The sequence below is a fragment of the Carya illinoinensis genome, chromosome 1 (assembly GCF_018687715.1).
Source record: "Carya illinoinensis cultivar Pawnee chromosome 1, C.illinoinensisPawnee_v1, whole genome shotgun sequence".
Taxonomy (NCBI): Eukaryota; Viridiplantae; Streptophyta; class Magnoliopsida; order Fagales; family Juglandaceae; genus Carya; species Carya illinoinensis.
The window spans coordinates 35,785,052-35,929,230 of NC_056752.1; the positions used below are offsets into that span (position 1 = coordinate 35,785,052).

Genomic DNA, 144,179 nt, shown 5'->3' on the forward strand with positions numbered 1-144,179 from the left:
GGGTGCTGAAGTTTATGTTTTGTATTTGGTTTAAAATTATGTTTGTGATTTGTAATATTTATTTATGTATGTTTTGAACAGCTTTTTTTTAAGCAAGAAAAATTTTGGTACTTAGTCATGACTCTTGTTATCCGTTGCGTATTTCTTTTTGCACATTTGTTGCTTTTACACACACTTGACACACGTCGATAGGATGATGACCCGTGATGTCATCATCCGAACGTCTCGATTTCCCCGTATACGTGCATGGGGATTCGGGGGCGTCACATAAATGGTCATACAAATAAGTTTATAACACTCTAACTTTGGATGACCATACATAAAGAATATGCCTCATTAAAACCTTGCCAAGAAAAAACCCAATGGAAAAAAAAAACCAATGGCAAAAGAAAAATAGTACAACATTTATGTGAACTTTCAAGTGTTTTAAGATTGCCTCATTAAAACCTTGCAAAGGAAACCCAGTGGGATAAAACCTTAGCGAAGGAAAAATAGTATAATTAACACAAGTCTTCAAGACATTTACAACCAGGCCTTAATCTCTCCCACTATCATTGATGATGGAGATATTCTGATAAACGTCCAAATGTAGTAGGTTATCAAATATGGATAAAGAGTTATTAGCATCAATTAATGTGCCTATAAAGCAAGTTATTAACCGAAATATAAGGGTGGTCAAATGGTTGAAATCGAAGCCAGGATGGGTAAAACTTAATGTGGACGGGAGTTGTAGGGGCAACCCGGGGACTTGTGGTGGAGGTGGAGTGATTAGAGACCATCAAGGTATAGTCAAAGCGGCTTTCTCGAAATTTTTTGGGTTTTGTACAAATAATGCTGTGGAAATGAGAGCTCTATCACGAGGTCTTAGAATGTGTAAAGAGCATGGCTTTTATCGGGTAGAAGTTGAATGCGATTCTGCCTTGTTAGTGCACTGGGTAGTTACAAAGGCTTGTAATGTGTGGTGCTTATGGGATTTTTGGGAACAGTTAATGGAAGGCCTGGAAGATATGATAGTTACTATCTCTCATATTTTTCAAGAAGGTAACAAAGTTGCAGATTTTTTGGCAAGGGATGGAGAAGAGGGAATTATTAAAAGCTATAACGAGAATGAGAGGTTGCCACGGGTTGCACAAGGAACGGTTCGTCTGGATAGAAATGGTTTCCCTTCTTTTCAGTTTTAAGGCACTCTAGCGATAGGATGTTTGTGGATTATGTTTATATGTATTTGTTTTCTTTGTTGGGTGTCTTGTCTTTTGGTTTTTGTAGTCCTTATGTTTATTTGTTCTTTTATGGTATTCCTCCACCAAAAGTGAGGGTTTTCTTTAATAAAATTGGGAAGGGGTCACTATCGGACACGTGACCCCGTCTCTTTCCAAAAAAAAAAAAGAATGCTTTTGTTTAATTTTCCTCTTTCTTGGCTTATGCATTATTGAGTTTCCTCCAGCCCACCAACAATATTGTTGTGGTCGTAGATGCTAAGCTATTGACTTTTCAAGGGACTTTCCCTTATTGACATGCATGTATATAAATTATGGTTGGTGGTTCTTTTTCAATTATTGACACTACACTTACATGTGTGTTTTTTTTAAAGGAATGTCTTATCTCCATTTCATTAAATCAAGGAAGAAATACAAGATAGAATCTCTTCTAAAGTTACAATAATATCAGACAATGAAGGAGAATTTTTTGCTAACAAGTGAGCCATAAAGTAGCCATTTCTCCTAACATGAGAATCCTCCCACTTAAGCAAAACTTAATAAACTGCTTAGCTTCACACATAAACATGCCAGCACTATTACATCCTTCGTTATCACTTATGAGAGCCTTGGTGATTTGTAGTGAGTCCCCTATAAGGATGACTTGATGCAAGCCGAGGTCTATACCAAACTTCACTGCTTGTAATGCTTTATAAGCCTTATCAAGTAAGGGTTTGGAAACATGTGTTTGCTTGTTCTCATAGTGGCAATAATTTGGCTTGCACTGTCCCTAACAGCTACTCCTATGCCAATTAAACATTGTGCTTTGTCCATTGCCCCATCCCAATTCAGCTTATACCAGTTCAAAGAGGGAGCTTGCCAATTTTCTACTAAGGTGCAAATTTTACTGGTTCTAAGAGCTCTACTTGTTGCCTCTTCTGCTAGCATCTCAAGAGTGCCTCGAGCCTCCTTAAGCAAAATAGAAAGATGGGCAAACTCTTCTTTAAAAATAAAACAATTCCTCCTGCACTATATTTTCCTAGAAACAATCACAAATTCTTGAATGATTTGATGGCTTATTGTCCTTGGGATGGTATCAAAGAGCTGCAGCATTGACAATTGAGGTAGGTAGCATTTTTGTAGACTTTTTGAGAAAACACTCCACACATCCCTAGTAAACTCACACCTCCATTGTGTATGCACTGTGTCTTTTGCTTCCAATTTGCAAATAGGGTAGAAGGGGATGCTCTACAATTCTCTTTTTGAAGAGGTTGTATTTGGTTGTGAGGGACTTGAGGTAGGCTCTCCATAGGAAAACCTTGTCTCCAAGAGAGACTTGGATCTGCCAAAGCAGTTGCCACACTTCTTTATGGGGATTACTGCTTGATGCTTGGCCTTTCTTTGCCAAGATCCTTTCATTTTCCATGTGATAGGCACTTCTGATAGAGAAAGTGCCATCATTGGAGCCTTGCCATATGAGTTTATCCTTGCTGTTGAGATAGCTTATAGGAGTCTTTAGGATAGTAGTAGCTTTTGATGGGTCAAAAACTTCCTTAACAATGTTGGTATGCCATAGCTTTGAGACATGGTCGATCAGGCTAGAGACAGTGGCATTGATGTCCAGTATCTTGATAGGGCTTAGACTTTTGCTAGGTGTAGGGTGTGCAATCCATTTGTCTCTCCATATGTGGATGTCACTACCATTGCCTACCCTCTAGTCTGAACTTGCCTCCACAAGGGGTCTAGCTTAGAGGAAACTCCTCCAAATAAAATAGGGCTTGGACCCCAATTTTGCTTACTGAAAAGAGGAGCTTGAGTAATATTTGATTTTCATCACTTTGGCTGCAAGGGAGTTAGGGTGTTGGATCAGTCTCCAACATTACTTGGCTAGCATAACCTTGTTGAAAGCCTTGAAATCCCTGAACCTTATTCTCCCTTCTAGTTTGGACTTCCACATCCATTTCCAAGAAAGCCAATGGATCCTATGCTCTTTGTCTTGCTGCCCCTACCAGAAGTTGTGAGTGGCACTGCTAATGTCATTGAGGAGAGAGTGGGGCAGTTTAAAAACACTCATGGTGTAGGTGGGAAGGGCTTGGATCACGGCTTTGATGTAGATTTCCTTTCCTGCCTGGGACAGCAGCTTCACTTTGTGATTACTTAAACCTCATTCTCACACTGTCTAGAATACCTTTGAATGATTTCTTTCAATCCCTTCCCATGATAGCAGGCAAACCAAGGTACTTTTCCTATGCCACAGCAGACCTCATTCCTGCAATGGAAATGATATAATTATGAGTCACTTGAGCTGCGTTCTTACTGAACATAATTGAGGTTTTTTAAAGGTTAAGTCTTGTGCTGAGGCAAGCTCATACATTCTTAGAAGACCAAATAACCTACTCCATTCAAAGGCATTAGCCTTACGAAAGAGAAGACTTTCATCAGCAAAGAATATGTGGGAAATTCTGAGTTGACCTTTAGTAATTGGAACTCCATGAACCAGACCATTGGCTCCAGCTTGACTAATCCAATTGCTAAGTGCTTTGGCATACAAAATGAAAAGATAAGGTGAGAGGGAGTCACATTGTCTTATACCTCTAGACGGAAGGAAAGGTTCTTGAGGTATACCATTCAACATAATTTCATAGGAGACTGTCTCAATACACTGCATAACTAGTTCAACCCACTTGCTGTAGAATCCCATCTTATGCAGGTCTCAAAAGCCAATATTATATTACCAGAGATAAGTCTAATGGGAACAAAAGTAGATTGAGTGTAGGAGATGATGTGAGGCAGAAATTTCTTTAACCTGTTGCTACAGCTTTAGATACCAACTTGTCGAGCACATTACAAAGGGAGATGGGTCTAAATTCAATCACTTTAGAAGGGGTCTTTTTTTTTTTTGGGGAATTAAAGTGATGAAGGTGCCATTAATCTCTACAATGCTACTATTAGAATTTAACACTAGTAAAACTGCTTCACAGACTTGTGGACCAATGATAGGCCAGCGTTTTTGATAGAATACTGTAGGGAGGCTATTTGGACCTGGAGAGCTAAGTCCCTCCATTTGAAAAAAGGCCTCTTTAACTTCCTGTTAAGTGTAGGGTCTTGTGAGTAGTTCATTCTAAAATGCTGTGACTCGAGGCTCCTGTGATGCTAGGCATTCTGAGATATTGTCTGGTTTTGAGGTGGTGAACAAATCATTGTAGTAGGCTTGAAAGAGTGCACTGATCCCTTCTTTGAATTGTACATCCTGATCATCATTATCAACCAATTTTTTAATCTAGTTGGTTTTCCTACTTTGGGAAGCACATTGATGGAAGAACTTGCTTTTTCTGTCCCTCTCCCTTAGCCACTTTTGTTTTGCTCTCTGCTTTCACTTGAGATGATCTTCTTCAAGAAATCTATTCACAATTCTTTGTACTTGTTTAATTTCATCATTGAGGTGGCCTCTATTGCCTTTTTGTAGATAAGATAGAAGGGCTAATTGAGCCTTCATCTCTTCTTGAGACTTGCGAGAGTCCAATTTCCTCCACTGCAATAGTTTCTGTTTGCAATTAGTAAGTCCCTCATTTGCATAGCTCAGTTTGTTCCTTGCCAGTCTAGGTAGATGACAAGCTTCCTCCACCACCTTATAGTACTCTTGTCTCAGAGCCCAGCTTGTCTCAAACCAAAAGGGCTTATCAATCTTAGAAAAAGTAGGATGATTCCTATCCAGAGTGACATGAATTGGACATTGGTCAGAGTTCAATGCTGGTAGAGTAAAAACCCTCGAGTTGGGATAGGTTTTATACCATATTGCATTGTAAAGGGCTCTATCCAACCTCTCTTTAGTAAAAGCCCCCCCAAATCTCCCATTTGACCAGGTGAACTTATTGCCAATGAATCCCAAGTCACGTAAACCACATGCTTCAATAGTGGTTCTAAAAGCCTCAATTTGATTGTTGGGATCTCAAAGGAACCCCATTCTTCTCTCCAAAACTGAGCACCTCATTAAGGTCCCCTACACACAACCACCCTCTAAGGGTTAGTGGTTTAAGGGCTTGCAATAACTGCCAGCTTTCCTTTCTCTTAGTAGTGATGGGGCTACCATAAAAGCCTGTTAGAAGCCAATCCATGCTTGCCTCAATCCCCTTAACCATTAGGGAGATGTGGTGTTGGGTATAAGAGTAAACAAATGCCTCAAATTCCTCATTCCAAAGGAATGCAATCCCTCCACTAAGACCTTTATTGTCTATAACAAAACTATTTTTGAAATTTAATCTCTCTTCTATTGTCTCAACTTTGAGCCTTTTACACTTTGTTTACATTAAGAAGACAAAAGATGAGAGTTTTTTTTTTTTGCACCATTTGATGCAGGTCATGAACTATCTTAGGGTTCCCAAGCCCCCGAAAATTCTAATTGATGCCACTCATTTATCTTGGTGGGGTTGTTCAATAGCCTCCACCATGTTTGCATTGTAGGGGGTCTCGTCATCGCTTGCCTCAATTTTAATTTTTTTTTATCCTTGTTGCGAGCAGCACAAGCAGGAAGGTGACTTGCTACTATTTTGTTTCTGTTGGGAAGGGGACTGGTGACTCTTTTGTTTATGTTGGGTAGGCCTGAAGTACCCCCCTCCAGTCCCAAGGAGAAGCTATCAAAGCACAAGTTTCTTGCTCTTCTTTTCTAGGAGGTACTTTTCTTGGATTGTTGCACGGCTTTCACTTGATCAGAGATAAACTGGTCAAGGGAGTTAATCTGAAAAACTAGGTCATTTGAAACCTCAGACTCCTTTGCTGTTCTGTTGCCATTTATAATGTCGAGCATAGGTAGTTTAGCTTTGTATCCTTCTTTTTTTGTTCAGTAGCCTCCATTCCTAGCATGTCACAGGGTTGCTCTAAAGGGTTTAAGGAGACAACTCCTTTCTTATTTAGCTCTTTTGCACTTTCATTTTTAGGTAATTGTTTTGACTTTGTCATTTCTCCTACTTCGTGCAGGTTGTCCCAAGTAGCAACTTTTGACTTGAGTTCAATAGAGTCATTGACAAACACTTGACACCCTTCCCTGATTCCTGCTATGCCCTTTTAAGGGTCATCCGTGTCCTCTCTCTCATCCCTCCATGGTTGAGAATGAGCAAGACCTTCATGAGCAGCTCCTTCTCCATACTTTTTATACAACCAGTCACTTTCCCTAGCAGTAGGGGCTTTTAACCATACCCCATATTGTTGGTTACCACCCCCACTCGATGCATTTGAGCAAGTAGTCTGATTATGTTTGATAGTACCACACCTGAAGCACACTAATGGCAGTCTCTAATATTTGAAAGGCACCAAAAACTTCTTCCCCTCCACAATTAGGAAGGTACCTCTTAGAAGGGCTTTGGACCTTAGGGGTGGCAATTTGTGACATGACCCGTTAACCCAATACGAACACGACACGATAAAAGTAGGTTTGGGTTTAGTCTTATCGGGTTCAGGTTAAAACGGGTTGACCAGTTAAGACAAGATTGCTTAACGGGTCAACCCCTTATGATCCGTTAAAAAAATGAATTTACAATTCTACCCTTAAGTTCCTTCTATCTTTAAAAAAAAAAAAAAAAAAAAAAAAGCCCTAAATTTGAATCAGTGAAGCACTCGAATTCACATTTCAAATTTTCATTTTTCACTCCTGTGCCGCACTGCCCTCACACGCACAAACCTCTCACAGGCTCTAAGCTCTCACAGTCTCACCCCTTGAGTCCTCAGTGCTCACCACTCACCAGTGGCCAGCCTCACGGCCCTCACCTCAGGTCCTCACAGCTCAAATTCACTCAGAATCTCGGATCCGAGTTATTCCTGTGCCGCACTCTCACCTCACAGGTCACGGCTCAAACTCTTAGTGGTTCACACGGTCAGACAGAGACTCATACGGTAAATGGTATACCATTTTCCTCTTCCCTCTTCCCTCTTTGGCTCTTCCCCCATTTCAGTTTAATTAATTTCAGTTTCTCTCTTAGACTCTCCTTCTCATCGAGCCATCGAGAATCTGTGGAGCTCTCTATTTTCTAATGGAATTAGTGTTGAAATTCCTAGAGATCTCTTGTGTGGTTGCTGAATGGAACAAGGTAAGCACCATTTTCATGTTTCATTTGTTTGTTTTAGCCGTAAGTCACTAGACCATTTGAATCCAAAAGAAAACTCCTAGAGATCTCTTGTTATTACCTTCGCATTTGTAATTGTTGGGGGTTGTTTATGGGTAGTTTAGGTGTTGTAATTTGTAATGGAAAGTGGAAAATAAATCTTTATAAAAAAAAGTAAAGAAGGAAAATGGTGGAAACATAAATGGTTGAAACAAATAGGAAGAGTGGGGCCGGGTGGTTCATTTGGTGGTGAAATGGTGGGGACAATGAATTTGGTGTTCAGATTTGATCCTTACTTCCATTTTGTTTTGTCTTTGTTCATTTGAAGAAGCTTTGTATAGGAAATGTGAAAAGCTGTATTCCTTTTCTTAAACTTACCATTCTTACCCATGTTGTTTTGGGCCACATTTGTTCTCCTCCCTCTACGGATACTTACTGTCTTTAGGCTAGTCTTGCTTGATAGCACATTAGGTAGCGTTGTGCTCATGATCAAGTGACCTTTTGATGCGATCTTGTATATTAAACAAATTAAGAAGTAAAGCATTTTTATTTCTTGACTTGTAAAATTTATGCATCATTTTGGGTTTAATATGTTAGGTGGTCTTTACGGTGATCGAATGGGGATTTAGGTATGATTTCTTATTATTTCATTTTGATCATTTTGCAAGGAAATGATTTGATTAAGGGGATCGAATGGGGGGAGTTGGTTCATTTAACATATTATGGTGGATGCAATTGATCGGGGATTTGGGTATTATTTCATAGCTTAGGATTCTTATGTTTTCTCTCCCCAAATTAACTTAGAATGATGCCTACCCAGGTGGCTGTGATTGGGATGCTTTGACAGCCCATTGTGGCTAACAAGCTATTTATTTACTTTTAAGCTTTCTTTTGAATATATTACCAAGATTACCAAGATTTTAAGCTTTCTTTTGAATATATTATGGATAACAATACAAGATAATATAGCTAGGTTGGTGACACTTATAAAATTTGATAATTTCAATTCCAGACCTGAATCTGGATATGATTGCTCATTGCAATGTGGAGTTGGACTCAAGTGATGCTTAATTTATAAAATAAATATGCTTAGCAGCAATCTTGAAAATAAATTTGCTTAGTAACAATCTTAATTTATATTGAGCCAAATCTTATATCTGGACTTAATTTTTATTTAGTACATATGTGCAAGTGACCCTTTTTAGGGGTCTTTTATTTTATAATTTTTTTTCCTTCTTTAATTTTTGAGTAAATAGTAAATACTAACTACAATAATTGTTCTTGTTGTTTGTTGTTGTAGATGAGTGAGGTAGAAGAACAAAATGAAGATTTTGTTGATTTAGACCCGTTGAATTTAGTAGGTAATCTTAAATTTGATACTAATGAATATAGAGAATTGTTGGTAACCGCTATTGTGAAGCATGAATTGCCTTTTTGATTTGTTGAATATTCAGATATGAGATCTTTAATACAATATTTGCATCCAGATGTTCCAATTATTTCTAGGAATACTGCCAAGGCTGATTTGGTTAAGATGTATCATCGAGAAAAGAGAAGAATTAAATGTCTCTTAAATGATTCTCTTGGTAGAATTAGTTTGACATCTAACTTGTGGACTTCTATAACCATTGATGGTTATATGTGTATTACAGCACATTTTTTGGATAAGAAATGGGTTTTACAGAAAAGAGTTTTGAACTTTTCTTTCATGCCACCACCACATAATGACATCTCTTTGTCTGAAAAAATCTATAACTTGCTATGTGAGTGGGGAATTCAACACAAGATTTTTGCATTGACTTTAGACAATGCTTCTTCTAATGATATTTCAGTAGAATTGTTAAGAACTTAGTTGAACATTAAGAAAGTTCTTGTTTGTGATGGTGAGTTCTTTCATCTTCATTGTTGTGCTCATATTCTTAATTTGGTAGTACAAGATGGGTTAAAAGAGATTGATCATGCTATCCAAAAAATTTGTGAAAGTATCAAGTATGTGAAAGGATCACAAATAACGAAAGTAAAATTTTTGGATTCAACAAATCAAATGTTTTTGGATAGTAAGAAAGGGTTGAGACAGGATGTTCTCACTAGATGGAATTCTACTTATTTTATGCTTAAGAGTGCTATTTTCTATCGCCATGCCTTTAGCCATTTGGAGTTGACTGATTCCAATTTTAAGCATTGTCCATCAAATGATGAGTGAGAAAAAGTGGAGGAGATTAAAGGTTTATTGAGTGTTTTTTATGAAGCTACTTGTGACTTTTATGGGACAAAATACCCTACAGCCAATCTCTGCTTTCCAGTAGTGTTTTTGATTTATTTTACATTAAAGTGGCACTATGAGGGTGAAGATGATTTCATGAAGAGAATGTCTCGTCAAATGCTTACTAAGTTTGAAAAATATTGGTCTGAGTTCAATGTGTTGTTGGCTATAGCAATTATATTGGATCCTCGATACAAGCTTCATTTTTTTTATTTTTCTTATACAAAGCTTTATGAAGATTGTTCTATTGAGTTTATGAATGTTTGGACCAAAATGACATCTCTTTTCATGGAATATAGTTCTTCTAGTATTCCCACATGTTCTACCATGACTTTTGAAAGCAATGTTAGTGGAGTGGAAAGTGAGTCCTCAGTTAATAAACAAGTATTTCAAATAATATTTTTTGTTTAATGATTTATATTATATTGTTTTTTCATATCACATATCATTAAGAAACATTTTTATTTATTTTTTGTGTATAAGAATTTGATTCATTTAGACATGATGATCTTAGTGCCCATTTGCACAAAAGTCAATTGGATCTTTACTTGGATGAACTTAGGGTAGATAGAAATGCAAAGATTGGCATTCTTTCCTTTTGGAAAAGAAATGAATTTCGTTATCCTGATCTTGCTTGTATGGCTCATGACATTTTGAGTGTTCCAGTTTCTACAGTTGCTTTTGAATCTACTTTTAGTGTTGGTGGACGTATCATTGATTAGTTAAGGAGTGCACTAAAATTAGATATTGTTGAAGCATTAGTCTGCACAAGAGATTGGTTATATGGCGATGAACAAGGTAATATTATTTTTATTTTATTTAATAAATGCTTGTAATTTTTCAATACAATAATATTATTTGATATAAAATTACTGATTTTTTTTTTAATAGAAACACAAGAAGTTAAATTGGACAAGTTAACTGAAGATGTAATGGAGTTGGAGATCAACAAGGGCAAATAGGATGCTCCACTTCATTTTTCAAATTGTTGATTTGTTTAGATTCGTGTTGTGGTCATATTTGAGATTGTATCGTTAACATGTTTATAACGTATGTTTTGTTTATTATATTTGGGATATAATTTTAATATTATTATAATGTGTGTGGAATGTGGATCATATTTGTGTATCATATTTGGTAATTAGTGCTAATTATTAAGATTTTAATGTTGGTATTTTTATTATTTGGATTTTAATTTTAGACTTGTTGTTAGTTTATCAATCAGGTTAAACATGTCACTAACGGGTTGAAACGGATCGTGTCGTGTCGTGTTAATTTAATTTATTTTGTTAACGGGTCATATCGTGTCATGTCGTGTCGTATCGTGTCAATTTAATTTATATTTGCTAACGGGTTATATCATGTCGTGTCATGTTGACCTGTTATCTTAACGTATCGTGTTCGTGTTAAAGATTTTAACACGAAATCCTTAACGGGTCGTGTTCGTGTTGACCCATTAACTGTAATATGCATGCTATGACATGACACGAATATGACCCATTGACACGATTTGACATCCTTAGTTTTAGTGATATCAACTTGGACTTATTAATCATTGGATGCATTCTAACCTTCATTTTTGTACTTTCACACATATTGATTCAAAGACTATTAAACACTGCTATGCCAACATGATCTATGGTTTTGTTACATACTTAAGTTTGGTTTGGTTACACAATTTAAACTATTTCATTTTATCAGTATAATTTTTTAAAATTTTTATACAAAATATAATAATTAATTTAACATTTTTAAATCTTAAAATAAAAATAATATTTTATTTAATTTTTAATTTTTTAATTTTTATCTCATGTAACCAAACCAGATGCACAAGTCAAGTTTTTCATATTTGCAAAAACGTCTCCCAAACATTAATTTCCATGTAGTTTCTAGGTCGTGTCTAGCTACCTGCAGCATTGAAAATCGACGTTTAATTTTACGCGGTTCATTTGTTGACGGACTAGGCCGGGTCAAGTTCTCCTTTCACACGTCTTTGGCTTTCTCTCTCCATAGACAAATTCATATGCACACACACAAATCACAAAAGAGTCTGTAGATATCGTGTAAACGACGAAGAAGAAGGAGAGAGAGATTTCGGATAATATGGAGCTTACAAGCAAACTGCCGGAAGAGTGCATCGCCGAAATAATTTCGAAGACGTCCCCTCTTGATGCATGCAGGATGTCGTTGGTTTCCCGGACATTCAGCTCAGCTGCTGCTTCCAATCTCGTGTGGGAGGCGCTTCTGCCTCCCGATCATCAGCAAATCATTTCTGAATCGGTTTCGTCGTCGTCGTCATTGAATATCTTGTCCAAGAAAGATCTTTATTTCAGCCTCTGCGACAATCCGATCCTCATCGGCAACGGTAATAGGGTAGGCATATTAAGAATTTCCCTCTAGTTTTGTCTGCTTAATATATGTTATAAGTTGTTAGAAGCACTGCACAATTTGAATATTGGACAAAGGGCGCTTTTATATTTTGGGAAAAAAAGGTAGGAATCAAAGGGTGATACAATTTTCTTTATTGATTTTGCTTGAGAAATTGTATATCCTTGACATCAAAGAGTAAACTGATTCAACAGAGTTTTACAATGCATAAACGGAGTGGGAAAAAGATTTACATGCTGGGAGCGAGAGAGTTAAGGATAATATGGGGAGATGCTTCACAATACTGGAACTGGTATTCTCTTGCCGAGTCACCGGTTTTACCCAAATCCAGGTCACTCTCCCCAACTCTCTGTTTCTATATCGTGTGTGAATTTACACAACATGCTTTGTATATTTATTTAGTTTTTGTTTTGTCAATAAATTACGGTTTACATTAAAAGAATCATGTGCAGATTTTCGGAGGTTGCTCATCTTGTGGAAGTGTGTTGGCTTGATGTATTGGGCAGAATTGAGACCAAAATCCTGTCCCCAAATACGAGATACGGAGCATACCTTATCTACACTATTGGGGATCAATTCGGTGGGCTTGACCAGCCAGTGAAGTTGTCGGTTAGATTTCTAGATGAGATCAGATGTGATTTCATCAATGCTTATTTGCTATCAAGAGCATTCATGGATGATACACCCGAGGAAGAGGATGCACGATTCCCAAGAGACAGAGAGGACATGTGGATGGAGATTGAGATGGGTGAATTCTTCAATCATGACCAGGTAGATAGAGTGGTCGAAATGCACTTGCGGGAGATTGAAGTCCTCAAATGGAAGTCTGGCCTTGTGATCCATGGCATTGAGGTTCGACCAAAAGATTTAAGATAATAACATATAGAATATAAAGAGATCGATGTGGCTTTGTTATGGATTTGTGTTTTCTTTTTTTCTTGTTGGGTTTTTTCACTTTTGTTAAGATGTTTTGTGCCGTACCAGTTGATGTGCAAAGCTTTGTATTCATGAATATACTTCCATTTGGTAGGTTGATATTCTTTTTAGCTTTGTTTTTTTTTTCATTGGCAATATTGATCACAACGAAGTCAAGTCCCTGTCCGGAAAAGGTATGGTGATCACAACTAATTACAAACATGCATTAATCGAGACTTGATGGTTCTACTGATAAATTTAAAACTGGACTAGTTGCAAAGAGCTTTACACAAAGTGAGAGTATCCATTATTTTAGCAAGTATTTTCTTGTTACTAGAATAGCCACAATTCATGTTTTAATTGCTCACATTGCAACCCATAAATTTTAGGTTCACCAAATGGACATAAAGACATCCTTTCTTAATGGTGATCTAGAAGAAAAGACATACATGAATCAATCAGAGGGTTTCGTGGTTCTAGGAAGAAAAAAAGTTTGTAAACTTATTAAATCTCTCCATTGTTTAAAACAAGCCCCTAAACAATTGTACCAAAAATTTGATGAAAATAATTTTATTTTATGATTTTTATATAAATGAATGTGACGAGTGTTTATACCTTAAAATAGTTGATGGTGTGTGTATGATCTCTTTACGTTGATATATTCTCATCTTTGGTACGAATATAAATATAATTCTTCATGTTAAAAAATTTCTACCAAATAACTTTGACATGAAAGAGATGGGAAAAGCACCAAGTAATTTTTGGTATTAAGGTAATGAGATCTCGTGATCGTAAAAGCATATATCAATCTCATTGTATTGAAAAGATGAAGTTTGATGTGACGCTCCTAACTTCCACGTATGGACACGTGGAAATCGAGACGTCGGGATGATGATAACACGGGTCATTATCCTATCGCCAAGTGTCAAGTGTGTGTACATGCAACAAGGGTACAATAAAAACACGCAGTGAATAATAAAAGTTTTATAACTAAGTACCAGAATTTTTGTTTAATACCAACTCGTTTGAACCATACATAATAAAATATTACAAGCCTCAAATATCGTTTCAGAACCAAATTACAAGGCATAAAACTCTAAATCAAAACTCTGGCAGAGCTGCCTCCTCGGGCTCAGCCTCCTCCTCTTCCTCAACATTTGTATCAAAATCTACGGTACCAACATAGTAATAATCCAAATGCTACAAGATAAAATATATTAAACTCAATAATATGCGTGAAAAGATGCCAAATACACATGTCCCATAAATCCACATTTTTCCACGTATGCCAAAAATTCCATTTTCGCCCAAAACATATCATTTAAAATCAAAACCTTGCCATTATCCTAGATAATGGTCCACACCAAGAAAACCACCATTTTTTCAGAAAATGGATCACAATATCCTCATACAAAATTTCGCCATTTTTCCAGAAAATGACCCATTAACCAAACCATCAGAGCACTGTAGGCGAGAATCACAGGCGGGACTCTACCACCATCCCTACGCACCCACCGTAGGCGAGAATCACAGGAGGGACTCTACCACCATCCCTATCCCGCGTGAACCGTAGGCGGGAATCGCAGGTGGGACTCTACCACCATCCCTACATGTGCCTCTGACTCAAACCAGTCAATCCAATCATATACATATACCAAAAATCATTTCTCGCTTGAAAGCCCAGTTTTCAAGTTCCAACAAATGTACATACATGCAATTACACGAAAATCCAATTTTATTTTTTAAACATGAATATGTATGCACTATGCAATGCCAACATTAAGACACAAAATATCCAATAAATCTCAATATCAACAATAACAAACAACTCCGTTCTCAAATCCATCCGACTTTCGACTCCTGGGACTTAGTCCGGAATAACCAACCAGTCACAATTTATTGTTAAATAAAAAATATATTTAAATCTAAAATAGAGTTTGAAAAATACTTACAGCGCTATATGATAATTTTTGACGGATCAAGGAGCTGCAAACGACAGAGAAAAAATAACGTAATAGTGTAAAATACACTATGGCCGTGGGTTGTAAAATACCTACTTTCGAACGGGGACAAACTAAGACTTGAAATTGATAGGGAATGACCTATAGATGTTTATGAAGCTAATGGAAGTGAGTTTTGGCCATGGATGGTGGTGGAAATGGCAGTGGAAGTGAAAAAAGGGCAAAACAGAGTTGAGCTTGTGGGAGCTGCTCCGGCAACGGATCGGGACCAAAAATGGGTGGTCTAGGATGAAAAGAGGCAGGTGATGAAGTGGTGAAAAGATGGTGGCCGGAGTTGGAATAACGGCGGCGAAAATGCACAAAAACCGTGAGGCTTAGATGGGCTCTCGGCAGCAAACGTCGGCTTGGATGGAGGTGAAACTTGGTGGGGTGGTTCATCGGTGGCTCGGATCGGCGACGTTCTGGATGGGTGGTGTTGTCCACGTCGCTGGCGAGCGGCGGTGCTGGGCTAAGAATGAAACCGGCGACAGAGGAGAGAGAGAGAAACAGAGAAGAAAGAAAGAAAAGAAGAAAAAGAAAAGAAGGAAAAGAAAAGAGAAAAAGAAAAGAGAAAGAGAAAAAGAGAAAAAGAAAAGATGAGGAAAAGAAATGAGGTCCAATCCTCACCTCTGGAGTCCAAAAACTGATTCGACTTAAACAAATTTAAAAACTATAAAACGACTAAAATGAATTAAACATCACATCAAACTAAAATAAATCCAATCAAAATACAATAAATTAAAATAAAAGAACTAATAATTAATTAAATTAAAATACTCATTATGTGAAAATACACGTAAAAACGGGATATCACATCTGACAGATTCAAATGCAAACTTATTAGTATGTCCCTTCTTGGAAATAAGAATCTTGGAAATCCTGTGTCACAATTATGATATAATAAAATTATTGGTACACTATTATACATTGCTAATTCTATTATACTTGATATTTCGTATGTTGTGAGTAGATTTAGCAGATTCACTAGTATGGCTAATGATTCTTATTGGAAGGCATTGGGTAGAATTCTTAGATACTTGAGAAGAACAATAACATATATAGTATCCATTATTTTGGGTATCCAACTGTATTAGAAACATACAATGATGTTAGTTGGATAATTAACATAGTAAATTGTAAGGGACTGAGGGAATATATTTTCACTTTTGATGTAGCAGTTGTGGCTTAGAGATCTTCCAAGCCAACTGTGATTTTGCTATCCACTATGGAGGCTAAATAAATAGATTTGTATACTACCGGACATGAGGTAGAGTAGAATTTATTATCAGAAATTGCACTAGTTAAAAAGCCAATACTAGCCATTTCTGTTCTTTATGGCAATCAAGTTGTGATAAGTATTTGTAATAATAACACTTTAATCAAAAGAGGGGACATATGAGTATCAGACATTCTAATAGAAGATACTTGACTTTGTTATATGTAAAATCATAAGATAACATTGTAGATATTTTGACGAAAGGATTAGCAAAGTTGAAGGTTATATGTAGGTCAAGGGAATGGGATTGAAACCCATTAATTAGGTCACCGACAATGGAACCCAACCTGTCAGATTGGATATCCCAAGAACAAGGTTTAATACAAAAAACAAGCTACTTGATTAACTTGAGAGCACTATTAAAATATTATTATTGGTTCAGCCTTAGGGTGTGAGTGTTACAAATGCAATGGCAAAGGAAAACCGAAATGCTTTGAATGAGCCCAAGACTAAGGAGGGTTATTGAATTGCATGTATCTTTGAAGGAATCACCTATGCGAGTGTGAATGTGGGGCCGTAGTCTATAGTAATTGGGCTATTCATTAGAGCGGCCATGAACTCAAAATACGGTGCACAACCTTTATGCATCACCTTGATAGGAACTTCACTACAAGAAAAAATAGCATTTGCAGCTATTTTTATTTATGGCAATAGAATTATAGTCTCAAAAAGTCACGTTTTTAACTTTGGGAAAATGTTTGTGTCAATTGTGAAAATAGCCGGAAATATATACTTTTTGCGGCGATTTTTGTGCGTCAGAAAAGATTGTAGATGCAAATAACCCGGTTGTGTAATTCTATATCATCCTAATAAAATTTTTTCCATTAGAAATACTTGTTATGGCAAAAACTCTAACTTATTATGGCGATTTTTGAGTCGCCTTAATAAGTTTTCTACTCCTGCCTCTTATTTCCCCATGCGAGACTCCGACCTTTACCATCTCTTTCTCTCTCTCTCTCTCTCTCTCTCTCTCTCTCTCTCTCTCTCTCTCTCTCTCTCTCTCGGGTTCTACACGGGGCTTTTCGGTGAAAATAGTGCCGCCGTCTTATCACCATCTTTTCGCCGCCGTCCTCTTGCCGGTGAGTCTCTGTTTAAAATTTTTCCGCTCCATCTCTCTCTCTCTCTCTCTCTCTCTCTCTCTCTCTCTCTTTCTCTCTCTCTGTAACTCTCATTCGTTGCTCTATGCCCACTTACTCTCACTCGTTTCGCTTGTAACTTTGGGGTTGATAGATGTAAAGAGTTTAGTTGTTTTACTTTTTTGTCTTTGATTTTAAAAATGAAACGAGCGTAAATTTGTGTATGGATTGTTAGATTTGGTTATAAAAGGGAAAAAGGGCTTTAGTTATTCATGAATTTGGTTCAAATACTGTACGATCGTACGACAACTATGGTGCTTCATTCCTACAAATACACATTTAAATGCATATGCAATGCCTAAATATGCTATTTTCTGACGAACTCAGGGTTGTAATATTTTCTGTGGCATGATTACTATATTATGCAAGTGTTTTTTTCCACTCTTTGCTTGGTTTCTAGTGGATGGACAATTTAGGAGATTTAAAATATAATTAGTCAGAATTATTTCAGTATTGTTGATGCAAGATTGGTCAAGTAGTACTAAAGCATGGGAAGTCTTTGTTTTTAATTTGATATTATCTTCAACAAATTTCAAACCTGGTTTTAATATATCTTTGTTTAACAGATCAAAATTAAATAAGATATTAATAGTCACATTTGTATTATCTTTATAATTTTCCTTTAATATATTGAGAATGAGTTGGAGCAGAGGAGGTTTTGATTCAAGAAAAACAAATAATTAGTCAGAATTCATGGCCCATTTGGTGGTCTTTATTAGGTTTATGTCTGCTTATAATTTATATGTCTATATATAATATGGTCTTTATATATATATATAGACCCACTTATTGAAGAACATAATCTAGACCGGTTCAGTCCTTGTTTTGTGTGAGTTGTCACTCATCAATGCATTTTTGCTCTATAAAAGTTCTTTACTGCTTTATCTGAACAAAATATAAAGTGAGTCTTTTCTAATCTCATTTTGTTTATGGTGGTTAATATAAATCTAAAACCTCATGATCTATTTTTTGTTCTTGTTTCTCACAGGATTGAATCAATATATCCAGAAATATAGAGCAAAAACATTTCAGAAGCTATCAAAAATAGAATCAAAGTTAAACTCATATAGAAAGAATTCCACATTACAAATTTATTTTCCATTGTGATATGTTGGATGGTATTGTGTAAAACTTAAAACAATGGTAATGATGAATTTTAAATATGTACTTTGAGGTTATATGAATCATATTGGCAAGCAAATATAAATTTCTCCCAATATAGCATTTTTTTAATTTATTAATAAGTAAGTACTTGTCATAAAGGAAATGAAATAAATATCAGGTAAAAAACAACATTTGACAAAAATAAACCTGTTGAGGTTTAAAGTATTTCCGGCAAAAATAATCCACTAGAATAAATCTTTGCCCCAATTTAACAAAGGCAGCATCTATTTCCGGCTAAAATAATTAGCAGCAAAAACTTATTTCCGGTGAAAATAATTTAGCCAGAAATATATTTTGGCTATGGATGAAGGATCTTGACAAAATTTTTTGCGACAAAATTTTATGACATTTGTGGCTATTTTTTTGTCGGAAATAATGAGTATTTGTGGCTATTCTCAAAGTACCCGAAAAAAGTTTTACTTGGCTCTTTAATAGCGGCTATTCGTTGGCAACTAAAAATAGCCAGAAATAGTTAATAGCGGCTAAGATTCATAGTATTTCCGGCTACTCTAATCGCCGGAAATGATCTTATTTCTTGTAGTGAGATTGATGATATATGCCATACTATGTTTGAGGATTAGAGAAACCTGAGTTAAAAGATTTTGGTTCAAGATTTGGTTCACTTTCAATCTGAAATTGAAACATGCTAATACTAGGTAGATGTTCAATGCAAAGTACTTAGCCTAAATAATTTTCTTCTAATTTATGTTTAAAATATGTTAATCAGGTGGGGAATTGGAATTTTTCATGGTTCAATGGGTTGCTTTGGTGGTCAAAATTAAAAGGTGTCATAATAACTTGAACCATACATCCTCTAGAAACTTAGAGAAACACTTCCCCCTTCATTCTGTATCTTTCTTTGTTTGAGTTTTGGCTATTTTATATTAGATTCGATGATCTTTTTTATGTGCACCAAAAATGAGATTAACTGAAATCGATGTTATTGTATCTTGGGAGTAGAATGTCAAAAGGCATAGTGCATGTTAAATATTTGGAGGTGATGGAATATACTCTAAGAAAAATTTTCATCACAATGTACCTCAACATCATGTTCTCTCTCTAAATTTCTCTTATTATTTTATTTATTCTCTAGTTTGCAAAACATATGCACATATATCCTATATCTATATTTCACAACAAAAACTTCTAGTGTTCATGGGTGAATGAAGATGGGGTTGACGTTTCCAATGGCAAAGGCACTTTGGTGGAATAGAAACTCTAGATCTAAAATGTAGTCACTTGAAAAAAATGAGAAAATAAAAAAGAAAGAAAATGGACAGACAGAGGGATGGAGAGCAATGTTGGAGGAGGATAAAGGTTGCTTGATGAGTTGGATTTCGGGGGTTGTTAGTCTTGATAGAGAGAGCTTCAGGTTGTGATACACCTAGGTAGATGCAAACCTATTAAAAGCGGAGTTCATACAAACTTGACTTGCTTTCTAGGGTTGCTTTTGAGAATGACACTTAGATTCTTGTGAACTTGAACCATTTTCTTGATTTTAGAAACTTTTTGAACCATCTAGCTAAAGAGCCAACGTGCTCATCATTCAAGTTGCTTACTCCAATGAGAAATGATTGGCATCTTTCTAAATGTTCTAAAAGCTAGATGTTTTGAAGCATCTAGCTAAAAAGTCAAGGTGCTCATCATTCATGTTGCTTACTCCAATGAGAAATCATTGGCATCTTTCTAAATGGACTCCAGAAGCTAAAGGATTTTTGTTTGATTTGGGCAAAGAAAGCTCACAAGTTAGAGCAAGCTATTCAATCCTCATGGTATGAAGGGCCTTACTTTCTTCGATAGTTGTGATCTTAGTTCTTAACTGCTTGGATGGGTACTCAAGATTTTCCTACCAATTTTAGAATAAGAAAGCTTGATTTTCAGCAAGTGGACACCCATTCCCCCGTTAGCACGGCATGAAGACCTGCTAAGGTATGCTGACTAGGGTGGTCTCCAATTCCTGAGGAAAGCTAGTGAATTTGGAGATAAAGTTTGCCAAGGCTTGCCCCTTTACTGTGCCTTTTGGTAGATAGTCAATGTCGAACTCACTGCATTGGATTGACCAGCTGACTAATCTTCTTGAATATCTTTCTTAAGGGGTTCTCCATCAAAACTTCTGGCTGCTACCACTAAAGCAAATGCTAGCATCTCCATTCGTAGGTACCTAGCCTTCGTGCCCCTGAGTGCATGGCTCGTGTAATTCTCTTGCATTTGGGCCACTCCTTTTTTGACCAGGAATGTGGATATTCCATGGGGTGACACCACAAAGTACACATAGAGCATGTCTCCATGCTCGGGCTACCTCAAGAGCAGCAGGTTGGACAAGCATTGCTTCAGCTCTTAGAATGCCTGGTTGCATTTGTCGTTCTAGGGATGCATTTTTTGTAGAACTCTGAAGAAGGGAAGGCATTTTCCTGTGGATTGATTGAGTTGAATTATTGCATTTTTAATGCTTTTGGAACCAATATATATTAATTCTTTCATTACTTTATCATTGGTTTTATATGGAAAAATGAATAAATCAAAGTTGTGATTTTAATTGATTAAAAACATGAATTTCTACTCTAATTTTATCAACTGTTGATTAATATGGTTTATGGTACATATCGCTCGAGCGGCCAGAAGCCGCCGCTCGAGCGAAGTCAGACAGATTCAAACGCTCGACTTGTGCTCGACAGTGGGCTCGAGCGAGTTGCGGGAAAAGAGATCGCTCGAGTGGAGGCAGAGTCGAACAATTGCAGGAGGATTCATACAATCAATCATTCACGCAGCTACACAATTTCCACTGGATCATTCGCTCACACTGCAGCAGATTGAAGAACTCCTTGAGGGGTCCAATTGCCACTGCAGCTTAGCCTCCTCCACCGTTTTGAATCTTCATCTCCATTCAATTGGCTTGATCTTTTCAATTCCCTACTTGCTATTTCATTTTAGTTTTGAGTTTCTGAATTATTTTGGAGAATTTTGATTTAGACGTTTGAGTAATTTATTTGTTATTCATTTAATTCATGTTATTTATTTTTATCGTTTCATTAAACTTTCATTTTAATAGTGATTACAATTATGGTGGTTTAATTTGAGAATTTGTGATTTGAATACAATGATGAACCCTAGAACATTGATTTTGGGGCTTTTCAATTTCAATGCATGTTTTGTCAATTACTTTCTAATTTAGTTTAATTCTTAATTTAGTTTTATTAATTTTTGAGTTTAATCTATTAGTCCTTTACATTCCAATCCGACAATCAAAATCTAAAAACATGAATCTAGTCCATGACTAGTACCCTTTTCCATCCATTGCACATACCATCATTTTATTTTCTCTTTGTGAAGTTTTTCACCCTTTTCAATGAGTTTGATTTTTAAGTAACTTTCCCTGAGGAGACGATCTAGGAATTTATTCCTAATTATTACACGATATCCTCCTGCACTTGGGATAGCTTCAATGCTACTCATTTTTGAGTGAGTCAAGTTTTTGGCGCTGTTGCCGGGGAAATTATTTTAGCTTAAATTTAAACTCGTTATTTTTGTTATGCTCTTTAAACTGATATTTCATGTCATGGGTGAGGGACAGTTTAAATAGATTGCATAGAGTCACATCGAGTGTTGAGAGTAGTATACACATTTTGGAGATAGATAGCTCTTCTATCTCTTCTATTAGTGAGTCAGGTGAGTAAATTGAAATTGAACCAAAAAACATGGCTGCACCTGCACCACGCACTCTTAAGGATTATTTGCAACCCACTCGCACCACTACACCTTCATGCATTGTTTTACCTGAAAATGCATTTAATTTCTCTATTAAGCATGGCATGATGTCAGTGATACCTCAGTTCCACGGGATGGATTCTGAGAGTCCTTACCAGCACTTGACAGATTTTGAGTTGGCTCGCACTACTTTTATCATTAGGGCTGTTACTGATGAATTCATTAGACTTCGTTTATTTCCTTTCTCTTTAAAGGATAAAGCGAAGATTTGATTTAATTCTTTGAGGCCTAATTCTATTTCTAGTTAGTCTGATATGCAGCGTGAATTCTTACAAAAATTTTTTTCCTTTTCAGAGAACTCAGTTTTTGCAAGAGCAAATCAGCCAGTTCAATCAGAAACCTGATGAGATCTTTCAGGCCAGTTGGGAAAAATTTAAAGATTTGGTGAACATTTGTCCACATCATGGTTTTGAATCTTGGAGGTTGGTGAGCTATTTTTACACTGGTCTCACTCCAGAATGCAAGCAGTTTGTTTAGACAATGTGCAATGGGGAGTTCTTCAGCAAGGAACCTGATGAAGCACTATCATTTTTTGACTACCTTGCTAAGAGCGCACAACAGTGGAACACTCGTACTGATCGAGTTCCATTAGCAGCACAGCCACTGAGGGCTATTTTTGGAGGGGGTAGATATGAGTTTAAAGAAGACACTGATGTTCAAGCCTGAATAGCTGCATTGACTAGAAGACTAGAGGTCATGGAAATGGAAAAAGTGAAGGCTGTAAAAGTAGTAAAAGCATGTTCTATATGTGCTGATTCAAACCATAAGACCCAAGACTGTCCGATTATGCCAGTATTTCAAGAATGTGGGTCTGAGCAGATGCAATCAGCTAACTGGGTTAATAGAGCACAGAATCAGCCTTTCTCCAACACATATAATCCGGGTGGAGGAATCACCCAAATTTCTCATGGAGAAATGATCAGCTTGGTAGGTCCCCACCACCTTAGCAGCAGCCATTTAATCAAGATGCTCCTCAGCACCAGTATCCGCCATATCAGAATCCTCAGAGCTATCCTTATGTAGCTCCTCCTGGATTTCAGCATCATGTAGCTGCACAGAGTTCTTAGCCTTCATCATCTGTAAAGAAGACTCTAGATGACAGTATGGCTCAGATGGCCAATACACTTCAGCAATTCATGTAGATTCAGGCCATCACAAATAATCAGAATACTCAGGCCATAAATGAGTTGCGAGGCACTATTAATAAGATGAGCACAACCTTGAGCACCCTAGAGAAAGGGAAATTTCCAGCACAGCCTCAGCCTAATCCTCAAGTATACAGCCAGCAACAACAGCAAGTGCATAATGTCTCAGGGGATGTTATTGAGACAGTAAAAGCAATTCTTACTTTGAGAAGTGGGAAGGAAGTTCCCCAACCAGAGATGCCTATAGACACACAGGTAGTTGGTCCTACACCTGAAGATGTAACAGAGACTAATGAAGTTGAGAAAGAATCAGAGGTAGTGAGACCAAAGCTGAAGAAGCCTGTGAGTGTAGATGTTGAGACTAGTAAGGGATACCAACCTGTGGTTCCCTATCCTCAGAGATTGGTAGCTGGCCAAAAGAACAAGTATCGAGATTCAAGAGATTTTCAAGCAAGTGAAGATCAATATTCCACTCTTGGATGTCATACAACAAGTGCCTTCATATGCAAAATTTTTGAAGGACTTGTGAATAGTGAAGAGGAAGCTGAATGTGAAGAAGAAAGCTTTCCTAACGGAGCAAGTTAGTGCATTGATATTGCACGAGACTCCTCAAAAGTTTGGAGATCCTGGCTCTCCCAACATTTCCATTATGATTGGTGAATCACGCATTGGGAGAGCTTTACTTGATTTGGGGAGTAGTGTGAACTTGCTACCATTCTCAGTATATGAGCAGTTGGGATTGAGTGAGCTGAAAAAGACCTCCATCATGCTACAGCTAGCTGACAGATCAGTTAAGGTAACGAGGGGTATTGTAGAGGACGTGTTGGTCCAGGTGGACAAATTCTACTATCCAGTGGATTTTGTGGTTCTTGACATGCAGCAACCGGTCTCCACTATTTATCAAGCTCCTGTCATCCTAGGGAGACCATTTCTAGCTACGTCAAATGCATTGATCAATTGCAGAAGTGGAGTTTGAAACTTACCTTTAGGAACATGGCACTTGAGTTGAACGTTTTCAACGCTTGCAAGGTGCCAGTACATTTTGATGACACAAGTGATTTGAATGCTATGGAGAGTTTGACACCAACAGATTTTATTTGCTCAACTTCTCCCTTATCTGATGATGATTATATTTTTCAGACACCTGAATTTTTACTTGATGAGAAAATTGATCATATCAATGAAGATGACTTTGATATTTTTGATTGTTTTGCAGATTCTTCATTACCACTTGAAGTACAGTTTGCGGGAGCAAGATGGAAACCCCAGTTTGAAACTCTACCACCACCAGACATGCTTAAATCTTCAGAGGAAGAAGTTCCCCAGTTGGAGCTGAAACCACTTCCTCAAGATTTAAAGTATGTGTTTCTTGGTCTTGAAGAAGGCACTTTTCCGGTGGTGATTTCCTCAAAACTAAATCAGAAGGATGAAGCCCAGTTGATTGAAGTATTAAGGAAGCATCAAGGCGCAATTGGTTGGACAATAGCCGACATCAAAGGCATTGATGCCGCTATATGTACCCATAGAATCCATCTTGAAGATGATGCTAGATCGGTTCGTGATGCTCAATGTAGGCTCAATCCTACGATGAAGGAAGTTGTGAAAGAGGAAGTGCTTAAGCTACTTGCAGTGGGTATCATTTATCCCATCTTAGACAGTAAGTGGGTAAGTCCAACTCAAGTGGTACCAAAAAAATCTGGTTTGACTGTTGTTAAAAATGATAAAAATGAGTTGATTCCAACTAGAATGGTTACTAGTTGGAGAATGTGCATTGACTATAGAAAACTTAATTTAGCCAGTAGGAAGGATCATTTTTCTTTACCATTCTTAGATCAAATTTTGGAAAGAGTAGCTGGTAATGCATATTATTGTTTCTTGGATGACTATTCTGGTTATTATCAAATTGCTGTAGCGCTTGAGGATCAGGAGAAAATCATTTTCACCTGTCTTTTTAGCACTTTTGCTTTTACTAGAATGCCTTTTGGTTTGTGTAATGCTCCAGCTACTTTTCAGAGATGCATGATGAGTATTTTTTCTGACATGATTGATGATATTTGTGAAATATTCATGGATGATTTCTTTGTTTTTGAAAAATCCTTTGAGAGTTGTTTGCATAATTTGGCACGTATTCTCCAGAGATGTGAGGAAAAAAATCTTTTACTTAATTGGGAGAAATGCCAATTTATGGTTACTCAGGGCATTGTATTGGGGCATATTGTTTCTTCTGAGGGTATAAAGGTTGACAAGGAAAATATTGAATTAATATATAAACTTCCTATTCCTAGGACAGTTAGGGATATTCGTTCTTTTCTTGGTCATGCTGGCTTTTATAGGCGGTTTATTCAAGGGTTTAGTTCTATTGCAAAACCTTTGTGCACTCTTTTACAACATGATATTAAATTTATTTGGACTGATGAGTGCCAAAAATCTTTTGATACCCTTAAGAAATCGCTTATCACTGCACCTATTGTGCAACCTCCGCAGTGGGACCTTCCCCTTGAAATTATGACAGATGCTAGTGACTATGCCTTAGGAGCTGTTTTGGAGCAGCGGGTGGATAATAGGCCATTTGTGATTTATTATGCTAGTAGAACCTTGAATGATGCCCAGAAAAATTATACCACTACTGAAAAAGAATTGCTTGTAGTGGTTTTTGCACTTGATAAATTTCAGACTTATATTCTTGGTTCTCCTGTTACTATTTTCACTGACCACTCTGCTCTTAAGTATTTGTTGGCTAAGAAAGATGCAAAACCACACTTGATTCACTGGATTCTATTATTTCAAGAGTTCAACATCAACATTAAGGACAAGAAAGGAGTTGAGAACGTGGTAGCTGACCACCTCTCTAGATTGTCATTATCTCCTTCTTCAAATGTCAGCCTTCCTCTTGATGATAGTTTCCCGGATGAGCAGCTGTTTGTGGTTGATAGAGCTCCCTGGTATGCTGATATAGTAAATTATCTGGTGACTGAGCGAATGCCTTCTGAATGGTCCACCCAAGATAAGCGTCGGTTTCTCTCTAAGGTACGACACTTTTATTTTTGATGATCCATATCTTTTTAAATATTGTTCGGACCAATTGATTCGAAGATGCATTCCTGATGATGGTTTTTTTCGGTTTTGAGATTTTGTCATATGGGTGCATGTGGTGGTTATTTTTCAGCAAAGAAAACAGTTTCAAAAATTTTGCAAAGCGGTTTTTACTGACCTTCCATGTTTAAAGATGCTTATAATTTTTGCAAGACTTGTGAGCCTTGTCAAAAATTGGGATCCATTAGCAAAGGAGACATGATGCCTCTTTCCCCTATTCTTACTTTAGAAATTTTTGATTGTTGGGGAATAGATTTCATGGGACCTTTTTCAGTTTCTTTTGGAAATACATATATTCTATTGGCTGTGGATTATGTTTCAAAATAGGTGGAGGCCATTGCTTGCAAAACAAATGACCATCATGTTGTCCTGAAATTTTTGCAATCTCTGTTTGCTCGTTTTGGCATGCCAAAAGTTATTATAAGTGATGGGGGTTCTCATTTTTACAATAAACCATTTTCTACACTTACGAAGAAATATGGCATCACACACAGAGTTTCTACCCCTTATCACCCTCAAACAAATGCGCAAGCTGAATTGGCAAACAGGGAGATAAAAATTATTTTAGAGAAAACCATCAAGCCTAATAGGAAAGATTGGTCGGTTAAACTTCTTGATGCTTTGTGGGCTTATAGGACAACTTTTAAAACAAATCTAGGGATGTCTCCTTATCGATTAGTTTTTGGTAAAGCTTGTCATTTACCTGTTGATATTCAGCATCGAGCTTTTTGGGCCATAAAACATGTTAACATGTCACTTGATGAAGTTTTAGGGTTGAGAAAATTGCAGATCAATGAATTGGATGAAGCTCGTCAGAATGCTTATGACAATGCTTAGCTTGCAAAGGAACGCATGAAAATTCTGCATGATCAAAAAATTCATCCAAAACATTTCACACTTGGCCAGGAAGTTCTTCTTTACAACTCTCGCTTGCACATTTTTTCTGGAAAGTTGAAATCCCGATTGAGTGAGCCCTACATTGTAAAGACCGTTCATCCTCATGGTGCGGTAGACATTATCAATCCGAAGAATGGTAATAGCTTCACTGTCAATGGACAACGTCTAAAATCATTTCTGAAGGTCTTTGATCCACATGAAGAGATCTTGCTTGTGCAAGACCCCAGGGAAGTGTTTTGATTTGCTTCTCCTTCTTTACAATTTTCTTAACTTGCTTTGTTTTTATTTGTTCTTTTGCTTTGATTTTATATTTCATGTTGATTATTTGTTTTGCTTGCTTAGGTCTGTGCACTTTCTTTTCTTTCGTTCGACTCATTGAGGACTATGTCTCTCACTAGTTGGGGGTAGCATGTGTGCACAGTTTAAAAAGAAAATAAGTATATATAAAAAATAAAAAAATAAGATTTGCAAAATTTGAGCATCTTGGTGGAGTAGTTGAGCGGGATCATTTGTGAAGATTTATTTTCAAGCTTAAAACATAGAGCATGATTTTTGATGCATCATATTTTGTTGATATGTGGCTTGAAACACCGGGATGTTATGCTTATTGAGATGAAACTTGATTAAGTTTTTGTAGAACGAAAGACAAATTTTGAAAGACATTTTGCACATGCTTACGCTTGTAGTGTTCCTTATTTACCATTCATTGATTTAACATTGGAGAAGTAAATTGCAGGACTACCGAGCCATGCCAAAAAAAAAAAAAGGAAAAGAAAAGAAAAAAGGATTTGAAAAGAAAAGAAGAAAAAGAAAAAAAAAAAGAGAAAAGGAATAAAGGCGACTTAGTGAACTTTCCTAAATAAAAAGGGCTAGAAACAGTTACCCAAGACTTTGGGGGTTGAGTGTCCAACCTTTAAAAACAGAGCTGGTGTAAAAACTGTTAGACCCTTGGGCTTTGAGGTAGTTAGAATCAGCAATTATTAATCTTACGGTTGAAAAATCCTATGGCAAATCATGGCTAGTAATGAGGAACACACAACCGGTCTAGCTCCACACACACATTTGAGTTCTAAGACATTTGTCTTAATTCTACGTGAAAGATTGTTGAGATAGTCTTGGTGGGTATAACCCTTGGGGGTTGAGTAGTAATGTGTCACTTTTGTGAGAATTCAGAATTATGTTTGATTGTTTTTGTTTGAATTTTGATCTTTATGTAATATTCATCTCAATTAATTTTCACTATTTTGCTCAAGGATTAGCAAAATGCTAGTTGGGGGTGTGATTGAGCTGAATTATTGCATTTTTAATACTTTTGGAACCAATATATATTAATTCTTTCATTACTTTATCATTGGTTTTATATGGAAAAATAAATAAATCAAAGTTGTGATTTTAATTGATTAAAAGCATGAATTTCTGCTCTAATTTTATCAACTGTTGATTAATATGGTTTATGGTACATATCACTCGAGCGGCGGCTTTTGGCCGCTCGAGCAAAGTCAGACAGATTTAAACGCTCGACTTGCGCTCGACAGTGGGCTCGAGCGAGTTGCGGGAAAAGAGATCGCTCGAGCGGAGGCATTTGGCCGCTCGAGCAAATTCAGGCAGAGTCGAACGCTCAATGTTCGCTTGACATGCCGCTCGAGCAAACTTAGGCAGAGTCGAACGCTCGATGTTCGCTCAACAGGTCGCTCGAGCGAATATCGTATTTTACAGATCAGGGTTTATTCCGCCGTCAGAGTATATAAATGATTTTTTACATCTTATGGCCAACTCTTGGCTGGAAAACTCAGTTTTGAGTAGAGAAACACTTAGAATTCATTTTTTCCATTGATTTTCATTCAGATTCGGAGAGGAGGATTCATACAATCAATCATTCATGCAGCTAAACAATTTTCACTGGATCATTTGCTCACACTGCAGTAGATTGAAGAACTCCTTGAGGGGTCCAATTGCCACTGCAACTCAGCCTCCTCCACCATTTCGAATCTTCATCTCCATTCAATTGACTTGATCTTTTCAATTCCCTACTTGCTATTTCATTTCAGTTTTGAGTTTCTGAATTATTTTGGAGAATTTTGATTTAGACGTTTGAGTAATTTATTTGTTATTCATTTAATTCATGTTATTTATTTTTATCGTTTCGTTAAGCTTTCATTTTAATAGTGATTACAATTATGATGGTTTAATTTGCGAATTTGTGATTTGAATACAATGATGAACCCTAGAACATTGATTTTGGGGCTTTTCAATTTCAGTGCATGTTTTGTCAATTACTTTCTAATTTAGTTTAATTCTTAATTTAGTTTTATTAATTTTTGAGTTTAATCTATTAGTCCTTTACATTCTAATCCGATAATCAAAATCTAAAAACATGAATCTAGTCCATGACTAGTACCCTTTTCCATCCATTGCACATACCATCATTTTATTTTCTCTTTGTGAAGTTTTTTACCCTTTTCAACGAGTTTGATTTTTAAGTAACTTTCCCTGAGTAGACGATCTAGGAATTTATTCATAATTATTACACGACATCCTCCTGCACTTGGGATAGCTTTAGTGCTACTTATTTTTGAGTGAGTCATGGATCACGACAAGAACCTGTTCAAAGCTACCACCCTGCCTGCTAGCTGCTAGGTCTTGATTATGTTCCATGGTGGTTTCATGTCTAGAATCACATTAATCTTTTTAGTCTTGGCTTTGATCCCTCTTTCAGACATGATAAAGCCTAAGGATTTTCTTGAACCCTAAGTGAAGGTGCACTTCACCGAATTCAACTTCATTCTGTACTAGTGGAGTACCGCAAAAGATTCTTCTAGGTTGGTTAGAAGCTGAGGAGATTCCTTACTTTTTACCAACAAGTTGTCGACATACACCTCTATGGTTTGCCCAATTTATTTTTTGAACTTCCAATTCACGAGCCTTTGATAGGTCGCCCCAGTGTTCTTTAAGCCAAAAGGCATGACTTGGTAGCAGTCTAGCCCTTAGTCTATGATGAATGATGTCATCTCTTTATCCACTGGATTCATATGGATTTGGTTATATCCTAAATGGGTGTTCATAAAGCTCAGCATTCAATGTCCTGTCGTGGCGTCAACGATGATGTAGATCCGCGGCAATGGGAAGCTATCCGTTGGGCATGCTTTGTTTAGGTTAGTGAAGTCTACGCACATTCTCTATTTCCTATTTGCTTTTTTGACCAGGATGACATTGGACAACCACTCGGGTTAGTGGGCTTCTCTGATAAACCTTGCGGCAAGGAGACAGTCCACTTCTTCAGCTATAGATGCATACTTCTTTGTGCTGAATGATATTCCCTTTTGGTAGACCTTTTTGCATATTGTGTTGACAAATAGTCTATGCTCAATGGCTGTGTTGTAAATCCCAGGTATATCTTCATGAATCTATGTGAACACGTCCTTGTGTTCGATCAGCAGTTGCTTCAAGGCTTCTCGTATGTCAAGGGAAAGTTGTGTATCTATCCGTGTTGTTGTATCGGGCCATCCTGGATGCAATGTCACCAGCTCCAATGGTTTATTTGCCTTTGCCCATTGTAAATTTTATTTGGCCTGTGCCTCCAAGCCACGATCGAGGAGAACTGGTGGCGGGGGCAGTGGTTCACGCTGCGTGTGGCCATTGGCAATGCAAACATCGGACCCCCTACTTTGAGCTCCTACACATAACATTTTTGGGTCCGGGCTTGCTTGCCCTGCACTTCCCCTATTCTCGCTTCTATTAGAAATTTCATTATAAGGTGGTAGGTGGCTGTAACCACTATAAGGCCATTTAGGGTCAGCCAACCTAATATAGCATTGTAAGATGATGGGGCCTTGACCACCAGAAGGTCGGTCATCGTGTTGGCCTCACATAGCTCTTTTCCTACCATGACAGGGAGGGTTATGGTGCCCACTAGTTGGGTTGCGTCCCTAGAGAACCCCTTCAATGGGGTGGGAGAAGGCCGCAACTTTTTGGCGTCTATACCCATCCTAACAAAAGCCTTCCAAAATAGGATGTTTTTTGAGCTTTTGTTGTCGACTAGAATTCTTCAGGTGGTATAGTTGGCAACCAAAGGGTTACTACCAATACGTTGTCATGTGGTACAAGACCCCCTCACAATCTTCTTCCCCAAGGGAGATGGTCGTTGTATTATTGTGCCAGGGGTACTTTGGTGGTTTGTCCATCATGTAAACTTCTTCATATTTTGCTTTATGGGCATCTGCTCTTCCACTAGAAGCTGATGCGCTGCCTTAGCAAATCCCCTAGCTATAGTATGGACTTCTCCCAAAGGTGCATTATCACGACTAGTATTTTGGCGAGGGGCATCACGACCATCTTTTCTTGTCGGCCATTGCCTTTATAGGTTAGTTCTTTGCTATGGATTGCGCTCTTGCTCTACTCCTAGCCTTGGCTTTACGTGTTCAACGAGCATCTGTTCGAGCTCTCCACTACCTGCCAACTTGAACACCCTCTTTTTCGTTGTAGTATAGTCTTCCGTCCAGTGGGTGTCTGATTGATGGTACTTGCAGCAGTATTGCCCTATCCTTGCCTACCGTTGTTCCCTTCTCGAGGAACCCTCTTTCTCTTGTACATTCAAGTTGTTGTGAATGAGCTGGGTTCCTTGTTCACCCCATGGTGCTTGTCTCTCGTGCCCTCTTTCTTATTGGCCTGAGCCGATCTTCTTGTCTCTTGCTCTGTTGGCATTCTTGCCTTATGACTTCATCTCACTTTTCCTTGGCTCAATAAGGGCTTGTAAGGTGTCTTCCGCTTGACAAAGTCGTCAGTTCTGTCCATAAACTCACTCAGAGTTTTAGCCTCTCCTTATTGAATCGAGTTAGGTATGCGTTTAAAATTTCTTCCTCTCGTTGTTTAATGGTTAAGAGATATGCAACAGGTTGTTGGCATAATCTGCTTGTCATGAACTGCATTAGGAACTGCTTGGCCAATTCTCTAAAGTTGTCAATTGACCTAGGTTGCAGTGCTCCAAACTAGACTCTCACCATGCCTTCAATGTTAATGAGAAGGCTCAACAAGCTATTTTCCCGAAAAAACTGTGAAGACCCATCATACATTTCTATTTACGGGACTTTAAATTTTGGCGGGAGCTGAGTAGCCATCACCTCTGCACTATAGGGTAGATTCATGCAATTTAACAGCTGCTCGATCGAGGATGATGCTCTTATCTTTTTGGCCATCTCCTCATATTTATCGATAAGATTGCGCAATTCATCATGTAGTCTTTTCTTTCTTAACTCTTCGGCGGTTGTCCCTTTGCGTTTTGTGCTTCTTCTAGATGCTCGTTATGGCTTTGTACTGTGGCCTTGCTAAGTTCGGCGCTACGACGTTTCTACTCTTCATTCTCCTCTGCAGGTTCTCCTTTATTTCCATAATCTTCTTTAATTTCTCCTCAGTTTTTGCGAGCTGTGTCCATGTATGCAGATATGCTCCGCATTTATTTCTAGGCCGTATAGAAAATGCGTATTTTCGTCATATAATATGGGAGAGAGTCCATATATAACTGTACATATGACTAAATCTTTATGTTTTTATTAAAAATTATATATACTAATTTCTACATATATATTCATCTCAACGTACGTACTTTATAATATCAAGTAATAGTGGGACTGCTTCTTGTAAATGTAATGATAAATTAAAAGTGAATTAAGAAAAGCTAGGATAAAAAAAATTTAAGATATAAAAAGTAGGATCAAGCTTAAAAAAACATAAATTTAAAGTTATGATATATACAATTATTTTTGCATAGTGTGATTGACTAAAATATTTATTTTATATTCAAAAAGTGATGTAGTCAATCATAATAATAAATTATATAAAAAATATACAAAAATAACTATATCTAAAACTTTTATTTTATAAAATGGATTGATTATCTAATTGGAACCTTTCGAGCGCTAGTTTGATCAAAAGGTTTTCAAAAGATCATTTCCTAATCATGCATCTTTTTAATTTAAATGATTAAATCTTTTAATTTGTAACTATTAAAAGATATACTCAGAATTAGGTGCACTCTTTTAAGATCATAAGCATATAATAATTAGCTTACAAAGTCATTTCGCACGAGGAAATTAACTTCCTCGTTAAATACGGAACTTTCAAGCCTAACCCGGAACTTCTGTGTTAATATATATACATATATATATATATATATATAAGATTTTTGGAAGGTTAATATATATATATATATCAGAAACTTCTGTGTTATTCACGGATTAATTTTATATTTATAAGAAAGTCCAGCGCTCTCTCTCTCTCTCTCTCTCTATTCAAAGACTATTAAACACTGCTCTGGCAACGTGATCTATGGTTTTGTCAAAGTCTTTAGAATTGCTAGAACCAAAATCCAAGTTTTTGTTAATGTCACGAGAATTTGTATTTACTTAATTATTCCATTTACCTCTACTCTTTATATTAATTATTCATTAATTATTTATATATTAAAATATTATTAATTATTTAATAATTTAAATTATTTATTTTTATCATTTTTTACCATTTTATTGATTATATGTTAATTAATAATCATATTCTGATTAAATTATTAGTTAAAAAATTTATATTTTTAATGATCATTTAATGCTAATATATAACTACAAATATCTAATTAAACTCATATAAAATTCTATATAAATGTCTTAATTACAAATCAATTTTCTATATTTCCTATCCAATTATATTTTTTTACCAAATTTTCTTATATCTAGCAATCATATATACTATATTTTCCATCCAATCATCTTCTTTTGCTAAACTTTACATACAGATTTGTGAAAAAATACTAAATTAAAGATTGTTCCCAAAAGAAATAACAAATTAATAATCTTGGATCCAAAACTTGATTGAACTAAATATTATTCCCAAAAGAAATAATAAATTAAAAATTTGCGTCATGAACTACAGTAAAGCATATATGATCCCTTTGACCATTGAACGAGAGTGCTTTACACGTCAAGTTTTGCATATTTGCAAAAACGTCTCTCAAACATTAATTTCCATGTAGCTTCTATGGTCGTGTCTATATACTCGCGTTGAAAATCGACGTTTAGTTTTCCAAGTAGCTTCCTTTCACATCTCTTGATCTCTCTCTCTCTCTCTCTCTCTCTCTCTCTATCTCTCTCTCCCTATGTAGATAAATTCATATGCACACACACAAATGAGTCTGTAGATATCGTGTAAACGAAGAAGATGAAGAGAAAGATTTCGGAAATTATGGATATTACAAGCGAACTGCCGGAAGAGTGCATCGCAGACATAATTTCGAAGACATCCCCTCCTGATGCATGCAGGATGTCATTGGTTTCCCAGACATTCAGCTCCGTTGCTGCTTCCAATTTCGTGTGGGAGGCGCTTCTGCCTCCCGATCATCAGCAAATCATTTCTGAATCGGTTTCGTCGTCGCCATCATTGAATATTTTGTCCAAGAAAGATCTTTATTTCAGCCTCTGCGACAATCCGATCCTCATCGGCAACGGCAACAGGGTAGGCATATTAAGAATTTCCCTCTAGTTTTGTCTGCTTAATATATATTATAAGTTGTTAGAAGCACTGCACAATTTGAATATTGGAAAAATGGCACTTTTATATTTGGGAAAAGAAGGTAGGGATCAAAGGATGATACAATTTTCTTCATTGATTTTGCTTGAAAAATTGTATATCCTTGACATCAAAGTGTAAACTGATTCAACAGAGTTTTGCAATACATAAATGGAGTGGGAAAAAGACATACATGCTGGGAGCGAGAGAATTAGGGGTAATATGGGGAGACGCTTCACAATACTGGAAATGGTATTCTCTTGCCGAGTCACCAGTTTTACCCAAATCCAGGTCACTCTCCCCAACTTTCTATTTCTATATCAACGTGTGTGTGAATTTACACAACATGCTTTGTATATTTATTTAGTTTTTGTTTTGTCAATAAATTACGGTTTACATTATAAGAATCATGTGCAGATTTTCGGAGGTCGCTCATCTTGTGGATGTGTGTTGGCTTTATGTATGGGGCAGAATTGAGACCAAAATTCTGTCCCCAAATACCAGATACGGAGCATACCTTATCTACACTATTGGGGATCAATCCCATGGGCTTGACAAGCCGGTGAAGTTGTTGGTTAGATTTCTAGATGAGATCAGATGTGATTATATCAATGCTTATTTGCTATCACGAACATCCATGGATGATGCACCCGAGGACGAGGATGCACGATTTCCAAGAGACAGAGAGGACATGTGGATGGGGATTGAGATGGGGGAATTCTTCAATCATGACCAGGTAGAAAGAGTGGTCGAAATGCACTTGCGGGAGACTGAAGTCCTCAACTGGAAGTCTGGCCTTGTGATCCATGGCATTGAGGTTCGACCAAAAGATTTAAGATGATAACATATATAATATAAAGAGATCGATGTGGCTTTGTTATGGGTTTGTGTTTTATTTTTTTCTTTTTGGGTTTGTTTACTTTTGTTAAGATGTTTTGTGCGGTACCAGTTGATGTGCAAAGCTTTGTATTCATGAATATACTTCCATTTGGTAGGATGAGATTGTTTTTTTTTTTTTTCATTGGCAATATAGATCACAACGAAGTCAAGTCCCTGTCCGGAAAAGGTATGGTGATCACAACCTTACCATACTAATTACAAACATGTATAGCACATTGAGTTCTTGCAGTTTATGTTGGTGCATTTATCTTCCAGAGCGGTAGAGGCTGTGCTAGTGGTGTACATCTATGGCTTTTGCAGTGAAATAAATGCAGAAAATAAAGATAAATGAGCTATATTTAATGTGGTTCAACACTGAATTTTACGTACACGAGTCTTGGCCGGAGAATTGATTCTGAAAAGTCAAATATGAATCAAATTTTTTCGTCTTCTCTTGGCTCTTGAGTACTCTCTATTACAGTAGAGAAACCACGAAAGAGGCCAAAGAAGCTAAAGTTAAGTCCATTTTTTATTTTGTCGGTCCCTTTAATTTGCCCTCTTGTACCCTACCAGCTTTAAGTTCGGTCCATTCGTTGCTGTTTGACTTTTCTTCGCTCTTTAATTGTTTTGATTAGGAGATACCAACTCTTTATTTTCCTCTCGATTGGTAAGTTTCGCGAGTATGTTAAAAGTTTTGAATTTTTGTTTTTAAATTTAGTGGATGATTTTTAAATTGAGTTAGATGTTTTAAAATGTTTTAAATATTTTTACAAGTGCAAAACTTATTTTAATGGGATATTTTAGTATTATTGGACCAAACCTAATTTTCAAATAAGTCTCTTTAATTTTGAAACTCTAAAAATAATATAATTTAAAAAAATCATTTTATGTAAATGACTACAGTTTTGGGACAAAAACCTAAGTTCCCTCCCCCTTCTTTCTTCATCTCTCTTTTTCTTTTTTCCCTTCCCCGCGTCATTCCCCCAAGACATGACTTCCCAACTTCCTCCTAACCTGTTATTCTGTCGTCGATAGCATAACCTCCTCAAGCATGCTGTTGCCGACCAACCATCCTCTCCTCTCCCTCGACTTCACCCTCTCCTTGTGGATCTCTCTCTCTCTCTCTCTCTCTCTCTCTCTCTCTCTCTCTCTATATATATATATATATATATATATTAGGGCTTCACTACTACCATTCTCCACGGCACAACACCATGTGTAGCCAGTAAGCTCTCCACCTTCATCCTCCAAGCATAATAAATCGACAAGCCAACTGCAACACCTCTCCCTTCCTCTCGAACCCCTCTTTCTCTAGGTTCCCCTCTTCTCCCTCACAGTTTCTCTTCATCTTAGCCATGATAGCATTGCCCAACAATGGAAGCTCAACCACAAGCCACCGTGAATAGCAACATCCAGGAAAAACCCACACCCAACCCCCCAACGCCTCTGTTCCCCTCTCTATTTACCTCTCTCTATTCTCTCCTCCCTCAGTTGACTACTAGCACACACACAACCCCCCCCCCCCCCCCTCTCTCTTTCTCCACCATGCAGGGCAAGCTTAACAACCACAAACAGAGCCTCAGTGCTAGCCAGCTCCCCACCACCAAACTCCTTCAAACGCCATCTCATAGTCCCCTATTTTAGCAACCTAAAAAACAGAGCACCTCTTTTATATGGGTAGGTTTTATATAATTATATAGTATAGTGTTGGACTTCATGGATCATAGGAGGCCATGGTTGAGATTGTGAAACTATGTGATTGTGATGTGTTGGTTATGATAGACTAAGAAAAAGTAGGATGTAGTTTGTGATGTAATTGTGATGTGGCTATATATTGTGCGAAGTGATGAGATTATTGTACAATTTATGACATCTTTATATATTGTGTGAAGTGTCGGGATAAGCTATGTAGTTGGAGGTGTTGGTAAAGTGATATGTTGGCTGTGAAATTGTGAAGTGTGATGATTGTGTGGGGTTGATAATTTGTGGAACCATGAGTTTATGTGGTTGTGGTATATGAAGTTTAAACCTCCAATTTTGTACATCAAACCACTAGAAATTAGTATGTACTTGTAAGCCACCTCCTCAAGCTTTAACCAACATGAACTAGATAACACCAAACAAACAACAGCACCATCTAGTCATCCTCTCGGTGTCCTTTTAAAGAAAAAACCAAGCTCCAACAAAACCAGTGGAGGCTTAGCCCTTGGAACACCAACATATCTATAACACAGTATTAGAAATTTCAACTCACTAGTCTTTACACATTAAGCCCCAAAGTCGACACCTCTTCCTTCTCTTAAGTTCTTCTTCTACCTAGAGTGTTAAAACACACCTTTAAAACATGGCATGCACAAAACAACAACTCTTCCTTAGTAAGTTCTTATTTCCCTTTTATTAAATTGAGTTGGATGTTAGTGTTGTGATTAAATAATTGTGTAGATGGTATTTAGTGTCATGGGTTGGATTTTTAAGTGAAATATGACTGAAGTTGAAATATCAAGATTGGTGAACTGTATGTTAAACTTAGATTATAAATGAGTGTGGTACATGTATAAATTGGTTGGATGCATGCATCAAACATATGTACCATATATATGTAATAGATAGTATAACAGCCCGCTAGAAATTTAATGATGGAATTTCTATAAACTTTAGGAATCTCGTGAAAACTCCGTAGGTTTTCACAAATCAACTAATGGCAAAAGTTTTAGTCTATCAACATAGTCAGTATTATCATTCACTATAGTGTCAGAAATACAATTTTAATTGTTTGAGGTAGTTAGAAGTATCAGAATACGTTATGGTCTGCGCCACTAGACTTAGTTGATTATTTAGAATTTTATGGCGCAATAACTCATTTTCATAATTTCGGACGAAATGCTTATTCGAAACTGTGAAATTATTTTTAGGGACATTTTGGGATTGAGTTTTGGTAAAAGATTTTCATTGTAGGTTAATACGAGTATTTAAGATTTTTTAGTACTAAGTTTATTATGCATTTTTTGGAGTGAATAGTAACCTCGATAAGCATACTAAGTGTAATGCTTTCAAAATCACAGTGTGGAATGTCCAAATTAGTTAAAGAAGTTTTATTTGGGCACTTGGCAAGATCTTAGTCACATATAGTGAATAGTATTAGACATCCGGCACAAAGACGAACCATTATGTGGATTTGTGAAGGAAATTAAGGTGTGAGATCATGCCACATAAGCAAAAGCTTTTTTCATCTGATTAGCCAAATTGAGCCAAATCAAAGAGGGTTTCAACCCTAATGAAACCCTAAATGGTTGGAATCTAATTGAAAACCTCAAAAGTTTGGTTGAAACTGAAACCCTAAACATTTTCCCCAAACCCTAAAGTTGGCCTTCAAACCCTTTTTGATCCAATTTCTAGCATTGTGTTTAATTACGTGGTTAAATCACTTCCACATGCTATTAATTTCTCAAATTCTAGTTATGACATCATTATCTAACCTTTTAAACCTTGAAAATTTGATTGGGTTAAGAAAAATTAGATTTGGGCTTGATAGCATCTCAAATCCTAACTAAATCCCATTTAAACCCCAAATTGAAGCCCCTTGGTTGAAGCCCACCAAGGCCCACGAATTTGGCCACCTTGGCAAAGTTTCTTGAATAAGTTTTCTCCCCCACAACCCCCATACCTCACAGCTTCTGCAGGCAGTCCTTTGCCCCTCACTATTATCCACTTTATGTCACATAACCACCTCCAATCAAAGGTCATAAGTCCATATCTTCCCCCTACAGAATTCTTGAGTAGTGCAAGACAAAATTTCTTCTCTTTCATCACTTCTTCACCCCGTTCTTAGAAAGAAACCCAAAAGAGCTCTCTCAGGCAGATTTCTGGGTCTTTTTGCGTGCAGCTTTTAGACTATTTGTAAGTATTTTCACATGATTACTCATTCATAAAAGTTGTTATTCTTTGATTTTAGTTTTCGTATATATATTATTCATCTCATTACATGGTCATTTGTTTGGTCAAAAGTATTTTTAACCATAGAAAGGACATTTTGGGCGTAAAACTGGAGAGTATGTTATGTTTTGGAGTTTTTGACCAAGCTAATGGACATATCTTGGTCCAAAAATTTTATGGAGTGTTGTTAGCATATGTTTATGAGTTTCTATTGAGATTTTTTTGCATGAATAAAGTTTTTGATGATAGATTTTCTTAAATCTAGAAACTTGAAAACTGGAAGTGAAAAAATAGTTTTTGTTTGAAGAAAGTTTGAATATTTCGAGGTTTAATATTACTCTAAATCTTTGATATTTTTATATGATGATAAGAAGTCTCTTATTTTCATTTTAGGATGTTATTTTGAAGATATTTAGTATTAGTTTCAAAGATGTGATTTTTCTATGCAAGAGGATTTCAGTTAGGCCTAAAATTTGATGGTTTTGGATTAGATCCATGTTTTATTGATTTTTAGCCATGTGACTTTAAGTTTGATGGTTGGATATTCTTTAGGACACACTTTTAAACCATGTGATGCTTTATTTAGAATATGTCACCTTCTGAAGCCATTGATCATGAGATTTATCAAAGCTAGTCGAGAAAAAAGTTTATGTTTTATGGCTAAGTGTAAAACCAAAAATCCTAAGTGTTATTTTGTGATTTTGGTGACTTTAATTTGATGATTTAAAGCACGGTTGATCTTATAATGATGTTATGAATATGTTGGAAGTAAGATTTGATTTTTTGGAATTCTTGGAAATGTTTTAATTTAGGGTCAAAACTTGTGATTCAAGTGTTTGGATCTTTTTACAAAAAGTTTGGTGTTGATTATTAGCTTTTCCTAAATAAATTTTTTAAGTCTAGTTTTAAACTTAGGATAGGAAGATCCTTGTTCCAAAATTTTGGTTTAAGCATGAGTTTTGAAGTTGGAAGAAATTGCAACAAAAATCACGAGAAATGGCCTATGGATGTTTTGGCTATAGTGTGTTTTCCTTAGCTGTGATTTGTTTTAAATCTATCTAAGTTGATATTTGAGTTTAGGACAAAATTTACCTGAGGAATGTAAATTTTGAAAATTTTTGGAGTTAAGATGTGAAATTCTTAAGTTAGGGATAAAATTGTCATTTTTCCTCATGTAGAGGGTAAAATGGTAATTTTACTCTAAGTTGTCTCTTTTACACATTTCTAATTATTAGTAATTAAATTTCTAACTTTTAGAATATCTTCTTGCAGTTCCTCATGTTTCGTACTTTATTTTCATAAAACGTGACAAACGAGGTAAGTTAGCTTCTAACTTACTATCAGTTTACTGCATATGTATGATGGGTAAGGGAACTACAATTTATGTATGTATGTTATCATATATGCAATGCCATGCCACGTCATTAGATGTTTATCTTTTATGCATGATTTATTCTGTCATGAATATTTATCTGTTCATAATTTATTTTGTCATGTATTGCTATATATTATATGTATGCCATTTTAAGTATGCCATATATTACATGTATGTTATATCATATATTATTTACTATTGCAAGTATGTCATGTTAAGTATGATATCTGTTACATGTTAGGTCATGTTACGAAATGTTTCCATATCAAGTAAGTCATGTCTTTTGAGTTAAGTTCAAGTTTAGTTATGCAGATACTCTTGGCTTAATCATTCTGATTGTTAGGGTATCTTATTTAAAATACTCATGATGGAATCATTCTGATTATCTGAGTATCTCTAAGGGAATATGTTCGGCAGAATCATTTTGATTGTTCACTATTCCTGACGAAACGACTAGCGGAATCATTTTGATTGTCAGAATTCAAGTCCAATTTCATGTTAAGTAAAGAAGTCAGACTAAGTTTATGTTAAGTCAAGTTTGAGATTACGTTCATGTTAATTTATTCATTTCAATCACGACCCTAAGTGCTAGGATGAGGTAGTATCCTAGTGGAACCCCTTTGTTCACTCTAGAATGTCTAAATAGGTGTGAAATTCCCTGAGTTGACGAAATATAGTCAACAAGTTGCAAATAGGGCCTAATTAGCTGGTCATCGGAGCATGCCAGACACTAACGTCGATGAAGCTATATTTTATTTTACGTATGTTCACAACAAGTATGGAAGAAATAATTCATGGGACCACTATAACTGTGGAGCATAAAGTATAGGGCTACAACAACTCTGGAGCATACACTACGTGAGATACATCAATTGTGACACTTAGAATACGCACTCACAGCTGGTGTAGATACCTGTGTTGTGATGCGGTAATCGGCAGGAACACACGGCTCAAGGGGACCTGTGTAGCACCCATATGGTCACGTTATTAATTAAGTCTATTGAACAAGATTTCAAGTTCAGGTCAAGAAGTTAAGAATAAGCAATCATGGTTAACCTTATGAGATAAGAATAAGTAATCATGGTAATCCCATCAGATAAGAATACACCATCATGGTAACCCCATGAGATAAGAAAAGCAATCATGGTGACCTTATGAGATAAAAATAAGTTTTAGATCAAGTTCATGTTATATTATGTTATGTTATGTTCACGTACATGTTATGTTATTGTTCACGTTAAGTTTCAAGTTCATGTTCATATCATGTTATGTTCACGTTTATGTTATGTTCAAGCTCACGTTCATGTTATGGTATGTTCATGTTCTCGTTATGTTTCAAGTTCACATTCATGTCTTGTTATATTCATGTACATGTTATGTTCAAGTTCACGTTAATGTCCTGTTATATTCATGTACATGTTATGTTCAAGTTCACGTTCATGTTATGTTATGTTATGTTCATGTTTACATTATGTCTTAAGTTCACGTTTATGTCATGTTATGCTCAGGTTTGTGTTAATTTCAAGTTTATGTTATGTTTCAAGTTCATGTTCATATTATGTTGCTAGCCCATGTTATATTATAAGTTTAAGTTCATGTCATGTCAAGTCAAGTTCAGTTCACATTTCAGTTCAAGTTATATCAGTTATGCCATGTTGTATGTCAACTTATGCTATGTTTACTTACGACTTTAATTATGCATTCATACTTTTACCACCATGCATTCATCGTTAACTGTTGTGAGAGTTTCTTGTTAACTTTCTAAGATTTGTAATCAAATCTCACTGTAGTAGTCCCAACTACCATTCCCCCCAAATGGTAGGCGATGTCTTAGGATTAGAGCATTGAGTGAACATTGGTAGACTGAAGGAGGTTGACTAGATACCGTAGACATGACACGGGGCTTATAACTTCCACAGTTAGTTTTTTGATAGTATTCTGGCCTCATTAGTCTAGTTATACGAGTTATTCGCCGAACATCCTCAATAGTGTATTTTGGTAATGTAATAATGGAGTTTGACCTCCCATGTTTTTAAGATTACAGTCTTCTAAGACTCATACTAAAATCGTGGATATTTATGTTGTTAAGTATGCTTAAATTACGATTTAAATATTTGGGATATTATAAGTTTGATGCATAGTATTGCTAAAAGAAAAATTATCCGCTACGAATATTTCATAATGTTAGATGTATGTTAGGAATATTGCATCTTATATGTCATGAATGGAGGCAGGTAACCTTGTGTTGCATGTCCTGACGCTTCAGATGTTCGTTCGATCCCAAACAGAATCTGGGGGTGTCACATATAGTCTGTATTAAGCATAAGTATACAACATTTGAGCCTCAAAGTTGGCTTAAATTTGTGTATTATGTTTAGTTTGGATTATGATAAAGTATTGGTTAAATTATGCATGAATGGAGAAAATGAATGATGAAATTGATAGGGTTGTGCCTCGACCTTTAAAGTGAAGCATGCAGATTCACTCTACTATATAAGAACATGAAATTGAATGTCATGTGTTGGAAGTGTGACTTGAATGGGTCTAACTGAAGGAAGTATAAGTCAAGGGTAGTTTCATTACAACAAAAATGGCCTTTTGCGTCCAATTCTTTTTCGTCATTGAATAAATTACCTGGACAAAAGTTATTACATCTTTGTTAAAACCGTCACAAATTAACAACACAATTGGTCAAATTTCGTAATGTAAACCATGTAAATTACATTTGCATCCATTTATTTGCATTTGCATCGTATTTATACTGATGCAAAAAAAAACACTAGCAAGCTCCATACGTTAAGCGGCGATTTCACTGAATCGCAAAACAATTCACATTATTGGGATAGACATTTTATCTTTTGTTTCCAATTTTATGATGCAAAAGAATATCTATATATATGCACCCCGTATGTCCAATTCACCAAATTTCTCCCAAATTTTAATGAACCCTAATATCGCTTAGGAATGTCGAGTGGCCTTCAAGTTTTAACGTCGATTTCAACACACATCAATGAAGGAAGTGGTTTATGCAGATTGATCAAGTCTTGATATTCACATGAAAAATCTCTCTCTTGGTCTGAATCGATCTTCATTAAACCCCTATTTTGCTTACATTTCCATTTACGGTATTACCCACATCAATCTAACATCTAAAGATTGTTTTATGTGCCCTAATTTTTGGCCATAACTTATCCACCAATACTGTTATGTGTTCCAATTTTTTGTCTACAAATGTATTAATAGTTTTGGAGCATTTGTCCCTCTAGTTTTCTAACTTCATATGCACGATTCAATTATCAATTCTCACCTACATAACTTGAGTATTTGCATTCTTTGCTCTATATTAGTTGGCCTCCTTCATGAATTGCTATATTTCATGCTTTTATGACTGCAAGATGATTGGGCATCTTCATAGTATAGTTCGGGAAATTGAATTTTCCACTTTCCCATCATTGGATGCCATATGTTTGATTAAAGTTTGGTAGACCATGTTTAATTTTGAACCAAGGGAAATGTATATAGTTTCTTTATAACCATAGCATCATAGGGACATGAATGGGCTTATTGTAGAAAATTATGTTTCTGTTGATGTTTTGGAGGATGTGTTTTACAAGATGGGGCCTCTTCTTATAGTGGGTAAATGGTCATTCAACAACGAATGATCATTTGTCACAAATTTAGAGTCAAACATTTGCAAATTTTGTTTTTATGCCCAACTTAGTTGGATGTTAATTTAATTTCTGTGTTGCTTATATAGTTGATTATCTATGTTAAGCTAGCATTATCATGTCTTCAGTTTCTATGAAAAACCTAACTATGAAAACTAAATTCAGCAATATATATAGATAAGACTGTTTAAAACTTCAAATGGCGCTCACATAGTATAAAATGCCTTCATATCATACAATGATGTTATTATAAAATCTATTAAAATTATCTTCATCTCATACATTTCCATGCATTTAATATAAATTCTACTTGAAAAGCCACTTGTATATGGTTCAAATCTTGAACTCGACCACTTTCAATTTGGACTTCTCGAGCTATTACTTGACTGGCTTTTTAAGGTCTTATCTTATCAAATGTAAGTCAATCTAGATTCACAAGTTGAGTTCCTTTTTTATTATTTATTTTTGATCTCATAATTTTTTAATATAAGCCTCTAGTAACTTGTATGCCGTTGAGGGTAATTGGAGCATCTAGCTTTGGGGCATCTTTCAGGAAGTTTTCCATCAATTGGATGTCATCAGCATGGCTATAATTTTTTTAAGATAATTAGAAAATAACATGATTTTAACTGTAAAATGCATATTAATTAATATTCTTGTCTCGAATTCCATTAACTTCATTTGGTCTAGAAACTAATTATAATTAAAAAACGTACTTAAACATATATGTGGTGGTTATCACTACATTAGTTTTTGCCCACTGTTGTGATTTTATGAGTCTATATTCAACAATTAGTATTTTATTTGATATTACTCATAAACTACAATTTTTCAGGCAAATTCTAGTACTAGAGCATGTATGTGGCCATTGAAAATCTATAGCATCAATGATAGATTTACTTTTTATTTTTTATTTTTTGCAGTAGAGACCCAACCAATATACAGTCTAAGATGTGGAATCACATATGCTTGATGTTTTTCCTAATTACCCAATTCGTAATTATTAATGTTGCATACCATTAGATGGATAAGAGTTGGATGCATGTCAGAGATAGGTTTAGATCAATAGAATATGCCCAAGGGGTTAGACAATTTCTCACAATGGCTGGAGCTCACACTGACAGAAATAATAGAGTGAGGTGTCCTTGTTGAAGATGCTATAATTTTTTGTTTCTTCCTACCAATAAGGTGAAAGGAAATTTATTTATTACAATGATGGATCCAAATTACACAGAATGGATATTTCATGGGTGCAAGAATCTTTGAATTTTAATGAAGATGATGGAGAGGATGGTGAAAATGGTGACAATGGTGATGATGATTACAATGATGACATACATGAAATGCTAGGTGATATTCATGCCGCCACAACCGTAGGTGTTGATGAAGAGATGGTTGCACATAGTGGGGGTCCTAGCTTAATGCAACTAGAACTAACCACTTTTGAGAAACAGTTGGAAGATGCTTGGCGTCCACTTTATTATGGTTGTACAACCTTTTCATAGCTATCATTCATTGTGAAGTTGCTTCACATCAAAACAGTTGGTGGCTAGAGTGTAAAGTTCTTTAACATGGTTATTAAACTTTTGAAGATTGCTTTCCTTGATACATTCTTACCTAACTTTTTTAATGAGACACGGTCCTTAGAGTGAGGCTTGAGATCTAAATACATCAAAATACATGCATGTCCAAATGTTTGCATACTATATTGGAAGGAAAATGCCAATAAGCAAGATTAACTAAAGTGTGCAGCATTCAGGTGGTTATCTATGCCACATAGATGACAATTAGTACCCCAAAAGGTATTGCGATTTTTTCCACTAAAACCAAAGTTGTAAAGATTATTCATGTCCAATAAAACAACAACTAGCATGAGGCGGCATCAAGCACAAAGGGCAGGAGATAATAACACTTTGAGGCATCTTGCCAAGTCTGAGGTATGGAGGAAATTTGATAAAGACCATCCTTGGTTTGCTAGAGATCTTCACAACATTTAGCTCGATCTTGCTAGTGATGGCTTCAATCCTTTCAATATTATGCGTAAACCATATAGCATATGGCCAGTAATTTTAGTCCCATATAATTTGCCACTGTGGTTATGCATGAAAGATCTGTTCTTCATGTTATCATTACTCATACATGCTCCTAAGTCACCTGAAAATGAAATTGATGTTTACCTACGGCCATTACTTGATGAACTATCAAATTTGTGGGAAAATGGCATAGACAAATGCGATGCTATGGTAGAATCTTTATACAATATATGTAGGTCTTTGAGGAACACTGGAAAAGAAAGGTATACAAAGAATTTTCATTAATAATTTAGTTATTGAGAATGCTAGGTCAGTTAGTTGAGCAACGTAATAAGGGGGCATAAATTGTTAATCTTGAAGCATAATGCATCTCAAAGGAGTACATTCTCAGATAAATATAGGTTCATCTCAATGTTTGACTTTTTTCTATAAGTTATAATCATTACAAAGTAGACCCAAGTACACATGATGTATAGACTCACTTATTTATTTATGAAAAGTTAGACCACTGGAGTCTGTAGGAAGAGACTATTAAAAAATAAAGCTTTGAGCTCCTCTAATGTCTGTTCAGTTTTCAATTTATGACGTTCCTTTCCCACCCAAATACACCATATCAGGCAGTGTTTAACTTGCTACTTACTTTGATATTTTCAACTCAACTTAACTCCAAGTGTTCAGTTAAATTAATGAAAAAAATACATCTTCATCTACCAATAATAACATTAGGAGCAAACATGATTTGTCTACATATTGCCATGCTTATTACCATTAAGGAATTGGCACACTGAATTATTGACTTGCACCTTATGCTGTAGATTCACTACAGATGGAACTGGTTCAATGCATATATAATATTCTAGTCACAACTAGCCTAATATGTCTAAAATGCTTCTCAATGTCTTGCATAATATGTGTAAATGCTTTTTATTAAATACCCTCAATTTAGATCATTTTTCAACCTTTTAGTGTGTCAAATTGGGAGGGAACTTTGGGAATACCAAGTAGAGCAATAAGATATCAAACTAGGAGGAAACTTTGAGAATACCAAATACCAAGCAACAACAAGGGGAGCAATAAAATTAGATGTAATATTATATATGAAAAAAATAGATATATCACTATGGGCTTTTTTTGTTCGACTCTTTAAAAAGAAAAGGGAAATTCTTTATCATATTTACAGTTAATGAGAGTGAAATGTATCTTTTATCATATCACACATGCAGTTTTCAATATTGCTCACATTATAGTTTTGATGTAGCTCAGCCACAATCCAACCAAGTTGTTTGTTAGTGACGAAAAAAATGGTAAGAGGAAGGATACATGCATGAGGTGGAAGGTTCAGGAGGTCTAGACATGCATTAATTAGATCAGAAGAGTCACAACCACAATCACAGTCTATTTTCCAATCACCCCCACCGATTCCATAACCACTGACGGACTAAACTACCTCCTCATCAGATAACTCAACCTAACCACAAGATATGGTTTGCAAAACTGAATTTCCCCTGTAAAGGTAGAGACAGGTACTCTGATAGCATTTCTTCAAAAAACGTAATAATAAAATGTTTATGGGATTTTTCTAATTTGTCATTTCTCGACATTAATTGAGTTTGCTCTTGATTTCATTGCATAATATATAGTATTGACAGACTTATTGTGAGGGGAAATTTCTTTCAGCATTTGTGAGTAAGAAGCAAGGTTGGGGACCGACAAAAAACACAAGTTTGAAAACCTCCAGAAGATTGGACCAATTCTTTTACTAATCAAGGACAGAGATAGTAAGGTGTCATGTGTGAACGTAGCTATATTTCCTTGAAGGGTAACATCAATAGTCAAGCATCATACTAACATCAGTTACCATCGTTGGAATGATGTACCTAAGGATGAGAATGAAGAGCTGTGTAATCGCGTTTGTGTAAGAAAAGCTCATTTCATGCTATTAATGGGAAGTGCAAATTAGAACACTAATGCTAATTATCTTTCCTTGTTTGTATCCTAGGCTGATTTTATATTATAATGGGAAAAGAAAAATCATCGCAGGACAGTGACTCTACAACTACGCAAGCGATTCAATTTATTTCATTATGAGCTCCATAGAATCTACAATAGTTATGAATATCATAAAGAAGTACTAGTAGGAGGTATTGACAAGGTGGATCGAGATATTTTGTAGAAATTACGTATGTGATGGGGTAGAAAGGAATTCAAGGTAATGGTGACATCTTTATGATTCTGGCTTTTTAATTTTGCAAATTTCGAATCAAGGTAGCAAGTGTGCCACAAATATATTGTGCTAATATGTAGTTTTCTTGGTGTTCATAGATCAAAAATTCTATATTGTTTGCCACATAGAATTGTGCACTAATATAGAGATTTTTTGTGTTTCATGTTTAGTCTCCACAAGGCATTGTCGTAGCAAAATAAGGTCAACAAGGAACTACTATAAACTAACCATACGTGTAACAGCCCGTTAGAAATTCAATGGTGAAATTTCTATAAACTTTAGGAATCTCGTGAAAACCCTATAAGTTTTTACAAATCGACCAATCATACAAGTTTTAGTCTATCAACATAGTCAGTGTTATCACTCACTATGCTGACATAATTGTGATTTTAATTATTTGAGATAGTTAGAAGTGTCAGAACATAGTACGGTCTGTGCCATTAGACTCAGCTGATTATTTAGGATTTTATGACGCAATAACTCATTTTCATAATTTCGGATAAAACGCTTATTCAAAACTGTGAAATTACTTTTAGGGGCACTTCGAGATTGAGTTTTGATAAATGATTTTCACTGTAAGTTAATACGAATATTTAGGATTTTTCAGTATTAAGTTTATTATGCATTTTTTGGCATGAATAGTAACCTCAATATACGTACTAGGTGCAGTGTTTTTAAAATCCCTGCGTAGAATGTCCAAATTAGGCTAAAGAAGTTTTATTTGGACACTTGGTAAGATCTTAACCATACATAGTGAATAGTATTAGACACTTGGAAAAAGAGGAACCATTAGATGGATTTGTAAAAGTAATCAGGGTATGAGATCATGCCACCTAAGCAAAACTTTTTTTCATCCGATCAACCAAATTGAGCCAAATCAAAGAAGGTTTTAACCCTAGTGAAACCTTAAATGGTTAGAATCCAATTGAAACCCCAAAATCTTGTTTGAAATTGAAACCCTAAACGGTTTCCCTAAACCCTAAAGTTGGCCTTCAAACCCTATTTATCTGATTTCTAGCATTGTGATGATCACTTGATTAAATCACTTTCACATACTATTAATTTCTCAAATCCTTGTTATGACATTATTATCCAACCTTTTAAACCTTGAAAGTTTGATTGGGCCAAGAAAAATTGGATTTGGGCTTGATAGCATCTCAAACCCTAACCAAACCCCCTTTAAACCCCAAATTGAAGCCCCCTTGGTTAAGGCCCACCAAGCCCCACAAATTTGGCCACCTTGGCAAACCTTCTTGCAGAAGTTTCCTCCCCCACATGACATACCATCCATTATCATTGGCTGTGTGATGACCCGCTTTTACGTGTATTTTCACTGAATGGTTGTTTTTAACTTAATTAATATATTTGTTTATTTATTTTAAATTATTGTGTTTTAAATTGGTTTTTAATTTATTTGATGTTGTGTTTTATTTATTTAGTCGTTTTACGGTTTTTAATGTCGTTTTTGGTGGATCTGTTTTGGTTTCTAGAGTGAGGACTGGACCTCATTTATTTTCCCTCATCTTTTCTTTTTCTCTTTTCTTTTTCTTTTTCTTTTTCCCTTTTCCTTCTTTTTCTTTCTTTTTCCCCTTTTCTCTCCCGCACGACCCCCTCCCCTGTGCGCCTTCTCTGTCTCTCTCCTCTCCTTCACGCCGATCACCCTTAGCACCCAAACCCACCTCCGCCGGCCACCGTGCGGCACACCACCCCTACCATTTTCTTCCCCTCCCTCCGGTGAACCACCCCATAAATTTCCACCACCAACGGAGCCGCCGTTTAGCTGAAAAAAGCCCATCAAGCCACACGGTTTTTGCTCCGATCTACCGCCGTCGCTCCACCTCCAGCCACCACCTCTTCACCACTTCATCACCGACTCCTTGCCATCCTAACCCACCCATTTTCGGCCTCTAACAGTCGCCGAAAAAGCTCCCACGAGCTAGTTTCCGTTTTGGGCATTTCAGCCCTCCAACCACCATTTTCACCGCCACCCACAGCCAAACTCCACTTCCCTTAGCTTCATAAACATCCTTAGATCATTCCCCATCAATCCCGAGCCTTGGTTTGTTCCCGTTCAAAAGTGGGTATTTTACAACCCACGGCCACAGTGAAATTTTACTGTTACGTTGCTTTTCTTCCGCCGTTTGCAACGCTGTGAGCTTTCTAAAAATACCATATAGCGCTGTAAGTATTTTTTAAACTCTACTTTTAGATTTAAATATATTTTTCTCAATCAATAAATATTTATCTGTTGGTTGGCTGATTCCGGACTGAGTCCGAGGAGTTCGGGGGTCGGATGGTTTGAGAATGGAGTGCTTGGTTATGTTTGTTTGTGATTTGGTTGGTTATTCGTGCCATGAGGCGTGCGTTGCATATTGCATATTTGTGCATTTTATTTTAATCGAGAAAATCCCGTTTTTTGGGTGCGTGTGTCTCACGAGCTCAAGCCGGGATAGGTTATTATCTCGGTGGAGCTCCTCTGGTCACTCGGGAGTAGATAATACTGAGTGACATCCCCTGGGTTGTCGCAGGGCGACGACCGGATCGCACGATACGGTAACGCTGTCGTGTCGACTCCATGATCTCTAGAGTGGCGGGGACTAGAGAATGGCCTGGCCAGGTACGTGCAGGGCTCGAGTTTGGGCATCGCTCGCTTAGGCGTCACATGTGTAGTCGTTACCTGCGGTGTGGCACAGAGCCAGGGTGTGCGGATGATCCCTAGGGGAGATCATGGTGCATGCATAATTAGATTGTTTTTATAGTTTTCGGATGTGGGCCATTTTCTGGGAAAATGGCGAGGTTTGGTTTTGAGGCTTTTGATCAATTTTCTGGGAAAATGGTGTTTTGGGCCATTATCTGGGATAATGGCGAGAAATGGTTTTAATGGTTATGTTTTTGGGCCAAATGGGTTTTTGGCGTGCGTGGAAAAATTATGATTTTATGGGACATGTGCATTGGTTTTTCTTTTATGCATATTGTTTGAGTTTTATATGTTTTTATCTAGTGGTGTTTGGATTTTACTTACCTGCGGCACCATTTTTGGTTCCGTAGATTTTGGTGCAGAGTTCGAGGAGGAGGAGGAGGCTGAGCCCGAGGATGCGGCTCCGTTGGAGTTCTGAGTGAAGTTTATGTTTTGTATTTGGTTTTTGAATAATATTTGTGTTTTGTAATATTCTATTCTATATGTTTTGAATAGCTTTGTATTAAACAAGAAAAATTCTGATACTTAGTCATGACTTTCGTCGTTACTCGCTGCGTATTTCTTTTTGCACATTTGTTGCTTTTACACACACTTGACACTCGTCGATAGGATGATGACCCGTGATGTCATCATCCGGACGTCTCGATTTTCCTGTGTCTGTGCATGGAGATTTGGGGGCGTCACAGGCTGCACCCAATAGTGCCTTGATGTGAAGGAGAACCCACCTCATCAACCTTTATACCTCACAGCTCTTGCAGGCAGTCCTTTGCTCCTCACTATTCTCCACTTTATGTCATATAGTCACCTCCAATCAAGGGTCATTCAAGTCCATATCTTTTCCCTCCAGAAGTCTTGAGTCGTTCAAGACACACTTTCTTCCCTTTTATCACTTCTTCAATCCGTTCTTAGAAAGAAACCCAAAAGAGCTCTCTCAGGCATATTTCTGGGTCTTTTTGCATGGAGCTTTTTGATCCATTTTAAGTATCTTAACACGATGAATCTTTCATACAAGTTGTTCTTCTTTGAGTTTAGTTTATATATATATATATATATTATTCATCTCATTCCATGGTCATTTGATTGGTAAAACGTATTTTTAACCATTGAAAGGTCATTCTGGGCATAAAACTAGAGATTATGTTATGTTTTTGGAGCTTTTGGCCAAGCTAATAGACATATCTTGGTCTGAAAAGTTTATAAAGTGTTGTTAGCATATGTTTATGAGTTTCCATTGAGGTGTTGTTGTATGAATAAAGTTTTTGTTGATAGATTTTCTTAGATCTAGAAACTTGAAAAATGGAAGTGGAAAAACAATTTTTGTTTGGAGAAAATTTTAATATTTCGTGGTTTGATCTTACTCTAAAGGCTTTGATATTTTTATAAGATGATCCTAAGTCTCTTATTTTCATGTTAGGATGTTATTTTGAAGATATTTAATATTATTTTTAAAGATATGATTTTTCTATGCAAAAGGATTTCGGTTAGGCTTAAGATTTGATGTTTTTGGGTTAGATCTATGTTTTATTGAGTTTTATCCATGTGATTTTAAGTTTGATGGTTGGATCTTCTTTAGGACACATTTGTAAACCATGTGATATTTTAGTTTAAAGATCTCATATTTTAAGCCATGGATCAAGAGATTGATCAAAACTAGTTAAGAAAAAAGTTTCTGTTTCTGGACTAAGTGTAAAACCAAAAACTCCAAGTATTATTTTGTGATTTTGGTGAATTTAGTTTGATTATTTAAAGCATGGTTGATCTTAGGATGATGTTATGAATATGTTAGAAGTAAGATTTGATTTTTTGGAATTCTTGGAGATGTTTTGATTTAGGGTCAAAGCTTGTGATTCAAGGGTTTGGATCTTTTTACAAAAAGCTTAGTGTTAATTATTAGCTATTTCTAAATGGATGTCTTAAGTATGATTTTAAACTTACGATAGGAAGATCTTTATTGCAAAATTTTGGTTTAAGCATGAGTTTTGAAGTTGGATGAAATTGCAATAAAAATCAAGATAAATGGCTTATGGATGTTTCGGCCATAGTGTGTTTTCCATAGTTGTGATTTGTTTTAAATTTTTCTGAGTTGAAATTTTAGGTTAGGACAAAATTTATATGAGAAATGTAAATTTTAAAAATTTCTTGAATTAGGATTTGAAATTCTTAAGTTAGGGGTAAAATGGTCATTTTTTCACATGTAGAGGGTAAAATAGTAATTTTACTCTAAGTTAGTTTGTTTTCGTGCTTCTAATTGTTAGTAATTAAATTTTTAATTTTTTTAGAATCACTATTTTCAGTTCCTCGTGTTTCATATTTTATTCTCGTAAAATGCTATGATTGAGGTAAGTTAGCTCTTAACTTATTATCAGTCTAATATTTATGTGTTACCTAGATGACTAACACAAGAGAGGGGTGAATTGAGTTATATTTAAAAAATTAACAATTATCAATCAAATACACAATATAAAAGAAAAATAAAATACGAAGCACCAATAAATATAAAGAGTAAGGGTGAGAGAGAAGCAAACTCAGTATGTTAATGAGGTTCGGCCCCACTGCCTACGTCCTATACTCAAGCTACCCCTTAAGGATCCCCAAATTTACTATTCAACCTCCTTTAGGTGGAGATAGAAACCTATTACACATTTGAACAATACTGCTACAAAGGATCCATGTAAAATACCCTCTACACTTGCAATCACCTTACACGTGGTGATTCAACTATTTTCTGTGTAGAACACTTTCTACATGCACAAGGGTTATATACACCCTCTTACTGATACAAGAGTTGATAGTGGGTAGGTTATCAGAGAACACTTCTCAATGAGTGAAATAAAAACAGTACGGCGCAAACTATGTCTCTCTCAAAATGAACAAGGGTTAAGGCTCAATGCTTAGAGAAGATAGAATGAAAATTTTGAATGAATGTTGTATGCTCTTGGTGTTGTAAATTTGAAACTCTCAAATGATCTATTATAGGCATATGAGACTTCATATTCAAATTTAAAAAGATTCACATGTCAAAGACAACATCATTCACTTTTCAAAAATTCCAAACCTAATGTTTTTACTTTTCGCATATAACAAAAAGAATATATTTTACTTTACAAATTTTTCAAACAAAATCATCTACCTTTTGTATAAGTCAAAAAGAGCATCAATCACTTTTAAAAATATTCAAATAAAGCATGCACATGTGAAAGATGACAATCAATCATCTTTAATATTTTCAAAATTCAAACCTTTAATCATGTTATGCACATGTGAAAGATGACAATTAATCATCTTTCAAAATTTTCAAATTTAATTTTCAAAATATTCATACACATATGGAAAATGTATTTTAATGCTTTATGGTAAAAGATTAATTTTAAATCTTAATCCTAATTTTGAATTTTTAAGAGATTTACAACATTACTCTATGAGCTTTAAGAGATTTAATGTGAAGTTGTTCCCTTCTTGCTCATTCTTAGTTCCTTAATGTGCTTGACTCCATTGTGTAGACAACTTGAGCTTGAGAATCCTTTATTTTTTGAATTTATTTGTTATCATCAAATACCATGTGTAGATATATAATTACACGAATCTTGAAATCTTGGGTTCAACAGTATGTGTGATGGGTAATGGAACTACAGTTTATATATATGTTACCATATATGTCATGCCATGCCACATCATTACATGTTTATCTGTTATGCATGATTTATTCTATTGTGAATATTTATCAGTTACACAATCTATTCTATCATAGATTGCTATATGTTATAAGTATGCCATATGTTACATATATGTCATATTATATAATATTCATTGTTGCAAGTATGTCATGTTAAGTATGATATCTGTTACCTGTTAGGTCATATTACGAAATGTTTCCATCTCAAGTATATCATGTCTTTCAAGTTACGTTCAAATCAGTTATGTCTAGGATACTCGCGATGTAATCATTATGATTGTCTAAGCATTTCCATTTGTAATTAACATGAGGTACTTTTGGCAAAATCATTTTGATTGTCAAAATGCAATTCAAGTTCATTTATACAGATACTCTTGGCGTAATCATTCTAATTGTTAGGGTATCTTATTTAAAATACTCGTGATGTAATCATTCTGATTGCTAGGGTACATGATTTAAAATACTCGTGATATAATCATTCTAATTGTCAGAGTATTATAAGGTGCTCTTAGTGTAATCATTCTGATTACTAGGGTACGTGATTTTAAAATACTCGTGATGTGATCATTCTGATTGTCAGAGTATTACTAGGTACTCCTGGTGTAATCATTTTGATTGTTAGGGTACGTGATTTAAAATACTCGTGATGTGATAATTCTGATTGTCAGAATATTACTAGGTACTCTTAGTATAATCATTCTGATTGCTAAGGTATGTGATTTAATATACTTATGATGGAATAATTCTGATTATTTGAGTATCTCTAATGGAATATGTTGGGCGAAATCATTCTGATTGTTCACTATTCCTGACGAAACGATTGGTGGAATCATTTTGATTTTCAAAATTCAAGTCCAAGTTCATGTCAAGCAGTTGAGTTTAAGCAGTTAAAGAGGCAAGATTTCAAGTTTATGTTAAGTCAAGTTTCACATCAAGTGCATGTTAAGTCAAGTTTCATATCAAGTTTATGTTAAGTTAAGTTTTAGATCACATTCATGTTATGTTATGTTCACATTCACATTAAGTTTCAAGTTCATGTTTATATCATGCTAGGTTCACATTTATGTTATGTTCAAGTTCACGTTCATGTCATGTTATGTTCATATACATGTTATGTTCATATTATGTTATGTTCACATTCACAGTATGTCTCAAGTTCATGTTTATGCTAGTATCAAGTTTATGTTTATGTTATGTATGTTCACGTTCATGCTTTGTTTCAAGTCCATGTCATGTTTCAAGTTCACGTTCATATTATGTTAATAATTCATGCTATGTTTTAAGTTCAAGTTCATATCATGTCAAGTCAAGTTCAGTCATGTTTCAATTTAGGTTATGTCAATTATGCTATACTATATGTCAAATTATGCTACGCTTACTTACGACTTTAATTATGCATTCATCCTTTTACTGCCATGCATGCATCATTAACCTATGTGAGAGTTTCCTGTTAACTTGCTGAGATTTGTAATCAAATCTAATTGTGGTAGTCTCAACTACCATTCCACACGAATGGTAGATTTTGTTGCAGGACTTGAAGGAAAATTGAGAACTGACCAACTGGATATAGTCGACTGAGAGACGGTGCGATGTAAACCTCAATATAGTAGTTAACTTAAATTACTACTTATACTATGGAGTTCCATCTCCAGTACTCTTTTGGATCATAACCATGTTGGACTAGTGTTGTGATCTTAGTTATTCAATGGGTCTTTATGTATGATGTATGTTTTAAATATTTAGGATATTTTTAATTTGGTGCATAGTATTTCTAAAGAAAAAAAATTTATCCGCTGCGAATATTGCATAATATTAGATACATGTTAGGAATATTGCATTTTATATGTCATGAACGAGAGAAGCAACCTTGTGTTGCATGTCTCGATGCTTCAGATGTCCGTGCAATCCCAAGTGAAATCTGGGTGCATCACAATACGACTGGAAGGAAATATTTTGCAAGACAATTAGAAGAAAAGGTAACAAATGGTTTAATTGATCCCATAGAGAAATGGCTTTGATGTTTCTGTACTAGTGTATAAGCTTTCACCTAGTTGACATGTCTAACATTTGCTTTGCATGTTGCAATGTGAGAGTGTGCACAACCTAGTTGATTTCTTTAGGGAGTCTAGTTGGTCAAAAGAGAAGAATAAATTTGTAATGAACATTACTGAAACTCTTTATGTGAGTAACAATAACATTGGGCAGTTGTGTGGTTTTTATAAATTCTACATAGTTATGCTTATCTTTTATATTGGTTATCATCTTCTTCATGATTAATGAAACTTTTGTGCATTGTTGTTGAAGAATAAAATGGTGGAAATGCTAAATGCAATAGACCCTAAAAATCAAACTCGAGAGGTAGCAACACTAATTTTTAAGTTATTGGGCATAGGCTGAGATATACCAAAGGGTTGGCAGAGATGGAGATGCCCGAGTCAAGTAGAAGATCGTATTGTGGTATTGATGTTAGGGGGGCCTCAGAAGATGCCAAGTATTACAAAGCACAACTTGAGGAATTAAAGTCAAATGTGCTGGAAACAATTGCATAAACAAGCTAAGTTTGACAAATTCATGACCCATTCTATTTCACAACATCAATATTCACAAGCTGTTGACTAAGGGTTTTCCAAACAATGTTTTTGTATGAAGCCAATTTTGGAGAAACCATGGTGGCAACCCTTTTGGAAACTAATGGGAGACAACTCTGGAGTGAGTTTCTGAAGTGATGACTGGGTGGTTGGGAACTTGAAATGTCAGAAGTAGGGATTAATATATATTTTGTACGCCTTTGGGCCAGACTACTTGGGAGCTCGAGTCTTCTTTTAATTGCACACAAAATCACTCCTAGCTTTAGCAACTCGGTGGGTCGTTGGATGGAGCCTCCGATGCTTAAGTTAGTTTAGTCTAAAGGAAAACTCTCAGAAGATAGGGAGTATTGTTCAGATTACCTTTCTATGGCACTCAAGGGGATACTTATACATGTCTCCAGGGTAGCTCCATGCCTTGCCCCCTTGAGTGGCCTCTGTTAGAGCCCAATTAATGTGACTTGGCTTGAGAAGGGCATCAGATCTTGCTATCCCATTGAAGTGGCGCGCTGCTTCTTCCTTGTGGATAAGGTGCTGACTGCCCTTTGGATCATGGCCTACCCGGCCTGTCGGCTTGACCCATGTGCCCTTGAGCTGGGGTACCTACAGTTATGTGGCCTGGAGATAAACAAGCTTAGGTCTGGCCTTGGGCCGGGTGCCATCCCTGCCTGGGCTGGGCCGAACTTCTCAGGGAAATTTTTCCCTAACATTAATCACTCTTGATGATTTGTTTTTTTCTTTTCCTTTTCTTTTTTTTCCGATCGAGCACCAACACATAATTCCATGCAAATTGATACAAACAGATCAATTGAGTCATGGCCTTTTGATTAAATGATTTAGCATGTATACAATTTAATTTAATAATTTGTAAAGCTTGCCTTTATAGCTAGGTTGTTGACCTCACTGCTATATATATACATGGCTGGACTTTGACCGAATTGTTTACCCAAACACCATGTACACGCACACTACAACCAATATACTTTTTCTAGACAGCTTTTTGTTGGGAAAATTGTCATTTTCGTCAAGAAAAAAATAAAAATTTGATGATTGTGATTCCATGATGTTTTTTCTGGACTGGACTATAATTCCTCCTGCTCATGACTCTGGGTCATAACGGGTTGGGAGCCATGCGCATTGCTGATATTGGTCAGTGTTGCCCACGCGTGGGACTTTTGCTGCGATTACAACTTGCGGCAAACATTAGGACAATCGCTGCTGAAAGCCTTCCACGACCATTTTGTGCTGCAAGTGAACAAAATGAAAAAAGACATCTTAGATTACAAAAAAATCTCCTAAAAATAAAATTTTGGTTGCAAGAAGTCAAATTTTGGTGCCTCCAGTGTGATCAAGAATCGTGGCAAAGACCCTCTACCATTTGCAGTGGACTATATTTATCAGGAAAATACTACTGATTTGCCACGAACTTGGCTGCAACTAACATGTATTGCAGAAAACCTATTTCACTACAAATTAATTTTTTCAAAAAATAAAAAATAAAACCAATTGTTATGATTTAAAATCCACAACAAATGGTCCCAAAACAAGGCAAAATAAATAAATAAATAAAAAGGCAGATTAATTTATTTAAACTGGATATACAAAGTTTAAATAAATCTAAACTTTCATTTCTCTGATTCCGAAGAAGAAGTGTCCTCAGATGGTAACAGATTTCAGACCAATTAGTCTCTGCAACGTTTTCTATAAAATCATTTCTAAAGTGATAGCCAATCGACTCAAACTCATACTGCCTAGGCTCATCTCCCCCACTCAGAGTGCATTTGTCCCTGGCAGGCTGATTTCAGACAATGTGATTGTTGCCTATGAGCTATTGCACTCTATGCAAAACAGATTGAAAGGAAAGCATAATGGCTACATGGCTTTAAAGCTTGATATGAGCAAAGCCTATGATCGAGTCGAGTGGGAGTTTCTGCATAAAGTGATGCTTAAAATGGGGTTTGATAGCATATGGGTGGACTTGGTAATGCAGTGTGTTACCACTGTTAGCTATTCCCTTCTAGTCAATGGTGCTCCCCAAGCTTTCTTCTCCCCTTCTAGAGGAATCAGACAGGGGGATCCCCTATCCCCCTACTTGTTCATTATTTGCTCTGAATTCCTTAGTCATAGCCTCAACCAAGCTGAAATGCAGAGTCTAATATCAGGGATCCCAGCTGCTCGAGGGGCTATCCATGTAAACCATCTCTTCTTTGCAGATGACAGCTTAGTCTTTTGCAAATCCAATCCAACAGAATGGAGTATAGTGCAACAAGTCCTAAGCAACTATGAACAAGCATCGGGACAGAGACTTAATCTTGATAAATCATCTATCCTCTTCAGCAGTAACACCAAGGTAGAAACCCAACGTGCCATCTTGCAGCTTGCAGGGATTAAAGCTTCAGGCACCTTTGAGAAATATCTGGGCCTGCCATCTTATGTGGGAAGAAGTAAAGTCAAAGCTTTCAACTCAGTACTGGACAGAATCAAAGCAAAAATGGCCAATTGGAAAATCAATGTACTGTCTCAGGCTGGGAAAGAAACTTTATTAAAAGCAGTCTTGCAGTCCATCCCTTCCTATAGTATGGGTATTTTCAAATTCCCAAAAACCATCCTTATGAAGGTTAACCAGCTTTTACAATCCTTCTGGTGGGGCAGAAAGGGTAATAGATCCAAAACTCACTGGTTGAACTGGCAAACACTGGGGAAATCCAAACAATGTGGAGGTCTAGGATTCAGGGATTTTGAATTCTTCAACTTAGCACTCCTAGCTAAACAGGGTTGGAGGGTGATCCAAAGTCCCTTATCCGTTGCTGCTCAGGTCCTCAAAGCTAAATATTTTCCTAACTCAGATTTCCTATCAGCAAAGTGTAGACCCAGTGACTCCTATCTATGGAAAAGCTTCATTTCTGCTAGACCAGTTCTTGAAGAAGGTCTTTTTTGGAAAGTTGGAGATGGTAGCAAGATTAAGGTTTGGAAGGACAAATGGATTCCATTTCCCTCGTCCTATCAGGTGCAGTCACCAGTCAACATCCTGGGAGCAGAAGCTGTGGTCTCTGAACTTATTAGCCCCGACTCTATGCAGTGGGATCTTCCTCTTATTAATGCAATCTTCTCGAAGTCTGAGGCAGCTCTCATTAGCAAAATCCCCATTAGTCCTTGCAGAAGTAGTGACCTGTTGACCTGGAGATGCTCAGCCAATGGTAAATTTACTGTGAGGAGTGCCTATCACCTACAAGGCTCAATTAGAGAGAATAGAATGGGACAATCCTCAAACCAAACCTCACTTTCAAGCTTTTGGAACAGGCTGTGGGGAATCAAGGCATCTCAAGCTACAAGAAACTTTCTCTGGAGAGCAGCAACCGAGTCCCTTGCCACAAACCTCAACTTGTTTACAAGGAAAATGATTGAGTCCCCCCTCTGCCCAATATGTTCCCTCGAGCCTGAGTCAATCTCCCATGCAATATGGTCCTGCAGTGCAGCTCAAGATGTGTGGTCGATGAGGTCTAAAAGAATTCAAAAACTGAGTATTCATGCAGGTCCAGTCAAGGAAATACTAGGGCCTATCCTAGCCCAGTTTCTTCCATTGGAGATCAGTGAAGTGGCTACTACAGCAAAAGCTATCTGGCAGAGAAGAAATGCTTGGCTATTTGAACAGCAGTTCCACTCCCCTTCCCAGGTCTCTAAGCAGATTGATCACCAGATGTACTCTATAAGGACATGGTTGGAGGCTGAACCTAAACAGTCAAAGACCTCCAGTCGACTCAGCAGCAAGTGGAGTGCACCTCCACCAAATGTGTTCAAGGTCAATTGGGATGCAGCCATTGATAGAGTTAACTCAAAGCTGGGTATTGGAGTGGCTGTTAGGGACTCAGAGGGCTTGTTTGTGGCGACCCTTTGCTCCTCCATGGATCTGGTCCCTGATCCACTCTTGGGTGAGGCAGTAGCAGCCCAGAGAGCTACCTCCTTTTGTATTGAACTGGGACTGACTGACTTCATCCTTGAAGGGGATTCCCAAGCAGTGGTTCAAGCAGTCCAACATAGTGAAGACAGTTGGAGCTCTAGTGGAGTTGTCATCCGAGATGTCAAGCTCATGCTCACCAGGTCTAGCCGCTGGTCAATCCAGTTTGTCCCTAGGGAAGCCAATGTTTTAGCTCATCACTTGGCTAAGTATGGCCTGTCTTGCTCAAAAGAATGTATTCTTATTGAGGATTATCCTCCTTGTATTCAGCATTTGCTCTAATGAATGAATACCTTCCTTTCAAAAAAAAATAAAAAATAAATCTAATAAACATATATTATGACTATACTATTTACATCAATTTGCCGATTGCAACATGTTTTTTTATCAGTAAAAATATTATATATATCAATAGTAGTAGCGAAGTACACTGAAAGTATACAAGAAAACACCTAAGCCAAACAACCCAAAACATACCAAGCCCGAATTGGAATGGAACACACCTCCCCGACCCCAATCCCTTATTTCCCGTAGAACTAATACTCAAGCCAAGACTGCAACATATTGTCCTCTCGAAGTGCATCTGAGATAAAACTCCACAATGGGCAATAGCATGTTGTGGCAAATGGGTGATTGACTAACAACGGCAACCACAAAGTTTCACATAGCAATAAGAAACTGCAGTAGTGGTAGGCTTTCACTAAAAGATTCCTCTCAAACCTTTGAAAATAAGAAATAAAAATAAATCAATTCTAATAACCATATTATTCATGTATTTGGAATGAAACCCCAAGTGTAATATGATGAAGAAGGTACCAATCAATTCCTTAAATTCAGTAAAACAAACATAATGATTTAACATCTTTATTAACTTCCAATGTGGCATAGTCCACCCACTTTAAAACTAGACCAAAATTGCAAAGACCTAAGTTGCCTCGGTACTACAATGAACTCAAGTTGCAAAGACCTAAATTGCCTAAAGATTTCATTCGAAACCTCTGCACTTACATATGAAAAGCAAAGGGAGAGAGATTCACCAAAAGCATATGTTGCAACCTTGCCCTTGGTATATGTGGTAGCTACCTCTTGGATTTTCTGCAAAGCAATGAATGACCCCAACTGTGATTATTTATTGTAGCCATAATGTCAACTACCATGAACATAGGTGTGCCTAACAACCTTGTCAATTACACTCATGAAAGATATTATCAAATGATTTTTTTCTCCTTTTTAGGTAGATAAGGCTTATTGAGAAATACCTAAATCTTAGATGTGCATATAGAAGATAAAGAATCGTATGTGAACACTGTGAGCAAGAAAAGTAAAGCTAGACCTGGGACAGAGCAACTCAATAACACAAAGGTAGCCAAAGTTGTCACACCACAGAACATTTTTGCAAGACCTAGAATGTAATGGGCCAAGTCAAAGGTAACTTCTTATATAATTACCCGTTTTTGAGTTGAGTAATAGGAGATAACTCGTTCTCACCATGCCAAGAACCATCCTAGAGCAATCACAATGCCAAGAACCAAGTTCTCATGCTTGACTTAGAATACAATAAAAACTAATAATATCCCATAGTCTCAATATCTCAAAACTCCATGCCCAAATAAAGAAGTGTACGGAAAGAAACCACCAACCAACCAAATTGGCCTGGAAATTTGAACCAACTATTACAAGCAACACAATTTTTTTCCCTAAAAAATCACAATATAAGCTGTAAAAAGCAAATAATACACCGTAATCACCAATACCTAAAGGGAGACAATGTAAAGATTAATAACTTTGTCATTTGGGATTACCAAAAAGGCCAAGTGGATGTTTTAATAAGGTTTGAGAATTTGATGATAGAAGGACCAAAAACATGGAATTAGGAGACCTGATTACACCCAAAAAATAATGCGGTAGTTGCAATATAGATTGGGGTGTTGATTCCACAAGAAGATGGTATAAACACTAAAAGAAACTAAAAATTTAAGAAAACATAAATCAAAGTAGCAATGTAAGACAATTCCTTTCTGAAAAGAAATGAAATGAAGAGCCAAAATGTAATAATGAAAAGATTTGACCATAATTAATAGCAGTGAAGTATTAGGAATTCCTTAATTGAACTTGATAATTCTATCCATATCAAATTCATTGGATACTCAATTAAAGATTGTAGTACCAGACTCTCTAATTGAAAAATATATCTTTATAACCAATTTGTTCAAATGTAATTCTTGAAAACCACTCTTCTTTTGAAAGCATGGATTGCTATCCTATTAGACTTAGATTCAAAGACAACAATATACTTAATAGCAATAATGTAGCAGAGAATCACGCCAATAAGATCGACAACTAGATCATAAACATGACAACAATCCCATGGAGAAAGCATGACTAAATCTATGAAAAGCATTGGGTGTAAAATTATCCAAATAGAAGGAAGACTAATAAGAGATGATAAACAAGAATTATATTAACAAGAAAATTTATTACATGAATCCAATAAAATTGAAATCATCATCATTCAAGTAAGTTCATCCCTAGCCTCACCAAGGAACTAACTTCTCATTCAAAAGAAAAATAATTCTTTTTCTGGAAGATGAGTTTCTCCTGTGACGCCCCCAAATCCCCACGCACGGATACAGGGAAATCGAGACGTCCGGATGGTGACAACCCGGGTCAGCACCCTATCGACGAGTGCCAAGTGTGTGCAAAAGCAACGAAAGTTATATAACTAAGTACCAAAATTTTTCTTAGCATAATACAAACTGTTTAAAACATACATAAATAAAATATTACAAAAAACACAAATATAGTTTTAAACTAAATACAAAGCATAAACTTCAGCACCCCGGTGGAGCCTCCTCCTCGGGCTCAGCCTCCTCCTCCTCCTCGAATCCTGCACCAAAATCTACGGAACCAAAAATAGTACCACAGGTAAGTAAAATCCAAACACCACCAGATAAAAGCATATAGAACTCAAACAATATGCATGAAGTGATGCCAATGCGCAAACCCATAAAAACATATTTTTCCACGCACGCCAAAAATCTCATTTGGTCCAAAAACATATCCTATCCAAATATCATGCCAAAAGTCACATTTGGCCCATATCCATCTCAAACTATTATCCAGTTTATCCGTATGCACCATAACCTCCCCTAGGGGTCATCCGCACACCCTAGCTCCAGTGCCACACCGCAGAGTACCACCACGCATGTGACACCTAACGAGTGATGCCCAGTTCCGCGCCCCGCGCGTTCGTAACCAAGCATCCTCTAGCCCTCGCCAGCGAAGGGCCATGGAGTCGGTGCATAGAGCGATGCCCGGTTCTGCGCCCGGCGCATTCGTAGCCAAGCATCCCCTAGCCCCCGCTCCCGTCATCGCCCAGCGACAACCCAGCGGACATCACTCAGTTTATTTCGCTCCCGAGTGACCAGAGGAGCTTCACCGAGATAATACCCCATCCCGGCTTGGGGTCGTGATACACACGCACCCGTAAGTCCACTTATGCCAATAAACAGGCCTTTCTCAATTAAATAAAAACACACGTGCATGCACCATGTAAATGCTATATCAATGCACAAAATAATCAACCAACATATATCAATAAAACAAGCAACTCCATCCTCCATCCATCCGACCCCCGAACTCCTCGGACTCAGTCCGGAATCAACCAACCAGCAGATAAAGTTATTGAATGAGCAATATATATTTAAATCTGAAAATAGGGTTTGGAAAAAAATACTTGCAGCGCTATACGGTATTTTTAGAAAGCTTGCGGCGTTGCAAACGACGGAGAAAAAGCAACGTAATAGTAAAAATTCACTGTGGCCGTGGGTTGTAAAATACCCACTTTTGAACGGGGACAAACCAGAGCTTGAGATTGATAGAGAATGGTCTAAAGATGATTATGAAGCTATTGGAAGTGGTGGTAGGCCGTGGGTGGCGGCGAAAACGGCGGAGGGAGGCCGGATTTCCCAAAATGGAAAGCTAGCTCGTGGGAGCTGTTCCGGTAGCTATTAGGGACCGGAAATGGGTGGGTTAGGACGGCAAGGAACCGGTGATGAAGTGGTGGCCGGAGGTGGAGCGACGGCGGCGGATCGGGGCAAAAACCGTGGGGGCTTCAAGGGCTTTTTCCGGCCAAACGGCTGGCCGGATGGGGCTGGGATTTGGTGGGGACGTGCGCCGGAGGGAGAGGCTTCGACCGGTGGGGGCGGTGTGCCGCACGGCGGCCGGACGGCGGTGGGTCGAGGGGCTGAGCTGCAATCGGCGTGGGAGAGGAGAGAGAAAGAGACGGAACGCATGGGAGAGGAAGGAAGAAGAAAAAGAAAAGAGAAAAAGGGAAAAAGGAAAAAGGGAAAAAGAGATGTAGGAAAGAAATGAGGTCCAATCCTCACTCCGGACAACAAAATAAAACCGCCGAGAAAGAGATTAAAAAACCGTAAAACAAATAAATAAATAAAACACAACATCCAATAAATTAAAAACCAATTTTAAATGCAATAAATTAAAATAAATAAACTAATATATTAATTAAAATAAAAACAACCCTTCAGTGAAAATACACGCAAAAGCGGGTCATCAAATCTCCAAACCCTAGCATCCTCTCTACCAAAAAAAGAAGGGATCATTCTATTCTGGCCCTTGGTTCCCTATTTTCCTCCTTTTTCACAAGCTATCCCCATTATGGAAAGAGAATCGCGTGCAAACTCGGGTAGGTAATACTCCAGATTTCCACGTGTAGATTCAAGCCCTATATCACTTAGTAAACGATCGAATTAGAAAATGGCTATTTCTAGAACAAATGTAGTCCATTGAGTTAGATTTTTAATGCATCTTGAATAGCCTCAATCGGATACCAATAGTGGAAGATATGATCATAATACTAACAAATACTCAGAGAGGCTGTGGATTTCGAATATTTTTCATTAATTGCCCTTTTCTTTCTTGTTTATGACTCGAATTTCTTTGACTTTAAATGTATGAAATTCTCCATTGATTGTTCTCTTTTTCTTATTAGCCTGAATTCAGTTTAATCATTTTTAAATTCATTTCTACAACAAATTCATTAGACACTGAATCAAAACTCGGGTAATATGAAATCAAATTTTAAATTGGAAAAACATAATCAAAATGCCTAAATAACACATATAATTTAGCAATTAAACTTGTAAAAGTAATGTTCAGAGTACACTTTCGTGCACTCAGCACATCCCTAGCCAACTTATTGCTAGTCTCTAGCAATTCAAGCGTCAAGGCAGCATAAAGAAAAATATCCCCAACTGAAATGAAAACTTCTACATAAACAATGTAGTAATGTCTGGTCCAGTTTGATTCCTCAACTTCTCTCAACTCATCTTATCTAATCATTACAACTTTTCCAAATTCTAAGAGAAAATATAATAAACAATTCAACTTTTTCAAATCTCAAAATGATAATAATATTAAAAATAATATCCTAACAATATTTTATTCAACTTTCAACTTTCATTTCAAGTCAACTCAACATCCAAATGTAGCCTAAGACATATCAAGCAACATATTCATAAGAGATTTGTAATGCTACAAAAGTTTGTCTATTGAAACAACTCTCAAAATTTGTGTGCGCGCTAAGCCATAGCCATCTTACCAGCAACCCAGACACATACAACTTCGAGCACACCCTTAATAAAAGCATGAACTCAACCACTCTAATATTTTCCAACAGAATAAGGCTACTCACTCAAGTGTCTAGAATGTATAACTGTATATAGGCAAAATGACAAAGAGCCATAGATCTCCACAAATGAAATGTTAATTATTGAGAATTCAACAACTCTTACCAGAAATCCACTTAGAATCAGAAAGGTCAATAATCAAAAGTTGTATGAGGCTAAGGGTCAGGTTAAAGAAAACAAGAGAAGATAGAAGAATTCACAAGAGCTTATAAATACATGCAAGAGGTCTTCACACAATAATACATTAAGCTCAACTCCCTCAACTTTTTTTTTCTCTTCTTTTTTTTAGAGAATCTCTCTCTCTCTCTCTCTCTCTCTCTCTCTCTCTCTCTCTCTCTCTCTCTCTCTCTCTCTCTCTCTCTCTCTCTCTCTCAATCATAGAATCCATTTTAACGAACCTGCCAGCACTAATAAGAAACCACCACAATACAATCCTTTCCTTGGCATACTTTTGTTTTTTTGATCAACATTTAACATCCCTGGCACATACTTTAACGGTAAAAGATATGAAACAGATAATAATTTAGGCTCAACTCCAATGTGGAGGGGATGTGAGAAACATGAGTTTACAAAAGAAAGGCTAATTTTTCGTTTTTAGTTGGGCTCAAAATGGTTTTTAATGGATAAAACATGGAATAGCTTACAAGGCTCAAACGCTCATCCTAAATTGACATTCATCATCTCCTAAGTATAATCAACCAACATGCCACAAACCATGTAATGACATTCACAATAATTAAACAAGTTAAAAGGGAGAACATGCTATAAGTCAATGAACTTCACTCAAGGAATATCCCTCATAGTCACTCATGTGGAAGTTGCAACTAATGTTCAAGCATGTCCACTAATTGTATGTGTTTAACATCCATCTTACCATGAAGGATTAGTTTCTGCTAGAGAATTATGAGAGTATCTCAATAAAGAACTAATTAAGGTAGAAGAATAGACTCAAATGACATACATTGAAATCTCATCCAGATGTTAAAGCTTTAGCCTTGAGAAAATTATGCACTTGGTTATGTTTTACCCCCGAACCAAAAGTTGACATTGTCCTGAATGGCAAAAATAGGAAACACAAGGGCATAGAGATCAAGTAAGAAAGGTATCACCTGGGAAGTGAAGGGCAATTTTGAAACAACTTAAGGAGCTCATTGCTACTAAAACAAAAGCAAAAACAGAACAAAGAAAGAAAAAAAGAAAGAAACAAAAATAGAACAAAAATGAAAATAAAGAAAAATAGATAAGCTAACTAACTACAAAGGTGCATGCAATGGTACTAAGTCTCATAAACAGGGTTTGCAAGAAGAGTGTTCTCCTCTACAGGAATCAAACGCTACATAAGTGGCTTCAAATGTTTTCCATTGGCCTTAAATACACGCCTATCCTTTGGATCTTCAACCTCTACAACTCCATTCTCAAAAACATGTTTCACGATAAAGGGACCGGTCTACCTAGACCATAGCTTACCTGGATGGAGATGCAGCCCAGAATCATAAAATTTGACCTGCTGGAGAGGCTCAAATTGTTTTCTCACAATACATCTATCATGGGATGCTTTTATCTTCTCCTTATAGATTCTAGAGTTGTCATAGGCATCGTTGCTTAACTCCTCCAACTCGGTCAAGTAAAGTTTTTTTTGCTTACCTGTATTCAATTTCAAAGAAATACTAACATAAAAAGTGTCACCTTGGCCAAGAAATGAATGCTTTAAACCTGACGGTGGTGGTTTCAATTCCAATTTGGGAGTCTCCACACTTGAAGGAATTTATTTTTCACTTTTCTTAGGCAATTCCTCAAATTTCGGTTGCCAAACTCGTGTGCCATAATCCTAAGTTTTATAAAACAAATGGCACAAATATCAACAACATCAAATGAATTAATAATAGTATCAAACTCAAAATTAACAATAAAATATTCAAGGGGATCAGAATCATGAGTTGTGTGAAGTCCCTTGTCTATGAGTACGTCAGTCATGCATGTTTGGTAGCACTCGTCATCCTCTATTGGCTGCTTTTCAATATAGAAAATATTCATCTCGAGAGTCATATTCCCAAAAGAGAGGTATATTAGACCATTCCTGCAATTAATAAGAGCATTAGCAATAGTAAGGAAAGGTCATCCTAAAATTAAGGGGATTTTAGAACTAGAGTCAACAACAAAACAAGTATTAAGGATTAAGAAATCAACATGATAGTAAAACTTATCAATTTGGATCAAAATATCTTTAATTATTCTTTTTGATTTCTTAACTGAACGGTCAGCTAATTGAAGCAGAAAAAAATGGGTTTAATTTCATCGAAACCAAACTGTAAATAAATGGAATAAGACATCAAATTTACACTAGCTTCTAAATATAGCAAGGCTTGCCCAAATTCATGATTCTCAATATTACATGCAATGGTTGGACAACCAGGGTCCTTGTACTTAGGAGGAATTCACTGCTTAATTAGAGCACTAACTTACTTTGTTAGAAATACTGTCTGCTTAACATGGTGCTTCCTTTTAACTATATACAAATCTTTAAGAACTTTTGCATAAGTAAGGACTTGTTTAATAACATGCAAAAGAGGAAAATTGATCTTTAATTACTTGAGGTCTACCAAGATTTCATTGCTAGAATCCAAAGTTTGAATACCAGATTTTAAAACTTAAGGAAATGGTACCTTGACTGGGCTCTTGATTACCTCAGCTTCCTTGGGTAACTCGGTACTTTCATTGCTTTGTTCCTCTTCAACATCCTCTGGTTGATTAGTTGTTGGGATGTATAAGGACTTACCACTTCGTGTCACAATAGCATTGACCTCTTTCAAATTTCCTTGCGCCATATGTTAACCTTGGGGCATGGGTTGAGCTTGAAAAGGGAACTTGCCACGCTCATTCACACTCAAAGAAGTCATCAACTTGGATACATGACTCTTTATGTCCTTATTTTCCTTAGCAACCTATGTAATCAAAGACTCAAACCTTTGATTAGTTTTACCATGTTCTCAATAAAAGCATGCAAAGTCTCTTCTAAGGGGTTTCTAGAAGAGGGGGATGCATGATATGGTGTAGAGTTATTCCTTGATGGTTGTGGTTGTGCAGGGTTATGAGTGTCAGACTTTCAACTAAAGTTTGGGTGATTTCTCCAACTAGGATTGTATGTATCTGAGTAGGGAGAAAAGGGCTTTTTATACATGCCAAGAGAATTGCAATATTCCTCATACACTACTTTTATCTCAACAAGTGTTGGGCAATCTTGTGCAAGATGATCTACTCCCTGACAAACAAAACAAAGTTTAGAGGCATCAGTTTGGGGAGTAATATGAGCTGCCATGGTTTCTTTCATCTTCAATGCCTCTAGCTCTCTAGTTAGGCCCTTCATCCTTCTTCTTGTCTGAGATGATAGATGCCTCCATTAGAATGAGTTTAATTGGAGCGTGATTGATTGATACTATCAAAAGCATTTGATCCTATCCAAGTGTGAGCTTTTTTTGTAAGTTCATTTAAATACTCTATTGCCTCATCCGGATCCTTCTATAAAAGCTCACAATTATACATGATTTTAGCAAATTGATGCTCTCTAGGAGTAAGACCTTCATAAAAATAGCTAACTAGATGCTAGCTTTCATAACCATGATGGGGACATAAGCTAAGTAACTCTTTAAAATGTTCACATGCTTCATACAAATCTCACTATCCTTTTGTGTAAAAGTTAAGATTTGCCTTTTCAAAGCATTAGTCATATGATGAGGAAATTATTTATTGAAAAAAATTTAGGTCATCTCAGCCATGACCTAATTGACCATGGTCTAAATGAATACATCCAATTCTTTGCCTTATCCTTTAGTGAGAATGGAAAGAACTTAAGTCAAACAGCATCTACAGTACTAGGTTGACCATGAAATGTAGCCACAACATCTTCAAACTCCCTAATATGCACATATGAATTTTCACTCTCCAAACCATGAAAAGTAGGGAGAAGTTGTATCATACCTGGTTTGAAATCCTGGGTGGAAATTTAATGCATGATGGTGTTGCTATGCATGTAGCATGAAGGTACTCATGTATAGTCCTAGGTTAATCTTTGTGAACATTCATGTTAGATGAAGAAATGATAAAATAGAATGTGTATCAAAACTAGATGGCGTGTCAAACAAATTATCAAATAGAGTATTAGTGTCTACTTCAGGTCTCCTTACAAATCTACCTAACTAGTCTCTATATCTATGCATGCAAACACTGAAAGAGAAAGAAAAAAAACTAAATCTAAAATTAAAAGAAAGCAAAATAAAGGAACAAGTTTACTGCCTTTGGTGTGTCAAATTCAGCAAACCTATTCATTGAATGTGCTTCTTGAACTGTCTCCCTGGCAACAACGTCAAACTTTGATTACGTTCAAAGAATAATGCGGTAGTTGTAATATAAATTGGGGTGTCGATTCCACAGGGATATGGTAGAAACACTTAAAACTAAAAATTTAAGAGAACAAAAATCAAAGTAGAAATGTAAGACAAATCATTTTTAAAAAGAAATAAACTTAATAGTCAAGACGTAATAATGAAAAGGTTTGACTAGAATTAATAACAATGAAGTATTGGAAATCCCTTGAACTTGATAATTCTATCTTTATCAGATTCATTGGATACTCAATTAATGATTGTAGCACTAGACTCTTTAATCGGAAAATATATCTTTATAACCAATTTGTTCAAATATAATTCTTGAAAACCACAATTCTTTTGAAAGCACAGATTACTATCCTATTAGACTTAGATTAAAAAATGACAATATACTTAATAGCAAAACTGCAGCAAAGAATCACACCAATAAGATCAACAACCATATCATAAACACCTCTACAACCCCATAAATAAGGCATGACTGAATGTATGAAAAGCATTGGTTGTAAAATTATCCAAATACAAGGAAGACTATTAAGAGATGATAAACAATAATTGTATCAACAAAAAAGTTCATTACATGAATCTATAGTATTAAAATCATCATCATTCAAGTAAGTTCATTCCTAGCCTCACCAAGGAATTAGCTTCCTATTCGAAAGAAGAAGAATTCTTTCTCTGGAAGATGAGTTTTTCCAAATCCTAGTATCCTCTCTACCAAAACAAGAAGGGATCCTTCTTTTCTGCTTCTTGACTCTCTAATTTCCTCCTTTTTCACAAGCTATCCCCAATATGGAAAGAAAATCGCATGCAAACTCAGGTAGGTGATACTCCAAATTTCCACATGCACATTTTAGACCCTGTTTTGCTTAGTAAATTGCCAAATTATTAAATAGCTATTTGGAACAAATGTAGCCAATTGAGTTAGCTTTTCAACGCATCTTGAATCATCTTAATCGGATATTAGCAGTAAAATATATGACTATAATACTAACAAATACTCAGAAAGATTGTGGATTCCGAATATTTTTCATTAATTGCTCTTTCCTTCCTTGTTTATGTCTCGAATTTCTTTGACTTTAGATGTATGAAGTTCTCCGTTGATTTTTCTCTTCTTTCTTATTAGCCAGACTTTAACTGACTCATTTTTAAATACATTCTTGCAATAAAATCGTTAAACACTGAATCAATACTTGGGCATTAAGAAATTATAGTTTAAATTGGAAAAATATAATCAAAATGCCTAAATAACACATATAATCTAATAATTAAACTCGTAAAAGCAATGGTCAGAGTACACTTTCGTGCACTCATCAAGACCCATGGCGTGCATCCATAGAGAACATCTTGTTGACAAGAGAGAGGACAAAAATAGCAAAAGGAGAAGACGGAGACGTTGGGTTTTAGAGATATACCAAGATTTATATGAAGAACGAGATGTAATTCAAATATATTTTGGAAATTTACCTTGAGTAGATTGAAGATCTTGGTAGAGTGGAGAAGTGTTGACTTAGGGAATATCAAAGAAGAAGCTATGCCCGGGAGTGGAGAAATGGAGAGACGGAAAAGGGTAGGAAAATTTTTCTCAAAAAAAAAAAGTGGGGGGTGGGGGGGTGGGCGGGGGAAGAGATTGAGGAAAAGTTAAGAGTTCCAAAGTTTGTATTTATACCCCATTATTGCAATAATTTCTAATTGTGCCAAAAAAATAAATTTATCACATTCACGGCAGACTATTTTGTGGCAGAGTGTAAATGGATGGGATTATGACTTTTTATGACCTTGTCTATCTCACTGCAAAATTATCTGTAACAATTACTTAAAACTAGTGCCAAGTTTCCTATGATGCATTTTTTGTCACTGAAGTCACTTCTTGATTCCATTATGAAACTGCCACAAAAATACTAGAGGAAATAGCCCATATATATTGTTGTGTATACAACAGTGGGTAGTGTTTCTTGGACGCAACCTAATTGAAACTCACTACAACAATGCATAGTTTTTACGGTGCTTGATAATCATTGTAACAAGGGGCAAAACCGTGGCTAAAGTCATCTGCTCTGATTTCCACCGCAACGAAGCCGCCGAAGATTTGCTTATCTTCCCGTCTATCTACCTGCCAAGAAAGCCAAGGGTGGTAACTACCGATATTGAATCTCATCCAAGTCGATTTCAGCGTCGCTAAGGATTTCTTCACTCCCTGCGTGCATATGTTTGTTGCAGATCCAACAATACATTCGGCGATTTAAGATCCGCCAATGTTATTAATCAGGACTACTATTCTTGCTGGCCAAATGGATCGGTGATTTCAGATCGGCCGAGCAACTTACGGCGCTCTACCATGTTGATGGGCTTTCGGTTCCACCCTCAATTTTACTACAGCAATACCCTCGCTGGAGATTGGTTCATATTTGACAAATCAGTTTAAGCCAATCTACGGTGTTCCAGTTCATCGTGGCAGCAAAAATTATACACGATTTCCACCCCGAGGTATTCGGCGCTAGGTATCAAATTTTTGTATGATTTTTTTTTCTCCCAAAATTGTGCTTTTCACATATGCTAATCAAATTTAGGTGTAAATTTACGAGCTCATGAAAATAGGCCAATCATTTAAACTCGAACTCTCAAATTAATGCAGCAAATTTGTTAATAATTAAATTTCTTTAATCTATGGAGATGGTCCTCCCGATTGACACTGTATTCATGCATAAGTCATTGATCATAAGTAGAGGTAGGGATGGATTATTTGACACTCTGGAACTAATCAACTCTATTTTTTCATATTGGATTTGCACAATATAGGATTAATTTTCACACACAAGCACATATATATCCTCTTCAAATTGATCTCGAATCTAGCTTTGCAACTGTGTTTATATATTTATAAACTTGAATTGGGTTTTGCACATGATATATATCAGCACATATAGGCCTATATATATCAATGCGTGTATATCAAACACATAGAGGAGATTGCATATCTTAGTGTTGCTACATATTTAACTTGATCAACTATGCAATTATAGAGAACCTCCTGATGCAATTGAATGTATGTATAATTTACTTTCCTACTGAAAGCAGTATGTCGAATATCTTAGCTAGAGATGATTCTTTTATTCAACTTTTTCCATAACTTAGTTTAGCAATGATCTCAACATAATATCCATATTTGCTATTTCAACATGTCAATAGTCATACTATAAATCATGTACACGTACATACCCCACGTACATACCCCACGTATTGAGGAAAATTTAACTTAATATTCTTTGGGGTCTTGGGTAGCACATTCAAATAACCATCTTGATTTTGGAAAAATATTGACCTATTCTAATACACAACAATGGCATAAAAATCAGGTCAGAAAATATTTATATGCATAACCATTTATTGTAATTGCAAATTTCACATCTTGATTAGTAGTACTTTCAACTGTCAAACCCCTACAAATAATATGCATATTGTGTGTTGGGCAGCCTAAAACACTCTACAAAATTACTACTCCATCACCACGACATTAATTTTCTTCATTACCTAGTGGAGATCAATGTGGTTCAGATTCAAGTGTCATTTGCAATTGATATACAAGCAAAGATTGAATCTCGTTTTTAATAATCTTTTTTTTTTATGGAATTTTATGGATGTTTATTTTTTATTTTTTTACCTTACTATTCACAATCAAAATTCACAGTCTACTCTTCACATAGTAAGTTGCACTCACTAAAGTAATTTCTTACTAAAACTGATGATGCAACAAATATCTATACACATCTCAGCACACAAAACCTATTTATGTGAAATTACCCAAGCAATCAAAAATCACAATCTATGATTCACATAGTAAGTCACATTCACTAACAAAATTGAACTATTAAAACTAATGATGCAACAAATATCTGTTAAACCTCCCAGCCTTCAAAACAGATTTACTATGTTTTGAAATTATGTGAAATAACTCATGCAAGCAAAAATAGCAGGATACCCTCACATTGCACTCAAGTTCACTAACAAAATTGAATCCAACAAATCCTAAGTTTGTGTTAAAACCCACTGTTCCATTATCCTCAGTAGGTAAAGGTCAGTGCATTGTTTATTTTCATTCCCCATGACTTTTTCACACATACAGCATGAAGAATGTGTTTTTCCATTAATATATATTTACATTTTTAACAACATATTCAACTAGTACTGATATTATATCAATAATTCAAGATGGAAAACCATAGTAGGTAAATGTCAGTGTATTGTTTATTTTCATTCCCCATGAAGTTTTCACACATACAGCATGAAGAATGTGTTTTTCCATTAATATATATTTACTTTTTTAACAACATTTTCAACTGGTACTTATTTTATATCAATAATTCAAGATGGAAAACCAAACTTAGACACGTTCAATAAGTTCATCTTTCTTCTTTTTGTCCACAACACTCCATCTAATGTGCCTCATTTTTGCATAGTGCCTAACGATCCAGGTGACCCTCGACATGTATATAGTTCTATTGTTGCATGATGGCCTATCTTGCCATCTTTTATCTCAAGTGGTATCTTGTCATACTTTCTCAATCTCTCAAAATCTGTCCCCTTCGCTACACCCCTACCATGCTTACTAGTGTTGGGTACTAACCCAGCAACAGAAACATTCAGACCACCATGTATAAATATTTTTGAAAGGTGTTTATGAATAGGAAATAGGATTTGGAAAAGATTATACTTACCCTTTGCAGGAGCAGAGGGAGGCAGAAGCGATGAAGGTACATCATTTGGACCTTGAGTGAAGTCATCAGAGTCCACGACAACTTCAACTCTCAAAGTCCAGGCTGTTGGTTGACCCAATGGGTGTTGTTGTAAAGTTATAGGTAAAATCCATCCAACTGATCCAGTAGCTATTGCTCAGCCTCTCCCTCTCTTTGTATGAATCATATATGCTACATGCACATTATTTGGGCAGAAATGTAATCTTATATAACTGACTACTAGTATACTGTTGTGTTGTTGAAATACCCTTACAAGTGACTACTAGTTTAAACGATGCTAGAAATGCATTTACTGAAGTAATGAAAAACCATAAAACCATAATACTTCAACAAATTGATGATGTTGATAGAATAATTTTTTTGAGATTTGGGCAGAAGAATAACCTTATATGGACTATTTTAGTTTACTGAAGTTGTGAGGCACCACAACATGATGAAATAGTTTAACAATAATGAGATAACAAGTACCTACTAGTTTAGAACAAGTCTAGAAATGCATTTACTGATACTATGTAAAACCATAATGGGAAAAAGTGGACTTTTTAGTTTACTAAAGTTGTGAAGCTGTGAGGTTGAACAACTCAAGTATTATAGTTTAAACAACAATATTTTAACAAGTGACTACTAGTTTAGAACAAGTCTAGAAATGCATTTACTGAAAATTGTGTAAAACCATTATGGGGAAAAGTGGACTCTTTTAATTTACTGAAGTTGTGAAGTTGTGAGGTTGAACAGTTCAAGTGAAATAATTTAACAACTTCACTTAAACAAAAGGAATACTAGTTTAGAACAAGTCTAGAAATGCATTTACTGAAGTTGTGGAAAACCATAAAACCATAAAAAGGTATACCAAGTTGATGTTCTTGACAGAAAACTAACCTTGAGATTTGGGCAAAACAATAAGCTTATATGGACTTTTTTAATTTACATAAAGTTGTGAGGTTGAACAGCATCATCATATAATTTAACAACAATACCATAACAAGTGACTATTAGTTTAGAACAATTCTGGAAATGCATTTACTGAAGTTGTTAAAATCATAAAACCATAAAAGGCATACCAAGTTGATGTTGCTGACAGACTATGAACTTTGAGATTTTTTTGCTTGGTATAATTTCTCTAGGAGGAGAAAGACGTGTGCAGTAGAAATATTCTTTTTGGTTCTCAATACAAGTAAGAGGGCCTCAAGAAATGAAATTCATTGCTTATGAATTGTGTTAAATTTCCACCTAGCTTGAACCTTCTCCCGTGCAGGTACACAAGCTGGAAACTGTTGAGCAAGCATGGTAATGACAGTAGCATGGTGTTCTGTAGCTCACTCCAATTTCATTAACGGCAGCATGGCCATTTGTACAAATTGCCATTGCAAGTCTCTAAAAGGCCTTGTTAGAGCATGATTGCAAACCACTTGGCAACTAAGGGAATACACATGTTATCTTCTTAATTTGTTTTATGTCAATAGCTTACAATTGATTGAAATTGTCCTATATGTATAAACCACTTCACACTTGACTTTTGTGTACAGCAGTTTGTTTTATATATATTCTAGGCGATTAAATACTACAGTCTGGTGCAAGCTATATTATTTTGCAAACTGTGTATAAATTGGTCAAAGGGGCTTAATTTCTATAATATTGTTGCTATATCCATGTAATAATCTCATATGTACATAACTTGAGGAATCTCACAATTATAAATCCCATATGGAAAAAAGTCAATCTCAAATTTTTTAGAGCATTGACATTGGCTTCATCAAAGGCATTGAATCAAAATTTGATAAAAAATCATCATTTTCCGTATGTCCAAAACCTACCTATTCATAACCCCACATTGGATTAGCCATTAGGGTCATTAAAAAAATAATATATTATTATCTTCCCTAAAATATTATTGTCAAATATTTTTTTATATTTTGCAATTTCACTAATCATATATACATTAATAATTTAATTTTTTTTCTTATTACCAAATGGAACAAAGGGTTTTCCTTATCACCCCAGAAAAAACATTATGGGTTCAGTGTTTTTATTTTATCTTCATGTACTGAACCTGGGTACTTTTGGTATTTTTTTTTCTTCATACCGGATTTTTTAACTTGGGGGTTTTCAAAAGAAACTCAAGGAGCTAAGCAATATAAAAATTTTGCATAATTCATAATACATATCAAACTCTTGTTACGGTTCAAGTTACAAGTAATTGGATAACTTTGTCCAAGCCAACAATTAAACTCTACTAAAGTTCTACTTATCTTAGGGGACAAGTACTTTTTCTTTATTTTGTTTGAAAAAACAAAGGAAAAACTCAGTAAATGCATTGGGGAAGGGCTACCCTAAACAAATATTCAGTTCTATTGAGTTTTATTTTTTGATCTCATTAATTGTTTTTTTTTTTTTCAAACTGATTAAAAAAAGAAAAACTTAGCTTCATTTAACATTGAAGCTATTTTTGGTTGACAAAAATCGTTGAGAAAACTCAACATACAAAACAAAATAGAGTGTTGTCACAGATTTTTCCCTGCTTTCTCAGTAGCCAAACAAGAAATAATAGGAAAACTTTTAAAATAAGAGCTAAATCTAGGAATGTATGATAAAAAATGGGGAAAAGAGAAACAGACAGGAGGGGAAATGAGGCTCCAACTCTACATACAAAACAAAAAGCATATGAGATTATCTTGGTTTGCTAGATTTGTGCACTCAAGTGGTGGGATGATGAACTATATTACTAACCAAGTCAATTGAATCTATATACTAAACAGAATGCTCATTGCATGCCTATATATATACTCATAGCACAATATAGCAGTACTCCATGCAATGCATTACTGTTGAGTATTATATAATTATAAGCTCATAAGATATAATATAATGTATGCTCTGGTCTTGGATGAATCCTTGAAAAAATGAAATTAATTGGCAAGGTATGCACAACTGCATTCGAGGACATGTTCTATATTTTAGAAAATTAATTTTTTTATAATTTTGAATGGAAATTATACCTCAGTACTTGGGGGGAAAAATTTGCAAACAACAAATGATTTTTCATTGAAAACAATAGAATAGAAAGAGCAAATGGAAAGCTAATTATAACTTAATTCCAACTTTAGTATGGCATAGGGATTGAACACCTCGAGGCTTAAGAGATCAGAAATATCTATATTAAAAGCTGTATTATGTAGCTTAAGAAAGCTTTATAACCAAACTCAAGGAAGTAATCTCTCTTTTCATCTTTATCTCAGGCCATTCAACTTTAGTAAATGTGTCAAAATGCTTGACAATGAAAAGAAATCAGTTGGCATTAATTGGCCAATGATATTCAGAAGTGAGAAACTGCTATGCACAATATTCTTTTAGAATCCTTTTATCAAAACCATAAATCAAGTAAGGCCCCTTCAATATATATAATATGGATGGGAATCAAATATACACAAAGAAAAAGTTTATGAAATTGTTTTAAACCCTTTGTTCCTAAAGTAAGACATGTATGGTAATTCTGAATTTTTTTTTTTTTAATTCTCTACGAAATTAGACTACAGGTACATATTGGATATCAAATTACCTATCAAATATATATATATATTGGACAGCAAATGAGATGGAACAATTCAGTATATACCAATAGTCTAATTTCCTAGCAAATTAATAAGCTTTGCTCTGGTATTGTAGTCTAATTTGATAATTCTCTAAGAATTCAATTGCCTCCTATGGACAGCTTATATATATATATGCTTATATCTACCCAACATAGACTACTAATATTGTAGTTGAAGGATAGAGCTTACTACAAGAGGTGGCCTATGGTAATCTCTCTGAAATGCTTAGCCGGTACTGCAACATTGTGTCAAAATTACCCAGAGGGAGTTGGTGCAAGAGGGGCTAGGGTGGCACTAATTAGTAAGAGAGGCAGGGAGAGAGAGGGAGGGAGAGAGAGGGCCTTCGTGAGATTTATAGATCTAGGGAGAGATAAGTAGTCAATGGTGGAAATTTCACATATAGAAGAGGAGCTTACCAGTGACAAGGCGATGGCACAACAGCAGGATTGCGCTAATAGCAGCGGAAACAACGATTTGTTCAACTAAGGGAGAGAGTATTGGGGCACCTAAGCAAAATTATGCCAAAACACATGTACAAGGTCTGTCAAAATGGACCCATTATATACAAAAAGAGTTGTAAGGGTGATTTCACGGTCAACACTATAAGAAATTGCGCGCAACCCACCTCCACTTGGCTTTAACGGCGATAAGGCAACTGTTGCAACAAAGTGCCCCTCGCGGACAGAGCAGAGCCGTTTGTGTTTTCTCTACTCTCTTATGGCGAATTTAATGTGCCGCAGTAAACAACATAGCAATAAACATTTAACCACAATTTTAATGGATTCAACGTGAAACGAAATATTGTGGCATTACTGTCACTTTTTGGGCTCCTAGTTGCAGCATTTTTTTTTTTTTGCAGCCAAAAATCGCCGCAAAAGTTGTGACGCCCCCAAATCCCTACGCACGGACACAGGGAAATCGAGATGCCCGGATGATGACAACCCAGGTCACCACCCTATCGACGAGTGCCAAGTGTGTGTAAGAGCAACAAATGTGCAAAAGGAAACGCAGCGGATAACGAAAGTCATATAACTAAGTACCATAATTTTTCTTAATATAATACAAGCTGTTTAAAACATACATAGATAAAATATTACATAACACAAATATAGTTTTAAAAACAGCTACAAAGCATAACTTCAGCTCAAAACTCCGATAGAGCCGCATCCTGGGGCTCAGCCTCCTCCTCCTCCTCGAACCTTGCACCAAAATCTATGGAACCAAAAATGGCACCACAGGTAAGTAAAATCCAAACACCACCAGATAAAAATATATAAAACTCAAACAATATGCATGAAGTATGCCCAATGCACATGTCTCATAAACCACATCTCAAAACCCATAAAAACATATTTTTCCACGCACGCCAAAAATCCCATTTGGCCCAAAAACATATCCTTTCCAAATATCACACCAAAAGTCACATTTGGCCCATATCCATCTCAAACCATTATCCAATTAATTTGTATGCACCATGACCTCCCCTAGGGGTCATCCACACACCCTGGCTCCAGTGCCACACCACAGGTTACGACCACGCATGTGACACCTAACGAGCGATGCCCAGTTCCGCGCCCCGCGTGTTTGTAGTCAAGCATCCTCTAGCCCTCGCCAGCGAAGGGCCAAGGAGTCGGTGCGTAGAGCGATGCCCGGTTTCGCGCCCGGCGCATTCGTAGCCAAGCATCCCCTAGCCCTCGCTCCCGTCGTTGCCCAGCGACAACTCAAGGGACGTCACTCAGTTTCTTCTGCTCCCGATTGACCAGAGGAGCTCCACCGAGATAATACCCCATCCTGCTTGGGGTCGTGATACACACGCACCCGAAAATCCACTTACGCCAATAAAACAGGCTTTTCTCAATTAAATAAAAACGCACGTGCATGCACCATGTAAATGCGATATCAATGCACAAAATAATCAACCATCCATAAATCAACAAAACCAAGCACTCCGTCCTCAAACCATCCGACCCCCGAACTCCTTGGACTCAGTCCGGAATCAACCAACTAGCAGATAAATAATTATTGAATGAGCAAAATATATTTAAATCTGAAAGTAGGGTTTGAAAAATACTTACAGTGCTATATGGTATTTTTAGAAAGCTTGCAACGTTGCAAACGGCGGAAGGAAAGCAACGTAACAGTGAAATTTCATTGTGGCCGTGGGTTGTAAAATACTCACTTTAGAACGGGGACAAACCAAGGCTCGGGATTGATAGGGAAGGGTCTAAGGATGTTTATGAATTTAGTGGAAGTGGAGTTTGGCCGTGGGTGGCGGCGGAAACGATGGTTGATGGTCGGATTTCCCAAAATGGAAAGCTAGCTCGTGGGAGCTGTTCCGGTGACTATTAGAGGTCGGAAATGGGTGGGTTAGGACGGCAAGGAGTTGGTGATGAAGTGGTGAAGAGGTGGTGGCCGGAGGTGGAGCGTCGGCGGTAGATCGGAGCAAAAACCATGTGGAAAGAAATGGCTCTAGGTGGCTAACGGCGGGCCGGATGGGGGAGATATTTGGTGGGGTGGTGCGCTGGCAGGAGGGGGTTCGAACGCCGGTGGCTATGTCGGCCACGCTAGCCAGCGGCGGCGGTCTGGGTGAAGGTGAAGCTTCTGGCCGTGAGAAAGAGGAGAGAGAGAGAGAGACGAACGGGGGGCTCGGGGGAGAAGGAAAGAAGAGAGAAAAAGAAAGAAGAAAAAAAGAAAAAGAAAGAAAAGAGAAAAAGAGAAAAAGGGAAAAAGGAAAGGAAAAGATGTAAGAAAGTAATGAGGTCCAATCCTCACTCCGGAAAACAAAAGAAATCCGCCGAAAACGAGATTAAAAACCGTAAAACGACTAATTAAATAAAACACAACATCAAATAAATAAAATAACAATTTTGAAACGCAATAATTTAAAATAAAAAACCCAATATATTAATTAAATTAAAAAGAACACTTCAGTGAAAATACACCTAAAAGCGGGTCATCACATCCTTCCCCCCTTAAAACAAATTTCGTCCTCGAAATTTGCAAGCTCAACCACCAACTTAAAACAAGCCACATAAAATCACATAAACCATCTGTGACCAAGATTAAGATATGTACCTTCCTTACTCAAACAAGTATGGGTATTGTTCCCTCATGTCCGCTACTCGCTCCCAAGAGAAGTCTTGAGCTAACGGATCTCCCCATGCCACTTTAACCAAAGCTATCGCCTTGGATCTCAACCGTTGCTCCTTCCAATCCATGATCTACGACGAAAAACCTCATAAGTGAGATCTGGTTGCAACTAAATACTCTCTAGGTTGACAAATCATGGCTCTTGTTGTCCAAAGCTCTTCTTCAAGGATGATACGTGGAAGACATTATGGATATCCCCAAAATACTCTGGCAAAGCAACTCTATAGGCGACGGGCCCTACCTTCTCCAGACTCTGAAAAGGGCCGACATACCTTGGATCCAGTTTCCTCTTCTTACCAAAACGCTTAACACCTCTCATGGCAGAGACTTTAAGATAAACCCAATCACCTTCTTCAAAAGATAACTCTCTCCTCCTGGTATCAGCGTAGCTTTTCTGGCGACTGTGAGCTGCAGCCATTTTATCCCTGATGATCTGAACTTGGCTTTGCATCTCTTGAATTATTTCGGGTCCAATTATCTTACTCTCCCCGACTTCATCCCAACACAAGGGCGATTTGCACTTCCTCCCATAAAGAGCTTCATAGGGAGCCATCTGAATGGTCACATGGAAGCTATTATTATATGCAAACTCAATGAGCGGCAAATGGTTTTCCCAACTCCCTTGAAATTCCATGACACATGCTCGCAACATGTCTTCAAGGGTCTGAATGGTGCGCTCTGATTGGCCGTCTGTCTGCGGGTGATATGCAGTACTGAACTTCAACTTAGTACCCAATGCTGCCTGCAAACTCTTTCAGAACTGAGACGTGAACCTTGGGTCTCGATCAGACACTATACTCTTTGGTATGTCGTGCAGCCGCACTATCTCTTTCACATACAAGCGTGTCAACTTACCCAAGGAATTGGTGTTATTAACAGGCAAGAAATGAGCACTCTTCGTTAACCGGTCAACAATCACCCAACAGAATTTTTCCCACTAGGCGTTCTTGGCAAACCCACTACAAAGTCCATCGTGATGTCATCCCATTTCCACTCAGGAATAAGGAGGGGTTGGAGCATACCAGCGGGTCTTTGATGCTTGGCCTTCACTTGACGGCATGTGTGGCATTTCTCAACATATAAGGCAATATCCCTCTTCATTCCATCCCACCAATAATTTTTCTTCAAGTCCCGATACATCTTTGTACTGCCGGGATGAACTGAATAAGGGGCCACATGAGCTTCTGCCATGATCCGCTCCTTGAATTTTGAATCTTTGGGGACCACTCTGCGATCTTAGAACCGAAGTATTCCATCTTTATCCATACTATAGTGCAACGGCCCTCGAGATTTTTTGACTCTTTTTCTGATATTCAACAGCTTCGGATCCTTCCTTTGAAGAGTCTTCAATTCCTCAAAATCAGTTATCCAAATGTCAAGAACTAAAGATAGAATCTCTTCTTGCTGTGAACTTTCAATAAGGAGCCTTCTCATCCCACAAAGCAAAGAATCCATTTCCGATGGCTCGGCTTCATCTTCCAAGTGTGATTTTTGGCTCAAAGCATCAGCAACTATATTAGCCTTCCCTGGATGATACTTGATCTCACACTAGTAGTCACTGATTAGCTCTAGCCATCGCCTCTGCCTCATGTTCAAATTTTTCTGGGAAAACAAGTGCTTCAGGCTCTTGTGATCGGTGTATACCTCACATGCTTCCCCATACAAAAAGTGTCGCCAGATCTTGAGAGCAAAAACAATCGCAGCCAATTCCAAATCGTGCGTCGGATAATTCTTCTCATGGTCCTTTAGCTGACGAGATGCATAGGCAACAACCCGTCCTTCCTGCATAAGGACACAACCCAAACCAAACTTAGACGCATCACTGAAGACTACGAATGGCTTATGCGGTTCTGGAAGCGCTAACACTGGTGCCATCGTCAACCTGTTCTTTAATTATTGGAAGCTTCTCTCACACTTATCTGACCCAACAAATTCTGCATTCTTCCGAGTCAAAGCTGTGAGAGGTCCGGATAGGCGAGCAAATCCCTCCACAAATCTTCGGTAATATCCGACAAGTCTCAAGAAACTCCGGATCTCGCGCACTGTAGTCGGGTGCTGCCATGACAGAATGGCTTCCACCTTACTAGGATCAACAGCCACTCCGACTCGGGAAATCACGTGCCCAAGAAATCTAACTTCTTTCAACTAGAATTGACACTTGCTGAGCTTGGCATACAACTGGTGTTCTCTCAATTTTCCAAGTACCAGACGAAGATGATACACATGCTCTTCAACATCTCGGGAATAAATCAGAATATCATCAATGAATACCACCACAAAGGAATCCGATAAGGTCGAAATACTCGATTCATTAGATCCATGAAAGCAGCAGGGGCATTAGCTAGCCCAAACGGCATCACCTTAAATTCATAATGCCCATATGTTGACCTGAAAGCAGTTTTGGGCACATCCTTGTCTTTGATCCTCAGCTGGTAGTATCCCGACCTCAAATCAATCTTCGAGAACACGGCTGCTCCTTGAAGCTGATCAAATAAATCATCTATCCGTGGGAGAGGATATTTATTTTTGATGGTCACCTTATTTAATTCCCGATAATCGATGCACATATGGAGGGTTCCATCTTTCTTTTTAACGAACAACACTGGTGCACCCCACGGCGAAGTACTAGGCTGAATAAATCCCTTATTTACTAGCTCTTGCAACTGAGTCTTCAACTCTTTTAATTCAGCCGGTGCCATGCAATAAGGAGCTTTATGTACAGGAGCCGCTCCAGGTTCCAAGTCTATAACAAACTCCATTTCTCGAATAGGGGGTAGTCCAGGCAAGTCATCCACAAACACATCGGAGAATTCTTCCACAACTGGAATGTCTACCAAAGACTTCTTCTCAGATGGCGCAGACACCATCTGAACTAAGAATGCATTCGCTCCCCCTGCAATCTCTCTTCTTGCTTAAATTGCCGATATAATTACCGGCTTTTCTTTTAACTTACTCCCCGCAAATTCCAGACAATCCCCATTTGGAAGCTGAAAGGAAGCTGAAAGGTAATTACCCGACTTCTGCAATTAATACTCGCAGAATATCGGTATAGCCAATCCATCCCGAGAATGATATCAAAACCCAACAGCTTAAACACCACCAAATCAGCATCCAAGAACCTTCCATCAAAATTTAACGGGCATCCCAAAGCAACCTTGGAACACCACACCATTTCACCATCGGGTAGAGCCACTACCAATGACTTTGGCAAGGGTTCCGTGACCAAATTACACACCCGAGCAAAAGTGGAAGATACAAACGACTGTGACGCACCGAAATCAAACAAAGTGCAAGCATAAAACTAATATAAACGGACTCTTCCTGAACCAAACACATTAACCCATGAAATCCAAAAAACAAAGGAGAAACCAAATACACCAAAAATTAAATCCAACTTAAAGTGAAATTAATCCATACCTGTAATTACTCCAGCATCATGGGTCGCTGGTGCCTCATCATCCACCTCTCCGGGTGTGACAGCATAAACCCAGGCTTGCACTGCTTGCCTTGGATTCATTCTTCCACCGCGTCTACCTCCATGACTTCCTTGAACTCTGATGGGGCACTCCCGAGTAATATGTCCCACTTGGCCGCACCGGTAACACTGGGGTCCACCATTCAGCCGACACTCGCCCTCATGAGCTCTATTGCATGCTCCACAAATTGGCACCCGTCCTCCCATACGAACACCTGAGGATGCTTGAGGTCGAGTTTCGGTCCGCTGAATAAATTTCTGAGGCGAACCCGAGCTGCTTCCTTCACCAGAAAAACTTTGCCTCTTATGTCCTGGAGAGGAGCCCATACTCAGATTATTCTCTCGCTCTATAAGGGTGGCCACATCCACTAAGTCCTGAAAAGTGGATATCCGGTGACTGACCACCATACGGCGTATATCAGGGCGTAGTCCATCCTGGAAACGCTCAGCTCGCATCTCCTCTGTGGCGATAAGGCGGGGAGCAAATCGCCCAAGTTCTATAAACCTTCGGGCGTACTGTTCCACTGTCATGCCTCCTGGACCAAATTTGAGAACTCTCTTACCTTTTGCTTCCTTACCGATGCGGGAAAGAAGCGGTCGTTAAATTCTTTCTTGAAGCGCTGCCAGGTTACAGCGGCGAATAATCCCAACTCTGCTTCTAGCATCACCCTCTTGGTATCCTACCAATCAAAAGCGGTGCCTTGCAACAGATAGCTGGCGTAGAGTACCTGTTGCGGCTTGGTGCAACCACACACCTCAAAAGTTCTTTCCAAGTCCTTGATCCACTTTCCAGCCTGAAGTGGATCCTCTTCTCCAGTGAAGTGTGGAGTCCTATGCACCAGAAAGCGCTCATAGGTGCATCCGGCTTGCACCATGCTATTAGATCCTCCCGGGTATAGCCAAGGCCCTCCCTAATGTGGCCAAGGACCTCCTGGTTGCGGCCAAAGTCCTCCTTGTTGCGGACAAGGCCCTCCTTGTGGCGGCCAGGGACCCCTTGTTGTGGCCAAGGTCCTTCTGGTTGTGGCCAAAGTCCTCTTTGTTGCGGACAAGTCCCTCCTTGTGGCGGCCAGGGACCCCCTTGTTGTGGCCAAGGTCCTCCTGGTTGTGGCCAAGGCCCTGTCTGCTGTGGCCTAAAATTTTGCTGCATAAACTCCGTCATCTGCCGTATTGTCTGGGCTATGAAGTCATCTCTTGAGGTATTGTCCCGTGGCTCCTGAGTAGATTTCCTTGGTCTCACCATTTTTCCTGCCACAATACAACTCTTGACCCTCCTTTAAGAAAACAAATAAAACCAACAACAAACAAAAACAAAAACCAAAGACCAACACCACATAACAAGAAACAAAAAGAAACCAGCTTGCAAAAACATAACTAAATAAATAAAAACAAGCAAACAAACTCAAACAAATAAAATAAATCAAATAACAACTTTACTTAACATAATTTTTAAAACACAACCTTAAAAACATTCTGGTACTACCTACGGGACATGTGGTTTTACCCAGAGCCAAACCGCTCTGATACCATCTGTGACACCCCCAAATCCCCACGCACGGACACGGGGAAATCCAGACGTCCGGATGATGACAACCCGGTCCACCACCCTATTGACGAGTGCCAAGTGTGTGTAAGAGCAACAAATGTGCAAAAGGAAACGCAGTGGATAACGAAAGTCATATAAGTACCAGAATTTTTCTTAATATAATACAAGCTGTTTAAAACATACATAAATAAAATATTACATAACACAAATATAGTTTTAAAAACAGCTACAAAGCATAACTTCAACTCAAAACTCTGGCAGAGCCGCATCCTCGGGCTCAGCCTCCTCCTCCTCCTCGACCCCTGCACCAAAATCTACGGAACCAAAAATGGCGCCGCAGGTAAGTAAAATCCAAACACCACCAGGCAAAAACATATAAAACTCAAACAATATGCATGAAGTATGCCCAATGCACAAGTCTCATAAACCACATCTCAAAACCCATAAAAACATATTTTTCCACGCACGCCAAAAATCCCATTTGGCCCAAAAACATATTCTTTCCAAATATCACGCCAAATGTCACATTTGGCCCATATCCATCTCAAACCATTATCCAATTAATCCGTATGCACAATAACCTCCCCTAGGGGTCATCCGCACACCCTGGCTCCAGTGTCACACCGCAAGTTACGACCACGCATGTGACACCTAACGAGTGATGCCCAGTTCCGCGCCCTGCGCATTCATAGCCAAGCATCCTCTAGCCCTCGCCAGCAAAGGGCCACGGAGTCGGTGTGTAGAGCGATGCCCGGTTTCGCGCCCGGCGCGTTCGTAGCCAAGCATCCCCTAGCCCCCGCTCCCATCGTCGCCCAGCGACAACTCAGGGGACGTCACTCAGTTTATTCCACTCCCGAGTGACTAGAGGAGTTCCACTGAGATAATACCCCATCCCAGCTTGGGGTCGTGATACACACGCACCCGAAAATCCACTTACGCCAATAAAACAGGCTTTTCTCAATTAAATAAAAATGTACGTGCATACACCATGTAAATGCGATATCAATGCACAAAATAATCAACCATCCATAAATCAACAAAACCAAGCACTCCGTCCTCAAACCATCCGACCCCCGAACTCCTCGGACTCAGTCCGGAATCAACCAACCAGCAGATAAATAATTATTGAATGAGAAAAATATATTTAAATTTGAAAGTAGGGTTTGGAAAATACTTACAGCACTATATGGTATTTTTAGAAAGCTTGCGGCGTTGCAAACGGCGGAAGGAAAGCAATGTAATAGTGAAATTTCACTGTGGCCGTGGGTTGTAAAATACCCACTTTTGAACAGGGACAAACCAAGGCTCAGGATTAATAGGGAAGGGTCTAAGGATGTTTATGAAGCTAGTGGAAGTGGAGTTTGGCCGTGGGTGGCGGCGGAAACGGTGGTTGATGGCCGGATTTTCCAAAATGGAAAGCTAGCTCGTGGGAGCTGTTCTGGTGACTATTAGAGGTCGGAAATGGGTGGGTTAGGACGGCAAGGAGTCAGTGATGAAGTGGTGAAGAGGTGGTGGCCGAAGGTGGAGCGACGGTGGCAGATCGGAGCAAAAACCGTGTGGAAAGAAATGGCTCTAGGTGGCTAACGGCTGGTCGGATGGGGGAGATATTTGGTGGGGTGGTGCGCCGGCAGGAGGGGGTTTGAACGCCGGTGGCTGTGTCGGCCACGCCAGCCGGCGACGACGGTCTGGGTGAAGGTGAAGCTTCCGGCCTTGAGAAAGAGGAGAGAGAGAGAGAGACGAACGGGGGGCTCGGGGGAGAAGGAAAGAAGAGAGAAAAACAAAGAAGAAAAAAAGAAAACAGAAAGAAAAGAGAAAAAGAGAAAAAGGAAAAAGGGAAAAGAAAAGATGTAGGAAAGTAATAAGGTCCAATCTCACTCCGGAAAACAAAACAAATCTGTCAAAAACGAGATTAAAAACCGTAAAACGACTAATTAAATAAAACACAACATCAAATAAATAAAATAACAATTTTAAAACGCAATAATTTAAAATAAAAAATTCAATATATTAATTAAATTAAAAACAACACTTCAGTGAAAATACACGTAAAAACGGGTCATCACAAAAGTTGTTCACTTAATGGCTTCATTTTGTGTCTTTCTTTGTTTGTGTTTTTTTTTTTTTTTGATAGAAAATGCTTCACTGCATATATTCATAGGCGAAGTTACAACTGTGACTTAACAAACTGGAGAACCAGACCATAAGCCAACTAACGCATCTGCTCAGGAGCTTCCCCGTCAACAAATTTCTTTGTGATGGACATTGTCTAAAACTTCTACACCTCCTCTCTTGACAGCAGTCTAAAGAGAAAGCTCTCTGATAAACAGAGATAAACGACCTCTCTTCCGAAGAAGAGAGGTACACCCACGCTCCATCCTCCCAAGGAGGAGGACTACCACCACACTCTCTCCTCCCACGGAGGAAGAGTACCAACACCTACATTCCTCCAAAAGAGGAGTAGGACAAAATTCTTTGTTTGTGTTTTAACTATTTTATATCGGGTTCAAGGATTTTATTTTGTGTGCTCCAAAAAATGTGATTAGCGGGAACTGACGTAGTTGTATCTTGGAAGTAGACTATCAAGAAGCCTTGAGAATAGCCCATCCCAAAATGTGTCAACATCGCGTTCTCTCTTTCTAAATTGTTGTTCTTATTATTTTATTTATTCTCTGTTTTACAAAACGTATGCACATATATATATCTTATATCTATATTTTCCAACAATCTTGGTGTAGAATTTTTTCTCATTTTGTTAAACTAGAGTTATATGTTAATTAATTGGTTATCATCATGACTTTTAAAGAACCTATTGCACTTGAAAATTTTGGAGGAGTCAATTTTAAGTGTTGGTAAGGAAAGATGAAAATATTTCTTACAATGGTTGGGTTATATTTTGTTATTGAAAATGATCCTTCTTCTGATGATTTGCGTGAACTCACATGTTTTGTTGATATGAAAATCTATATTGAAGAAGATAATTTGTATAGATATAGAATTTTAAATCATTTAAGTGCTACACTTTTTTATGTTTACCTACACATTAAATTTGCCAAAGGGATTGGAAACGCTCTTGATACGAAATATCGTATCTAACGGAATGAATAAGTACACCTCAAGCCAATTTCTCGTCTTTAAGATGGATAATTCCAAAACCATGCTAGAGCAAGCCCATGAGTTAACTATCATTTGCCATTAATTGGCTCAATGGGAAATGAGTATTACCAAGCGTCCCCAAGTTACTTGTACAATAGACAAGTTGCCTCCTTCATGGAAAGATTTTGGCCTATCTCTCAAACATAATATTGAAGATATAGCTATAGAAACCTTTATCTCCACCATTAGGATATAAGAACAACACTTGAAAAATGATCATATCCCGCCATTAGGTTTATGAGTTCTAGTTTAAGACAAATATTGTAGAAGACTAAAGAACAAATAGGAACTCACCATTACACAAGAAGTCCGAATTCAATAAGAGTAAAACAAGTAGGACAATCTAAAACTAAATTGCTATATCAATAAGGATGATAAGTAAAACAAATGCAAATGCAAGTGGATTTATGAGAAAACACCAAGAGCTTAGTAGAATGATGAAGGAAAAACTGAAATGATTTGTTTTTGTATATTGATCTCTCTATTTCTGTACAAAAGGGCCTGCCCTTTATATACTTACATATGTGTCACTAGCTTACAAAAATCTGCAATGGGTACATCTTACCACTACCCTGCACACACTGCTTTTACATAAATGAAAGTGTAATACAAACAAAAGGACATGGTCTGGACATGGCCTGCACATAAGACAGAAACTTTATTCCTCAGAATTGTTCTCCCATTTCTTTACACGATTGTTTCCCTTTCTTTGCTGAACTGCCATCCAATGGTGATGCAGGTGGAGGTGACTGTGCTTCTTGGTTCTCCAACTCAGCAGCTTCATTGATCTTCAACAGCCCCCTGCAAGATGGAGAGTAGATATCTGCTACTCCCATCTTGGACATGCAAGAGTAAAAGCTTTGAGAGTCCAAAGCCTTGATTAGTATGTCTGCCATTTGTGATTTGCTGGATACATGTTCTATAATGATACTCCCTTCTTGTATCTTGTCTCGAATTAGGTGGCAGTCAAGCTCTATATGCTTGGTCCTCTCATGGAAGATAGGTTTGGTGCCTATATACACAACTGATTTGTTATCACAGTATAGGAAAGCTGCTTGAGAATGTTCAACATGCAAGTCCTCAAATAAGTATTTCAGCCATGTCAATTCACAGCGCACATTGGCCATGGCCCTATACTCTGCCTCTGATGAGGACCTGGAAACAACATGTTGTTTCTTGGACTTCCAAGATACTAATGATTCACCAATTAGCACACAGTAACCTGTCACTGACCTCCTACTATCAGGGCAAGTTCCCCAGTCCGAAGCACTATATCCATGTAGCTGTAGTTTTGAGTTTCTTGGATAGAATAACCCTTGGCCTGGTGCCATCTTGATGTACCTTAAGATCTTCTATGCTGCATGTAGATGTGGGACCTGAGGGCTCTCCATGAATTGGCTTAATAACTAGACTGCATCTAAAACATTAGGCCTAGTTATTGTCAAGTATAGTAATCGACCAACTAACATTCTATACATTGTTGGTTCTAGAAGTAGCTCCCCTTCCTCCTTGCTTAACTTGATATTTTGATCCATAGGGATCCTAGCAGGTGTAGATCCAATGGTTCCTGAATCATTTAGAATATCCAGAGCATACTTTCTCTGGCATATATGAATTACATCCTTGGTCCTGGCCACCTCAACTCCTATGAAGTATTTCAACTTGCCTAGGTCCTTGATTTTGAATTTTTCATGAAGGGAAGTCTTGAGGTAGTTGATACTCTCAATGCAGTCACCAGCTACTATGATATCATCCACATATACCAAGATGGCTGTGAATGAATCCTTAGTCCTTTTGGTGAACAAGCTGTAATTAGCTTTAGATTGAGTGAATCCTTGCTCAGCAATGAAATTTGAGAGCTTAGAGTACCACTGCCATGATGCTTGTTTTAGTCTATATAGACTCTTGTTCAATTTGTACACCTTCTTGTTATTTTCATTACAATACCCAGGAGGAAGTTCCATGTAGACTTTCTCATCTAAGTCACCATGCAAAAATGCATTGTTTACATCAAATTGGATAGGTCCCCATCCCTTTATTGCTACTACAGCTAGAAGTGTTCTGACAGTGACAAGTTTAGCCACTGGTGAGAAAGTTTCATGGTAGTCTAGTCCTTCTTGTTGGGTATATCCCTTTGGTACCAACCTTGCCTTATACTTAACTTTATATACTCATTTATACCCAATTGCTTCCTTATCAGGTGGCAATTTAACTAAGTCCCACGTGTCATTGAGTTCAAGAGCTTCTATTTCAGCTTTCATAGCTGTGCACCATTCAGGTGAACTTTTGGCTTCTTGATAAGTTTTAAGTTTTGTTTGAGAGGTAATGGAAACAACAAAGGCTCTATGCAAATTGGAAAGCTTTTCATATGAAATACTATCACTAAGAGGGTAAGCATTACCTGATGGACTCTTGCCTTTCTATTTGTTCAACATTTGAGATGGGTGAAGAGAAGAGACCTACTGACATATGAAATCCTGCAAATGGGAAGGTGTTCTTCAATTCCTGGTTGACCTCCTAGGCAAGTGAGTGATTGGTGTTATATTTGATGGATGGTGATGAGTGGGAAGGTCTTGAGAACTAGTTTCTGACTCAGTTTGAGGGGTGTCAGAAACTTCCTATTCAGAGATGGTATTTTGAGAATTTGCTTATGCTTCTTGAGAAATATTTGGAGGAGTTGTGATAGATTCTGTAAGAATGGTAGGGATTTAAGTGAGGCTGATATTGCTTTGGTTTGATTGCTCATGAGTTTTTGTAAGGATCCCATCTTTGTAAGGGAAAACATTTTCATAGAAAATCACATTTCTAGAGATGAATATTTTCTTGGTTTCAAGTTCTAGCAAAGGGTACCCTATGAATATACACATTTTTGCTCTGGGGTCGAATCTATGCCTTCCATTGACAATAATGGTGGCAAAGGCCAAGCAACCAAAAACTTTAAGGTGTGTGTAATTTGGAGTTTTGTTAAAGAGAATTTGATATGGACTTTTGTTGCTTAGTATGGGTGGAGGTATCCTGTTTATCAAATACAGTCAAAATACAATGATTCCAATATCTTAAGGGGATTCCACTTTGAAGCCTCAATGCCCTTGCTGTGTTTAAAATATGTTGGTGTTTTCTTTCCACCACAGCATTTTGCTAAGGTGTCTCAACACAGCTCCTTTGATGTATGATGCATTTTTTGAGATAAAAATCCTTCATGTTAAACTCCCCCCATTGTCAATTCAAATGTTTTTTATTTTGGTCTCAAACTGAGTTTCTATCATAGCACAGAAACTCTTAAGTGTTGTGTTGGCATCAGATTTTAGTTTTAACATGTAAGTCCAGGTACATCTACTGAAGTCATCTACAATAGTCAAGAAATATTTTGATCCATCACTGCCAATCTCATTGCAAGGGTCCCAACAGTTCAAAACACTTTTCTGTTTTGTGTATGCTTAGAGGAAATGGTAGTTTGTGCAGTTTGGCTAGAGGACATATGGAGCAAGGTTTTTCATTTGGAATTTTGGAAAAATGAACTTCACCATCTATATTAGAAACTGAGTAAGAAGAACATCCTAGTCTATAGTGCCAAACATCAAAGTTTTATTCATTGCTAGTGATTGAAGCAGAAACAAAAAATGAAGATAGTGGACTCATTTTGCTCAAGGTATCTGACAAGGCTAAGGGAGAGACCTCCCCTTGCAGCATGTGGTACAGCCCCTGCCTCACTTCACCCATGCCAATCATCTTCCAAACTGAAAAGTCCTGTATGTAGCAAAAATGAGGGAAGAAAATTAAACAATAGTGAAGGGTTTGAGTTAATTTTCTAGCAGAAATTAAGTTGAAAGTAAAGTTAGGAACACAAAGAACATCCTAAAGGGTTAGGGAATTTGTAACTTTTACTGATCCTATGTGACTAGCAGCAGCAACATCACCATTAGGTAGAGCAATAGAAAATGAGGTTTGTGATTGGATTGATGAGAATAGTGAGGGAGAATAGATCATATGATCTATTGCTCTTGTATCAATGATCCAAGGCACATTCAATTTATTTGAAGGCTTGGAGTTAAAAATAGATAAGCATAATGAGGGTGTACTAGAAATTTGATAGACATTTTCATCAGAAGATGAAGAGGCAAAAATGCTTTGGACATTGTTGGCTGAGGGACCTGCAGCTGGTTTGAGCAAAGCCAAAAGCTATGAATATTGTTCCTAGCTTAAGGACACTTGACACTTGTCATTTTCCAAATCATGTGCAGAAGTTGAAGATGCAGTGACTTGACTTGCTGAAGGTTTGTTCCTTCCATCAAACTTATGAGTTAGTGGATATCCATGTAGTTTAAAACGCTTATCTGCAGTATGCCTGGGATTTGACAATGAGAGCAAATTGGTTTGTTTGGGTTAGCCTTAAAGCATCTTTCTAGAGAATGTCCTGTAATTTTGCAAAAAGAGCAATAGTATCGATCCCTCTTCTGTGTAGAAGTGTTTGGTTTACCACCTTCCTTGTAGTTGCCTCGAGTAAACAGTGCCATAGATTCATGAACAGATCCCTCAGTGGATATTTCTCTTCTTTTCTCTTCTTGTTGTATTATGGAATAAACCTCATTAAGACTAGGGAAGGGTTTGATTAAGCTTTGATTCCCTTATAGGAATCATTCAGATCCATTAAAAATTTCATAACCCAATCCCTTTGTTGGTTTTGTATTACAGTTTTCAAGCTTCCACAGCTGCAACTTGGAATTGTCTCATAGTTCAAAAGCTCATCAAGTAAAGTTTTTAGTTTGGAGAAATAAACACTTACAACATCTTGGTTTTGCATCAACATGGTTACAGCTTGTTGGATCTCAAAGATTCGAGATGCATTTTGTTGTGCAAAACGTTGCTCCAACTCAAGCCAAAGTTCATGTGCTGTTTCTACATATACTGTGCTGCATTTGATATCAAGAGCCATGGCTTTTTGCATCCAAGTGATTACAACATCATTGCAATGCAGCCAATGTTCCATGAGAGGGTCATTTGGGTCAGTTGGCTCACATAGACTTCCATCAATGAAGCCAAGCTTATTTTTTATTCTTAATGCTCTCTTCATTGATCGAGCCCATGAGTAATAGTTACTGGCATCCAAGCTATGAGTAACAAGCATGGAGCCAATGCCATCATTTGTACCAATGTAGTATGGACTGCTTGGATGAGTAGGGTCTTTGGTTGGGTTTGAGTTTCGGTTTTGGTTGTGACTTTCTAAGCTGTGTTCTTCCATAGCCTAAGCTCTTATACCATAAAACAAATGCAAATGCAAGTGGATTTATGGGAAAACACCAAGAGCTTAGTAGAATGATGAAAGAAAAACTGAAATGAATTGTTTTTGTATATTGATCTCTCTATTTATTTCTGTACAAAAGGGCTTGCCCTTTATATACTTACATATGTGTCACTAGCTTACAAAAATCTGCAATGCATACATCCTACCACTACCCTGCACACACTGCTTTTATAGAAATGAAAGTGTAATATAAACAAAAGGACATGGTCTGGACATGGCCTGCACATAAGACAAAAACTTTATTACTCAGAATTGTTCTCCCATTTCTTTACACGATTGTTTCCCTTTCTTTGCTGACCTGCCATCCAATGGTGATGCAGGTGGAGGTGACTGTGCTTCTTGGTTCTCCAACTTAGCAGCTTCATTGATCTTCAACAGTAAGAGACCCATTTGTTTTGATTGTCATAAACTAGGTCACTTGGCTAAAAATTGTTGCAACAAAAAGAAAAAACCAAAGAAACGAAGAATCACAATTGACTAACTCACATGCTCCTATGGTGCTTTCCTGGGTCGATTCCATTGGAATTGCTTAACAGTATGTAACCCTGATTCCCAAAATTTATCTGGCTTGTAGTACTATTGATTGGATAGTAGACACAGAAGCCAACTTACATGCCACTTTTAACTGCAACATCTTTTCAACGTATCAGGATATCAGCAGTAAGAAAGTGACGATGGGTAACTTCACCTCTCCACATACAAGTATTTGAAGTAGGAAAAGTTAAGAACTTAAACTAACATCTGGAAATACCTATCTATTAGAAGAAGTGTTTTACGTGCCACAGGTGAGAAGAAACCTAATTAATGGATCTTTACTTAGTATGCATGCTACACATTGTTATTTGAATTTAATAAATTATTGTAACTAAATATGAGTCAATTGTGAGAAAAGGTTATGTTAGTGATGATTTATTTGTATTAAATGTTCAAAATAATATTGTAGATAAATTTGACTTTAATAATAAATATGCATTTTCTACATGTTCTCTTCAATGATTTGGATGAAAAATATTTAATATGTGTTCAATCAAAATAGCCTAGAAATCATTTAAATCTGTTGTAAGAAATTCATCACTATTTGAATTAATACATAGTAATGGGGTCTATTTAAATGGTGTCTCTTTTAAAGATGGTAATAAATACTACATTACTTTTATGTAGTAATGTTTTTTAATGTGTCTATTATGTTATGTTTACTTGATAAAAATAAAATATAAATCAAATCTTTTAATAATTTTTTCATCTATAAAACTAAAGTTGAAAATCAATTTGAGAGAAAGATTAAGATTATCAAGCTTGTCTAAGGGGGTGAATACTCTTCTAATCAATTGGTTCAATATTATACATGAGGAAAACCTTCGATATTCTCCTCAATCAAACAATGTTGTTGAAAGGAAAAATAGAACTTTGGTGGATATGATCAAATGCAAGCTCCCTAGTTCCGGCCTAACTAAGCGATGATCGGGGGAAGCAATACTTGCATATTGTTTTATCTTGAATAGAGTACCATTCAATAAACCTGACAAGACATTGTATGAACTATGGAAGAGTGGAATGCCCAACATTAACTTCTTTAGAATTTGTGGTGTCTTGTCAAGGTTAATGTTCCAAAAATCAAGAAAATAAAGGAAACTAGCTCCTATCACAATTGATGAAGTATTCATTGGGAATGCTAGACGTGGTTTTGCATATATATTTTTTTAAGTATAGAATCAAAATTCCAAGGTATTAATCCCAACACTATCATGGAGTCTAGGGATGCAAATTCTTTGAAGATCTATTTCCTTTAAAAATAAAGTATAAATATCTTTACTTAGGGATGCAAATTCTTTGAAGATTTATTTCCTTTAAAAATAAAGTATAAAGATCTTTACTTACATTGATTTTTTCTTCCACTAGTAGTCAACCAATCGTTTTATCTAATCTTGAGAGTTCATCTAGATTAGAAAATGAACTTGGAATAGGAAAACAAGTGAGAAAGGACAAAAGACTTTGGACAATATGATTTTTAGACTTATTTTGTGGAAGAAGACCCTTTGACTTTCAAAGATGTTATGCTTTCTATTAATTCATCTTTTTGGAAATAAGTGGTAAATGTTGATACAATGGCACCTGAAACTTATGTGATCTCCCTCTAGGATCTAAAGCCATTGGATTTAAGTGGATCTTTAAAAAGAAATCAAGACCTGGCAGTTCTAACAATAAATCTTAAAACTAGATTAGTTGCAAAGAGCTTTACACAAAGAGAGAGTATCCATTATTTTTATATGTATTTTCTTGTTACTAGAATAGCCACAATTCATGTTCTAATTGCTCATCTACAACCCAAAAATTTTATGTTCACTAAATGGAAATAAAGACCTCATTTCTTAATGGTAATCTAGAAGAAAAGATATACACGAATCAATCAAAGGGTTTCAAGGTTCCAAGAAGAAAAAAAGTTTGTAAACCCCTATGGTTTAAAGCAAACCCCTAAACATTTGTACCAAAAATTTGATGAAATAATTTTATTTTATAATTTTAAGATAAATGAATGTGATGAGTGTTTATAGCCTAAAATAGTTGATGGTGTGTGTTTGTAATGATATGTCTTTACATTGATCATATTCTCATCTTTGGTATCAATATAAATATAGTTCTTGATGCTAAGAAATTTCTACCTAATAAGTTTGACATGAAAGACATGGGGAAAACACCAAGTAATTCTTGGTATTAAGGTAATGAGATCTCATGATCATAATAGCATATATCAATCTCATTATATTAAAAAGATTCTTAAGAAGTGTGACAAATTCGAATGCAAACTTATTAGTACTCTTCTTGATACTTGTTTGCATTTAAGTAAGAATCTCAGAAATCCTGTGTCACAATAGAGATATTATCAGATTATTGGTACGCTATTATACATTGCCAATTCTATTATACCTGATATTTTGTATGTTGTGAGTAGACTTTGCAGATTCACCCTAAATTCAAAATACCACCTTGATAGGAACTTGATCATATGTGCCATAGTACTATGTTTGAGGTTTGGAGAAGCCTAAGTTAAAAGATTCTAGTTTAAGATTTGGTTCACCATGAATCTTTCAGATGGAAACATGCTAATACTTGGTAGATGTTCAATGCAAAGTATTTGGCCTAAATAAATTTCTACTAATTTATGCTTAAAATATTTTAATCAGGCGAGGAATTGACATTTTTCATGGTTCAATGGGTTGCTTTGGTGGCCAAAATTAAAAGATGTCATGATGACTTGAACCAATGCTTGCCTATTGGAAATATGAGCCTTTACCGTTGGGCCACCAAACGAGGGGTTGTGCCTTTTAGTAAATTAGAATCCTTTTAAATGAGTTTGAAAAATTGTTACTTTCCACAAGTGTCATTTCATTATCTATAAAAGGAGAACCTTGCCGATGAATTTAAATGCTCCAAAACTCCTCTAGAAAGTTAGAGAAACACTTCCCCATTCATTCTGTATCTTTCTTTCTTTTGGTTTTGGCTATTTTATATCAGATTCAATTAACATTTTTTATGTGCACCAAAAATGAGATTAATATAAATCTACGTTATTGTATTTTAGGAGTAGAATGTCAAGAAGCCAAGTGCATGTTAAATACTAGGAGGTAATGGAATCTACTCTAAGGAAAATATTCATCACAACTACATCAACACCAAGTTCTCTCTCTAAATTTTTCTTATTATTTTATTTATTCTCTATTTTACAAAATATATGCACGTATATCCTATATCTATATTTACAATAGAAACTTCTAGTGTTCATGGGTGAACGAAGATGGGGGTGATGTTTCTAATGGAAAAGGCACTTGGGTGGAATATAAACTCTAGGTCTCAAATGTAGTAACTTGAAAAAAAAAAATGAGAAAATAAAAAAGAAAGAAAATGGATCGATAGAGGGATGAAGACCAATGTTGGAAGAAGATAAAGGTTGGCTGATGAGTTGGGGTTGGGGGTTGTTAGTCTTGAGTTTTAGGGGAGGGGTTAGGAAGAGAGCATTTGACAAGGGAGAGTGTCAGGTTGTGATACACCTAGGTAGATGCAAACCTATTAAAAGCAGAGTTCATACAAACTTGAATTGCTTTCTAGGGTGGCTCTTGAGAATGGCCTTACTTTTTTCAATAGTTATGACCTTAGTTCTGAACTGCTTGGATGGGTACCTCAAGATTTTCCTAACAATTTTAGAATAAGAAAGCTTACTTTTTACCATGTGGACACCTATTCCCACACTGGCATGGCAAGAAGAGCTGTTAATGAAGACCTGCCCTGTTCGGGTGGTCACCACTTCCTAAGGAAAGTTGGTGAACTTGGCGAAAATTTTCTCCAAGGCTTGTCCCTTTATCGCCCTTTTGGTAGATAGTCAATATTGAACTCACTAAGCTTGATTGACCAGCTGACTAGTCTTCTTGAACTGTCTGGATTTTGTAGTATCTTTCTTAGGGGGTTCTTTATCAGAACTTCGATGAGGTGCACCCGGAAGTATGGTCCTAGTCTTCTGGTTGTAAACGCCAGCATCCCCATCCGTAGGTACCTAGCCTCCGTAACCTAAAGTGCACAGCTTGTGTAAACACTAGCATTAGGGCCTCTCCTTCATTTTTTACTAGGAATGCAGATACTGCATGGAGTGACACCGTCAAGTACACATAGAATGTGCCTTCATGCTTGGGCTACCTCAGTAACAGTAGGCTAGACAGGCATTGCTTCAACTCTTGGAATGCCTGGTTGCATTTGTCGTTCTAGGGATGCATTTTTTGTAGAACTTTGAAGAAGGGAAGGCACTTTTCAGTGGATCTGAATAAGAACCTATTTAAAGTTGCCACCCTACTAGCTAGCCGCTAGGTCTCGCTTATGTCCTGTGGCAGTTTCATGTACATAATCAGATACAATAAAGCCTAAGAATTTTCCTAAACCCTTGCTGAAGTCGCACTACACCGAGTTCAACTTCATTTTGTACTGGCGGAGTACTGCAAAATATTCTTTTATGTCGGTTAGATGCTGGGTAGATTCCTAACATTTTACTAGCAAGTCATCAACACACACATACTTCCATGTTTCACCCAATTTGTTTTTTGAACTTCCAATTCACAAGCCTTTGATAAGTCACCCCAGTGTTCTTTAAGCCAAAAGGCATGGCTTGATAGCAGTCTAGCCACCAATCTATGATGAATGACATCTTCTCTTCATCCACCAAATTCATACGAATCTGGTTGTATCCTAAGTAGGCGTCTATAAAGCTCAGCATTTTATGTCCTATCATGGCATCAACAATGACGTAGATCCACGGCAATGGGGAGCTATCCTTTGGATATGCTTTGTTTAGGTTGATGAAGTCTATGCACATTCTCCATTTCCTATTCGTTTTCTTAACCAGCATGACATTGGAAAACCACTCGGGTTAGTGGGCTTTTCTGATAAACCTTGCGGCAAGGAGACGGTCCACTTCTTCAACTATAGATGCATACTTCTCTATGCTGAAAAATCTTCCCTTTTGGCAGACCGCTTTGCAAACAGGGTTGACACATAGTCTATGCTCAATAACTGTGTTGTCAATCTCATGCATATCTTCATGACTATGTGCGAACACGTCCCTATGTTTGATCAACAGTTGCTTTAAAGCTTCCTGGATGCAATGTCACCAACTCCAACGGTTCATTTGCCTCTGCTTGTCGTAAATTTTATTCGTCCTGTCCACACCATGATCAAGGAGAACTATTGGCAAGGGTGGTGGTTCGCACTGAGTGTGGTCATTGGCAATGTAAACATCAAACCCCCTTGCTTTGAGCACTTACGCATAACATTACGGGGCTTGAGCTTGCTCGCCCTACACTTTCCCTACTCCTGCTTATGTTGGAAATTTCATTTTAAGGTGGTAGGTGGATGAAACCACTTTAAGGCTATTTAGGGTCGGCTGCCCTAATATAACATTGTAAGATGATGGGGGATTGATCACTAGAAATTCGGTCATTATGTTGGCCTCACACAACCGTTTTCCTGCTATGGGTTGCGTCCCTAGAGAACCCCTTCCATGGGGTGCGAGAAGGTCACAACTTTCTGGCATCTATACCCATCCTGACAAAAACCTCCCAAAATAGGATGCTTGTTAAGCTTGTTGTCGACTAGAATTCTTCTGGTTGTATAGTTGGCGACCAAAGGGTTACTACCAATGTGTTGTCATGCGAGTACAAGACCCCCTCACAATCTTCTTCCCCAAAGGAGATGTCATTATATTATTACGCTGTGGGTACTTGGGCATTTGTCTGGCATGTAAACTTCTTCATATCTTGCTCTATGGGCAGCCCTTAGCAAATCCCCTGGCTACAGTACAAACTTCTCCCAAAGGTGCATCATCATGGCTAGTATTTTGGCAAGAGGCATCACGACCATCTTCTCTTGTCGACCATCACCTTTTTCAGGCTAGGGCTTTGCCAAGGATTGCATTCTTGCTCTACTCCTCGCCTCGGCTTTACGCGTTCAACAAGCATCTATTTGAACTCTTCACTACCTGCCAACTCGAACACCCTCTTTTTCATTGTAGTACAGTCTTCCGTCCAATGGGTGTTTGACTGATGGTACTCAGAAGCATTACCCTATCCTTGCCTGTCAATGTTCCTTTCTTGAGGACCCATTTTTCTCTTGTACATTCAAGTTGTTGTGAATGAGCCAGGTTCCTTATTCACACGAGGGTGCTTGTCTCTCACGCCTTCTTCTTTGCTGGCCTGAGTTGATCTTCCTGTCTCCTGTTCTGTTGGCATTCTTGCACTTTTTCTTGGCTCAATAAGGGCTTGTAAGTTGTCGTCTGCTGGACAAAATCGTCAATTCTGTCTATAAACTCCCTCAAAGTTTTAGCCTCCCCTTATTGAATCGAGTTAGGTATGCGTTTAAAATTTGTTCCTCTCATTGTTTAATGGTTAAGAGATATGCAACAGGTTGTCAGCGCATTCTATTTGCCATGAACTGCGTTAGGAACTGCTTGACCAATTCTTTGAAGCTGTCAATTGACCCAGGTTGCAGTGCTCCAAACAAGACTCTTGCCACACCCTTCAATGTTAATGGGAAGACTTGGCAGGCTATTTTTCCAAGAAGATTGTGAAGACCCATCGTACATTTCTAGCTACGGTACTTTAAATTTTGGCAAGAGCAGGGCAACCATCACCTCCGCACCATAGGGTAGATTCGTACAATTTAATAGCTACTCGACCACGAATGATGGCCCCATCTTTTTGGCCATCTCCTTATATTTATGGACAAGATTGCGCAACTCGTCATATAGTCTTTTTTTTTTCCCTAACTCTTCAGCAGTTGTCCCTTCAGCCTTTTGTGCTTCTCCTTCTAGATGCTCATTGGCTCAGTACTGTGGCCTAGCTAAGTTCAGCATTACGATGCTTTAGCTCTTCATCTTCCCTCTTTTTTTTTTTTTTTGATATTGGGGATTGGGGACGAGGATCGAACCCAGGACCTCTCTTATGGAGGCTGGGTCTCATGCCATCTGAGCCACAGGCTCTTGACTCCCTCTTCAGGTCCTCTATTGTTTCCATAATCTTCTTTAACTTTGGCAATGCACTATTCCTGCACCAAGGGACATTGATAGCCCATAGTACCTGAAGCATCCTTGATGCCTATGTCAATAATACGTAGATGGGGATATCACAAAAATGCTTAAGTTACATGAATTGTTATCTTCTTAACACATAAATAGGCATGGGGAATTATTGATAAGTACCGATTACAAGTTTGATCCTCTTGTTGCTTTTATCGGCTTAATATGATAGTCATCTCAAAAAAGGGAGGGCTTATACCACCTTATTAGCCTAATCATCTTATATGGCCTACTTGGCAATAACCTTATAAATTTGTATTAGTCTCTAAGACTCGGGCGACTAATCAATTCTAACGTTGGACTCGTATCACTTGGGCTTCTTGATTGGGCTCATTCCTTTTGGGGCTATAAGGGTCCCTCCACTACTCATCATGAACCATCAATCGACTCGATCGACATCCTAATTTGAAAGAAGTGTGGTAATATACCTCCAATTTGAAAGAAGTTTACTTCAATAGAAATGATCCGTATTTATTTATAGGCCGAATAGAAAGTGCGTATTTTCGTTATATAATATGGGAGAGAGTCCAGATATAACTGTAGATATGACTACATCTTTATGTTTTAATAAAAATATGTATATACTAATTTCTAACATATATATTCATCTCAACTTACGTACTTTATATATCAAGCAATAGTGGGACTACTTCTTGTAAATGTAATGATAAATAAAAAGTGAATTAGGAAAAGGAAAAAAAATATATATATATAACAAATGGAATCAAGCTTAAAAAAAATTAGATTTTATAAAATGGACTGATTATCTTATTACGTTGGCCTGAGCTTCGTCCGGTCCAAGTAGTCACCGGCGGCACTGTTTTTGGGCGACGTAGATGCTACGGAAGCTCATGATGACTCGCCGGAACTTTCCGCGCCTGTGCTTACTTGCATGGAAATTGTCGTTTGTGGATCTGTTCAGTTTAATCAATGTTTAAGTTGATCACAGTCTGTAGATATAATATCCCTTCTTTTAGCTGTTGATTCTTTTTTCTAATTTTTTGAGTAATAATAAGCAATATATATAATGATGTAGCTTGCAACGTCATTTCGCACGAGGAAAGTTCCTCGTAAAATATGGAAATTTCAAGCCTAACACGTAACACGTACGGTGCTGAAGAAGATTTTTGGAAAGTTAATATATATATATATATATCAGAAACTTTTGTGTTATTCATGAATTAATTTTATGTTTATGCGAAAGTCCAGGTTTCTCTTTCTCTCTCTCGATTCAAAGACTATTAAACACTTCTCTGACAACGTGATCTATGGTTTTATGACTTTGTCAACTTCAGACTTTAGAATAGCTAAACCCCAACCCCCCTTCTCTCTCGATCCAAAGACTACTAAATACAAATCTCTCTCTCTCCGTTCAAAGACTATGACAGGTTTGGATGGTGGCATGATATTTTTTTTATTTAAAAAAAAAAGTTAAAAATTAAATAAAACATTATTTTTTAATATTATTATTATTTTAAAATTAAAAAAATTAAATTAAAATTTATAAAAATTAAATTATTTTTTATATTTTATATAAAAATTTAAAAATATTGTAATAATTAAATAAGATGATATAAAAATTTTATATTTTATCCTAATTGCAAAACTTGCACGCTTTGACAACTTGATATACAGTATTGTCACAGACTTTAGAATAACTAAAACAAAACTCAAGTTTTTGTTAATGTTCCATGAATTTATGATTTATCTTTATCTATTTCATTCACATCTAATATTTATATTAGATAATTTATTTATTCTTGATATTAGATAATCTATTTATTCTTTATATAATAATAAAATATTATTAATTTAATAATTTTTTAATTAATTAATTTATTTATTTTTGTCATATTTTACCATTTAACCAATTATAAGTGAATTAATAATCAAATTTTAAATAAATTATTAGTTAAAAGATTATATTTTCAATAATCGTTTAATGCTAATAACTACAAATATATAATTATACTCATATAAAATTTTATATTAATGTCTTAAATATAAATCAAATTTCTATATTCCCTATCCAACTATATTTTCTCGTCAAATTTTTTTCTACCTAACAATCCTATCTACTATATTTTCTATCCAACCAGTTCTTTTGCTAAACTTTACAGGCAGATTTGTGAAAACATCTTCTTTTGCAAAAACATCTATCAAACATTAATTTCCATGTAGCTTCTATGGTCGTGTCTATCTACTTGCATTAAAATCGACGTTTAATTTTCCATGTGGCTTCCTTTCACATCTCTCTCTCTCTCTCTCTTTCTACGTAGATAAATTCATATGCACGCACACAAATCAGTCTGTAGATATTGTGTAAACGAAGAAGATGAAGAGAAAGATTTCGGAAATTATGGATATTACAAGCGATCTGCCGGAAGATTGCATCGGCGACATAATTTCGAAGACATCCCCTTCTGATGCATCCGGGACGTCGTTGGTTTCCAGGACATTCAGCTCAGCTGCTGCTTCCAATCTCGTGTGGGAGGCGCTTCTGCCTCCCGATCATCGGCAAATCATTTCTGAATTGGTTTTGTCTTCTTCATCATTGAACATCTTGTCCCAGAAAGATCTTTATTTCAGCCTCTGCGACAAGCCAATCCTCATCGGCAACGGTAACAGGGTAGGCATATTTAATATGTAATTGGGTAGGTAACATCGGCAATTAGGTGTTGAGGAGTGTTGAGGAGAATTGTGAATAATAATAAAAAATATGTAAAAAATAATAATAAAATAATAAATAGTAATAAAAATAGATAAAAAATAAAGAATAATATTAAAAGTAGATAAAAAGTAATAATAAAGTAATAAATAGTAATGAAAAATATTAAAAAATGTTGAGAATACTTTAACACCCAAACACGGCCTTAAGTTTTGTCTGCTTCATATAGTTATAAGTTGTTATCTGCTTCATATATGTTATAAGTTGTTAGAAGCACTGCACAATTTGAATATTGGAAAAATGGCACTTTTATATTTGGGAAAAGAAGATAGGGATCAAAGGATGATACAATTTTCTTCATTGATTTTGCTTCAAAAATTGTATATCCTTGACATCAAAGAGTGAACTGATTCAACAGAGTTTTACAATACATAAATGGAGTGGGAAAAAGTGTTACATGCTGGGAGCGAGAGAATTAGGGATAATATGGGGAGACGTTGCACAATACTGGAAATGGTATTCTCTTGCCGAGTCACCAGTTTTACCCAAATCCAGGTCACTCTTCCCAACTCTCTCTATTTCTATATCAACGTGTGTGTGAATTTACACAACATGCTTTGTATATTTATTTAGTTTTTGTTTTGTCAATAAATTACGGTTTACATTATAAGAATCATGTGCAGATTTTCGGAGGTTGCTCATCTTGTGAATGTGTGTTGGCTTCATGTATGGGGCACAATTGAGACCAAAATTCTGTCCCCAAATACCAGATACGGAGCATACCTTATCTACACCATTGGGGATCGATTCCGTGGGCTGGACAAGCCAGTGAAGTTGTCGGTTAGATTTCTAGATGAGATCAGATGTGATTTTATCAATGCTCATTTGCTATCAACAACATCCATGGATATTGATGCACCCGAGGAAGAGAATGCACGATTTCCAAGAGACAGAGAGGACAAGTGGATGGAGATTGAGATGGGGGAATTCTTCAATTATGACCAGGTCGATAGAGTGGTCGAAATGCAATTGCGGGAGACTGAAGTCCTCAACTGGAAGTCTGGCCTTGTGATCCATGGCATTGAGGTTCGACCAAAAGATTTAAGATAATAACATATATCATATAAAGAGATCGATGTGGCTTTATTATGGGTTTGTATTTTTTTTTTTTTTTCTTGTTGGGTTTGTTTACTTTTGTTAAGATGTTTTGTGCAGCACCAGTTGATGTGCAAAGCTTTATATTCATGAATATACTTCCATTTGGTAGGATGAGATCCTCCCCATTTTTTTTTTTTTTTTTTTTTTTTTTGATGATTGGCAATATAGATAGCAACGAAGTCAAGCCCCTGTGCGGAAAAAGGTATAGCACATCGAGTTCTTGAAGTTTATGTTGGTGCAATATTAATCTTCCAGAGCGATCGAGGCTGCGCTAGTGGTGTACATCTATGGCTTTTGCAGTGAAATAAATGCATAAAATAAAAATAAATGATCATGAAGTCAAATATGAATCAAATTCTCTCGTCTTCTATTGCCTACTCTCTAATATTATAGTAGAGAAGAAGGAACTATGAAAGAGGGCAAAGAAGCTAAAGTGAAGTCCATTTTTAATTTTGTCGGTAATTTGCCTTGTGCCCGTGCCTTTTTGTACTCTACCAGCTTTAATTTCGGTCCATTCATTGCTGTTTGACTTTTCTTCGTTCTTTCTACGCTTTTGAACTTTTGATTAGGAGATACCAACTAGATTTTTTATTTTTTATTTTTATTTTTATTTATTTTTTCTTTTTCTAATCCAACTTAATTAATATATAAATAAAAAGAGAATGTTACAAAATAGTGGTGGATCCTTTCCACTATCCAGATACAAAAAGTATTGAGGGATAGAAACATGGAGTAGGTTTCCAAACATATGATTTGTTGTTACCCATTGTGCCACTTAGTACATACATCAATTATGAAATTGATGGATTTTGATAAATTTTCAATCCTGATGGTCTTTCGCATGCATTCGAATGTCTTCTATGATTTGAAAGATCGATAAAAAAGGGATAGTCTTTATATTCTAAAGCTGAAAAGATAGACTAGGCATCGCCTTCTATTGATATATTCCTTGAATTACTGGCTATACATACTACAAACAGGGTTGCTTTTGCTTCCGCTACCAGAGGAGTTGAGGAGTGGATCTTTTATGAGCAAATCTCCAGAATTTTACCTGAGTGATCTCTTCAAATTGCTGAAACTACTAAAAATTTGTCTCTTACCGCTGTGTCGAAAGAGATACTTTGAAATCGAATAGGAGGAGGGGTCCACATGAGAGAAGAAGATTTAGTCGAGTTTCTTTCAACCCATACTTTTTTTGTAGCTTTCATAAATTGTGTATAGTTGTTTCTTTGCATCTTCTAGCGAGAAATTTGAATGGTTGTGAACTATGCCGTTTCTCTTTCTCCATAACAGAACCAGTAAAATGACAGCATAGAGTTGGAATTGATGATAGTCTTATCCCTGCAATCCTAAAAATTTACCTGGATGGATAATCATTTTTATCCAATCTGAAATTGAATGGATGGGCAGTCTCTCTATGTTTAAAGGCTAGCAACCTTGTTTCCATAGGATTCTGACTATTAGACATTCCACAAAAAGATGAAAAACTGTCTCCTGTTCTTGGTTGCAAAGAGTACATTTTGAGTTGATTTGCTGGGAAATTCTTTCGTTGATTTTCTCTTTTGTTGGCAAGATATTCCAAAGTAGCTTCCATAACAACAACTTGTGACGATCATGGATTTTGAGGCTCCACAATGGTTTAAAGAGAGAATTTTGATTCAGCAGAGCTTGTTCGTGGTAATCTACCTGTGCATGATAAGCTATCTTTACCGAGTATTTCCCATTGTGATTTAGTGCCCATATTTCTTTATATATACCTTGTGCTGCTGTAGTTAGTGCGATTTTTATAATTTCCCTGATGCTGAGTTGATCAAAAAGATTTTTCATTTTTCTAATGTCCCAAGACTTTGGATTATGTTGAATAAGATTCTGAGACTTTTATGAGAGGGTGAATGGAGTCCATATTTCGGATAGGTGTACGCTTGAAACCTTTTAAAGTTGGTATCCAAGGATTTGACCAAATATTAACAGATTGGCCATTAAAGATTTGAAAGCACCTTCCTTTGGATAGTAGATATTTGGTCTTGAGTATATCTTTCCACAAAGGAGAATTTGAATATCTTGGTGTTGCAGCCCAGAATGTAGGATTTTTGAGGTATTTGGATGAAAGTATAGAGTGCCATAATCCGGCTTTTGAATTTAGCCTTTCCACATAGACCAAAGGTCTTGAGAATTCCTTTCCACATAGAGTGCCGCATAGGAGAATCTAAATTTAGCCTATACAACATAACTTTTGAATTTTTATTTTTAAATTTAGTGGATGATTTATAAATTAAGTTTTTTATTTTATTTTATTATTTTATTATTTATTTTTATTTATAGATGGAGGACGGTACCTCTAGGCTTTATTGATAAACCCTCACTTTTGACAGAGGTATGGATGTAACCAATTAAGTCCGGTCTAGTTTTGAACAAAATTTAGAACTGAACCGAGATGTACCGGTTTTGCATTTTCTAAAACCGATTACGCATTGGTTATCCAGCTAAACCAATATTTCAGTTTTACCAATTTCCAGTCTGGTTTTTCAGTTTTAATATACGATATTATATAATATATAATATAATATATTATAGTATATAATAATATAATGATAATATATTATAGTATATTATAATATATATTATAACTGTATTATAGACTATAATGATATATTATAATATATAAAATAGTGATATAATATTAGTATAACTATTAATATGCATTATATAATATTAGTATAATTATTAATACAATAAACAAAATGATATAAGATTTTAAAATTTAATATTATATTAATTAATAATTTATCATATAATACAAAACTATTTTATATATAATTATATATTATATATAAAAATTATATAAAATAGAAAAAATTAAAAATATATATATATATATATATGAACCGGTCCGATCTGATTGGTTTAGAAAAATAAAAATCAGAACCGGACTGATTTTTACCTGTTTTAGGAAAAATACAACTGGTACTGGACCGAACCAAATTCGGGACCAGATTGTTCCCATCGGTTTGGTTCGGTCTGATCCAATTTACTTGTTCATCAGTCTTTTTTACACTTCTAGATGGAGGAGTACCATGATTACAAGATTTTTTTGAAGAGAACTTATTTTAATACCTTATTATCAATCAATTACAAACCAATAAAGCGAAAGACTAAAACCTCCAAAAACTATATACATTAATAAATACGTAAATAAGGAAAATCCAATTTATCTATACGAACCAATCCTCTAAACCAAGTGGGAACATGTAAGATAGAAAGCCAAACTTTATCAGCACCATATGCCCCCAACTTTGCCAAATAATCCATTGGGGAATTACCTTCAAGATAAACATACTTAACAATAAAATCACCATTATGTATAATATCCAGGAATTCATCCCAAAAATCTTCTAATTACCACATACCATAGCATTGCCGATGTATCCAATTAACACAAACTAAAGAATCGGATTCCACATTAGCATGTCTTACACCCAACTCACAGCCATATCTCAAACCGATTAGCATGGCTTGCAATTCTACTCAATTATTTGAACCAGTACTTAGGTGACTTGAAAAAGCTAGGCACGTATCACCATTAGAATCCCGAATCACTCCATCTGCGCCCAGATTTCCAGAATTCTCAACACTGCTACCATCAATGTTTAACTTGAACCTGCTAGCCGATGGTTTTTTTTATCTAATTATCTGGACATTCTACTTATTAATTGGAATAATAGGCACATTTAACTCTTTCAACTGAGTTTAATTAGCAAAAGAAAATATCAGATAAGTAGTTGTCATAGTTTGCAATTTCCCCAAGTACAGTCGAATCAACTAGCAAATTTCATCTGCTAAAAGCATTTTACCATCCATTCTTGCTTCACATCTACAAACCACAATCTCCAAGAAATTATACATGGAAGTATTCCCAAAATGCTACCCATTTGAGTCGATTTGGAAGCTCTACTAAACCACAATAAAATCGTGTCCCTCCAATTTCGATTAGAATCGTAAGGAAGACCAAAAATAACCAAAAACTTTTTCCAAACAATCAATGCAATATCACCTTCCACTAAAACATGATTCAAATCTTCCACACTCCCTCTAGCACAATAATCACATTGAAAAGGAATAGGAATACCCACCCTTCTCAACCTCTCATCCACACTTAATCAATTATTCATTGCTTTCCACATAAAAATAGAGATCTTCTTAGACAAAGAAGCATGCCAAACCCAAGAAGACTAACCCAGCTCCAGAGCATGAGCACGAATACAATTTCACGCACTCTTAGTAGAAAATTGACTATCATTATTTTTTGTCTATATTAATATATCATGTCCAGTTTTCTAAGAACCCAAAAAATTACAAATTTCATCCACCCTCTCGACACCAATCAACCTCTCTTATACTCCAATATGCCAGTCATTTTCTAGTTTTAATTCACACAACTTCAATTTCGGATCCTCTACCCCTTGATTCTCATTCGCAAGAGGTCCACCTCCATCCAATTATCAACTAAAAAAACAAATTCCCATCCTGAACTCTCCATTTTGAATTTTGTAACACAATAGGAATAGAATTAATAACCATGGGCCAAAACCGTGTGCCCTTTCTCCGATCAATAAGAGATACATGTTTATCTCCTATTTTTTGCATGAAAAAAATTACTCCATAAATCATCACCAGTCAAAACCTTCCAACCAAATTTTGCATGGAGCAAATCTTGAACATCTTCAAATTTTCAAAGACCAATACCATTTCTTCAGTCTGTCTACACAATTTTCCCCTAGAAAACCATTTCTTGTTTCCTTTCCCATTTATCTCTCCCAAAACAGAACTAAGCAATCAATTCATAATCTTCAAAATTGATTGAGGAAGCTGAAGAACAGAAAGCAGATGAATAGGTATACTTCCCAAGACATGTACCCCCCCAACAAAAAAAAATCTTATCCCCTACACGGGAAATAAGAGATCCAAATGATGTCTCGTCAACAACCTGCTAGACACAATTGGAGCTCCAAGATACGTAAAAGGAAAGAAACCTTCTACAAAACTAGTTAGCCTAATTCTTCCAAGAGAAAATTGTTTTGCAAAATACACTGCAATTTTATCCTTGTTAACACACCGCCCAGTCCATTCCTCATACATTTTAAGCACTTTCATCAAACCCTTAACAGATTTCTTATTCCTATTAGAAAAAATAACAATATCATCCATGTGAAGAAGATGAGAAATAAGAAGTGTATCTCGTGGATGCGAGAAGCTACCAATCTTTCCATCCAAAAAATGCTTCTTTAATACCTGAGTTAAAACTTCTTCCATAATAATAAAGAGGTAATGTGAGAGAGGATTTCCCTATCTCAGCCCCCTACCACCTTGGAAAAAATTATGAGAAGTCCCACACATCATAATAGAATACCACAGAGAGGAAATACAATTTCTGATCAACCCACATACAGAATCCAAGAAACCAAATGCCTTCAAAACATGCCAAAGAAAAACCAATTCCACCCTATCGTAAGCTTTAGCCATATCAATTTCAAAAATACATTACCACCCATCACCTTTTTATTGATAAGATGCACCATTTCTTGAGTTAAACTGATATAATCAAAGTTTCTTTGACCCGGTATAAAAGCACTTTGTTCAATAGAAATCATTAAAGGAAGCAAATGAGCAAACCGATTAACTAAAACTTTGGTGCAGATTTTGTAGAACACAAACTAATTGGCTGGAATTTATCAAAACCTATTGGTTGAAACATCTTAGGAATAAGTACCACAAACGACGTCGTAAAATACCATGGAAAAGGAACACCACGAAAGAAATCTATGACATCTTCCACAACATCTAGAAAAATAATATCCCAGCAATCTCTAAAAAATGGGGATCCAAAACCATCTGGTCTCGGGCTGCTTTCAATAAGAATACTAAATACCACCTTTTTAACTTCGTCAACTGAAGGTAAAGCACACAATTGATCATTTTTGGCCACTAAAATAATTGAATGGATCAACCCACCCAAATCTGGAAGCACCACACTATTAGAGTGTCCCAAGAACTACGAAAAATAAGAAACCGCACCATCTTGAATCTCTTGGGGAGGATTTAATACCACTCCATTTTGTAGTCTTATCTCTAACACCTGTGATTGTTTCCTTTTTTAAGCAAAGAATGAAAAAATAGGGAATTCTTGTTTCTGTGCTCTAACCATCGAACCTTAGCACATTGAGCTAACCGAATTTCTTCTCTTTTTATCCAAGTATGAAGCTCCATTTTAGAAGCAATTAAATCTTGCTCAATATCATCCTCATGAATCCCCTGTAACTGAGATTCTAACTAATCAATTCTAATTTCAACCTCATGAATATGATGCTCAGTCTAGCCAAATACTTTTTTATTCCAAGCTTTGATCACTAATTTCAATCTTTTTAATTTAGAAACCAGCTTTGAAAACCCATTAGCAAACAACTTTAGCCTGCTCCCATGAATCTCTAACACATTTACTAAAATCAAGATGACCAACCCACATTTCTTGAAAACAGAAAGGAGATGGGCTATAAGAAGAAACATTACAAGACAAATCAATGAGCATTGATGCATGATGTAGTACGCAGCAAATACCTCATAAATGAGTCCAGAAACGCATTAAGAAAACGCTGATCCATAAGTGTTCAATCCAATCAAGCCCAACTTCGAGCAAATCCATGTTGCCCATTACACCAAGAGAATATAGATCCAAGAACTTCATTTCAATCAAGCCACAAGAATGAATCCATGAGTTGAAATCTGCCATAGCCACCATGGAATGAGGTCTGGCACCTCTCCTCCCATAATTGTTGGCAATAATATGAAAATCCCCTATGATGAACCAAGGAAGATTAGAAGACCCGTCCCTTTCCAAATCTGTCCAAAGACATCGTTTCAATTCAGTAGAACACTTCGCATAAACAAAAGATGTCATAATCACCTTCAAACTATCCAAAAGTATAACTGTAATATGTTGATTGCTCATTGTTTGAACACTAATTCTATCATCCTACATCCACAAAATTCATACTTTGCCTTCCACTGTTTCATTCAAAAGACAAAAAAAAAATCAAAGAAAAGGCTTCTTTTAAGAGCTTCCATAGAATTCTCAAAAGGAAACGACTCAGCAATTACAAGGACTTTCGACTTATATTTTCTAACAATTTTCTTCAATCTACCTCTAGATGTACCAGTCCTCCTAACATTCCAATATATAATTGGATTTATCATAAATTTAGTTTGGATGAACGGTTTAAATTAAGTTAAGTGTTTTAAAATCTTCTAAATACTTTTACGAGTTCAAAAACTTATTCTAATGGAGGTATTTTAGTGTTATTGGACCAAACCTAATTTTCAAATAAGCCTCTTGAATTTTAAAGCACTGAAAATAATATAATTTTAAAAAATAATTTTACATAAATGACATTATAGTTTTAGGACAAAAATCCTAGTTCCCTCCCCCTTCTTTCTTCCTCTCTCTCTTTCTTTTTCCCCTTCCCCATGTTCTACCCCCCAGCCGTGACTTCCCAACATCATCCTAGTCCATGCTATCGTTGTCGACAATATAACCTCCTCAAGCACGCTATCGCCGGCCAACCACCCCGTTCTCTCCCTCATCTTCACTCTCACCATGTGGATCTCTCTCTCTCTCTCTCTCTCTCTCTCTCTCTCTCTCTCTCTCTCTCTCTCTCTCTCTCTCTCGATTAGGGCTTCACAGTTGCCATCCTCCATGGTGCGGCACTATGTGGAGCTAGTAGCTTCTCTACCTTTCACCTCCAAGTATAGTAAATTGACAAGCCAACTTGCAATGCCTCTCCTTTCCTCTCGAACCCCTCTTTCTCTAGATTTCCCCTCTTCTCCCTCATGGTTTCTCTTCGTCTCAGCCATGACAGTAGCGCTTGATGATGAAAAGCTCAGACACCAGCCACCGTGAAAAGCTCTAGGAAAAACCCACACCTACCCTTTTCTTTCTTCTCTCCTCTTTCAGCCAACTACCAGCACACACACGACCTCTCTCTCTCTCTCTCTCTCTCTCTCTCTCTCTCTCTCTCTCTCTCTCTCTCTCTCCCATGGTGTACGACAAGACCAACAACAACAAATAGAGCCTCACTGCTAGCCACCTTCCCACCATAAAACTCCTTCATACACCACCTCATAGTCCCTTATTTTAGCAACCCGGAAAAAAATAATAAGAATATTTAATCAGTATAAACTTGATGAAAATATGCAACATATTAAAACAAAAGATGGTCAACTTATAGAAGTTGTTGTTAACACTTTACTATTTATGCTAACCAGGCACTTTGTTGGTGATCCTATTCAATTTAAAGAAAAAACTACTGATTTATTAATCAATTTAAGATGTCCTTAATTATCTAATTTTAGATGGTATAAAGATGTATTTCTAACTAAAATTATTATCAGAAATGATTGTCAACAACTATAATGGAAGGAAAAGTTCATAGATGGACTTCCATATTACTTCACCTAAAAGGTACGAGAATCAGTAGTAAAACCAGATGATACTATTAATTTTATTAATCTCACATATGGTGATATAATAACTATTATTAATAGAACTGGTTTAATCATGTATAATTATCTAAGATTAAAAAAGTAAATGGATAAAAAAAAGAAATTTGCTAAGAAAGAGTTAGGTACCTTTTGTGAACAGTTTTGTTATACTCTATTATTAACCCCATCTAGAAGACAGAAAAAAGTGAAAAGAAATTATAAAAATTACCCAAATAAAAAAAAGTAAATATAAGAAACCTTATAAAAAGACAAAAGATAAACAAATATATAATAAAACTATAAAAAAATACAAAAAATTTAATAAAACGAAAAAACAAATTGTTTATTATAAATTTGGAAAAGTTGGACATTATGCATTAAATTGTAAGGTTAAAAAACAAATTAATGAATTAGATGTACTTGAAACAAGAAAAGAAAAATTATTAAATATTTTTATAATACATCCAAGTGAGGAAGAGGAAAGCTCTTTAGAAGAAGAAGAAATTGATCAATTAAAAGAATCAAGCCTCTCAAACTAATCTTTTGATAGTGAATTAGAAGAAAATGAGGTACATGTTTGTAATTACTTAGATAAGAATAATTGTATTTGTAATAAAACTATTAATAGATTGCCAACACATGAAAATATTATATTAGAATTGATAGATAAAATTAGTAATCCACAAAAAAGAAAAGAATATTTGAAAAAATTAAAAGATACTTTTACTAAACAAATTATTTCAGCACCTAACCCAACACTTTCATCATATTATTTCTTAGAAATAATAAATAGATTTAAAACAGAAACACAAAAGATTATTTGAAAGGATCTACAACAAAAATTTGATGAAATAAACAAAATTAGAAATCTCAAAGCCTCAAATACTAAATTAGAAGTTTCAAATGAACAATTGATACAAGAAATTATTCTATTAAAAATTGATAATAATACTAATTCTCCTAAAAACAAAAAAGAGAAAGTTCACCAATAGTTATTAAAGAACAACTAGATAATTTCATTAATATTCTTAATCAAATAAATTTTCAAAAATGGTATATTGAAGTAACTATCTCTATTAATAAAGAATTTTCTCTTACGGCTGTGATGACCCGCTTTTGAGTATATTTTCACTGAAGTGTTGTTTTATTTTAATTAATATATTAGTTTATTATTTTAATTTATTACGTTTTAAAATTTGGTTTTTAATTTGTTTGATGATATGTTTTATTTCTTTTAGTTGTTTTGTGGTTTTTAATCTCGTTTCGGCGGTTTAGTTTTGTTTTCCGGAATGAGGATTAGACCTCATCTTCTTTTCCTACACCTCTTTTCCCTTTCTTTTTTTTCTTTTTCCTTTTTCTCTTTTTTCTTCTTTCTTTTTCTTTCTTTTTCTTTTTTTTCTTTCTTTTCTTTTTTCCTCTCCTCCCCGTGTCGACCGTCCCTCTCTCTCTCTCCTCTCTCTCTCACGCCGGAGCCCCTTTCAGCCTCGACCCACCGCCGTCTGGCCATCGTGCGGCTCACCGCCCACACCGGTCGACTCCTCTCCCTCCAGCGCACCTCCCCACCAAAACCTACCCCCATCCGGCCGGCCGTTTGGCCAGAAAACCCCTTCAAAGCCTGTACGGTTTTTGGCTCGATCCACCGCCGTCGCTCCACCTCCAGCCACCATTTCTTCACCACTTCATCACCGGTCCTTTGCCGTCCTAACCCACCTATTTTCGGCCTCCAACGACCACCGGAACAGCTCCCACGAGCTAGCTTTCCTTTTTGGGAAACCCGGACTCCCACCGCCATTTCTACCGCCACCCACGGCCAACCACCACTTCCAATAGCTTCACAATCATCCCTAGACCATTCCCTATCAATCCCAAGCCCTGGTTTGTCCCCGTTCAAAAGTGGGTATTTCACAACCCACGACCACAGTGAATTTTCACTGTAACGTTGCTTTTTCACCGCCGTTTGCAACACCGGGTGTTTTCTAAAATTGTCATATAGCGCTGTAAGTATTTTACAAACCCTATTTTCAGATTTAAATATATATTACTCTTTCAATTATTTTATCTGCTGGTTGGTTGATTCCGGACTGAGTCCGAGGAGTTCGGGGGTCGGATGGATGGAGGACGGAGTTGCTTGTTTATTTGATTTATGTTGTTGGATTGTTTTTATGCATTGATATGGTATTGCATGGTGCATGCACGTGTGTTTGTGATTAAGTGTGAAAAGCCTGTGTATGGCGTAAGTGGTCTTACGGGTGCGTGTGTATCACGACCCCAAGCCGGGATGGGGTATTATCCCAGTGGAGCTCCTCTGGTCACTCGGGAGCGGAATAAACTGAGTGATGTCCCCTGGGTTGTCGCTAGGCGACGACGGGAGCGGGGGCTAGGGGTTGCTTGGCTACGAACCCGCCGGGTGCGGAACCGGGCATCGCTCTACGCACCGACTCCGTGGCCCTTTGCTGGTGAGGGCTAGAGGATGCTTGGCTATGAACATGCGGGGTGTGGAACTGGGCATCGCTCGTTAGGTGTCATATGCGTAGTGGTAATCTGCGGTGTGGCACTGGAGCCAGGGTGTGCGGATGACCCCTAGGGGAGGTCATGGTGCATACGGATAAAATGGTTTTTGGTTTGAGTTGGATAAAGGCCAAATGTGACTTTTGGCGTGTTTTTCGGAAAGGATGTGTTTTTGGGCCAAATGGGTTTTTGGCGTGTGTGGAAAAATCATGTTTTATGGGATTTGTGCATCGGGCATGCTTCATGCATTTTGTTTGAGTTCTATGTTTTTTTATCTGGTAGTGTTTGGGTTTTACTTACCTGCGGTACCATTTTTGGTTCCGTAGCTTTTGGTGCAGGTTTTGAGGATGAGGAGGAGGAGGCTGAGCCCGAGGATGCGGCTCTGCCGGGTTGCTGATGTTGTGCTTTGTTTCTGGTTTAAAGCTATGTTAGTGTTTTGTAATATTTTATGTATGTTTTGAACAGCTTGTATTACGTTAAGAAAAATTCTGGTACTTAGTTGTATGACTTTCGTTATCCGCTGCGTGTATCTTCGTGCACATATGTTGCCTTTGCACACACTTGCCACCCGTCGTTAGGGTGGTGACCCGGGTTGTCACCATCCGGACGTCTCGATTTTCCCGTGTTCGTGCGTGGGGATTTGGGGGCGTCACAACGGCAATTACTTTATTAGAAATAGGAGAATATTTAAATTGTATACAAGAAGGAATAATAACTTTTAAATATTTTGAAAAAAAAAAAACAAAAGAGACATTATCTCAAGCTATTAGAGCAAAATAAAACATAAATTATAAGTTATCAAATGCATACATTTGTAATAATAGAATTTGCTTTAAAGTAATATTTATTTTAGTAAAAAATATCAACACTATAATAATATTAGAAAACCCTTTCCTTGACTTACTTTATCCTTTCTTTGTAATAGATAAATGAATTTCTACAAAGATATTAGGCAAAAAAGTTCAATTTAAATTTCTATTTCCTTCCTTTTTAAAAGAAATTAATGCTTTAAAAAAAATTTATTGATTAAAGAAATTAATCTTTTTACTAAGAATAAGATTAAAAGGAAAGAAAAATAGATAAATTTTCTAAAACAAGAATTAAAATACAAAAGAATTGAAAAATAATTAAAAGATCCATTATTAATTCAAAAAATTAATAATTTTAAAGTTATAATTGAAAAGAAGTATGTTATAATTTACTTAATACATTTTCGAATAGAAAACAAAGCATAGTTAAATTATCCTATAAAAAAGATTTATCTGAAAAGAATATTCCTACTAAACTTAGGCCAGTTCAAATGAATAACGAATTATTAGAATTTTGTAAAAAAGAAATTAATGATTTATTATCAAAAAGATTAATTAAAAAAAACAAATCACATAAAGTTGCGCTGCTTTATATGTTCAGAAACAAGCAGAATTAGAGAGAGATGTTCCTTAATTAGTCATAAATTATAAGTCATTAAGTAAAGTATTACAATGGATAAGGTACCCTAGCTATTCCCAATAAAAAAGATTTATTATCCCGACTTTATGATACTACTATATTTTCAAAATTTGATAGGAAAAGTGGATTTTGGCAAATTGCTGAAAAAGATATATACAAAAAAAAAAAATTAAAATTCCATTTGGGCATTATGAAGGTAATGCTATGCCATTTGGATTAAAAAATACCCATTGTGAATTTCAAAATATTATGAATGAAATATTTACTCATTTTAATTACTTTTCAATAGTTTACATAGATGATGTATTAATCTTTTCTTCATCTATTGAATAACATTGGAAACATTTAAACACTTTTGTTAAATTATTAAACAAACGGATTAGTTGTCTCAGTACCAAAAATAAAATTATTTAAGAATAAAATTATATTTCTTGGACATAATATCTACCAAGAAACTATTACACCAATTACTAAGTAATAGAATTTACTAATAAATTTTCTAATGAAATAAAAGATAATCAACAATTACAAAGATTTATAGGAAGTTTGAATTATGTGACAGATTTTTATCAATCTTTTAGACAATTATGTAAACCATTATTTAAAAGATTAAAAAAGAATCCACACAAAAAAGCATGCAAATATTATAAAATATATAAAGGCTCATGTTAAGAAATTATCATGCTTAGGATTTCCATCTCCTCATACTTTTAAAATTATTAAAACAAATGACTCTGATCATGGTTATGGAGGAATTATGAAACAAAAATTATCAAATGATTCTAAACAAATTATTAAATTTCATTCACGATGTTAGAACCCTACTCCAAAAAATTATAGTACTATTAAAAAAGAGATTTTAGCTATTGTATTATATATTTCCAAATTTCAAAATGATTTGTTGAATCAAAAGTTTTTACTTAGAATAGATAGTAAATTAGCCAATGAAGTTTTGATTAAAGATGTGAAAAGCATGGTTGCTAAATAAATATTTGTTAGATGACAACCTATATAAAGTATTTTTTTATTTTAATATTGAAATATTAAAGAAGAATATAATTTTCTTCTTAATTTTCTATCTCAAGAATTCTTACGACAAAAATCATGTCATCCTCAAAGTCTAGAGTAAAGTCTAAATCTTCTTATACCAAGCCACCATATCATTCTTATCATTCACCTTATCATTTTACTACTCCAAAACCTTACATGGTATTGCGAACATTACCACAAAACATTAAGCCATCTTATAATCCATTCTCACCATTATCTTCTTCAAAATTTACAACATATTCAAAAGCTATTTATACTTTTTCTTCCACTTCTTCCCAGATTATCAATCATCTATTATTATTCCAATCTTCTATAACTCTTATTATTTTCATAAGACATTGGCACCCAGTCTTTCTCATTGAATCTAAATTACAACACTTTTTCGATCCTAAAAAATTACTTTATTTTTTTTATTATCAGATTGGCACTATGTTCCACAAAATATTACAAAAACCTAGAATTTTTATGAATTTATTTTAGTAGATACAGATTTTATTATTATTTCTAAAATCTTCTGTTTTCTTCAAACTCAACATTCTACACCTGCATCTCTGATTATTGCTTTTCATAAAGTTATTATTAAACAAGTCTTTACTTTAGAACAGTGGAGAAAAAGCCATTATCTAATAAGAAAATTTTCTCAACCATATGATCTACCATATTTTGATTATTATGATTACCAGCAAGCCTGAACAAAAATATTTTTAAGACAGAACAAGAATTTGCGTCATTCCTGATTTCTTCACTTAGACATAGAAAATTAAAATACTCACACGATGGTTATTGCTATGGTGTGATCAATTTGGACTAGAATCTCTCATTCTTCCTATTTCTCTCCAGGAAAGTCTCTAGATTTACATTACAAAATGATTATCAACCTTCCTTATCACACTGTCCACCACTTCTTTCTTCCTTAAGACAAATTTAAATTGGATTATAAAGTGGAAATATGTTATTAAATCTCATCCATCTCTTTAAAACATTACGTTCTTGGATGGATTCTCAAGATCAATTTGATCTGGAACTGTCAAATTATGACTCTCAAATTATGTGACTCTAGAAGATTATTGCTCCCTTAATTATTCAACAAGATAAGTTAAAGTTGTCAAAACCATTATCTTTTCAATCGTTAAAAGCGTTATCTCATTGAAGAATAAGACAAGCAACTTTTTCTTACAAAACAAAGTCTAGCTTAATAAGACAAATGACTTTGTATATTATTGAGTCTTTATAGTGTCAAATAGTTTGATAGTCTTTACTCTATTGGTGTCAGATGACACACATTATAGGTGTTTACGGTGCTAGTGTTAGGCGGCACATATTATTAATCTATACTATATATGTGTCTATATAAAGGAAGTCTATATGTAAAGGAAAGCATTCAGAATTCTTCATCTAAAGCCATTCCTTCCCTTGTCCTCTTTACTTCAAAATATTTTCTATCGTAAACTAAGTTTCATTTCATATCTTCTGCTCCCAACTCCTTTGAAAATTAATCTCCTTGTAAGTATTATGTTTTTAATAAAGTATATTTTATCATCTTCTATCTATTGTTTTAATTAATGCAAAGGGCTAATTCTACCGCCTTTTATTATTTATATTTTACAAGCAGGTTATACCGCCTCTTATTATTACAAATATATCTATTATTATATATTGCCTATTGAGAATGAGAGGCCTGATTAATTAGTGATGAAACTGCTAGTGATGATGCCGCTTGCTGTAATGAAGATAATCTATAATAATGGTATAATATACAAATAACATGCTATAGTATATAATATACAATATATGTAAATTATAAAATATATGTCTTTATAATATACGTATAAATTAGTAATATATATTGTTATATATAAGTATATATATATAATATTATTCAATATGATTCAAGTCTATACACGTGGCCACGTTTGAATGTCAATATTTTAGTATACGTTCGAACATCAACACTGATTTCTATTTACATCAACGATGGTTTCTATTAATGTTTGAACATTACTGGTATCAATGTTTAAATGTTAGGTGTATATAAACAGTACCCCAATGGCTAAAATGGCATTTCTCACTATTTTTCTCAAAAACAAACAAACGCTTCACCTTTCACATTGTTTCAGCTCCCATCAAATGCCACCACAACCATCACAAAAAGGTAGGCATCCCTTTATTAACTATTTATGTGTTTTTTTTTTCTTTTAAAAAAAAAATTAGATTGATTTTGGGTTAAAATCCGAAACCCATTGTGGCCATATTTTCTCTTTGATTTTCTAGCCACCACGGGTTGCCAATGGCCAAATAGAAACCTTCCTTAAAGTGTATATTTCATTTCCACAGTGGCTTTTGGCCCCAAAATATGTAAAACTGAGATTTCAGGAATGACTAAGTTGACTTAGCGACTCAGCCAGGCCTGTGTCGTAACGTTCAAATATTAAGATGTAATGTTTGAACGTGCAAACTTAACATTCGAACGTTAATTCTTAGGGTTTGAACGTATACCATGTACGTTTGAAAAATATGTGGGATGAAACGTTCGAACATAAATGTTTTAACTTTCAAAATTGTCATGGATGTTCAAACGTTAACTCAGTTTACATTCGAGCATTCCATGCGCATAGTCCAAATAAATTGATTCTAGTTCGAATGTACTTTCATTTTACGTTCAAACATAACTAGTTTCTCATTATTAAAATATCATCGTATGAACGTAGACTAGTTGACATTCAAACTTTTGATTGTTGCATTCAAACGTATGTCCGTAACAATTTCCATTACACAACATGATATGCATATATATATATATGTAATTTTAATATTTATTTATTTATTTTATTTCAGGATATGACTCACTATATGACAAGTAGAAAACGAGGGAGGGAAGGAGCCGGTCTGGACACTACTTGGCTGAGGGTGCAAACAGTTATGGGTGAATGGGAAATACTAAAAAATGAGTTCGACGAGCTCAGTTGGGAGCAGAAGACGCTGAGAGATGTCTTCATCACGAGAAGCTGGGGCTCAATATGCACATTGAGGGGAAATATTCACCCCATAATGGTTCTCGAGTTTTACATGGGGATGGCCACCATGCCTCAGGATGCATCCTCCCACACCATTACTGTACGCAGTGTACAGTTTGAATTTTTAGCAAATGTCATTGTCGAGTTACTCTGTAGGTGACAACTGCTCAGCCTAGGGACATAGTAGCTGCATCAGCTCCAGGCACATCTGAGGTGGATGTAAGCACGTCTGCTTCATCTATAAGCCTTGCTGACTTTATGGTCAGTCATGATATCGACCAGTCCGAGGCTGAGGATACTGCTCCTGAGGTCGATGATGATGAGCAGGATGATGATTTCTACATCATCACTGGTAGAGACCACACGAAGCTCGAGAGGACGAACTCCTTCAACCAAAGTCAACTGTTGCCTTTCTTCCACATGTTGCAACTTTTTGTTGCAACAAATGTAGACCTTGTGGCACATAAGACCACATTCAGTTAGACTCACACACAGTTTCTAGTTCGTTTGGTATGTGGAGAGCCCATTGATTTACCACTTATCATATTTGAGAGGATCCATTATGGGACGAGCATTCTCTCAACAGGCAACCTCCCATACGGAGTCATTATCAGCTGGCTATTATTAGCCCAGAGAGTGCCACTCCAGGTGGAGGAGATGTGATAGACTAGATGAGCCCCATCGACATGACCACACACTGTCGGAGCATTGGATAGGGGATGAGGTATGCTTAGTGTCAGCCTGGTCCTAAACCAGATCTTGTTGCTCCAACCCAGTCTGGGCCTAGTGTTGCTCCCCATATTGGGAGTAATAGTCAACAGTCGACAGGTGCATCTGCGGGGGATGTGCAACCTACTTTGGTTGATGCAGGAAGAAGTTTAACTTTTGAACGTTAATAACTAACGTTCGAACGTTGGTGCCAATAATTTTCACATTCGCATGTAAGTAGCCTCAATGTTTGTACGTGCACGTGACGTTTGAACAAAAAATTTGACATGTTAGAACGTAAAAAAAGAAAAAAATCCTCACATGTTTTTAGTGACCACAAAAAATATATTTTTGTGATGGTTTGGAGACTGCCACAATTGTCAAACTATCACTAAAATTCAATTTTGTTGCAGATTGCGTCTTTATAATATCGAGTAATACTGGGACTACTTCTTGTAAATGTAATGATAAATTAAAAGTGAATTAGGAAAATGATAAAAATAATTTTAAGACAAAAAATAGAATCAATCTTAAAATAACATAGATTCTATAAAATGGATTGATTATCTAATTGGAACCTTTCAAGCGCTAGCTTGCTCAAAAGGTTTCCAAAAGATCATTTTCTGATCATGCATCTTTTTAATTTAAATGATTAAATCTTTCAATTTGTAAAAACTAAAAGAAATACTCATAATTAGGTGCACCCTTTTAAGATCATAAGTATATAATAATGTAGCTTACAACATCATTTCATACAAGGAAACTTCCTCATGAAATACAGAAATTTCAAGCCTAACATGGAATGCGTACAGTGCTGGAGAACATTTTTCTAACGTTAATAATAATAATAATAATAATAATATATATAACTTCTATGTTATTCACGGTTTAATTTGGGAGTCCACCGACCCGTAAGCACCAAATTCTGACCTGACCCGAATATGTTTCATACCGATTTAGAAATTACCCGTTAACCGATTACCCGAATCCTTCTTCTCCTTCTTCTTGGAAGCATCGACTTGGCTGGCTGAACTTTAGGCCCTCTCTAAGACCATTGCCCAGTACTCATTTGAGTTTCAAGAATTCGATCCAAGCAAGCAAAACTATTTTATACATTTACCAATTTCAGGTTTTGAAAAGAGAAAATAGGGAAAAAAAAAACTACAAATAGAAGATTTTGACAGTGTTATTATTCAATTTCTACCCTCTTTTTGGTATGGGTCTATCTGAGTTTTCTTGGGTAGATGATTTTGACAGAGTGTTCTCTTTTGAGGGCTTGGATTTGGACAATTATGAGACCCTTACATTTGGGTCTGATTTGAGAGTTTTAGGGAGAGTTTTGGGCCTTCGAAAAGGGGTTTTCAACTTTGAATTAGAAGAACTTGAGGACGAAGGGCGGTAGGAGAGAGAACCTAGACAGCATCTAGGACCTTCCATAGACACGAAAGAAGCTTCACTGCAATTGCTACTGCTGCAGTTGGAAATGGCATTAAGATCCTACAATGGATTTCGCGAGGGACTCCACTTCTTCTTTGTTCGATTGCTCTCTTCGTTCTTCACTGCTGCTAGTGCTAGCAAGGGTTTTTTCGGGATCTTAGATGACAAAGTCCAGTTCATAGTGCAACGATACTGAGAGCGAGAGATCTAGCACCAGATCGAAGCAGGTAGATGTTGGTAGCGCCAAATCGATGCTAGTAGATGCTGGTAGCGCTAGATCGATGTTGGAGAAGATGCTGGATGCTCGTAGTGCCAGATCGATGCTGGAGAAGACGCTTAAATCGGGTAACGAGTAATACCCGTTTTCGATTTTAACCACAAAAGGTTTGGGTTATCAGGCCGAGTAACTTCGAAAAACGGGTTGGGTGGGGGTCTCCGGGTTTTTTGTTCAGCCCTAATTTTCCTCACACATTTCTTTGACTTTCTCTCTCTATATGTAGGCAAATTCATATTCACACACCCAAATCACAAATGGGTCTGTAGATATCGTGTCAATGAAGAAGAAGAAGAAGAAGAAAAAGAGAGATTTCTGATATTATGGATTTTTTTTTTAAAATCAGGGCCCCATGTACAAGAGGGACCTCTACCCCAATATTATTAAAAACCTTCACTTGTGGCGGATGAATACCTTTATTACAAAAAAAACACCAAACAAAATATCATTTCTCTCTAATAAAACCCATCCCCATTCGATCGATGCGAATCAATCCTCTAAGCCGTGTATACTCAAAATCCATCCCAACAAAGTCTGTGTTATCACCCATAGTTCCCTTCTTTACTAAAAAATTCGCTACCATATTAGTTTCATGAAACACATGTCTAAAACGTGCATTAATCTCCATGGAAATCTCCTTTATCCCTTTCCAAAAATTTCAAAGAAACCAAAGTTGGCAAATTCCCTAGGCAAGCCAACTCATGATAACCTTAGAATCTGATTCTACTAACACATTATGAAGTCTTAAATTTTTACAAATCCTCAAACCGTCTAATAAATCACGGAATTCAGCAATCGTATTTGTAGCAACCCCTAATGTTGCGCAAAACCAGCAGTACATTTACCTTTGTAGTCTCGAATAATGCCCCCACCCCCTGCCTCTCCAGGATTTAAACGAGCCCCACCATCAACATTCAATTTTACCATTCCCCTCCTCGGCAACTCCCATTTAACAAAGGTCACTTGTTTTTCTTTAATAGGAACAATCGGAACATTGAGACCTTCCATAACTGAAAAATCATTTCTCTTCATAACTTGGAAATTCTTTATGTTGCAGGAAATATTATTAATCATAATTTTCACTTGTCTAATAATATCCATTACCTGAAAAGGAGCCCCTTCCATCCTTGTCGAACACCTTGCTTTCCAAAGGCACCAGGAAATTACAATGGGCATCACTCCACGAATCCAACTTGCTTGATTATTTTTTGTAGCTCCCATCCACCAATATGCCATCATCCCTCTTCAGTTTCTGATCTGCGGCAACCTGATTTGACAAGTATTAGCAAAATATTTCCAAACCATTTGAACATTCGATCCCTCACACATTATATTTTGCAAAGTTTCAAAATTAGATGCTATACAACAATGACATTTAGAAGCTAAAGGGATGCCCAATCATTGAATTACATCATCCGTCAGCACTACTCCTCTTTTCATCCTCCAATATAAAAAGGAAATTTTTTGGAATTTTATTAAGCCAAAGCCACTTCCTCCACTCACAGATTTCCCCACATTTTCTACATATTTCCCATGCCAATTTTGTTGTAAATTTTGTGACGCCTCCAAATCCCCATGCCTGGCACGGGGAAATCAAGACGTCCGGATGATGACATCACGGGTCACCACCCTATCGACGAGTGCCAAGTGTGTGCATAAGCAACGGATGTGCACAAGAAACACGTAGCGAATAGCAAAGTCAATAATTAAGTACCAGATTTTTTCTTAATTTAATACAAAGTTGTTTAAAATATACATAATAAAATATTACAAAGTACAAATATAGTTTTAAACCAAACAACAAAGCTTAAACTTTAACTCAGAACTTCGGCGGAGCCACATCCTCGGGCTCAGCCTCCTCCTCTTCCTCAAACCCTGCACCAAAATCTACGGAACCAAAAATGGTGCCGCAGGTAAGTAAAATCCAAACACCACTAGATAAAAACATATAAAACTCAAACAATATGCATGAAAGAAAAACCAATGCACATGTCCCGTAAAACCATTTTTTCCACGCACGCCATAAACCCATTTGACCCAAAAACATATCTCTTAAAACCAAGCCTTGCCATTATCCCAGATAATGGCCCAAACCACCATTTTCTCAGAAAATGGATCAAAAGCCTCAAAACCAAACTTCACCATTTTCCCAGAAAATGGCCCGCATCCGAAAACCATAAAAATGATCCAATTATGCATGTACCATGATCTCCCCTAGGGATCATCTGCACACCCTGGCTCTGTGCCACACCGCAGGTAATGACTACGCGTGTAACACCTAAACGAGCGATGCCCAGACTCGCGCCCAGCGCGTACCTGGCCAAGCCATCCTCTAGTCCCCGCCACTCTAAGGACCACGGAGTCGACACGACAGCGTTACCGTATCGTGCGATTCGGTTGTCGCCCTGCAACAATCCAGGGGACGTCACTCAGTATTATCCACTCCCGACTCACCAGATGAGCTCCACTGAAATAATAACCCATCCCGGCTTGGGCTCGTGAGACGTATGCACCTGAAAACCATTTACACCAACAAAACATGATTTTCTCACTTAAAATAAAATGCACATGTATCCAATATGTAACGCACGTCTCATGGCTCAAATAATCAAACAATCACAAACAACCAAAACCAAGCACTCCGTCCTCAATCCATTCAACCCCTGAACTCCTCGGACTCAGTTCGGAATCAGCCAACCAACAACAAATATATTTATTATAAGAGTAAAATACATTTAAATCTAAAAGAAGAGTTTGGAAAATATTTATAGCGCTATATGGTATTTTTCGAAAGCTCGCGGCGTTGCAAACGGCGGAAGAAAAGCAACGTAACAGTAAAATTTCACTGTGGCTGTGGGTTGTAAAATACCCACTTTTGAACAGGGACAAACCAAAGCTCGGGATTGATAGGAAATTTTCCAGGGATGTTTATGAAGCTAAGGGAAGTGGAGTTTGGCCATGGGTGGCAGCGAAAACGGCGGAGGAAGGGCTTAAACGCCCAAATCGGAAACTAGCTCGTGGGAACTGTTCCGACGACGGATCGAGGCCGGAAATGGGTGGGTTAGGACGGCAAGGAGTCGATGATGAAGTAGTGAAAAGGTGGGTTAGGAGGTGGAGCGACGGCGGCAAAACGGAGCAAAAGCAGTTTGGTTTGAAGATGGTTTTTCCGCTAAACGTCGGCTCTGTTGGCGGTGGAAATTTGTAGGGTGGTTCACTGGAGGGAGGGGAAGAGATTGGTGGTGGTGGTGTGCCGCACGGTGGCCAGCGGCGGTGGGTCTGGGTGGCTGGAGCTTTCGGCGAGAAGGAGAGGAGAGAGAGAAAAACGCACGGGGGAGGGGGAAAACGTACGGGAAAGAAAAAAAAAGGAGGGAAAAAGAATGAAAAAGAAAAAGAAAAAGAAAGAAAAGAGAAAAAGAGAAAAGGGAAAAAGAGAAAAGAAAAGATGGAGGAAAGAAATGGGGTCCAGTCCTCATTTCAGAAACCAAAACAGATCCGCCGAAAACGAGATTAAAAACCGTAAAACGACTAAATAAATTAAACACAACATCCAATAAATTAAAAACTAATTTAAAACGCAATAATCTAAAATAAATAAACTACTATATTAATTAAATTAAAAACAACCCTTCAGTGAAAATACACGTAAAAGTGGGTCATAACAAATTTTCCTTACAAAGAACTCTTCCATACGATCATGTCTGCCATGTTTTTTGTCTTGACTCTAGCCTCACGGATCTGCTGAATGATATTCGACGGAAGTAAATCACGTAATACTTCAAACTTTGGCCCCCTCTCATCAACCACTTCGGCAACTAAAAGATCTTCCCTTCCTATAACCAGACACACATCCCTCAAAGGTCCACTCCCTAACCAATTATCCATCTAGAAATTTATGTTTCCAACCCCAATCAACTACTTAGAATTATGGATAATTTTCGGCATAACCTCCATTATACCCTTCCAAAACTGTGACCCTTTGTTCATTTGCATAATCTTATAAACATGGTCCCGACGAAGGTATTTTTCTCGAAAACAATCTGCCCATAACGAATCCCCCGTAATCAGTTTCCATCCAAACTTCATAGAAAGAGATTCCTGCACTTCCACCAAATCTTTGATGCCAAGACCACCCTCTTCCACTGGTTTGCAAATCATATGCCAGGCCACCCATTTATGTTTTTTATTTTCCAACGAGGATCCCCAAAGAAAATCCGAAAAGATTTTTTTAATCATCCCAAAAACTACCTTGGGCACTTTTAGCATCGACAAAGTATGAATTGGCATGCTATTTAACACATGCCGCAAAAGCAAAATCTTACTGCCAAACGATAAAATCTTACCCTTCCACCTCGCAAGTTTTTTCTGAATTCTAGCCAAGACACCATCAAATAAAGATATTTTCAGCCTTCCCACATATAATGAAATTCCCAAATATAAACACGGCCAATTACCCTCTTCAAATCTAGAAATCCCTTTGAGATCATTTCTTCTAACCAAAGACATATCAGAAGGGAAAAAAATGGTAGACTTACTTGGACTAATTAATTGACCAAAAATCTTCTCATAACGGTGTAAAGTTGACATGAGTCTTCTTATAGACAATTTCCCACCATTGGTAAAAATTAAAACATCATCCGCATAAAGTAAGTGAGAGATGAGAATCCCTCCACCTGGATGATAAGGCTTAATAAGCTCGAAACTGAATTTCTGATGCAACATGCGCGAGAGAAGTTCCTGTGACAAAATAAATAAATACGGTGACAAAGGATTACCTTGCTGTATACCCCTCGAAGCCTGGAGAAAACCTTTCAAACAACCATTCAACATAACCGAATAATAAGAAGAATAAATAGTGTTGAAAACTATATTCCTCCACTTATCAGAGAATCCCAATCTACATAAAACTTCAAGGAGAAATTTCCAATTCACACGATCATAGGCCTTTGCCATATCAATCTTTATCATCACATTGTCCCCTCTCACCTTCCTATGCATCCCTTGAACTAATTCTTGTGCCAAGGCCATATTATCAAAAATACTCTGACTTGGGATGAACGCTGCCTGTTTCTTAGAAATAATTTTATCAAGAATAGGCGCCAAGTGAGTAACTATTATTTTTGTCATAATTTTGTAAACCACCGAACAAAGACTGATAGGCCGAAACTGACCAAATCCCATAGGTTCTTCCACCTTAGGGATCAACACTAAATTTGTCGCACCAAAAAACTTAGAAAAAGGTTTACCTTCAAAGACTTCCCTTGCCATCTCTACAAGATCATCTTTCACAACATCCCAAGTCAAAGAAAAAAAGGAAGCTGAAAAGCCATCTGGCCCTGGACTACTGTCCAAAGGAATAGACCGAAGGGCCACATATACTTCCTCTTCCGACGGAACCTTGCACAATGCCTCATTCTCCACTTGGTAACAACTGGAGAAAGCAAAGCCAGATCCGGTTTATGGATATTGACGTTAGACCCTGTAAATAACCCCTGAAAAAACTGGACAGCCTCCAAATGCACTGCTTCTGCCGACTGAAATATCCTTCCATCCTCTAATACCATTTTATCCACAGTTTTATTTTTTTTTCACCCTCATCGCAACATGGAAAAACTTTGAGTTAGAATCCCCTTCAGCCAACCATTTGATACGAGATTTCTGACAAGCTAACATCTCCTCCCGATTAACCCAATGCAAATGAGCCTTTTTAGCATGAAGCATCTCTTCTTCCACCTGCACTGAAAAGTTTCTTACTAGCTCTTCCTCAAGGCACAAAATATGGTTTTCAATTCTATTAATTTCCACCTCAACCCAACCAAAAACTTCTCTATTCCATTTTACCAACTCATACTTCAACCTTTTTAATTTTATACTAATCCGCACCATAGCACATCCTTCTACAACTTCCCCTGACTATGTTTAACCAACAACAAAAACCCATCATGAGATCCCCACATTCTTAGGAATCTAAATGGCTTCACTATATTTTGATTTTTCTTAAACAAATGAAACAACATAGGAGAATGATCCGAGGATGACCGAGGAAGATAACTATAATTCGACCATTCAAAAAAATTAATAAATGCATATTAACCAAAATACGATCCAATCGAGCCCAAATACGCCTCCCACCATTCCGACCATTACACCAAGATAATTTATTCTGCAAGAAGGAGAATTGATTAAGGCACAATCATCAATCCAACCATTAAAATCAGCTTTTGCCCGAGGAGCTTTAAAAAGTCCCCCAATTTTTTCACTATCCACTCGAATAATATTAAAGTCTCCCCCAAACGAACCAAGGTAGCTCTTGAGGATCTTGCAGCCTAAGATAATCCCATAACTCCAATCTTTTTCCATGGAAACAACTAGCATACACAAACGAAGATAAAATATGCCTCGACCCGAAACAAAACCAACCAGAAATAGCTTGATCTGAACACGCAATTAGCTCAAAATCCATATCAGCCGCTCAAAACAACCAAATCTTCCCCCCCCCCCCCCCCCCCCCCCACTTCAGCATTATTCACAAAGGAGGGGAATTCCATCCATCTCACCCAACGGCTACATTTATTCTCACCTAAAAAAGGTTCTAAAATCGCCACCACCAACGGCTTGCTTTTATTCAAAATATGCCGAAGATGAAACTTCGACGAAACAATACCCCTAATATTCCAAATCAAAATAAACATTAAAAAAATCAAATGAATTTTTTGGAACATGTACGCCTCTCCAAAGCATCAACCAATTTCTCTTTTCTCAATCCCTTTACCTTTTTTTAGAGGAACATGCATATCTGGATCAGAATCAAAAACTTTAGTAGCCAATTCATTTAATTCATCATCCTGCTCTCCTTTGGAAGCCACTAGACCAGATTCCCCTGTTTCCAATACATCCAAATGCTTAAAAACATTTTCTCTAGCCAAGCCACCAAGTTCAAATTCTAAAGTTTCATCTATCATCCTCAAGAGGCTTCTTGGACCAGTATTAGTTGAATTCTGCAGTGACTCTGAGTCTGACTCTAAAGAATTTTCATCCACCATATCACTCCATTTCGCTGGACTATTATCCTGTGAGTGATTCGGCAACACAATCTCCATCACTCCATCATTTTCCAACCCATTATCCCGAAGATTTCCATTTGGGTTACAAACATCTTGACTTTCTACAACCAAACTAGGTTCCATCTGCTGCAACCTCATCAAAACTGGAGATACCTACTGCATCCCACTCAAAGTTGTCCCCATCTATTGTGTCCCATTGAAATTACCCTGGTCTTCCAAAACTAGCACCAGATCTGTCTGCTGCATCTCATGTAACTCTTCTTCACAATGGTCATAACCCACACCCAACTGAGAAATAAATAAAATTGGAACTTTAGATCCAATCTTTTCTATTTGACGAGCTCTAACGTTTTCCAGAATCACCTGTCGTCTAGACTTCGAGTTCTCACCTCTTTCAAACTGCACTAATTTCTTCACATTTTTTCTATCATTATTCACAACTTCCTTCCATGCAACCTTGCCAGATTTAGAGTGACCCCCTCCTCCCAATTCAATCTTTTTCTTCTTACTCTTTTGGCCCCGATTACCCCTCACTTCCGTGTTGTGATATCTCCTTTTTATGTGTATTTTCACTGAAAGAGTTTTTTAATTTAATTAATATATTGGTTCTTTTATTTTAAATTATTGTATTTTAATTGGTTTTATTTTAGTTTGATGTGGGGTTTAATTTATTTTAGTCGTTTTATGGTTTTTAAAATTGTTTTCGTCAGATCAGTTTTTAGACTCCGGAGGTGAGGATTGGACCTCATTTCTTTTCCCCCATCTTTTCTTTTTCTTTTCTCTTTTTCTTTTTCTCCTTTCCTTTCTTTTTCCTTTCCTTCTTTTCTTTTCTTTCTTCTTTCTTCTTCTTCCTTCCGCACGCAGCACACCTTCTCTCTCTCTCTCCGTCGCCGTCCAGCTCTCTAGCCCAGACCCACCGCTTGCCGGCGACGTGGCCGGCACTGCACCCACCGGTCAGCTCCCCTCTGACCGGCACACCTCCCCACCAAAAACCAGCCCCTCCCGTGCCGCCATTAACCACTTAGAGCTCATCTAGGCCGCGGCGTTTTTGGCCATTTTCGGTGCCGTCGCTCCACCTCCGGCCACCATCTCTTCACCTTTTCATCCTCAACCTCTTGCCATTCTAAGCCATCCATTTTCGGCCCTAATCCGTTGCCGGAGCAGCTCCCATGAGCTCAACTCCGATTTGCTATTTTTTCGCTTCCACCGCCATTTCCATCGTCGCCCACGGCCAAAACTTACTTCCATTAGCTTCATAAATATCTCTAGGTCATTCCCTATCAATTTCAAGTCTTGGTTTGTCCCCGTTCGAAAGTGGGTGTTTTACAACCCACGGCCACAGTGTAAAATACACTGTTACGTTGCTTTTTCTCCGCCGTTTACAACGTCGTGATCCTTCAAAAATTTAGATTTAAAGCGCTTTAAGTATTTTTCAAACTCTATTTTAGATTTAAATATATTTTTCTCTTAGAACAAATTATTTGACTCATTGGTTGATTCCGGACTGAGTCCGACGAGTTCAGGGGTCGGATGGATTGAGGACGGAGTTGCTTGATTTTGTTGTTTTTGTGATTGATTGGATGTTTTGTATCTTGAGGTGTGCAATGCATGATGCATTCATGTGCATTTTATTTAAATTGATAAAATCTGGCTTTATTTGTGTAAATGGATTTTCGGTTGCGTGTGTATCACGACCCCAAGTCGAGATGAGGTATTATCTCAGTGGACCTCCTCTGGTCACTCGGGAGTAGATAATACTGAGTAACATCCCCTGAGTTGTCGCTGGGCGACGACTGGATCGCACGATACGGTAACGCTGTCGTGTCGACTCCGTGGTTACTAGGCTGGCAGGGACTAGAGGATGGCCTGGTCCAGGTACGTGCTGGGTGCGGGAACTGGGCATCGCTCGTTTAGGTGTCACATGTGTAGTCGTTACCTACGGTGTGGCACAAAAGCCAGAGTATGCGGATGATCCCTAGGGGAGATCATGGTGCATGCAATAATTGTATCGGGTTTTCGGATTTGGATACGGGCCATTTTCTGGGAAAATGGCGAGGTTATGCTTGAGGCTTTGTGATCCATTTTCTGAGAAAATGGTGGTGTTCTTAATTTGGGCCATTATTTGGGATATTGGCAAGGTTTTGTTTAAAGGATTTGTTTTGGGCCAAAATGGGTTTTTGGCGTGGGTGGAAAAATGTGATTTTATAAATTATGTGCATTCGACATTCTTTCATGTATATTGTTGAGTTTAATATGTTTTTATCTTGTAACGTTTGGATCTTTACTTACCTGCGGTACCATTTTGATACCGTAGATTTTGATGTAGAGGTCAAGGAGAAGGAGGAGGCGGCTCCGCCGGAGTATTGATTTGGAGTGTCATGCCTTGTAGTTTGGTGTTAAAACAATATTTGTGGCTTGTAATATTTTATTATGTATGTTTTAAATGAGTTTTGATTAAACAAAGAAAAATTCTGGTACTTAGTTATATGACTTTGTTTATCCGCTGCGTGTTTTCTTTTGCACACTTGTTGCATGTATACACACTTAGCACTTGGTGATAGGGTGGTGACCCATGTTATCATCATCCCGACGTCTTGATTTTCTCGTGTCCATACATGGGATTTGGAGGCATCACAGGTGGTATCAGAGTGGTTTGGCTCTAGATAAAACCACATGTCCTGTAGGTGTAGTACCAGAAAATTTTTAAAGTTGTGATTTGAAATTTATTTTAAGTAAAGTTGCTATTTAATTTGTTTTATTTGATTTGAATTTATTTGAGCTAGCTTGTTTGTATTTATTTATTTAGTTATGTTATTGCATGCTAGTATGTTTTATTTTCTTGTTATGTGGTTTTGGTTTTATGTTGTTGGTTTTATTCGTTCTTAAAAGGGGTCAAAAGTTGTGTTGTGGCAGAAAAATGATAAGGCCAAGAAAGTCTACTCAAGAGGCTCGGGACGATACGCCAAGAGATGATGCCATAGCCCAAGCGCTAAGGCAAATGACTGAGTTCATGCAGCAAAATTTTAGGCCACAACAAGGAGGGCCTTGGCCACAATAAGGAGGTCCTTGGCCACAACAAGGAGGGCCTTGGCTATAACAAGGAGGGCCGTGTGGAGTGGTGCAAGTTGGATGCACCTATGAGCGCTTTCTAGCGCATAGAACTCCACCCTTCATGGGAGAAGATGAACCACTTCAGGCTGGAAAGTGGGTTAGAGACTTAGAAAGAAATTTTGAAGTATGTGGTTGTACTGAGGTGCAACAAGTATTTTATGCCAGTTATCTATTGCAAGACACTGCTTCTGAGTGGTGGGATACAAAAAGAGTAATGCTGGAGTCAAAATTGGGGTCTTTCGCCATTGTGTCCTGGCAACGCTTTAAGAAAGAATTTAATGACTGATTTTTTCCCCTTCTGTGAGGTGGCAAAAAGTAAGAGAGGTCACAAGCTTGGTCCAAGGGAGTATGACCGTGGAACAGTACGCCCGAAGATTTATAGAGCTTGGGCGATTTGCTCCCCACCTTATCGCCACGGAGGAGATGCAGACCGAGCGTTTCTAGGAGGGTCTACGTCCTGATATACTTCGAATGGTGGTCTGCCACCGGATTTCCACTTTTCAGGATTTGGTTGACTTAGCCACTCTTACAGAGCGAGAGAATAATTTGAGTATGGGCTCCCCTCCAGGACAAAAGAGGCAGAGTTTTACAGGTGAAGGAAGTAGCTCTGGTTCTCCTCAGAAATTTGTTCAGCGGATCGGGACTCAACCACAAACGACCTTGAGTGTACATATGGGAGGACGGGTGCTAGTTTGTGAAATTTGTAATAGAGCCCATGTGGGTGACTGCCTTTCGGGTGGGGCTCGATGCTATAATTATGGCCAGCAGGGACACTTTGCTCGTGAGTGTCCTAGGCCAGTTCAAGGAAGCCGTGGAGGTAGACGTGGTGGAAGAACAAATCAGAGGCAAACAGTGCAAGCCCGAGTTTATGCTGTTACACCTGGAGATGTTGATGATGAGGCACCAGCGACCCATGATGCTGTAGTGATTACAGGTATGAATCTAATTTAATTTTGGATTTCATTGGTTAATGTGATTGGTTCAGGGAGAGTCCGTTTATATAAATTTTATGCTTGCACTTTGATTGATTCAGGTGCATCTCAGTCATTTGTATCTTCCACTTTCGCTCAGATATGTAATCTGGTTACGGGACCTTTGCCAAAGTCATTGGTAGTGGCTTTACCAAATGGTGAAGTGGTGTGGTGTTCCAAAGTTGCTTTGGGTTGCCCTTTTAATTTTGGTGGAAGGTTTTTGGATGCAGATTTGGTTGTGTTTAAGCTGCAGGGATTTGATATCATGCTTGGGATGGATTGGCTATATCGATATTCTACGAGTATTAATTGCAGAAGTTGGGTAATTAGCTTTCAGTTCCCAGATGGTGATTATTTGAAATTTGCGAGGAGTAAGCTAAAAGAAAAGCCAGTAGTTATATCGGCAATTCAAGCGAGAAGAGAGATTGCATATAGAGCGGATGCCTTCTTAGTCCAAATGGTGTCTACGCCGTCTGAGAAGAAGTCATTGGTAGATATCTCCGTTGTGGAAGAATTTCCTGACGTGTTTGTGGATGACTTGCCTGGGCTACCCCTTGTTCGTGAAATGGAATTTGTTATTGACTTGGAACCTGGAGTGGCCCCTATACATAAAGCCCCTTATCGTATGACAATAGTTGAATTAAAAGAGTTGAAGGTTTAGTTGCAAGAATTGGTAGATAAGGGGTTCATTCAACCAAGTACTTCGTCGTGGGGTGCACCAGTGTTGTTTATTAAAAAGAAAGATGGTACCCTTAGAATGTGCATTGATTATCGGGAACTAAATAAGGTGACCATCAAGAATAAGTATCCTCTTCCATGGATCGGCGATTTGTTTGATCAGCTTCAAGGAGCAGCTGTGTTCTCGAAGATTGATTTGAGGTCAGGATACTACCAGTTGAGGATAAGGGATAAGGATATACCCAAAACTGCTTTCAGATCAAGATATGGGCATTATAAATTTAAGGTGATGCCGTTTGGGTCAGCCAATGCCTCTACCACTTTTATGGATTTAATGAATCGGGTATTTCGTCCTTATTTGGATTCCTTTGTGGTAGTCTTCATTGATGATATTTTAATTTATTCCTGAGATTTTGAAGAGCATGTTTATCATCTTCGTCTAGTTCTTAGAAAATTAAGGGAACACCAGTTATATGTCAAGCTCAGCAAATGTGAATTTTGGTTGGAGGAAGTCAGATTTCTTAGGCATGTGATTTTCCGAGACGGGGTGGTTGTTGATTCTAGTAAGGTGGAAGCCATTTTGTCATGGCAGTGTCCGACAACCGTGCGTGAGATCCGGAGTTTCTTGGGGCTTGCCGAATATTATCGAAGATTTGTGGAGGGATTTTCTCGCTTATCTGGGCCTCTCACTGCTTTGACTAAAAAGAATTCAGAATTTATTTGGTCAAATAAGTGTGAGAGAAGTTTCCAAGAATTGAAGAATAGATTGACAACTGCACCAGTGTTGGCACTTTCAGAACCGCACAAGCCATTTGTAGTTTTCAGCGATGCGTCTAAATTTGGATTGGGATGTGTCCTTATGCAGGAGGGACGGGTTGTTACTTATGCATCTCATCAGCTAAGGATCATGAGAAGAATTATCCGACGCAAGATTTAGAATGGGCTGCAATTGTGTTTGCTCTTAAGATCTGGCAGCACTATTTGTATGGAGAAGTTTGCGAAGTATACACCGATCATAAGAGTTTGAAACACTTGTTCTCCCAGAAGAATCTGAACATGAGGCAGAGGCAATGACTAGAGTTAATAAGTGACTACCAGTGTGAGATCAAGTATCATCCGGGGAAGGCAAATATTGTTGCTGATGCTTTGAGTCGAAAGTCTCACTTGGAAGATGAAGCCGAATCGTCAGGACTGGATTCTTTACTTTGCGGGATGAGAAGACTTCTTATTGAAAATTCACAGCAAGAGGAGATATTATCTTCAATTCTTGATATTCGAGTAGCTGATTTTGAGGAATTGAAGACACTTCAAAGGAAGGATCATAAGCTATTGGATATCAAAAAAAGAGTCAGAAAATCTTGAGGGCCGTCGCATTATAGTATGGATAAAGATGAAATTCTTTGGTTCCGAGATAGTAGAGTGGTCCCCAAAGATTCAGAATTCAAGGAGCGGATTATGGCAGAAGCTTATGTGGCCCCTTATTCAGTTCATCCTGGCAGTACGAAGATGTACCGAGACTTGAAGAAAAATTATTGGTGGGAAGGGATGAAGAAGGATATTGCCTTGTATATCGAGAGATACCACACATACCGTCAAGTCAAGGTCGAGCATCAAAGACCCGCCGGTATGCTCCAACCCCTCCCTATTCCTGAGTGGAAGTGGAACGACATCATGATGGATTTTGTAGTGGGCATACCGAGGACTCCTAGTGGGAAGAACTCGATTTGGGTGATTGTTGACCGGTTAACTTAGAGTGCTCATTTCTTGCCTGTTAATAACACTAATTCCTTGGGTAAGTTGACTCGCTTGTACATAAAAGAGATAGTGCGGTTGCACGGTATACTGAAGAGTATTGTATCAGATCGGGACCCAAGGTTCACATCTCAGTTTTGGAAAAGTTTGCAGGCAGCATTGGGTAATAAGTTGAAGTTTAGTACTACTTATCACCCTTAGATTGATGGCCAATCATAGTGCACTATTCAGACCCTTGAAGATATGTTACGAGCATGTCTTATGGAATTTTAAGGGAGTTAGAAAGATCACTTGCCACTCATAGAATTTGCTTATAATAATAGGTTTCATGCATCCATCTAGATGGCTCCTTATGAAGCTCTTTATGGGAGGAAGTGCAGATCACCATTGTGTTGGGATGAAGTCGGGGAGAATAAAATAGTTGGGCCTGAAATAATTCAAGAGATGCAAAGTCAAGTTCGGATCATAAGTGATAAAATGGCGGCAGCTCAGAGTCGTCAGAAAAGCTACGCATATACGAGGAGGAGAGAGTTATCTTTTGAAGAAGGTGATTGGGTTTATCTCAAAATCTCTCCCATGAAAAGAGTTAAGCGTTTTGGAAAAAGTAGGAAGCTAGATCCGAGATATGTTGGCCCTTTTTAGATTTTGGAGAAGGTAGGGTCCGTCGCTTATAGAATTGCTTTGCCAAAATATTTTGGAAAAATTCACGATGTCTTCCATGTATCATCCTTGAAGAAGAGTTTTGGACAACAAGAGTCATGCTTTGTCGACCCAGATCATATTCAGTTACAACTGGACCTTATTTATAAGGTTGTTCCTTCACAAATCATGGATTGGAAAGAGCAACAGTTGAGATCCAAGACGATACCTCTGGTAAAGGTGGCATGGGGAGATCCGTTAGCTCAAGATTTCTCTTGGGAGAGAGTAACAGACAAGAGAGAGCAGTACCCCTATTTGTTTGAGTAAATGACGGTACATTTCTTAAACTTGGTCTCAGTGGAATCACGTGGCTTGTTCAAATTAGTGTTTGATCTTGCAAATTTCGAAGACGAAATTTGTTTTTAAGGGGGGAGGATGTTATACCCCATTTTTACGTGTATTTTCACTGAATGAGTTTTTTAATTTAATTAATATATTGATTCTTTTATTTTAAATTATTGTATTTTAATTGGTTTTATTTTAGTTTGATGTGGTGTTTAATTTATTTTAGTCGTTTTATGGTTTTTAAAATTGTTTTTGTCGGATCAGTTTTTGGACTCCGGAAGTGAGAATTGGACCTCATTTCCTTTCCCCCATCTTTTCTTCTTTCTTTTCCCTTTTTCTTTTTCTCTTTTCCTTATCTTTTTCCTTTCCTTCTTTCTTTTTTTCTTTTTTTCTTTCTTCTTTCTTCTTCTTCCTCCCGCATGCAGCACACCTTCTCTCCCTTTCTCCGTCACCATCCAGCTCTCCAGCCTAGACCCACCGCTCGCCGGCGACATGGCAAGCACCGACCCCACCGGTCAGCTCCCCTCCAGCCGACGCACCTCCCCACCAAAAACCAGCCCCTCCCGTGCCGCTGTTAACCACCTAGAGTCCATCTAAGCCGCGGTATTTTTGGCCATTTCCGACGCTGTCACTCCACCTCCGGCCACCATCTCTTCACCACTTCATCCCCTACCTTTTGCAGTCCTAACCCACCCATTTTGGGCCCCGATCTGTTGCCGGAGCAGCTCCCACGAGCTCAACTCTGATTTGCTCTTTTTTCACTTCCACCGCCATTTCCACCACTACCCATGGCCAAAACTCATTTTCATTAGTTTTATAAACATCTCTAGGCTATTCCCTATCAATTTCAAGTCTTGGTTTGTCCCTGTTCGAAAGTGGGTGTTTTACAACCCACAGCCACAGTGTAAAATACAATGTTACGTTGCTTTATCTCCGTCGTTTACAACGTCGTGATCCTTCAAAAAATATCTTATAGCGTTATAAGTACTTTCCAAACTCTATTTTAGATTTAAATATATTTTTCTCTTACAATAAATTATTTGACTGGTTGGTTGATTCCGAACTGAGTCCGAGGAGTTCAGAGGTTGGATAGATTGAGGACGGAGTTGATTGGTTTTGTTGCTTTTATGATTGGTTGGATGTTTTGTATCTTGAGGTGTGCATTGCATGATGCATTCATATGCATTTTATTTAAATTGAGAAAATCTGACTTTATTTGTGTAAATGGATTTTCTGGTGCGTGTGTATCACGACCCCAAGCCAGGATTGGGTATTATCTCGGTAGACCTCCTCTGGTCATTCGAGAGTGAATAATATTGAGTGACATCCCCTGAGTTGTCGCTGGGCGACGATCGGATATCACGATACGGTAACGCTGTCGTGTCAACTCCGTGATTCCTAGGCTGGCGGGGACTAAAGGATGGCCTGGTCCAGGTACACGCTGGGCACGAGAACTGGGTATCGCTCGCTTAGGTGTCACATGCGTAGTCGTTACCTGCGGTGTGGCATAGGAGTCAGAGTGTGCGGATGATCCCTAGGGGAGATCATAGTGCATGCAATAATTGGATCGGCTTTTCGGATTTGGATACGGGCCATTTTCTGGGAAAATTGCGAAGTTATGCTTGAGGCTTTGTGATCCATTTTCTGGAAAAATTGTGGTGTTCTTGATTTGGGCCATTATCTGGGATATTGGCAAGGTTTTGTTTAAAGGATTTGTTTTGGGCCAAAATAGGTTTTTGGCGTGCGTGGAAAAATATGATTTTATAAACTATGTGCATTCGGCATTCTTTCATGCATATTGTTGAGTTTAATATATTTTTATCTTGTGGCGTTTGGATCTTTACTTACCTGCGTCACCATTTTGGTACCGTAGATTTTGATGCAGAGGTCAAGGAGTAGGAGGAAGCTGAGCCCGAGGAGGCGATTCCACCGTAGTATTGATTTGGAGTGTCATGCCTTGTAGTTTGGTGTATTTGTGGCTTGTAATATTTTATTATGTATGTTTTGAACAAGTTTGTATTAAACAAAGAAAAATTCTGGTACTTAGTTATATGACTTTGTTTATCCGCTGCGTGTTTTCTTTTGCACATTTGTTGCATGTACACACACTTGGCACTTGGCAATAGGTGGTGACCCATGTTGTCATCATCCCGACTTCTCGATTTCCCCGTGTCCGTACGTGAGATTTGGGGGCATCACATGTGTGCCCCTGTTTATGACATGAGGCACAATAGCTAGGAACCGACTC

General features: G+C 37.0%; 2 protein-coding genes and 1 non-coding gene across 5 annotated transcripts; all 3 read left to right on the forward strand.

Moving 5' to 3' along the window:
• The first annotated feature begins 11,492 nt into the window (after positions 1 to 11,492).
• Positions 11,493 to 12,973, forward strand: LOC122316299 (F-box protein At2g02240-like). Its single transcript, XM_043132831.1, has 3 exons — positions 11,493 to 11,927; positions 12,137 to 12,273; positions 12,395 to 12,973. The coding sequence occupies exons 1-3, from the start codon at positions 11,658 to 11,660 to the stop codon at positions 12,816 to 12,818; spliced, it is 831 nt and encodes a 276-aa protein (XP_042988765.1). The 5' UTR covers positions 11,493 to 11,657; the 3' UTR covers positions 12,819 to 12,973.
• Positions 12,974 to 34,402: 21,429 nt separating this feature from the next.
• On the forward strand, positions 34,403 to 108,513 carry LOC122316305 (F-box protein At2g02240-like). 3 transcript variants are annotated; one of them, XM_043132845.1, is made up of 3 exons: positions 34,403 to 34,830; positions 35,039 to 35,175; positions 35,302 to 35,881. In XM_043132845.1, the coding sequence occupies exons 1-3, from the start codon at positions 34,537 to 34,539 to the stop codon at positions 35,723 to 35,725; spliced, it is 855 nt and encodes a 284-aa protein (XP_042988779.1). In that variant the 5' UTR covers positions 34,403 to 34,536; the 3' UTR covers positions 35,726 to 35,881. The 3 variants fall into 3 exon arrangements, with proteins under 3 accessions (XP_042988779.1, XP_042988774.1, XP_042988770.1); XM_043132840.1 differs by lacking the exons at positions 35,039 to 35,175; positions 35,302 to 35,881 and adding exons at positions 107,663 to 107,799; positions 107,928 to 108,513 and having other exon boundaries at positions 34,408 to 34,830; XM_043132836.1 differs by lacking the exons at positions 34,403 to 34,830; positions 35,039 to 35,175; positions 35,302 to 35,881 and adding exons at positions 106,716 to 107,205; positions 107,663 to 107,799; positions 107,928 to 108,513.
• On the forward strand, positions 71,227 to 71,333 carry LOC122293601. The gene has a single exon (XR_006237314.1). It is a non-coding gene; the product is annotated as a small nucleolar RNA R71 (small nucleolar RNA).
• Positions 108,514 to 144,179: the final 35,666 nt, after the last annotated feature.

What these genes read in the sequence shown, in the direction of transcription:
- LOC122316299 (XM_043132831.1), top strand. Translation starts at nt 11,658, where the DNA reads ATGGAGCTTACAAGCAAACTGCCGGAAGAGTGCATCGCCGAAATAATT. An exon ending in TCATCGGCAACGGTAATAGG is followed by an intron (nt 11,928 to 12,136) that starts GTAGGCATATTA and finishes CTGATTCAACAG; the next exon opens with AGTTTTACAATGCATAAACG. An exon ending in CCGGTTTTACCCAAATCCAG is followed by an intron (nt 12,274 to 12,394) that starts GTCACTCTCCCC and finishes AATCATGTGCAG; the next exon opens with ATTTTCGGAGGTTGCTCATC.
- LOC122316305 (XM_043132840.1), top strand. Translation starts at nt 34,537, where the DNA reads ATGAAGAGAAAGATTTCGGAAATTATGGATATTACAAGCGAACTGCCG. An exon ending in TCATCGGCAACGGCAACAGG is followed by an intron (nt 34,831 to 107,662) that starts GTAGGCATATTA and finishes CTGATTCAACAG; the next exon opens with AGTTTTACAATACATAAATG. An exon ending in CCAGTTTTACCCAAATCCAG is followed by an intron (nt 107,800 to 107,927) that starts GTCACTCTTCCC and finishes AATCATGTGCAG; the next exon opens with ATTTTCGGAGGTTGCTCATC.